The 144179-nt window shown below is 46.2% G+C and overlaps 3 protein-coding genes across 5 annotated transcripts in view; 2 read left to right on the top strand and 1 right to left on the bottom strand.

Annotated features, from left to right (window-relative positions):
- Positions 1-9335, top strand: part of LOC144511126 (aminopeptidase N-like) — a 109012-nt gene extending 99677 nt beyond the window's left edge. Inside the window, exons 16-20 of the mRNA XM_078241104.1 lie at positions 577-687; positions 2725-2892; positions 5180-5320; positions 6553-6634; positions 8237-9335. Coding sequence (XP_078097230.1) covers positions 577-687; positions 2725-2892; positions 5180-5320; positions 6553-6634; positions 8237-8410 — 676 coding nt within the window. The 3' untranslated portion in view covers positions 8411-9335. The remainder of the gene's footprint in view (positions 1-576; positions 688-2724; positions 2893-5179; positions 5321-6552; positions 6635-8236) is intronic.
- A 15009-nt stretch (positions 9336-24344) lies between these two features.
- Positions 24345-100619, top strand: mtfmt (mitochondrial methionyl-tRNA formyltransferase). 3 transcript variants are annotated; one of them, XM_078241101.1, is made up of 9 exons: positions 24345-24638; positions 25125-25337; positions 36641-36763; positions 37791-37893; positions 47091-47166; positions 48950-49041; positions 49757-49838; positions 59943-60019; positions 73268-73518. In XM_078241101.1, exons 1-9 carry the CDS (start codon positions 24421-24423, stop codon positions 73469-73471), a joined length of 1188 nt encoding a protein of 395 aa, XP_078097227.1. In that variant the 5' UTR covers positions 24345-24420; the 3' UTR covers positions 73472-73518. The 3 variants fall into 3 exon arrangements, with proteins under 3 accessions (XP_078097227.1, XP_078097229.1, XP_078097228.1); XM_078241103.1 differs by lacking the exon at positions 73268-73518 and adding an exon at positions 100567-100619 and having other exon boundaries at positions 24353-24638; XM_078241102.1 differs by lacking the exon at positions 36641-36763 and having other exon boundaries at positions 24353-24638.
- On the bottom strand, positions 83522-136277 carry cilp (cartilage intermediate layer protein, nucleotide pyrophosphohydrolase). Its single transcript, XM_078241100.1, has 8 exons — positions 136111-136277; positions 122243-122512; positions 111641-111823; positions 102007-102075; positions 97609-97923; positions 91206-91314; positions 89620-89777; positions 83522-87203 (listed from the first exon to the last, which is right to left on the bottom strand). Exons 1-8 carry the CDS (start codon positions 136169-136171, stop codon positions 84835-84837), a joined length of 3534 nt encoding a protein of 1177 aa, XP_078097226.1. The 5' UTR covers positions 136172-136277; the 3' UTR covers positions 83522-84834.
- Positions 136278-144179: the final 7902 nt, after the last annotated feature.

Below are 144179 nucleotides of genomic sequence, written 5' to 3'. Positions count from 1 at the left end.
TGATCTTATTGGAAGACGGAGTAGGCTTGAAAGGCTGTTCACATGGTTGGGACACGGTTGGGACACGGTTGGAGAATGGTTGGAGAATGGAGAGTGCGTGTGGGAGGGTGAGGAATGCTTTTCGATTTATTTGTTTTTTCATATCTTTAATAAAGCGGCTGAACCCTGTGGCTGACCTTTCACCCCGTGCACCCAGCACGCTGCTGTCTCCAAACTCTTTCTGATGTCACCTGTCACAATTCTGATTCTGGTTCCCTCCACCCAAAATCCAAATTCCGGCAGCACTTTTTCCTGGTTGTGTTTGTGCAAATTGGCCTGAACCCATTGGGGGATCCTGATCTGTGATTGGCCTGAACCCAGGGTCCTGATCTGTGATTGGCCTGAACCCAGGGTCCTGATCTGTGATTGGCCTGAACCCAGGGTCCTGATCTGTGATTGGATATTCAGGCCTTAATTTTCTGAAGTATTTAAATACCTTTGAATCGCGGCTTATTGTCGCTGTAAAAGTTCCGCGGTTTCTTTGGGTTTCTGTGTAAATCCCAATTCAGACAGAGTTGTTGGTTTTGACGTTCTCAGGTACAATGTGATTAACGCAGTGAGTGTCGCCTGTGGATACGGCTTCCAGGAATGTCAGGAGATGGCACGAGGCATGTACAGGAAGTGGATGGAAACAACTGGAGCTAATCTGTGAGTGTTTCACATTCAAATGGAGATGTAATGATTGAAATGTAGAAATTTACATAAAAGACCCAAATCTTCCGATATGTGGAGCATTGAAGCTGAGATACAAGTTGGAAGATGCATTGAGATCCTGTGGATGTTCTGGCACATTCCCTGAATTTCCTGGGAAGTTTAAACTTCCAATATGCTCAAACTCAAACTCTGCTGAGTTCAGTATCACTGACTCGGGTCCGAGACGGGAGATTTACCCAGGAAAAGGTTCGGCTGGTGAATTCCTGACCTAACTCGGATATTGGTCATTGTCCCTGAACTGAGCGCTATACTGACACCCACCCACCCCCCTCCCCCACCATTGCACTCACCCCCTCCCCATCTCCCTCCCCATCTCCCTCACCCCCTCCCCATCTCCCTCCCCCACCATCACACTCACCCCTTCCCCATCTGCCTCACTCCCTCCCCATCTCCCTCACCCCTCCCCATCTCCCTCACCCCCTCCCCATCTCCCTCACCCCCTCCCCATCTCCCTCACCCCCTCCCCATCTCCCTCACCCCCTCCCCATCTCCCTCACCCCCTCCCCATCTCCCTCACCCCCTCCCCATCTCCCTCCCCCACCATCACACCCACCCCCTCCCCATCTCCCTCACCCCCTCCCCATCTCCCTCCCCCACCATCGCACTCACCCACTCCCCATCTCCCTCCCCATCTCCCTCACCCCGTCCCCATCTCTCTCCCCCCACCATCGCACTCACCCCCTCCCATCTCCCCCCACCATTGCATTCACCTCCTCTGCATCTCCCTCCCCCTACCATCTCCCTCACCCCCTCCCCATCTCCCTCCCCCACCATCACACTCACCCCTTCCCCATCTGCCTCACTCCCTCCCCATCTCCCTCACCCCTCCCCATCTCCCTCACCCCCTCCCCATCTCCCTCACCCCCTCCCCATCTCCCTCACCCCCTCCCCATCTCCCTCCCCCACCATCACACCCACCCCCTCCCCATCTCCCTCACCCCCTCCCCATCTCCCTCCCCCACCATCGCACTCACCCACTCCCCATCTCCCTCCCCATCTCCCTCACCCCGTCCCCATCTCTCTCCCCCCACCATCGCACTCACCCCCTCCCATCTCCCCCCACCATTGCATTCACCTCCTCTGCATCTCCCTCCCCCTACCATCGCACTCACCCCCTCCCTATCTCTCCCCCCCCCACCATCGCACTCACCACCTCCCCCCACCATCGCACTCACCCCCTCCCCATCTCCCACCCCCACCATCGCACTCACCCCCTCCCCATCTCCCCCCTCCCCCACCATCGCACCCTTAACAATAGAATCATAAAAAGTTACTGCACAGAAAGAGGCCACTCAGCCCATTGTTTCTGTGTTGGCTGAAAAATGAGCCACCCAGCCTGGTCTCACCATTTGAGGCACTGCCCAGCCGCGTGCGGCACTTGAGGTGCATATCCAGACACCTAAATGTGGTGAGGATTTCTACCTTCACTACTCTTTCAGGCAATGAGGTTCCAGACCCCCACATCTCCCCTCTAATCTTTAAATCCATGACCCCCAGTTACTGACCACCTGAAGTAAACAGACCCCTCCCATCCACTCCATCCAGGCCCCTCTCAATCTCGAACATCTCAATCAAATCTCCCCTCAGCTGCCTCTGTTCCAGGAGATCAGCCCCGACCAATCCAATCTTTCCTCAAAGCTGCAATTTTCCAGTCCTGGCATAGGACAAATAGATTCTCTATTTAGAATCTTACCGTGCAGGAGAGGCCCTTCGGCCCATCGAGCCTGCATGTCCAGGGAGAATGCTGCTGTGAGATGTGGCGAGTTTTTTCCAGACTGCGTTGAAGCTTTGATGGTTCCACTGGGATCGTGAGAAATGGGCTCGAGTGGCAGAATGTTTATGGGATCACCGCTGCCCAGAAAATCTAGGAATTGTCATCTAGAAACCGAGTATTAATGATAGCTGATTTTTCTTCAATATTATTTATTTCCTATTGCTTGCTAATTCTGTGACTTTGTTTCTAATAAATAGAATTCCAGTGAATCTGAAGACATCAATTTATTGCAACGCAATTGCCGCAGGGACTGAGAAAGAATGGGACTTTGCGTGGGGAAAGCTCCAGAATACTACAATAGCCACTGAAGCCGCCAAGCTGCGTTCAGCTCTGTCCTGCACCAAGCAGCCCTGGCTACTCAATCGGTAAGAGCAGGGAAGGAGCTGAAACCATTCAACTCATTCTCACAGAGTTGTAAAACTCTCAGCAATTCTGTCAGGGACAACACCCAGAAACTTCTGGAGGGAACAAAATCCAAAGCGAGAGAATTAGTGGGTACTGCAGAATCTGCAAAGACATATTTGTAAAGTTTGTAAATGCTTTCTACAAATCTCTGCCTGTTCACTTTGAGCAGAAGAGAGAAGGTCAAAAAAACCTGCAGATTCCTGGAGGAGGGGGACAGACAGACTGAGAGAGAGAGGGGGACAGACAGACTGAGAGAGAGAGGGGGACAGACAGACTGAGAGAGAGAGGGGGACAGACAGACTGAGAGAGAGAGGGGGACAGACAGACTGACAAAGAGAGGGGGACAGACAGACTGACAGAGAGAGGGGGACAGACAGACTGACAAAGAGAGGGGGACAGACAGACTGACAGAGAGAGGGGGACAGACAGACAGAGAGAGAGAGAGGGGGACAGACAGACTGAGAGAGAGAGGGGGACAGACAGACTGAGAGAGAGAGAGGGGGACAGACAGACAGAGAGAGAGAGGGGGACAGACAGACAGAGAGAGAGAGGGGGACAGACAGACAGAGAGAGAGAGGGGGACAGACAGACAGAGAGAGAGAGAGGGGGACAGACAGACTGACAGAAAGAGGGGGACAGACAGACTGACAGAGAGAGGGGAACAGACAGACAGAGAGAGAGAGGGGGACAGACAGACAGAGAGAGAGAGGGGGACAGACAGACAGAGAGAGAGAGGGGGACAGACAGACAGAGAGAGAGAGGGGGACAGACAGACAGAGAGAGAGAGGGGGACAGACAGACAGAGAGAGGGGGACAGACAGACAGAGAGAGGGGGACAGACAGACAGAGAGGGACAGACAGACAGACAGACAGAGAGAGGGGGACAGACAGACAGACAGCCAGAGAGAGGGGGACAGACAGACAGACAGCCAGAGAGAGGGGGACAGACAGACGTACAGACGGAGAAAGGGGGACAGACAGACATACAGACGGAGAGAGGGGGACGGACAGAGAGAGGGGGATGGACAGAGAGAGGGGGACGGACAGACAGACAGACAGAGACAGAATGAAATAGAGAGAGAATGCTCAGGGACTGTTTGTGATTTTGGGAAAGAAGATTGTTCCATTCTGGGACGTTTAACTCGTGTTACAGGTTGTATATTTTCTGAGGAAGAGTGATATGGACTCAAAACATTGGCTGGAATTTTCCGGCCTTTCACTCGGGCGGGATCTTCTGTTCCTGCCGATGGCATTCTGTGCTGTAGGATTCCCGAGGCCTGGGGTGCAGACTGGGAAATCCCACTGACAGCGGCAGGACCAGAAGATCCCGCCACTGGCAAATGGCACACAGTATCCCACCACGAGAAACACATCATGGGGAGGCCAGAGAAACCCCTGCCCCATTAACTCTGTGCGTCTCTCCACAGACCACACGCAGACTGGGGAGTTAATCCAGCATTTTCTGTTTTTAGTTCAGATTCCCAGCATCTGCAGTAATTCTCTTTTCTTTCATTGGAAATAAACCCGGATATTTTATGTGTTCAGTTACCAAGATGGAGATAGAGGATTTGAGATCAATACCAAACAGACATTCCCGTCATTCCCCCTCCCCCACCCCCCCCCCCCCCACCCCCCACATCCCCTTTGCCTCCATCTCCACCCTTCCCAACACATTTCTAACACACCTGCATTCTAGGTAATAGCTGACATTGTTATTCATCCACAGGGTGGGGGCATCGCTGAGGCCAGTATTCCCATCCCTAATTACCCTTGAGAAGGTGGTGGTGAGCTGCCTTCTTCAACCATTATGTGGTGTAGGTACTCCCACAAATGTGTTAGGGAGGGAGTTCCAGGATTTTGACCCAACGACAGTGAAAGAATGGCGATATATTTCCAAGTTAGGATGGTGAATGGTCGCAGGGGAGGCTCTGGGTGACGGTGTTCCAGATAGTGGTCTCACTAATGCTGAATCCAGAGTGGGATTCTGCACTGTTGCCATGACAATACAATCATGGAGGGGACAGGCCAGAAAGAAATCACAGTACATTTAAAATAATTCCATCTCTTGGAATTCCTGGTGGCCCATCTACCCCATCGGAACCCCCATCATTCCGAGATCCTGGCTGGAAAAATGAACATTTGGATGGGTTTCTGTGATATTTCAATGATTTTGTGATTGGTTATTTTGCAACGTCTCATCCAGGCCAGACAAGGATTCTATTTATTGAATGTTTTCTTGTATTAAAGGTATCTTCAATACACCTTGGATCCTACAAAGATTAGGAAGCAAGATGCAACTTCAACCATTGTTTCCATTGCCAGCAATGTGGTTGGTCAGCCTCTGGCGTGGGACTTTGTACGGGCAAAATGGAAATATATCTTTGAGCAGTGAGTACCTGGAACCTCTGAAAGATCATCAGACTCATTAAAATGTCCCATGTTGCACTGGAATTAGAATTTGTATCACAGAATCCCTACAGTGCAGAAGGAGGCTATTTGGCCCATCGAGCCTGCACCAACAACAATCCCACCCAGGCCCTATCCGCATAGCCCCATGTATTTACCCTGCTTATTCTCCTGACACTAAGGGGCAATTTTAGCATGGCCAATCCACCTAACCCGCATATCTTTGGACTGTGGGAGGAAACTGGAGTATCCGGAGGAAACCCACGCAGACATGGGGAGAACGTGCAGACTCTGCACAGTCACCCGAGGCCGGAAATTGAACCCGGATCCCAGGCGCTGTGAGGCAGCAGTGCTGTTCACTGTGCCACATGGGAAATTAGCAATCCTAATCATTTGTTTGTTTTTTAAATTCTTTCATGGGACGTGGGCGTCGCTGCCCGGGTCAGCATTTATTCCCATCCCTAATTGCCCTTGAGAAGGTGGTGGTGAGCTGCCGTCTTGAATCGCTGCAGTGCATATGGTGTAGGTGCACCCACAGTGCTGTTAGGGAGGGAGTTCCAGGATTTTGATCCTGTGACAGTGAAGGAACAGTGATATTTTTCCAAGTCAGGATGGTGAGTGACTTGGAGGGGAACCTCCAGGTGTTGGTGTTCCCAGGTATCTGCTGCTTCTGTTCTTGGTCGTGGGTTTGGAAGGTGCTGCCTCAGGAACCTTGGCGAATTGCTGCAGTGCATCTTGTAGCTGGTGCACACGGTGTGGTGAACCATAGATGGTTACCACTATGGGTACTTGTATATATGTTACTCTCGTTGCTGTTGGGGTTAGGGTTTGGGTGTTCCACCTGTTATTACTGTTTATGTGGTACACTCCGTTCGGCTCCGCCCAGGACTCCGCCTTCTTACAGGAGTGTAAAGGTCACTGCTACTTCCTAGTAGTCTTTAGTCTGGGATAATATTGTTGAGTAGTGTGCTCCTATTTGTAGCGAATAAAAGCCTTTATTCCCGGGAACGTTCTAGCCTCCCGTGTGAATCAATCGCGCATCACACGGCTGCCACTGTGTGTTGGTGGTGGAGGGAGTGAATGTTGAAGGTGGTGGATGGGATGCTAATCAAGTGGGCTGCTTTGTTCAGAATTGTGGAATTGCATTCCACGAGGCATGTGTTACAATCTCTCTTGTTGTAAAAGGATTAATATTGAAATATTTTATGATTTAGATATGGAGGCGGATCATTTTCCTTCTCAGGGTTGATCGAGAGAGTGACACAACGGTTTTCAACAGAGTTTGAGCTGCAACAGGTTGGTGCTAACTTGCAGCATTCCATTGTTCTGTTCTCCCTTTCCTGGATAGCTTCGGACAGTTTAACCACTCTCATTTAGTGGGTAAAGCTCATGTCTCCTTCAAACCAGCTATCATAGATACCTAAACCATTGATTGATCAGGCTTATTCAGTTAGTTTAGTTGTTGCTGTGTAAAGCTGCTCAAATCATTTAATATTCACATTGCACCAAAATGGAACCTCCCAGTACTCTAGGAATCACAGAATTGTTACAGTGTAGAAGGAGGCCATTCGGCCCATTGTGTCTGCACCTATTCTCCAAATGTGCATCATGACTTACTGCCATTCTCCTGACTTTATACTGAGTATAAAAGTTGGCAAATTGTGTTACAGTTATATAAAACGTTGGTTAGGCCACATTTGGAATACTGTGTCCAATTCTGGTCACCGCACTACCAGAAAGATGTGGAGGCTTTGGAGAGAGTACAGAAAAGGTTTACCAGGATGTTGCCTGGTATGGAGGGTAGTGACTATGAGGAGAGGTTGAATAAACTGGGATTGTTCTCCCTGGAAAGGCAGAGGCTGAGGGGCGACTTCATAGAAGTTTATAAAATTATGAGGGGCATTGATAAGGTGAGCAGTTGGAAGCTTCTTCCCAGGAATGAAATGACAATTACAAGGGGGCACAAATTCAAGATAAGGAGGGAAAGGCTCAGTGGAGATGTGAGGGGGAAGTTTTTTTACAGAAGGTGGTGGGGGCCTGAAATGCGCTGGCAAGTGAGGTGGTTGAGGCAGACACGTTAGCCACATTTAAGACTTATTTGGATAGACACATGAACAGGTGGGGAATCCAGGTGGTTGGTGTAGATAGGACAAAATGATTGGCGCAGGGCCAAAGGACCTGTTCCTGTGCTGTCCTATTCTTTGTTCTTTGACCTGTCGAGAGTTGAGTTCCCAGTTTACACTTTGAAAAGAAATACTTCCTGATTTCACTTCTTATGGGCCCAGCTCATATCTGTCCTTCTTCTGGACTTCCATTACAGAGGAAATACTTTTTACTTAATCCATTATTGTTGTTGGCTGGTGCAGAGGTTATACTACTGGTCCAGTAATCCATCAGGCAAAGATAAAGTTGTCATAGTCCCAGATGACCATAGAGAGGGAGAGCTGATTTAACCTGAGGGTGGCCACACCTCAAGTGAGGGACGAGGTTGTGAAGATCGACCTTCACAAATAACCTCAATTACCTGTTGGCGACTCACTGCATCTCAAAACAGCCATCCAGCCAACTGGGCTAACTGACTGGCCAATACCTGCGCCCCTCGATCTCTATATCTCCATCCCAAGATCAATGCATCTCTAACCATTTCTTTGAATATAGCCTTAGATCTGAGTTACTGTAAATATCACAGTTAAGAATGAGGCTTCTCTGCACTTCATTTTTTTTAGTCTGTGAAAACAAAATGAACAATGTTTTTCTCCTTAATTAGCACGTTGTAAAGTTCCTAACAAACTTTTTGTGAAATTGCCATTGCTGACATTAAGAACATGCCCATGTGAAATACTCTCCGTGACTGGTTTAATCAACCTGTGGTAACTCATTTACTTTCTGTCTTTACAGCTCGAGCAGTTTAAGAAAGATAATGAACAGATTGGATTTGGTTCTGGGACCCGGGCACTAGAACAAGCTTTGGAGAGAACCAAGGCAAACATCAAATGGCTCAGTGAAAACCAGGAAGCTGTTAACAATTGGTTTATCGATGCTTCCAAAAATCCTCAACAGAACCATTGCTGATGATGAATCTCTTTGAAGTGTGTTTCTGAATGCTACTGAGGATAAGAACTTTCCGATCAGAAAGATCAATAGACTTGTTCTATTGAGTAGAATGATTTATTACTTACAGCTAAAATAATTGAGAAAAAAACGGAAATAATTTCAAACCATATTTGAATATTGGTCCAGAAAATAAAGAACTAAACCAGTAACAAACTAATGCATTTCACGTCATTCCACGTTATCAATGCTACAATTCCAACAAATTATAGAATCATAGAATCCCTACAGTGGAGAGGGAGGCCATTCGGCCCATCGGGTCTGCACCGACAACAATCCCACCTATCCCCGTAACTCAATGTATTTACCCTGCTAATCCTCCTGACACTAAGGGGCAATTTAGCATGGTCAATCCCCTTAACCCACACATCTTTGGACTGTGGGAGGAAACCGGAGCACTCGGAGTTAACGATAACATAGTTAAATATTCCAATTGAATGGTGGAGTGTAATATTTCTTATCAAGTTATTACATATCACAGTGTACCAAACAAAAGCTGCCTAATACCAAAACTGTTAGTGAGACAGACGGAAATGTGTCTGAGGCGGTTTCTATCGCAGTAACGCCCCGTTGTTACGGAAAACCATTCCAATCCTTGCTGAAACATTGGCTCCTTTGCCCAATGGCTGCTCCTTTGCTGTAAGGATAGAATATTCTTGTTCTGATTTTTATGCCACGTTCTTCCAGTGAGTTGCCTTAATTTTGTTGATTATTTAGAATTCCGATATTTTAAAAATTCCAGTCACAGTTTGAAGTTTATTATTTAAAACAAAATGTGAAATAGCTTTTAGAATAGAAATCTCAGTGTTGTCAGGACAGGCTTGGGCAATGGTTAATTCTCTTACCTAGTAGGGCCAATGGGTGGATTAAATAAATGTCTTCATTTAAAGAGAATATTGTGTCACAGGTTTATGATGAAACAATGGGGGGGGGGGGGGGATTCTCCCGGCTGCTCTGTTGCTCCAGCAGAGGCCGTGAGGCCATTTATTGGGCTCCCCGCTGGGCGTCACGGTCTCCGCACGTCTCCAGGGACAGGATTGTGGCGTCGCCAGCTCCGCGCTGGAAGATTTAAACACGGGACTGAAGTCTCCGGACTCAGTGGCATCTCCCCCTCCCCCGTCAGTGGGGTTTACAATAGCTCCCCACTAACGAGGAGCTGGCGGCCAGACCCGCTGGAGTGAAGGGGGAGGTATTGAGCCCTCCCAGGAGATCAGGGGTAAGGGGGGGTATCCCCTGGCAGTGCCAGGGGTCGGGAGCAGATAGGGGCAGGGCCTATGGGGGGGGGGGGGGCAGATTGGTGGGGCTGGGGGGACCCGCTGCTACTTTGCAGTGGCAGAGGAAGGGAAGGGGCAGATTGGAGCTGGAGCTCCGGGGGGGGAATTGGGACTTGACTGGAGAGGTCTGGGAGGTCAGCGTTCAGGGGGTGGGGGTTGGAGGGTCAGTGATGCTGGGTCGTGAAGCTGATCTTGGCGCTGACAGATTGGCGCACGCACAATGGCTCATTCAGTGCTATGCTGCCGGCCTCTCCAGCGGGAATAGGCTCTGCCTGCTGGTTTTCGGAGCGAATCTCCCCGAGGCACTCTGCAGTGCTCCGAATGTGGGAGATTCATTTTGAAAAATTCAGCGGGAGTTACTCCAGTTTTTATAAACGTTCGACACTTTGAATATTTTTGGAAGAATTCCCACCCTGATGTTTTAATTCAGATTTGAAGAAAGAATTCTTGGTACCTGGATTATTCCTTTAAAAGAATAACCTCCATTAGTAATGACATGCTGTGTTTTGTAGGTATGTATCAGTCCTCAGTCCCAATAGTTGGCTATTGATAATGGCCGGTACTTACCGCGTGTTTCGGGTGGTGAAGATGGCCCACCATTGGCTGGCGGATGGATCTTCTGGTCCCAACAGGTTTCCCGTTGAATGCACCCCCTCACCACGAAGAAACCTGCAGTGGGGGTGCGCCATTGGCAGGACGGAAAATCGCGCCGGTGTGAATGACTAGAACGTTCTGGCCAATGTTTCTCAATAACACCTGGACTAAATTAATTTTATCAAATTAATTCTTGCCACTATAAGGCTGTTGGGAAAAATAAAATAATGCAAAATCTTCCAGATCTTTAATAGATTAATTTCCCTGCAGCACCTGAACCTAAAACATGGAATTGCAACTAAACCACCCAGAAAATATTCCCAGAAAAATAGTCAGTGTTAATTGCTGACATATACGTATATAATAAAGATTGTCACAGCCCTGTTTGATCCTGTCTTGTGTCTGGCTCTCTCAATCACACACTGATAAAGAATTGAAGGTAAGTTACAACTCTGTAACATTGAGGCAGTAGTAGAGGCAATGGTCTCTGACTCCCTATAGCACAATCTGAAATGCTTATTAAATCATTGGGAAGCATTATCTGTGTTTTGTTAAATATCAGTAATTCACAATTCACCAATTCACAAGGAATAACTCTTGTACTTTGGAGAAATGCTGAGGTTTTTTCAGGGAGATTTTCCAAGTTGTAATTAAATGAACTGCAGTTACTGACAGTTTTCTGAAATGGCTGTATTGTGGAGTGAGTTTGTGAATGATACCGAGGGAATTCTGTTGAAAGAAACCATCTAAAATCTTTCCACTTCATGGCCCCTGCACTTAGAGTCATAGAGGTTTACAGCATGGAAACAGGCCCTTCAGCCCAACTTGTCCATGCTGCCCCTTTTTTAAACCACTAATCTAATTCCAATTGCCCTCGTTTGGCCCATATCCCTCGATACCCATCTTATCCATGTAACCATGTAACTGTCTAAATGCTTTTTAAAAGACAAAATTGTACCTGCCTCTACTACTGCTTCTAGCAGCTTGTTCCAGACACTCACCACCCTCTGGGCCCGATTTTACCAAAAACATGGTAAAGTCAGGTGTGAGGCCATTAACGCGATCCACGCCCGCGTCCGTGCAGATGGCCACTTTACGGAGACCCGGGAATGGCTGCGATCCAATTCGCACCCAAAACAGGCGCAACAGCGATTTAAATGTATTTGCATTTAGATTGAATTAATGAACTGCCCGCCCAACTTTATCAGCATTTCCCCCTTTACCATCGCGTTTGCCGATCCGGAACCGCGCCGAAATGGACCTGCTGAATAAAAGTCTGAATCGGGCGCTCCAGCTGCTGAAGAGCAAGTTCAGCGCTTCCAACGGCTCCCTGACTCAGATCAGTGGTCGGGGGGAGGAGGGAGGCCAGATCATTCTCTGGTGGGGGGGAGGGAGGAGGAGGCAGGTCGGATGTATCTCTGCTGGGGGGGGGGAGGGAGGCCTGATCGTTGTCTGGTTGGAGGGGGAGGAGGGCAGATCGTTGTCTGGTTGGGGGGGGGGGGTGGGGAGGCGGGTCAGATGTACCTCTGGGGGGGGGGCGAGTGAGGCCAGATCATTCTCTGGTGGGGGGGAGTGAGGCCAGATCATTCTTGGGGGGTGGTGGCTGGGGGAGGGAGGGGGTGGAGTGAGGCCAGGTCATTCTCTGGGGGTGGGGGGAGTGAGGCGGGTAAAAATGGATCTCTGGTGGGGGGGATGGAGGCAGGGGGCCCACTCTGCGGGTGATCAGTGGGGGGGATGGGGGCAGGAGGGTCCACTGCCACTCTGCGGGTGATCAGTGGGGGGGAAGAGGGCAGGGGGTCACGATCAGTCTGGGTAGCGGGGGGTAGGTGGATAAGGGGGATAGTGATGTGTCTGGGTAGCGGGGCGGGGTAGGTGGATAAGGGGGATAGTGATGTGTCTGGGTAGCGGGGGTTAGGTGGATAAGGGGGACAGTGATGTCTGTGGGGACCATCGTTCCCGCTTTTCGCTCCCGGGCCGCTTTCTCCACTTTCTGTGGCCCGGGAGCGATCTGACACGGGCGCGCTTTTTCAAATTTTTTCCTCACTGTGCATGCGCAGTTCAGAGCTCCGATTGTTTCAGGCGCGCTAAGCCCCGCCCACAGTGCGATTCAGACCCGTGATTTTTTCACGGGGGCGCCTGAAAGCAGATTTCCGAGTCGGATCTGAATTGCGCCCAGATTCAGCACTTAGAATAAAAATGGTAAAATCAGGCCCTCTGTGTGAACAAATTGCCCCTCTGGACACTTGTATCTTTCCCCTCTCACCTTAAACCTATGCCCTCTGGTTTTAGACTCCCCTACCTTTGGGAAAAGATATTGACTATCTAGCTGATCTATGCCCCTCATTATTTTATAGACCTCTATAAGATCACCCCTCAGCCTCCTACGCTCCAGGGGAAAAAGTCCCGGTCTATCCAGCCTCTCCTTATAACTCAATCCATCAAGTCCGGTAGCATCCTAGTAAATCTTTTCTGCACTCTTTCTAGTTTAATAATATCCTTTCTATAAGAGGGTGACCAGAATTGTACACAGTATTCCAAGTGTGGCCTTACCAATGTCTTGTACAACTTCAACAAGACGTCCCAACTCCTGTATTCATTGTTCTGACTTCTTAAATAAGTTGGTGAAACATGATTTCACTTTCATAAAACCATGTTGACTCTGCCTGATTAACCTGAGCTTATCCCAGTGCTCACTATAACTTCTTTAATAATAGCTTCCAGTATCCAGTCTGGGAAAGGATGTGTAGATAGTTTGAGTCATGTTGAGATCAAAAAGGAGGTGGTATTGGGGTTCTTGAGAAACATTAAGGTAGACAAGTCCCCAGGGCCTGATGGGATATACCCCAGAATACTGAGAGAGGCAAGGGAGGAAATTGCTGGGGCCTTGAGAGAAATCTTTATATCCTCACTGGCTACAGGGGAGGTAAGAAGTTTAACAACACCAGGTTAAAGTCCAACAGGTTTATTTGGTAATAGACAACAGCCAAATAAACCTGTTGGACTTTAACCTGGTGTTGTTAAACTTCTTACTGTGTTTACCCCAGTCCAACGCCGGCATCTCCACATCATGACTACTACAGGGGAGGTCCCAGAGGATTGGAGAATAGCCAATGTTGTTCCTTTGTTTAAGAAGGGTAGCAAGAATAATCCAGGTAATTACAGGCCGGTGAGCCTTACATCAGTGGTAGGGAAATTATTGTAGAGGATTCTTCGAGACAGGATTTATTCCCACTTGGAAATAAGTGGACGTATTAGTGAGAGGCAACATGGTTTTGTGAAGGGGAGGTCGTGTCTCACGAACTTGATCGGGTTTTTCGAAGAAGTGACGAAGATGATTGATGAGGGTAGGGCAGTGGCTGTTGTCTACATGGACTTCAGTAAGGCCTTTGACAAGGTCCCTCATGGCAGACTGGTGCAGAAGGTGAAGTCACATGGGATCAGAGGTGAGCTTGCAAGGTGGATACAAAATTGGCTCGGTCAAAGAAGACAGAGGGTAGCAGTGGAAGGGTGCGTTTCTGAATGGAGGGCTGTGACAAGTGGCGTTCCTCAGGGATCAGTGCTGGGACCTTTGCTGTTTGTAATATATATAAATGATTTGGAGGAAAATGTAACTGGATTGATTAGTAAGTTTGCGAATGACACAAAGGTTGGTGGATTTGCGGATAGCGATGAGGACCATCAGAGGATACAGCAGGATATAGATCAGTTGGAGACTTGGGCGGAGAGGTGGCAGATGGAGTTTAATCCGGACAAATGTGAAGTAATGCATTTTGGAAGATCTAATACAGATAGGAAATATACAGTAAATGGCAGAACCCTTAAGAATATTGACAGGCAAAGGGATCTGGGTGTACAGGTACACAGGTCACTGAAAGTGGCAATGCAGGTGGAGAAGGTAGTCAAGAAGGCAAACGGCATGCTTGCCTTCATCGGCCGGGGCATTGAGTTTAAAAATTGGCAAGTCACGTTGCAGCTTTATAGAACCTTAGTTAGGCCGCACTTGGAATATAGTGTTCAATTCTGGTCGCCACACTACCAGAAGGATGTGGAGGCTTTGGAGAGGGTACAGAAAATATTTACCAGGATGTTGCCTGGTATGGAGGGCATTAGCTATGAGGAGAGGTTGGAGAAACTTGGTTTGTTCTCAGTGGAGCGACGGAGGTTGAGGGGCGACCTGATAGAAGTCTACAAGATTATGAGTGGCATGGACAGAATGGATAGTCAGAAGCATTTTCCCAGGGTGGAAGAGTTAATTACTAGGGGGCACAGGTTTAAGGTGCGAGGGGCAAGGTTTAAAGGAGATGTACGAGGCATATTTTTTACACAGAGAGTAGTGAGTGCCTGGAACTCGTTGTCGGGGGAGGTAGTGGAAGCGGATACGGTAGTGACTTTTAAGGGGCATCTTGACAAGTACATGAATGAGATTGGAACAGAGGGATATGGTCCCCGGAAGGGTAGGGGGTTTTAGTTAAGGCGGGCAGCATGGTCGGTGCAGGCTTGGAGGGCCTGTTGCTGTGCTGTAATTTTCTTTGTTCTTTGTTCTTGATTTGGATGAGGGAACCAAATGTAATATTTCCAAGTTTGCTGACAACACAAAACTTGGTGGGAGTGTGAGTGATGAGGAGGGTGTTAGAGGCTTCAAGGTGATTTACAGAAATTGAGTGAGTGGGGAAATGCATAGCAGATGCAGCATAACATGGATAAACGTGAAGTTATTGGCTCCAGACAGAGAAACAGAATGGCAGAGTATTATTTAAACGGTGATAGATTGATGAATGTTGATGTACAAAGGGACCTGGGTGTCCGAGTACAGCAGTCACTGGAAGCAAACGTGCAGGTACAGCAAGCAGTTCGGAAGGCAAATGGTGTGTTCGCCTTCATTGTAAGAGGACTTGAGTTGCAGGAGCAAAGATGTCCCACTACAGGGCCTTGTGAGACCACACCTCGGGCATTGTGTGCAGTTTTGGTATCCTTATCTAAGAAAGAATATATTTGCCACAGAGGAAGTCCAGTGAAAGTTCATGAGACTGCTTCCTGGGATGGCATGTCGTATGAGGAGAGATTGGGTTGACTGGGCCTCAATTCACCGGAATTTAGAAAGAATGAGAGAGGATCCAATCAAAACATATAAAATTCTGACAGGGATGGACAGACTGGATGCAGGGATGATGTTTCCTCTGGATGGGGGGGTGGTTCTAGAACCGAGGGTCACAGTCTCAGGATACGGAGGAGGTCATTTAGGATCAAGATGAGGAGAAACCTCTTCGCTCAGAAGGTGGTGAACCTGTGGAATTCTCTACCACAGAGGGCAGCACAGTGACACCGTTGTTAGCACAGCGCCAGGGATCCGGGTTCGATTCCGGCTTGGGTCACCTCCTGTGTGGAGTCTGCACGTTCTCCCCTTGTCTGCGTGGGTTTCCTTCGGGTGTTACAGTTTCCTCCCACAGTGCGAAAGACGTGCTGGTTAGGTGTGTTGGCCATGCTAAATTCTCCCTCAGTGTACCCGAACAGGCGCCGGAGTGTGGCAATGAGGGGATTTCCACAATAACTTCATTGCAGTGTTAATGTACTTGTGACAGTAATAAATAAACTTAAACTGTGGAGGCCAAGTCAAAGAATATATTCCAAAAGGAAATAGATAGATTTCTAGTACCTAAAGATATCAAGGGCTATGGTGGAGGCACTGAGAGAGATCAGCAAATATATTGAATGCCAAGGCAGGCTCAAGGGGCCAAATGACCTTCTCCTGTTCCTGTTGTCTAAAAGTCTAAAAGTCCCAAACATCTTCCAGAATTGGTTTATTCATGTTAGAGTGCTCACATTTCTCAACAGGATATTCTCCACACTATCTCTTTCTGGAGAGCCACCCAGGTCCCCCAGAGATCATTCACTTGGGCTCAACACTCATTCTGAACGTGATGACCAAGTTGTTTAACGGAAAGCTAAAAATATATTTTTTTATTCATTTGTGGGACATGGGCGTTGCTGGCTGACCAGCATTCATTGCCCTTCCCAAGTTGTCCGAGGGCAGTTGAGAGTCAAGCACATTGCTGTGGCTCTGGAGTCTCATGTAGGCCAGACCTGGTAAGGATGGCAGATTTCCTTCCCTAAAGGACATTAATGAACCAGTTGGGTTTTTCCGACAATCGACAACGGTTTCATGAACATCATTAAACTTCTTAATGAATTCAAATTTCACCATCAGAGAACGGGCCTGGGTCTCTGGGTTACTGGTCCAGTGACAATGCCATTGTGACAACTCTCCTTACAGATCACTGCCTCCCAGTTTGTCCTGATTTGTGATCACTGAAGGAAATCCTGTCACTGCTGTGGATTTCAATGTTCTAGTTTTCAAAATTCAATCAAACTAGCTAATTTTAAAATTGTTGAGTTAGCAGTAAGTGTTTGATGTGTAGTTATTGGGACAGCAACTCATAAACTGGAGGGGCACCAAAATCCTGGGAGGAAGGTTTGCTAGTGCTGTTCGGGAGGGTTTAAACTAGTGTGCAGGGGATGGGGACTGGAACAGCAGGCCAGTAAGTGCAGAGACTGGGGAAAAAGTGAGACTGAGATAAACACAGGACAGAGTAAGATCCGGCAGAAGGCGGCCACAGGGCTCAGCGGGACTGGAGGGCTGGAGTGCGTTTGCTTCAATGCAAGAAGTATAACAGGTAAGGGAAGAAATAGCTGGGGCCTTAGCAGATATCTTCACATCCTCTTTGACCACCTTCAGAGGACTGGAGAGTAGCCAATATTGTTCCCTTGTTTAAGAAAGGAAGCAGGGATAATCCAGGAAATTATAGGCTGGTGAGCCTGACGTCACTGGTGGGGAAGCTTTTGGAGAAGATACTGAGGGACAGGATATATGCACATTTGGAAGAAAATTGACTAATTAGTGACAGGCAGCATGATTTTGTTCAGGAAAGGTCATGTCTCACCAACTTGATTGAGTTTTTTGAAGAGGTGACAAAGATAATTGATGAAAGAAGGGATGTAGTTTATCTGGACTTTAGTAAGGCGTTTGACAAGGTCCCACATGGCAGACTGGTACAAAAACTAAAATCACATGGGATTTGGGGTGGGCTGGCTGGATGGATACAGAACTGGCTTGGTTAAAGAAGACAGAGAGTAGCGGTGGATGGGAGTTTTTCAGAATGGAGATCTGTAGCTAGTGGTGTTCCACAGGGATCAGTGCTGGGAACTCTGTTGTTTGTAGTATATATAAATGATCTGGAAGAAAGTGTAGCTAGTCTGATTAGTAAGTTTGTGGATGACATGAAGATTGGTGGAGTTGCTGATAGTGCCGGGGATTGTCAGAGGATACAACAGGATAGAGATAGATTGGAGACTTGGACACAGACATGGCAGATGGAGTTTAATCTGGACAAATGTGAAGTGATGCGTTTTGGAGGATCAAATTTAGGTGTGAATTATACTGTAAATGGCAGAACCCTTAGGAACATTAACATACAGAGGGATCTGGGCGTGCAGGTCCACAGTTCCCTAAAATGGCAACACAGGTGGCCAAGGTGATTAAGAAGGCATATCGCATGCTTGCCTTTCATCAGCCAGGGCGCTGAGTACAAGAGTTGGGAAATCACATTGCAGCTATATAGGCTACTTTTAAAGTACTGTGCGCAGTTCTGGTCAGCACATTATCAGAAGACGTGGAAGCTTTAGCGATATTAGTTAGGGAGCATATTACCGCGGTGCAGAGGGTAGACAACTTAGAGGGGTCATGTACTGAGTCACTGTGGGTGGAACTCAGAAACAGGAAGGGTGCAGTTACTATGCTGGGGGTGTACTACAGACCACCCAACAGCCCACGGGAAGTGGAGGAAAGGATACGTCAGGAGATTCTGGATAGGTGCAGAAAAAATAGGGTTGTTGTAGTGGGGGACTTTAATTTCCCTGGCACAGACTGGAAAGTGCTTAGAGCTGGGGTTCCGGATGGGGAAGAATTTGTAAAATGCATACTGGAAGGTTCTTTTGAACAGTATATAGATAGCCCGACTAGAGAGGGGGCTATACTGGACCTAGTCCTGGGAAATGAGCCCGGTCAGGTCGTCAAAGTTTCGGTTGGGGAACATGTGGCAAATAGTGACCACAACTCTTGTTAAATTTAGGATAGTAATGGACAAGGACGAGTGCTGTCCTACGGGCAGGGTGCTAAATTGGGGGAAGGCTGACTATAGCCGGATTAGGCAGGAATTGGTGGACATTGATTGGGAGAGGATGTTCGAGGGTAAGTCCGTGTCTGGCACGTGGGAGTCTTTTAAGGAACTATTGATAAGGCTGCAGGATCGGCATGTGCCTGTAAAAAGGAAAGATAGGAAAGGTAGGATTCGAGAGCCGTGGATAACCAGGGAAATTGAGGATCTGATTAAAATGAAAAGGGAGGTGTACGTTATGTCCAGGCAACAGGAAACAGATGGAGCTCTGGAGGAATACAGAGAGAGTAGGAAAGAACTCAAACGGGGAGTTAGAAGGGCAAAAAGAGGTCACGAGATGTTCTTGGCAGGCAGGATTAAGGAGAACCCTAAGGCATTCTATTCATACGTTAGGAACAAAAGAGTTGTCAGGGAGAAAATCGGACCTCTCAGGGACAAAGGAGGGGAATTATGCTTAGAACCCAAGGGAATAGGGGAGATCCTAAATGAATACTTTGCATCGGTATTCACGAAGGAGAGGGACGTGTTAAACGGGAGTGTCTCGGAGGGAGGTGTTGACCCGTTAGAGAAAATCTCTGTTACAAGAGAGGAAGTGTTAGGTTTTTTAGGGAACATTAAAACTGACAAAGCCCCAGGGCCTGATGGCATCTATCCTAGACTGCTCAGGGAGACGAGAGATAAAATTGCTGGGCCTCTGACGGAAATCTTTGTCGCTTCTTTGGACACAGGTGAGGTCCCTGAGGATTGGAGGATAGCGAATGTGGTCCCGTTGTTTAAGAAGGGTAGCAGGGATAACCCAGGAAATTATAGGCCGGTGAGCTTGACGTCCGTGGGAGGGAAGTTGTGGGAGAGGATTCTTAGAGACAGGATGTATGTGCATTGAGAACGGAACAATCTCATTAGTGACAGACAGCATGGCTTTGTAAGAGGGAGGTCGTGCCTTACAAATTTGGTGGAGTTTTTTGAGGAAGTGACAAAAACGGTCGATGAAGGAAGGGCCGTGGATGACGTCTATATGGATTTCAGTAAGGCATTTGACAAAGTCCCACATGGCAGGTTGGTTAAGAAGGTTAAGGCTCATGGGATACAAGGAGAAGTGGCTCGATGGGTGGAGAACTGGCTTGGCCTTCGCGACACACGACAGCGCAGAGTCGCTGAGCAGAAACTGATAGCCAAGTTCCGCACACACAAGGACGGCCTCAACCGGGATATTGGGTTCATGTCACACTATTTGTAACTCCCACAGTTGCGTGGACCTGCAGAGTTTCACTGGCTGTCTTGTCTGGAGACAATACACATCTTTTTAGCCTGTCTTGATGCTCTCTCCACTCACATTGTTTCGTCTCTTAAAGACTTGATTAGTTGTAAGTATTCGCATTCCAACCATTATTCATGTAAATTGAGTCTGTGTCTTTATAAGCTCTGTTTGTGAACAGAATTCCCACTCACCTGAAGAAGGGGCTTAGAGCTCCGAAAGCTTGTGTGGCTTTTGCTACCAAATAAACCTGTTGGACTTTAACCTGGTGTTGTTAAACTTCTTACTGTGTTGGCCATAGGAGACAGAGGGTAGCGGTCAAAGGGTCTTTTTCTGGCTGGAGGTCTGTGACCAGTGGTGTTCCGCAGGGCTCTGTACTGGGACCTCTGCTATTTGTGATATATATAAATGATTTGGAAGAAGGTGTAACTGGTGTTATCAGCAAGTTTGACACAAAGGTGGCTGGACTTGCGGATAGCGATGAGCATTGTCGGGCAATATAGCAGGATATAGATAGGCTGGAAAATTGGGCGGAGAGGTGGCAGATGGAATTTAATCCGGATAAATGCGAAGTGATGCATTTTGGAAGAAATAATGTAGGGAGGAGTTATACAATAAATGGCAGAGTCATCAGGAGTATAGAAACACAGAGGGACCTAGGTGTGCAAGTCCACAAATCCTTGAAGGTGGCGACACAGGTGGAGAAGGTGGTGAAGAAGGCATATGGTATGCTTGACTTTATAGGACGGGGTATAGAGTATAAAAGCTGGAGTCTGATGATGCAGCTGTATAGAACACTGGTTAGGCCACGTTTGGAGTACTGCATCCAGTTCTGGTCGCCGCACTACCAGAAGGACGTGGAGGCGTTAGAGAGAGTGCAGAGAAGGTTTACCAGGATTTTGCCTGGTATGGAGGGTCTTAGCTATGAGGAGAGATTGGGTAAACTGGGCTTGTTCTCTCTGGAAAGATGGAGAATGAGGGTAGATCTAATAGAGGTGTACAAGGTTATGAAGGGGATAGATAGGGTGAACGGTGGGAAGCTTTTTCCCAGATCAGAAGTGACGATCACGAGGGGTCACGGGCTCAAGGTGAGAGGGGTGAAGTATATCTCAGATATTAGAGGGATGTTTTTTACCCAGAGGGTGGTGGGGGCCTGGAATGCGCTGCCAAGTAAGGTGGTGGAGGCAGACACGCTGACATTGTTTAAGACTTACCTGGATAGTCACATGAGCAGCCTGGGAATGGAGGGATACAAACGATTGGTCTAGTTGGAACAAGGAGTGGCACAGGCTTGGAGGGGCCGAAGGGCCTGTTTCCTGTGCTGTACTGTTCTTTGTTCTTTAGAGGGTGCAAAGAAGGTTCACCAGGATGTTGCCTGGTCTCGAGGGTGTTGGCTATGAGGAGAGGTTGAATAAACTAGGATTGTTTTCACTGGAAGGACGGAGGTTGCGGGGAGACCTGATAGAAGTCTACAAAATTATGAGAGGCATGGACAGGGTTGATAGTCAGAGGCTTTTTCCCAGGGTGGAAGTGTCAATTACAAGGGGGTACAGGCTCAAGGTGAGAGGGGGAAAGTTTAAGGGAGATGTGCGGAGGAAGTTTTTCACGCAGAGAGTGGTGGGTGCCTGGAACGCGCTGCCAGAGGAGGTGGTGGAAGCAGACACATTTAAGAGGCATCTGGATGGGTGCGTGAATAGGGAGGGAATAGAGGGATATGGACCGAGTAAGGGCAGAAGGTTTTTTTTAGTTTAATTCGGGTATCATGATTGGCATGGGCTTGGAGGGCTGAAGGGCCTGTTCCTGTGCTGTACGTTTTTTTATTCTTTGAAAGTGTGCAGAATGAGAGTTGCACTGACTCCCAATGTCCAACACCAGACTTTAATGAGAGATGTGATGCTAGACCTGCCTTCTATTCCCAGTGGACCATTCCCTGTGCGACATTCCAGCCCAGAACATGACCAGACAAGCATGACATACAAAAATCGGGACTTATCTTAGATTCCTGCTCAGCTTGTGGACTTCTGATGGAGAAAATGGTGGGAAGGGGGGATGTGTAATGGGGAGAAATGGTGCAAGTGAAGGGGAAGGTGTAAGGGAGGGAGCTTGGAGGGGGAAGGTGTAATAGGGTGTTGGGGTGAGGGGGGAAATGTGCAGGTGAATGTGTAAGAGAGGGGTTATGGAGTCTATGACTGCCTCCTGGAGGTCAAACGGAGGATGGTCATGGAAGGAGGGAATGGCGAGTAAGATGGGGGCAGAAGGAGCTGGTAGGATAGGAGGCTGAGGGCACGGTAGAAGGGTGGCAATGCTGGTTAATGGGGACACAGTGGCAGACCTGGGGTGACTCGGGGTGATAAGCAGGCAGTTGGGGAAGTCAATGTGGATGGAGGTGGGATTTTCATGAAGGTTGGGAACATGTTCGTTTACTTGGTCATTTGTGAGGGAGAAGGGCTTGGGCTGAAGGGCAATGAACAAAGAACAAAGAACAATACAGCACAGGAACAGGCCCTTCGGCCCTCCAAGCCCGTGTCGCTCCCTGGTCAAAACTAGACCATTCTTTTGTATCCCTCCATTCCCACTCCGTTCATATGGCTATCTAGATAAGTCTTAAACGTTCCCAGTGTGTCCGCCTCCACCACCTTGCCTGGCAGCGCATTCCAGGCCCCCACCACCCTCTGTGTAAAATACGTCCTTCTGATATCCGTGTTAAACCTCCCCTCCTTCACCTTGAACCTGTGACCCCTCGTGAATGTCACCACCGACCTGGGGAAAAGCTTCCCACCGTTCACCCTATCTATGCCTTTCATAATTTTATACACCTCTATTAAGTCTCCCCTCATCCTCTGTCTTTCCAGGGAGAACAACCCCAGTTTACCCAATCTCTCCCCATACTAGGCAACATCCTGGTAAACCTCCTCTGCACTCTCTCCAAAGCCTCCACGTCCTTCTGGTAGTGTGGCGACCAGAACTGGACGCAGTATTCCAAATACGGCCGAACCAACGTTCTATACATCTGTAACATCAGACCCCAACTTTTATACTCTATGCCCCGTCCTATAAAGGCAAGCATGCCATATGCCTTCTTCACCACCTTCTCCACCTGTGACGTCACCTTCAAGGATCTGTGGACTTGCACACCCAGGTCCCTCTGCGTATCTACACCCTTTATGGTTCTGCCATTTATCGTATAGCTCCTCCCTACGTTATTTCTACCAAAATGCATCACTTCGCATTTATCAGGATTGAACTCCATCTGCCATTTCTTTGCCCAAATTTCCAGCCTATCTATATCCTTCTGTAGCTTCTGACAATGCTCCTCACTATCTGCAAGTCCTGCCAATTTTGTGTCGTCCGCAAACTTACTGATCACCCCAGTTACACCTTCTTCCAGATCGTTTATATAAATCACAAACAGCAGAGGTCCCAATACAGAGCCCTGCGGAACACCACTAGTCACAGGCCTCCAGCCGGAAAAAGACCCTTCCACTACCACCCTCTGTCTTCTGTGACCAAGCCAGTTCTCCACCCATCTAGCCACCTCCCCCTTTATCCCATGAGATCCAACCTTTTTCACCAGCCTACCATGAGGGACTTTGTCAAACGCTTTACTAAAGTCCATATAGACGACATTTGTGAGGGAGAAGGGCTTGGGCTGAAGGGCAATGGTGGGAGGTCAAAGGTGATGGCAGGGAAGTTTTCAGTGATGGTGGAAATGAAGGACAAGCTGATCACAATCATCTTTGTAAAAGTGAGAGAAGCCACATTGGATGGGCACAGGTGCTGCATGGGAATTCAGTCCGTGTGTGGCTGGAGATATGGATCAGCTGAACTGGACAACTGAAAGAGAACCAAAGTCCTGGAAATGCGTAGCACAGTCAGAAGAGCGTGATGGATAAAGACTCCGTGTATGTTGGAGAATACGTGTACAAGGCTCTGAAAGACCCTGTCACAGATGCATTTCTTCTTCTGGATTGACTTGTGATCAAGTTGTCTGTGGGGAAACACTTGTACGGCCTGTAAATGAAGCTGAACAACAGCATCACACATTATTGAGTGAAAGTGAATTGTAATGACAGGAAACCCGACTGGAAAGGAACATAGTTTATTTACAGAATGCAAAGCAAAACCACTTTGATGTACAGACACTAGTCACTGCCTGGGACGACAGTTCAGCAGGCCCAGTTGTGGGCTTGCTTTATAAAATGCTCAGGTAATGATTTCCAGCTGGGCAGGCTATTACTCATTTCTCTATTTAAATAACATTCTGCTTTTCTATTCTTCCTGTCAAAGTAGACAATCTAACATTTTCTCACACTATATTCCATCTGCTAAATTTTTGCTCTCTTGCTTAACCTTTCAAGATCCTTTCCTTTGTATCTTCCACACAACTTCCATTCCTATTTAAATTTGGCCATTTTATTAAAATAAAAACAAGCAAGTGGTAATGGTCTAATAAATTGTCAGAGGTTTTCCCTTTCACCGAATGAACTATGTTGACTGATGGTAAAATGATTCTAATATCACAGTAAATATATTAAAACTGGCCATTCCGCCGGAACCTTTCTCTTTAGTTGCCACGACCTTGCGGAACGATATTGGCAGAGGACCGGAAACAGCAATTGCCTGAACTAAAGATGGCGGCGCACAGTAGGTGAAGCCGAGCGGCCTTTGGCGCCGGGGATGTGGAGCTCGGTGCCGGGCCTGGCGCGGGCTGCAAGCCGGCGCTTTCCCCGAGGTGGGCTGGCAGCGAGTCGCTGCTTCTCGGCGGGAGACGCTGCCGCTCCCTCGGGGGGTAAACTCGGCGGTGGGCGGCTCCGGGCCGCGCCTCCCTGGCGGATTCTCTTCTTCGGAACCGACTCGTTTGCGCAGCGGGCGCTGGAGAAACTGCAGCTGTCCAGGTAGCCCGGGGTCAGGCTCCTGGGGGGTTAGGCTCAGGGGTTGGGGGTCAGCATCCCGAGGTCAGGGTCAGGATCCCAGGCTCCAGGGGCTGGGGGGTCAGGATTCTGCTTTCTGATCTCAGGACCTTGATCCTGATGTCAGGGGTCAGTGTTGAGAAGGCCTGGGGGTCAATGGACAGAGACCAGGTCAGGCATGAGAATGAGGTAATTTGACCATTTAGAAATGGTCCCGGTTAAAATCGGGAATAATGAGCTGGAAGCTGAATTCACATCAGGTTTATTTTTAACCAAGTTCTTTCCAGCTCCTCCCATCATTGGATAGTCCATCTACCTGCGTGCAGATTTCTGCTACATCCACTTGCTCTTAATATGGTTGCTATGTAGTGTTGCACTTTTGAATTTTATCTTCCATTCTGAACCTCCTGCGTAGCTGATTTCTTGGCTTTAGATTGTAATTATTGACTCAGTGATTTCTTTCATTTGTAGGTCCTTTGAAACTGGAAAGAAGTTGATAGAACAGCTGGAGGTTGTTACCTTGCCGGCCACTAAATCCGGTGAGCTCCCTGTCAGAAAATACGCCAGGATGAATCAAATTCCAGTTCACGATTGGCCTCGCCTTGGACCAGATCATTTTGATGTTGGAATAATTGTATCGTTTGGGAGTCTACTCAGTGACTCTGTGATTCAGCAGTTCCCATTGTGAGTAACTGTCACTACTAGTGTCACACGTGGGAGGATTTAGGCGAGTTTGGCAGGGGGGTGGAAACCAAAGCAAAGGTGAATTAACTGAAAGGGAACCAGAGAGTAAGGGCCAGTAAGACTCAGAAAAAGCTGGCATGATGTGGTTGCTAATCAAAGAGGGTCTGGTGGATTGAATGCATTTGTTTCAATGCGAGAAGTGTAATGGGTAAGGCAGGTGAACTTAGAGCTTGGATTAGTACTTGGGAACTATGATGTTGCTATTACAGAGACTTGGTTAGGGAAGGACAGGATTGGCAGCTTAACATTCCAGGATACAGATGTTTCAGGCAGGATAGAGGAGGGGGGGAGGTGCACATAGAACATAGAACAGTACAGCACAGAACAGGCCCTTCAGCCCACGATGTTGTGCCGAGCTTTATCTGAAACCAAGATCAAGCTATCCCACTCCCTATCATCCTGGTGTGCTCCATGTGCCTATCCAATAACCGCTTAAATGTTTCTAAAGTGTCTGACTCCACTATCACTGCAGGCAGTTCATTCCACACCCCAACCACTCTCTGCGTAAAGAACCTACCTCTGAAATCCGTCCTGTATCTCCCACCACGAACCCTATAGTTATGCCCCCTTGTAATAGCTCCATCCACCCGAGGAAATAGTCTTTGAACGTTCACTCTATCTATCCCCTTCATCATTTTATACACCTCTATTAAGTCTCCCCTCAGCCTCCTCCGCTCCAGAGAGAACAGCCCTAGCTCCCTCAACCTTTCCTCATATGACCTACCCTCCAAACCAGGCAGCATCCTGGTAAATCTCCTCTGCACTCTTTCCAGCGCTTCCACATCCTTCTTATAGTGAGGTGACCAGAACTGCACACAATATTCCAAATGTGGTCTCACCAAGGTCCTGTACAGTTGCAGCATAACCCCACGACTCTTAAACTCCAACCCCCTGTTAATAAAAGCTAACACACTATAGGCCTTCTTCACAGCTCTATCCACTTGAGTGGCAACCTTTAGAGATCTGTGGATATGGACCCCAAGATCTCTCTGTTCCTCCACAGTCTTCAGAACCCTACCTTTGACCCTGTAATCCACATTTAAATTTGTCCTACCAAAATGAATCACCTCACATTTATCAGGGTTAAACTCCATTTGCCATTTTTCAGCCCAGCTTTGCATCCTATCTATGTCTCTTTGCAGCCTACAACAGCCCTCCACCTCATCCACTACTCCACCAATCTTGGTGTCATCAGCAAATTTACTGATCCACCCTTCAGCCCCCTCCTCTAAGTCATTAATAAAAATCACAAAGAGCAGAGGACCAAGCACTGATCCCTGCGGCACACCGCTAGCAACCTGCCTCCAGTCCGAAAATTTTCCATCGACCACCACCCTCTGTCTTCGGTCAGACAGCCAGTTACCTATCCAATCGGCCAACTTTCCCTCTATCCCACACCTCCTCACTTTCATCATAAGCTGACCATGGGGGACCTTATCAAACGCCTTACTAAAATCCATGTATATGACATCAACTGCCCTACCTTCATCACACTTAGTTACCTCCTCAAAAAATTCTATCAAATTTGTGAGGCACGACTTGCCCTTCACGAATCCGTGCTGACTATCTTGGATTAATCCGCATCTTTCTAAATGGTCGTAAATCCCATCCCTAAGGACCCTTTCCATCAATTTACCAACCACCGAAGTAAGACTAACCGGTCTATAATTACCAGGGTCATTTCTATTCCCTTTCTTAAACAGAGGAACAACATTCGCCATTCTCCAGTCCGTTGGCACCATCCCCGTGGACAGCGAGGACCCAAAGATCAACGCCAAAGGCTCTGCAATCTCATCCCTTGCCTCCCACAGAATCCTAGGATACATTTCATCACTACTGGTTAAACATAGAACATAGAACATTACAGCACAGAACAGGCCCTTCGGCCCACGATGTTGTGCCGACCTTCATCTGAAACCAAGATCAAGCTATCCCACTCCCTACCATCCTGGTGTGCTCCATGTGCCTATCCAATAACCGCTTAAATGTTCCTAAAGTGTCTGACTCCACTATCACTGCAGGCAGTCCATTCCACACCCCAACCACTCTCTGCGTGAAGAACCTACCTCTGATATCCTTCCTATATCTCCCACCATGAACCCTATAGTTATGCCCCCTTGTAATAGCTCCATCCACCCGAGGAAATAGTCTTTGAACGTTCACTCGATCTATCCCCTTCATCATTTTATAAACCTCTATTAAGTCTCCCCTCAATCTCCTCCGCTCCAGAGAGAACAGCCCCAGCTCCCTCAACCTTTCCTCATAAGACCGACACTCCAAACCAGGCAGCATCCTGGTAAATCTCCTCTGCACTCTTTCCAGCGCTTCCACATCCTTCTTATAGTGAGGTGACCAGAACTGCACGCAATATTCCAAATGCGGTCTCACCAAGGTCCTGTACAGTTGCAGCATAACCCCACGGCTCTTAAACTCCAACCCCCTGTTAATAAAAGCTAACACACTATATGCCTTCTTCACGGCTCTATCCACTTGAGTGGCAACCTTTAGAGATCTGTGGATATGGACCCCAAGATCTCTCTGTTCCTCCACAGTCTTCAGAACCCTACCTTTGACCCTGTAATCCACATTTAAATTAGTCCTACCAAAATGAATCACCTCACATTTATCAGGGTTAAACTCCATTTGCCATTTTTCAGCCCAGCTTTGCATCCTATCTATGTCTCTTTGCAGCCTACAACAGCCCTCCACCTCATCCACTACTCCACCAATCTTGGTGTCATCAGCAAATTTACTGATCCACCCTTCAGCCCCCTCCTCTAAGTCATTAATAAAAATCACAAAGAGCAGAGGACCAAGCACCGATCCCTGTGGCACTCCGCTAGCAACCTGCCTCCAGTCCGAAAATTTTCCATCCACCACCACCCTCTGTCTTCGATCAGATAGCCAGTTACCTATCCAATCGGCCAACTTTCCCTCTATCCCACACCTCCTTACTTTCATCATAAGCCGACCATGGGGGACCTTATCAAACGCCTTACTAAAATCCATGTATATGACATCAACCGCCTGTACTGCAGGAGGTGTTTTCCTGCAGTACAGCTGTGATAAGGAGAATATCACAGCTGTACTGCAGGAGAACACCTCGGAGGGCTCATACGGCGAAGCAATATGGGTAGAGCTCAGGAATAGGAAGGGTAGTCACAATGTTGGGGGTTTATTATAGGCCACCCAATAGCCAGTGGGAGATAGAGGAACAGAGATGTAGGCAGATTCTGGCAAGGCGGAAAAGTAACAGGGTTGTTGTGGTGGGAGATTTTAACTTCTCCTAAATTGACTGGGACTCACTTAGTGCGAGGGGCGTGGATGGGGCAGAGTTTGTAAGGAGCATCCAGGAGGGCTTCTTGAAACAGTATGTAAATAGTCCAATCAGAGAAGGGGCCATACTGGACCTGGTATTGGGGAATGAGCCCGGCCAGTTGGTCGATGTTTCAGTGGGGGAGCAGTTCGGGAATAGTGACCACAATTCAGTAAGCTTTAAGGTACTGATGGATAAAGATAAGTGTGGTCCTCAAGTTAAGGTGCTAAATTGGGGGAAGGCTAATTACAACAATATTAGGCAGGAACTGAAGAATGTAGATTGGGGGCAGATGTTTGAGGGCAAATCAACATCTGGCATGTGGGAGGCTTTCAAGTGTAAGTTGATGGGGATTCAGGACCGGCACATTCCTGTAAGGATGAAGGATAAGTATGGCAAGTTTTGGAAACCTTGGATAACAAGAGATATTGTGAGCCTAGTCAAAGAAAAAAAGGAAGCATTTATCAAGGCTGGGAACACACAAAGCATGTGTGGAATACAAGGAAAGTAGAAAGAAACTTAAGCAAGGAGTAAGGAAAGCTAAAAGGAGTCTTGAAAAAGCATTGGCCAGCAGGATTAAGGAAATTCCCAAAGCTTTTTATACATATATAAAGAGCAAGAGGGTAGCCAGGGAGAGGGTTGGCCCATTCAAGGACAAGGGAGGGAATCTATGTGTGGAGCCAGAGGAAATGGGCGAGATATTGAATGAGTACTTTGCGTCAGTATTCACCAAAGAGAAGGAAGGACTTGGTGGATGATGAGTCTGGGGAAGGGTGTGTAGATAGTTTGAGTCATGTTGAGATCAAAAAGGAGGAGGTATTGGGGTTCTTGAGAAACATTTAAGGTCGACAAGTCCCCAGGGTCTGATGGGATAGACTCCAGAATACTGAGAGAGGCAAGAGAGGAAGTTGCTGGGGCCTTGAGAGAAATCTTTGTATCCTCACTGGCTAAAGGGTAGGACCCAGAAGATTGGAGAATAGCCAATGTTGTTCCTTTTGTTTAAGAAGGGTAACAAGGATAATCTAGGTAATTACAGGCCGGTGAGCCTTACATCAGTGGTAGGGAAATTTATTGGAGAGGATTCTTCGAGACAGGATTTATTCCCACTTGGAAATAACTGGACATATTAGCGAGAGGCAACATGGTTTTATGAAAAGGAGGTCGTGTCTCACTAACTTGATCGATTTTTTGAGGAAGTGACAAAGATGATTGATGAGGGTAGGGTGGTGGATGTTGTCTATATGGACTTTAGTAAGGCCTTTGACAAGGTCTCTCATGGCAGACTGGTAGCGAAGGTGAAGTTGCATGGGATCAGAGGTGAGCTGGCAAGATGGATACAGAACTGGCTCGGTCAAAAAAGTAAGAAGTTTAACAACACCAAGTTAAAGTCCAACAGGTTTATTTGGTAGCAAAAGCCACACAAGCTTTCGGAGCTGCAAGCCTCTTCTTCAGGTGAGTGGGAATTCTGTTCACAAACAGAGCATATAAAGACACAAACTCAATTTACATGAATAATGGTTGGAATGCGAATACTTACAACTAATCAAGTCTTTAAGAAACAAAACAACGTGAGTGGAGAGAGCATCAAGACAGGCTAAAAAGATGTGTATTGTCTCCAGACAAGACAGCCAGTGAAACTCTGTGGGGGTTACAAATAGTGGGACATGAACCCAATATCCCGGTTGAGGCCGTCCTCGTGTGTGCGGAACTTGGCTATCAGTTTCTGCTCAGCGACTCTGCGCCTTCGTGTGTCGTGAAGGCCGCCTTGGAGAACGCTTACCCGAATTTCAGAGGCCGAATGCCAGTGACCGCTGAAGTGCTCCCCAACAGGAAGAGAACAGTCTTGCCCGGTGATTGTCGAGCGGTGTTCATTCATCCGTTGTCGCAGCGTCTGCATAGTTTCCCCAATGTACCATGCCTCGGGACATCCTTTCTTGCAGCGTATCAGGTAGACAACGTTGGCCGAGTTGCAAGAGTATGTACCGTGTACCTGGTGGATGGTGTTCTCACGTGAGATGATGGCATCTGTGTCGATGATCCGGCACGTCTTGCAGAGGTTGCTGTGGCAGGGTTGTGTGGTGTCATGGTTACTGTTCTCCTGAAGGCTGGGTAGTTTGCTGCGGACAATGGTCTGTTTGAGGTTGTGCGGTTGTTTGAAGGCAAGAAGTGGGGGTGTGGGGATGGCCTTGGCGAGATGTTCGTCTTCATCAATGACATGTTGAAGGCTCCGGAGGAGATGCCATAGCTTCTCCGCTCCGGGGAAGTACTGGACAACGAAGGGTACTCTGTCCACCGTGTCCCGTGTTTGTCTTCTGAGGAGGTCGGTGCGGTTTTTCGCTGTGGTGCCACAGGGTGACCTGATAGAAGTCTACAAGATTGAGGGGCATGGACAGTGGATAGTCAGAAGCTTTTTCCTAGGGTGGAAGAGTCAATTACTAGGGGGCACAGGTTTTAAGGTGCGAGGGGCAAGGTTTAGAGGAGATGTATGAGGCAAGTTTTTTTCTTACACAGAGGGTGGTGGGTGCCTGGAACTCGCTGCCGGGGGAGGTAGTGGAAGTGGATATGATGGTGAGTTTTAAGGGGCGTCTGGACAAATACATGAATAGGATGGGAATGGAGGGATATGGACCCTGGAAGGGTAGGAGGTTTTAGTTCAGTCGGGCAGCATGGTCGGTGCAGGCTTGGAGGGCCGAAGGACCTGTTCCTGTGCTGTAATTTTCTTTGTTCTTTGTCCATTACAAAGGTTTCCCAAGTATGAATGTCCACAAACTGAATTCTTTTGTTTTTAACCTGAGACTTAATGACGTACAAATACATTGAAAAAAGGTTTGAATTAATTGGGTTGGACTGCACTGAATTTGTGTTTAAATCTCCTCTGCTTGTCCTCGTCCCACAAGCAAGCATTTTCTGACATTAACCCTTCCTCTTTCCAGTGCTTTGTCCTCTCCGAGATTTCTCGATAATTGAAAATGTGAAGTGTCACTTTCCCTCAAACTGTTGACAATGGAGGAGTTATTCCAATCTCCTGAAAAAAAAAGCAGCAAAATGATTTTTTTTCCTGGAACTTCAGGCAAAGGAATCAACTCTGAAAGTGAGAAAATGTGCAATTTTGGAGAAATCTTCCCAATCTTTATTGTCTTGAAACATGCTTGTCTCAATAGCTGGAATCGGCTCAGTGTCATGTGAGAGTTTGTAACTGAATTGGAATTTTTTGCTTCCAAAGCTATGCAAAGACCTACATCATACCCAAATGAAAAGATATTACTGTGTTCTCCACTGTTAAGCTTCTTGATCCTACCTTTTCTTATTCGTGGACATGAGCATTGCTGGCTGGCCAGTATTTATTGTAAGAAGTTTAACAACACCAGGTTAAAGTCCAACAGGTTTATTTGGTAGCAAAAGCCACAAGCTTTCGGAGCCTTAAGCCCCTTCTTCAGGTGAGTGGGAATTCTGTTCACAAACAGGGCATATAAAGACACAAACTCAATTTACAGAACAATGGTTGGAATGCGAATACTTACAGCTAATCAAGTCTTTAAGATACAAAACAATGTGAGTGGAGAGGGCATTAAGACAGGTTAAAGAGATGTGTATGGAGCAGTTGAACCAGGAGCGCTCCTCGTCACAATGGATGTCTCGGCACTCTACACCAGCATCCCCCACGATGATGGCATTGCTGCAACGGCCTCAGTGCTCAACGCCGACAACTGCCAGTTTCCAGATGCAATTTTACATCTCATCCGCTTCATCCTGGACCACAATATCTTCACCTTCAACAACCAGTTCTTCATCCAGACACACGGAACAGCCATGGGGGACCAAATTCGCACCTCAATATGTCAACATCTTCATGCACAGGTTCGAACAAGACCTCTTCACCGCACAGGACCTTCAACCTATGCTATACACTAGATACATCGATGACATTTTCTTCCTTTGGACTCATGGTGAACAATCACTGAAACAACTATATGATGACATCAACAAGTTCCATCCCACCATCAGACTCACCATGGACTACTCTCCGGAATCGGTTGCATTCTTGGACACACGCATCTCCATTAAGGACGGTCACCTCAGCACCTCACTGTACCGCAAGCCCACGGATAACCTCATGATGCTCCACTTCTCCAGCTTCCACCCTAAACACGTTAAAGAAGCCATCCCCTACGGACAAGCCCTCCGTATACACAGGATCTGCTCGGATGAGGAGGATCACAACAGACACCTCCAGACGCTGAAAGATGCCCTCGTAAGAACAGGATATGGCGCTCGACTCATCGATCGACAGTTCCGACGCGCCACAGCGAAAAACCGCACCGACCTCCTCAGAAGACAAACACGGGACACGGTGGACAGAGTACCCTTCGTCGTCCAGTACTTCCCTGGAGCAGAGAAGCTACGGCATCTCCTCCGGAGCCTTCAACATGTCATTGATGAAGACGAACATCTCGCCAAGGCCATCCCCACACCCCCACTTCTTGCCTTCAAACAACTGCACAACCTCAAACAGACCATTGTCCGCAGCAAACTACCCAGCCTTCAGGAGACCAGTGACCACGACACCACACAACCCTGCCACAGCAACCTCTGCAAGACGTGCCGGATCATCGACACAGATGCCATCATCTCACGTGAGAACACCATCCACCAGGTACACGGTACACGGTGGATAACCAGGGAAATTGAGGATCTGATTAAAATGAAAAGGGAGGCGTACTAAAAACAGATGGAGCTCTGGAGGAATACAGAGAGAGTAGGAAAGATCTCAAACGGGGAGTTAGAAGGGCAAAAAGAGGTCACGAGATGTTCTTGGCAGGCAGGATTAAGGAGAATCCTAAGGCATTCTATTCATACGTTAGGAACAAAAGAGTTGTCAGGGAGAAAATCGGACCTCTCGGGGACAAAGGAGGGGAATTATGCTTAGAACCCAAGGGAATAGGGGAGATCCTAAATGAATACTTTGCATCGGTATTCACGAAGGAGAGGGGCGTGTTAACCGGGAGTGTCTCGGAGGGAGGTGTTGACCCGTTAGAGAAAATCTCCATTACAAGAGAGGAAGTGTTAGGTTTTTTAGGGAACATTAAAACTGACAAAGCCCCAGGGCCTGATGGCATCTATCCTCAACTGCTCAGGGAGACGAGAGGTGAAATTGCTGGGCCTCTGACGGAAATCTTTGTCGCTTCTTTGGACACGGGTGAGGTCCCTGAGGATTGGAGGATAGCGAATGTGGTCGCGTTGTTTAAGAAGGGTAGCAGGGATAACCCAGGAAATTATAGGCCGGTGAGCTTGACGTCCGTGGCAGGGAAATTGTTGGAGAGGATTCTTAGAGACAGGATGTATGTGCATTTAGAACGGAACAATCTCATTAGTGACAGACAGCATGGTTTTGTAAGAGGGAGGTCGTGCCTTACAAATTTGGTGGAGTTTTTTGAGGAAGTGACAAAAACGGTTGATGAAGGAAGAGCCGTGGATGTCGTCTATATGGATTTCAGTAAGGCATTTGACAAAGTCCCACATGGCAGGTTGGTTAAGAAGGTTAAGGCTCATGGGATACAAGGAGAAGTGGCTAGATGGGTGGAGAACTGGCTTGGCCATAGGAGACAGAGGGTAGTGGTCGAAGGGTCTTTTTCCGGCTGGAGGTCTGTGACCAGTGGTGTTCTGCAGGGCTCTGTACTAGGACCTCTGCTATTTGTGATATATATAAATGATTTGGAAGAAGGTGTAACTGGTGTAATCAGCAAGTTTGCGGATGACACGAAGATGGCTGGAATTGCGGATAGCGAAGAGCATTGTGGGGCAATACAGCAGGATATAGATAGGCTGGAAAATTGGGCGGAGAGGTGGCAGATGGAATTTAATCCGGATAAATGTGAAGTGATGCATTTTGGAAGAAATAATGTAGGGAGGAGTTATACAATAAATGGCAGAGTCATCAAGAGTATGGAAACACAGAGGGTCCAAGGTGTGCAAGTCCACAAATCCTTGAAGGTGGCAACACAGGTGGAGAAGGTGGTGAAGAAGGCATATGGTATGCTTGCCTTTATAGGACGGGGTATAGAGTATAAAAGCTGGAGTCTGATGATGCAGCTGTATAGAACGCTGGTTAGGCCACATTTGGAGTACTGCGTCCAGTTCTGGTCGCCGCACTACCAGAAGGACGTGGAGGCATTGGAGAGAGTGCAGAGAAGGTTTACCAGGATGTTGCCTGGTATGGAGGGTCTTAGCTATGAGGAGAGATTGGGTAGACTGGGGTTGTTCTCCTTGGAAAGACGGAGAATGAGGGGAGATCTAATAGAGGTATACAAGATTATGAAGGGTATAGATGGGGTGAACAGTGGGAAGCTTTTTCCCAGGTCGGAGGTGACGATCACGAGGGGTCACGGGCTCAAGCTGAGAGGGGCGAAGTATAACTCAGACATCAGAGGGACGTTTTTTACACAGAGGGTGGTGGGGGCCTGGAATGCGCTGCCAAGTAGGGTGGTGGAGGCAGGCACGCTGACATCGTTTAAGACTTACCTGGATAGTCACATGAGCAGCCTGGGAATGGAGGGATACAAACGATTGGTCTAGTTGGACCAAGGAGCGGCACAGGCTTGGAGGGCCGAAGGGCCTGTTTCCTGTGCTGTACTGTTCTTTGTTCTTTGTACATACTCTTGCAACTCGGCCAACGTTGTCTACCTGATACGCTGCAGGAAAGGATGTCCCGAGGCATGGTACATTGGGGAAGCCATGCAGACGCTACGACAACGGATGAATGAACACCGCTCGACAATCACCAGGCAAGACTGTTCTCTTCCTGCTGGGGAGCACTTCAGCGGTCACGGGCATGTGGCCTCTGATATTTGGATAAGCGTTCTCCAAGGCGGCCTTCACGACACACAACTGTGCAGAGTCGCTGGGCAGAAACTGATAGCCAAGTTCCGCACACATGAGGACGGCCTCAACCGGGATATTGGGTTCATGTCACGCTATCTGTAATCCCCATGGCTTGCCTGGACCTGCAGAGTCTCACTGGCTGTCCTGTCTGGAGACAATACTCATCTCTTTAACCTGTCTTAATGCTCTCTCCACTCGCATTGTTTTGTATCTTAAATACTTGATTAGCTGTAAGTATTCGCATTCCAACCATTATTCTGTAAATTGAGTTTGTGTCTTTATATGCCCTGTTTGTGAACAGAATTCCCACTCCCCTGAAGAAGGGGCTTAAGGCTCCAAACGCTTGTGTGGCTTTTGCTACCAAATAAACCTGTTGGACTTTAACCTGGTGTTGTTAAACTTCTTACTGTGTTCACCCCAGTCCAAAGCCGGCATCTCCACATCAGTATTTATTGCCCATCCCAAGTTTCCTGAGGGCAGTTGAGCGTCAACCACATTGCTGTGGCTCTAGAGTCACATGTAGACCAGACCAGGTAAGGACGGCAGATTTCCTTCCCTCGAGGACATTAGTGAACCGGATGGGTTTTTCCGACAATCGGCAATGGGTTCATGGTCATCAATAGATTCTTAATTTCAGATATTTTATTGAATTCAAATTCCACCATCTGCTGTGGCGGGATTCGAATCCGGGTCCCCAGAACATTAGCTTTTATTTTCTTTTGCTACCCCACCCTGCTCTTGTGCTCTGTTTCCCCTCTTTTTTTGACCTAGTTCTGTGTCTCCAATCCACCATCAACCCCACCTCCAACCTTGAACATTTGTTGGGAAACAACCTGAATCAAATAAAACAGGCTTGATTTCACCATGAAGCAGTAACCTTCTCCAGGGTCCACCTCTCGTTCTGTCCGCTGCTCACTTTGTCTCCTTCACCCTCCCCAGCTGCTATAGCAATTTTTTTCACTGCCCTTTTTAATATCGATTTTTCAAAGATGTACATAAATCTATATCCAATGTCTGTTTTTTAATCTGTCTTTCTCCTTGCCTCTAGTGGAATATTAAACCTACATCCCAGCCTCCTTCCCAGGTGGAGAGGCGCCGCTCCAATTTTTCACACACTAATTCATGGTGATCAGGTGACTGGGGTGACTATTATGCAGATTCGACCAACAAGGTATCCTGGCTGTTCAGACTCTCAAATAGCAGATAGCAGATAGTAATATAATATCGCAGAATATACAGATTGTGTGTAATGTTTTGGCATTGATTGCATTCGATCTACGAGGGAGTCAAAGGTTATGGGATACAGAAAGGAAAGTGGGTTTAAAGCTACAGTCAGATAAGCCTTGATCTTACTGGATGGCGGAGCAGGCTCGAAGGGTCCAAAAGCCTAGTCCAGCTCCTATTATGTTTAATGTCCCTCTGTGCTGCAATCACTTCGACCATCATTGTGTTACTATATGTCCTTTCTGTAACTACTGTGTAATGCATAAATATTCTCCATACCCTTCACACTCTGCTGTGGCCCAACTCCCTACATGTTTCAACGATGATCCATCTGCTTTAATGTCACTCTTTGCACTGCCACAATTTCAGAAGGTGATGTTCTTTGGTACCCTCATCTCAGCCAGGGGACCCGTCATGGGGGAAGCCTGAAAGCTAAACCATGTTGTGCTTGTTGGGTTTCATGGTTGAAAGGCACTTAGTGATTGAGTGAGGTGGTACATCAGGGGTGCCAGTCTCTGGCATTGCTGCTGACTGTCTCCTCCACACCACCTCTACAACCTCTACTCTGCATACTTATCCCACCATGGCTCACCTGTGGCCTGGATCCCTCGGTCATCCTGGGCCTCAGGTGGGTGTTGTACTGATGGTAACCACTGCTCCCAGGCGCCAAGATTTCGAAGCTGCTGGCCTCTTGGGAGTGGGTGTGTGTCAGCCTCTGGGATCCTTGGTTAGCTGGTCCGGTTAAGTATCTGAGTGGCACTTAGCTCGGCAGGTCTTTCTGAAAGGAGGCTCTCTTGCTGGTGTGCGCGACACTCATTGCCTCCATTAGATATCACCCACGGTTTTTAAGACATTTCTCTGAGCAGATTAACTAGGAGTTCTCATGCATGTATGCTGGATGTTGAACAGAGGCATTAATGTCAATGAGATCACGTTGAATGTGTGTGGGTGACTTTGACATTTTGTATCTGTAGGTTTGATGTTGGCCCCATTGTAAAGCAGCGAGAATGTGCTGTTCCCCCAAGATGTACAGCAGATGAATTAGGAGCAATGTTGGCAGAAATGGGAGCCGAAATGGTAAAATGACTTCACTGCATTTTGGAAAGCTAGCTATGATATTGCTAAATTCCAGCAGCTAAAGGAAATGCAAACATTTGAGTAACATATCCTGAATAATCTTTTCTAGAAGGTTAAACTAACTGGCATGGAGTTGCTGTGCCCAGGCTAATCTGTAAACCCTTTTTAAACAAATATGTAATTCCAGTCTTCTGGCTCCACCCCTGAGTCTAAGGAAAATTGGGAAGTTATGCCCAGTGTTGCTGCAATTTCCACCCTCGCTTCCTTCAGTGTCCATGGATCTTCTCATCCAATCCTGGTGCCTTATTAACTGTAGGTACAGACATCCTATCCAATAACTTCCCTTCTTGATTTTAAACTCTTGTAGTGTCTAAACTACCTCCTTTTTCATTATGATCTACACAGTATCTTCTGTCTTGGTAAAGACAGATGCAAACTATTCATCTAGTACCTCAGATGTGTGGTCTGCCTCATTATGTAACTCTTTTGGGCTCCCGTTGATATTGCATTCTCCTTTTACTATTTAAATGGCTGTAAAAGAACTTTGGATTTCCTTTTCTTTGCTGCCAGCCTCATTCCATGCTTCCCCTTTGCTTCTCTGATTTTTTTCACTTTCCTTTTGAACCTTCTTTATTCAGCCGTATTCTCTGTTGTATTTCATCCACCTGGCATCTATCTAACCCCCTCTTATTTCTTCATCTCAATTCTTATCTCTTTTGCCATCCAGGTAGCTCTGGATGTGTTTGCCTGCTGAAGAGAATATTTCTTCACTGTCCACGCAGGCAGCCTATTCATTAGTTTTTCTGCCACCCTTTGATTCCAATTTATCTGGATCAGATCTGCTTTTACTCAATTGAAGGTGGCTTTCCTCCCATTAATTACTTTTACTCTGGATTGTTCTTTGTCCATTTCCATAATCATCTTGAACCTTCCTTGAACCAAGGATGACTGACCCTGAAATGCTCTCCCGTTGCCAAGAGTGGTGAATGTACTCTGGGTGAGCAGTTTAACGTCTGTCACCCAGTGGCTTGGGAGCATCGCCACTGGCCGATCTGGTTGGGTCCTAAAGCACACAGCAACTGGACAGGGTGCGGGGCAGTTGATGAGGGGAAAACCATACTTAACCTCACTAAACAAAGTCCAGAGATGTGCAGGTTAGGTTGATTGGACATGCTAAATTAACCATTAGTGTCCCAGGATGCGATAGGTTAGAGGGATTAGCAGGAATAGGGCCTGAGTGGGATTGTTGTCGGTGCAGACTCGATGGGCCGAATGGTCTCCTGCACTGCATGGGTTCTATGATTCTAACCAGTCTGCTGTTGATGCATTTGTCTGTGGCAGTATCGGTAGGAGGGACCAGCACACAGTCCTTGCGGAGACACAACCTATCTTCACATTGAGGATGCCCCCCATCGTGTTGTGTGGCACTGTCACCGTGCTCAATGGGACAGACTTCAAACAGATCCAGCAACTCCAGACTGGGCGCTGTGGGCCATCAACAGCAGCAGAATTGTGCTCACCTACAATCTGTAACCTCATGGCCCGATGTATCCCCCAACTCTATCCCCACCAGGCCAGGGAATCGACCCTGGTTCAATGGAGAGTGCAGGAGGGTGTGCCAGGAGCCGCACCAGGCTTACCTAAAAATGAGGTGTCAACCTGGTGAAGCTACAAAACAGGACTGCTGGCATGTCAGACAGCATAAGCAGCAGTGATAGACTAAGCTAAGCAATTCCACAACCAACAGATCAGCTCTAAGCTCTGCAGTTTTGCCACATCCAGCTGTGAATGGTGGTGGACAATTAAACAACTCACTGGAGGAAGAGTCTCCACAAATATCCCCATCCTCACTGGTGGAAGAGGCCAGCACATTAGTGCAACACAAAATGGGATTCGAATAGATGGTGTTTGATGGCCGGCCCACATATGATGGGCTGAAGGGCCTCCTTCTGTGCTGTAGAATTCTATGACTCTATAAGGCTAAAGCATTCACAACCACCTTCAGCCAGATGTGCTGAATGGATGATCCAACTCCGCTTCCTCTGGAGATCCCCATCATCACGGCACGGCATGGGCGGCACGGTAGCACAGTGGTTAGCTCTCTCTCTCTCTCTCTCTCTCTCTCTCTCTCTCTCCTCCCCCCTCCCCCCCCCCACTTTCTCAGAAGACTAAGGAAATTTGGCATGTCAGCTACGACTCTCTCCAAACTTTACAGATGCACCATAGAAAGCATTCTTTCTGGTTGTACCACAGCTTGGTATGGCTCCTGCTCTGCCCAAGACTGCAAGAAATTACAAAGGTTGTGAATGAAGCCCAATCCATCACGCAAACCAGCCTCCCATCCATTGACTCTGTCTACACTTCCCGCTGCCTCGGAAAAGCAGCCAGCATAATTAAGGACCCCACGCACCCCGGACATTCTCTCTTCCACCTTCTTTCATCGGGGAAAAGATACAAAAGTCTGAGGTTGCGTACCAACCGACTCAAGAACAGCTTCTTCTCTGCTGCCATCAGATCTTTGAATGGACCTATCTCACACTAATTTGATCTTTCTCTACCCCCTAGCCATGACTAACACTACATTCTGCACTCTCTCCTTTCGTTCTCTATGAATGGTATGCTTTGTCTGTATAGCGCGCAAGAAACAATACTTTTCACTGTATGTTAATACCTTTTGATTTGATTTGTCACATTATGAAAGTGAGGAGGTGTGGGATAGAGGGAAAGTTGGCCGATTGGATAGGTAACTGGCTGTCTGATCGAAGACCGAGGGTGGTGGTGGATGGAAAATTTTCGGATTGGAGGCAGGTTGCTAGCGGAGTGCCACAGGGATCAGTGCTTGGTCCTCTGCTCTTTGTGATTTTTATTAATGACTTAGAGGAGGGGGCTGAAGGGTGGATCAGTAAATTTGCTGATGACACCCCCCCAAGATTGGTGGAGTAGTGGATGAGGTGGAGGGCTGTTGTAGGCTGCAAGAGACATAGATAGGATGCAAAGCTGGGCTGAAAAATGGCAAATGGAGTTTAACCCTGATAAATGTGAGGTGATTCATTTTGGTAGGACTAATTTAAATGTGGATTACAGGGTCAAAGGTAGGGTTCTGAAGACTGTGGAGGAACAGAGAGATCTTGGGATCCATATCCACAGATCTCTAAAGGTTGCCACTCAAGTGGATAGAGCTGTGAAGAAGGCCTATAGTGTGTTAGCTTTTATTAACAGGGGGTTGGAGTTTAAGAGCAGTGGGGTTATGCTGCAACTGTACAGGACCTTGGTGAGACCACATTTGGAATATTGTGCGCAGTTCTGGTCACCTCACTATAAGAAGGATGTGGAAACGCTGGAAAGAGTGCAGAGGAGATTTACCAGGATGCTGCCTAGTTTGGAGGGTAGGTCTTATGAGGAAAGGTTGAGGGAGCTAGGGCTGTTCTCTCTGGAGCGGAGGAGGCTGAGGGGAGACTTAATAGAGGTTTATAAAATGATGACGGGGATAGATAGAGTGAACGTTCAAAGACTATTTCCTCGGGTGGATGGAGCTATTACAAGGGGGCATAACTATAGGGTTCGTGGTGGGAGATATAGGAAGGATATCAGAGGTAGGTTCTTTACGCAGAGAGTGGTTGGGGTGTGGAATGGACTGCCTGCAGTGATAGTGGAGTCAGACACTTTAGAAACATTTAAGCGGTTATTGGATAGGCACATGGAGCACACCAGGATGATAGGGAGTGGGATAGCTTGATCTTGGTTTCAGATAAAGCTCGCCACAACATCGTGGGCCGAAGGGCCTGTTCTGTGCTGTACTGTTCTATGTATGTCCTGTACACAAGATGCAGGACAAATTCAACCCAGCCAATTACCGCCCCATCAATCTACTCTGGATAATCGGTAAAGTGATGGAAGGGGTCATTGACAGTGCTATTAAGCAGCACCTGCTCATCAATGACCTGCTTGTTGACGCTCAGTTTGGGTTTTGCCAGGGTCACTCAGCTCCTGACCTCATTACAGCCTTGGTTCAAACATGGACGAAAGAGCTGAATTCCAGAGGTGAGGTGGATGAGAATATAGGAGGCATGGTTAGTAAGTTTGCAGATGACACTAAGATTGGTGGCATAGTGGATAGTGAAGAAAGTTATCTCCAATTGCAATGGGATCTTGATCAATTGGGCCAGTGGGCTGATGAATGGCAGATGGAGTTTAATTTAGACAAATGCGAGGTGATGCATTTTGTTAGATTGAACCAGGGCAGGACTTGCTCAGTTAATGGTAGGGCATTGGGGAGAGTTACAGAACAAAGAGATCTAGGGGTACATGTTCATAGCTCCTTGAAAGTGGAGTCACAGGAGGACAGAATGGTGAAGAAGGCATTCGGCATGCTTGGTTTCATCGGTCAGAACATTGAATACAGGAGTTGGGACGTCTTGTTAAAGTTATACAAGACATTGGTAAGGCCACACTTGGAATACTGTGTGCAATTCTGGCCACCCTATTATAGAAAGGATATTATTAAACTAGAAAGAGTGCAGAAAAGATTTACCAGGATGCTACCGGGACTTGATGGATTGAGTTATAAGGAGAGGCTGGATAGACTGGGATTTTTTTCTCTGGAGCGTAGGAGGCTGAGGGGTGACCTTATAGAGGTCTATAAAATAATGAGGGGCACAGATCAGCTAGATAGTCAATATCTTTTCCCAAAGGTAGGGGAGTCTAAAACTAGAGGGCATAGGTTTAAGGTGAGAGGGGAGAGATACAAAAGTGTCCAGAGGGGCAATTTTTTCACAGAGGGTGGTGAGTGTCTGGAACAAGCTGCCAGAGGTAGTAGTAGAGGCGGGTACAATTTTGTCTTTTAAAAAGCATTTAGATAGTTACATGAGTACGATGGGTATAGAGGGATATGGGCCAAATGCGGGCAACAGGGATTAGCTTAGGGGTTTTTAAAAAAAGAAAGGGTGGCATGGACAAATTGGGCTGAAGGGCCTGTTTCCATGCTGTAAACCTCTATGAGGTGGAAGTGATAGCCTTCGACATCAAGGCTGCATTTAACTGACTGGCATCAAGGAGCCCGAGTGAAACTGGAATCAGTGGGTATCAGGGTCCAAACTCTCCATTGGTTGGAGTCAGACCCGGCACAAAGGAAGATGGTTGTGGTGGTTGGAGGTCAATCATCTCAGCTCCAGGACATCACTGCAGGAGTCCCTCAGGGGACAGTCCTAGACCCAACCATCTTCAGCTGCTTCATCAATGACCTCCCTTCCATCATAAGGTCAGAAGTGGGGATGTTCAGCACCATTCGCAATTCCTCAGATACTGAAGCAGTTCATGTCCAAATGCAGCAAAACCTGGACAATATCCAGGCTTGGGCTGACAAGTCACAAGTGCCAGGTAATGACCATCTCCAACAAGAGAGGATCTAACCATCACCCTTTGACATTCAATGGCATTACAATCACTGAATCCCCCACTATCAACATCCCCAGGATCACCACTGGCCATAAACTGAACTGGACTAGCCATATAAATACTGTGGCTACAAGAACAGATGCTCAGAATCCTGTGGTGGGTAACTCTCCTTCCGACTCCCCTTTACACACGCCACCACCAAACGCCAAATCAAAACTTGTCCACCATCTACAAGGCACAAGTCCGGAGTGTGATGGAATACTCTCCACTTGCCTGGATGAGTGCAGCTCCAGGAACACTCAAAGCCTGATAACATCCAGGACAAAGCAGCCCACTTAATTGGCATCCGTTCCACAAACATTCACTCCCTCCACCAATGCATGGTAGCAGCCATGTGTACCATCAACAAGATGCAGTGCAGGATCTCACCAAGGCTCAACCATGACCTCTACCACCTAGACTGAGGACAAGGGCAGCAGATACCTGGGAACACCACCACCTGGAGGTTCCCCTTCAAGTCACTCACCAACCTGAATTGGAAATGTATCATCGTTCCTTCACTGTCACTGGGTCAAAATCCTGGAACTTCCTCCCTACCAGCACTGTGGATGCGCCTACATTACATGGACTGCAGCGGCTCAAGAAGGCAGCTCACCACCACCTTCTCAAGGGCAATTAGGGATGGGCAATAAATACTGGCCCAGCCAGCGACACCCACGTCCTGTAAATGAATGAATGAAAACAGGTCCAGTTGCGCCTCCTTTCTGATTGGACTGGATTGGAAATGTATTGCTGTAAAGAAGAAGTAGTTCCCTGAACACACTGGAGGCCTCTCCCTGCCTTTTGCTCCTATCTGAGTCTATATTGAGATAATTAAAGTCCCACATTATAATACTCTCTCATTTTTGCAGCGCTCTATCCTTGCAAACTTGCTCCTCTATGGCCTTTCTACTGGTTGGTGGTCTATACTTTACACCGAGCAATGTGGTTGCACCTGTTTTGTTCCTTGGCTCTAACCGAATAGATTCTTGATCCCTCTGGAATTCTCTCCAGCACGACAATGCTCTCCTTAATAAATGTTGCCAACCATCCCCATATCTTCCTTTCATACCCCTCCCCGTATCCAGGAATATTTCATAACCAGTCCTGCCTGCCTTTGAGCCAGGTCTCTGTTGTTATAGCCACATCATATTTCTATATGTCAACCTGTGATTGTAACTCACTAATCTCATTTACTATACACCAGACTTAGTCTCTTCTCATATGACAGACCTGCCATCCCAGGGATCAGCCTGGTAAACCTTCGCTGTACTCCCTCCACACAATAGTGAACAGTTGGGGTCTGAGCACAGATCCCTGCGGAACCCCAATAGTCACTGACTGCCAATCAGAAAAAGACTCATTTATACCAGCTCTTTATAGTTTTCTGATCGATAAGGGAATTAGGGGATATGGGGAGCAGGCGGGTAAGTGGAACTGATTCGCTTCAGATCAGCCATGATCTTGTTGAATGGCGGGACAGGCTTGAAGGGCCAGATGGCCTACTCCTGCTCCTATTTCTTATGTTCTTAGCTTCCTATCTGCTAACCAGCTTTCTATCCATCTCAAGACATTACCTGCAATCCCATGTGTTTTAACTTTACATAGAACATAGAACATAGAACATTACAGCGCAGAACAGGCCCTTCGGCCCACGATGTTGCACCGACCAGTAAAAAAAAAACTGTGACCCTCCAACCTAAACCAATTTCTTTTCGTCCATGAACCTATCTACGGATCTCTTAAACGCCCCCAAACTAGGCGCATTTACTACTGATGCTGGCAGGGCATTCCAATCCCTCACCACCCTCTGGGTAAAGAACCTACCCCTGACATCGGTTCTATAACTACCCCCCCTCAATTTAAAGCCATGCCCCCTCGTGCTGGATTTCTCCATCAGAGGAAAAAGGCTATCACTATCCACCCTATCTAAACCTCTAATCATCTTATATGTTTCAATAAGATCCCCTCTTAGCCGCCGCCTTTCCAGCGAAAACAATCCCAAATCCCTCAGCCTCTCCTCATAGGATCTCCCCTCCATACCAGGCAACATCCTGGTAAACCTCCTCTGCACCCTCTCCAAAGCCTCCACATCCTTCCTGTAATGTGGGGACCAGAACTGCACACAGTACTCCAAGTGCGGCCGCACCAGAGTTGTGTACAGTTGCAACATAACGCTACGACTCCTAAATTCAATCCCCCTACCAATAAACGCCAAGACACCATATGCCTTCTTAACAACCTTATCTACTTGATTCCCAACTTTCAGGGATCTATGCACACATACACCTAGATCCCTCTGCTCCTCCACACTATTCAAAGTCCTCCCGTTAGCCCTATACTCAACACATCTGTTATTCCTACCAAAGTGAATTACCTCACACTTCTCCGCATTAAACTCCATTCGCCACCTCTCGGCCCAACTTTGCAACCTGTCTAAGTCTTCCTGCAAACTACGACACCCTTCCTCACTGTCTACCACACCACCGACTTTGGTGTCATCAGCAAATTTGCTAATCCACCCAACTATACCCTCATCCAGATCATTAATAAATATTACAAACAGCAGTGGCCCCAAAACAGATCCCTGAGGTACACCACTTGTAACCGCACTCCATGATGAATATTTACTATCAACCACCACCCTCTGTTTCCTATCCGCTAGCCAATTCCTGATCCAATTTCCTAGATCACCCCCAATCCCATACATCTGCATTTTCTGCAGAAGCCTACCATGGTGAACCTTATCAAACGCCTTACTAAAATCCATATATACCACGTCCACTGCCTTGCCCCCATCCACCTCCTTGGTCACTTTCTCAAAAAACTCAATAAGGTTAGTAAGGCACGACCTACCTGCCACAAAACCATGCTGACTATCACCTATCAATTCATTACTCTCCAAATAACTATAAATCCTATCCCTTATAATTTTTTCCAACATCTTGCCGACAACAGAAGTGAGACTCACCGGTCTATAATTCCCGGGGAAGTCTCTGTTCCCCTTCTTAAACAATGGGACAACATTCGCTAACCTCCAATCTTCTGGTACTATACCAGAGGCCAACGACGACCTGAAGATCAGAGCCAGAGGCTCTGCAATCACTTCTCTTGCCTCCCAGAGAATCCTTGGATAAATCCCATCCGGACCAGGGGATTTATCTATTTTCAGACCCTCCAGAATATCCTGCACATCCTCCTTATCAACTGTAATACTGTCTATTCTACTCCCTTGCAACCCAGTGTCCTCCTCAGCTATATTCATGTCCCCTTGCGTGAACACCGAAGAGAAATATTGGTTCAATGCTTCACCAATCTCCTCCGGTTCCACACATAACTTCCCTCTGCCATCTATAACTGGCCCTAAACTTGCCCTAACCAACCTTCTGTTCTTGACATACCTATAGAACGCCTTAGGATTCTCTTTAACCCTATCCGCCAAAGTCTTCTCATGTCCCCTTTTAGCCCTTCTAAGCTCGCTCTTCAACATAGTAGTCTGTTATGTGAGACCTTGTCGAAAGCCTTCTGAAAATCTAAATAAACCACATCCATTGATTTTCCTCGGTCAACTCTACTAGTTACATCCTCAAAAAATTCCAATAGGTTCGTCAAGCACTGCTGACTTTGTCTGATTATACCACTGCCTGAGTGCCAGTACAATGCTATTGATTTTATAATCTCGCCCTATTGAAATTCAAACCAAAGGCATATTGAGAAACAGATTTTTCTCCAAATCTAAACTCATTTGAATTTATTTGTTTTAGCTTCTTTCAACTTTGAAAAATCTGCCAGAATGTATCAAGAACAAAAGGGAACAACCCAAGCACGGGATCACGTTTGGTGAGTAATGGCGAATTTACAACACAGCCCAACTGGCCTGTGCTAGCATTTATTCTTCTTGGGAACTTCCTCCCACCTCTCCATCTCACTCTGTCAGCAAAGCTTTTCATTCCTTTCTTGCGCAGATTCTTCTTAAAAGCATCAGTGCTATTTGCCTCCAGTTGTTGTATGTGATGGTGAATTCAATATTCTCATCATACTTGGTTTGAGAATTTCTCCTGAATTTCCTATTGGATTTCTTGGTTCTATTACAACGAGGTTAAGAAGGGTGTAAGGACTTTTTCCTACTCCTCAGTTGATCGTAACAAGCTTTTAAAATTTAAAGGGTGAATGCACCAATATAATATATGCACCTAACTGTTTATGTGCTAATTGCAAATAATTCAGTCAGCTAGGATTCCTTTAGCTTAAACAAGTAAGGGGCTAGTTTATATTCAAAACATGCACGCAGACAAGTTGTATAGTAAGGGAGGTTAACTTTTGGCCAAATTAAGATTAAAGCAAGGAAAGGCAAGGATACCCAGAGTTCACTAAGTTCTTCGCTCTTGCTTGCGCTTCAAGCAGTTTTCAGGCTTTGGTCCTTATTTTCTCCTGGAAATGCTGCTGTGGAATTTGGGGGGGGTGTTTAGATTTCCTTTCCTTTCCTTTTAATATTCATAAAACTAGAATCCAACTTAGTTGAGAGAAACAAAGGCAAGCAATCTTTTTGCTGCCTTCAGATGTTCCTCCTCTGCTCCAAAGAAAGCAGGTTTATAATAAAAGACATTTCAGAACTCTGAAGCTGATCATGTGACCTCTCCATGACAATTGGGTATTTCTACAGAAGGTAATTCAAGTCTGGTCAGACGTTGGCTATTGTATTATGGTCAAAGTGATTAATGACTAAGCCATCACTTCAGAATGAGCCATTCTCCTATGTAATGAGATAGAAGAACATATCAACACCAAGGTTGCCATTGTCTTTGCAAACTTGCCATCGTTAGTCTTATGGAATTGCATGTAGTTAGCATAGCAATGCAAGTACCATTTTAAATTCCAGTCCATCCTTGAAGTAATCGTTGACATCAGGTGTAAAATTCCTTGAGAGTTCCCAGTCTTATTCATAATCCACATTGGAAACCTCCAGAAAGTTCACCAATTTGCAGTTGCAGATATGTCAGGTGACCTCTAGCAGCTATCTTAAGTCAGTGTCTTTATTTAAAAACTAAAACTCCCTCTTGCAAAAAGTTCCAAAATAAATCCAGCAGATGAAATGTTAATATTTGACGTCAAACAGCTCTGTAGCAGTGTGATGCGCATCAATTGGACACGAGGCACAAAGCTTCGGTAAAAGAAGGTTTTTATTAACTAACAATGGAACTATCAGAACTTTAACACACTATCCCAGACTGAAGAGGTCCTGCCCGAGTAGGGGGTCTTATACCTCTCCCAGGAGGCGGAGCCCGACTGGGATGTGCCACAACAGTTACAACCACAGGTGTATCAATCCCACCCTAGCCCAACAACAACATTAGAACAACCCAAAAACAACATTAGAACAATCCCACAGTGGGAACCAACGATGGTTCACCACACAGTGCTATTTTATGTGGTCCCAATGGAAACAGTTTCTCTACCTTATGTCTATGTATTGATTTCTTCATAATTTTCTGAAATATAGCTGGAATTGTACTTAAGAGTTATTAAACCAGCTCCTTCAGATATTTCCAGAAAGAGGTAGAGAAATCTTAAGTAGGATATTTCTGCAGAAGTATTTTTAATTATGAAATACGTGTGTTTGCAGCTCCTAAAATTACTGTTGCTATGAGTTGGGTGAATTGGGAGAAACAGACGATGGAGGAGCTTGATCAGCTAAACCGAGCAATAGGATCAAGGGTAAGTGCACAGAGGAATTAGAAAAAGCATCTGAGTTTCATTTCAGATGTTGAGGTTAGTTAATGAAAAAGACCCAAAACAAAGTATGATATTTTGATGACTGCTGTGATTTAATTTTACTTAGTGTAGAGGGGAAAGGTAATTTAATAATCTTTGTTTCAAAGAGATGTTGACAATTTCTTATTCGCTACACTCACTCTGTTTTACCCATGCTACTCCGAGCCTGGCCCCACCTTGGTGGAATCTGTCGCAGCACACTATAATTTTACATCCTGTCAGTGCTAGTTGTAAGATCCTGTTCGAGCCTGCTCCACTATTCAATAAGATCCTCAGCTTCACTCTCCTGTCTGTGCCCACAATCATTAACTCTCTTGTAGTTCAAAAATCTAAGTCGGCCTTGCACATGTTCAGTGATCCAGCCTCCATTGCTCTTTCTGTGCCTTCCTTACACAAGTTCATCATTTTGATGCACTTTTGAAGCCAATGGATTCTAGCTGATTGTGAAGATCACTTTGTAATGTTCCCGTACCCCAGTGAGGAAAGGAGCAGCATCTATGGAAGCTGAGAGTTGGTTCACTTTGCCAGAAGACTAGGAGCATAGAATGGAGAAAGGAAAATATTATGGCTGGAAGGGAAAATAAGATGAGTTTCAACTAGTGGATAAAAACCATTCTGGTGAATGATGTGGTAATCTTAACTCCAAATATCATTGTAGATTCCCTTGCGAACACTATGGATGGGCAAAACTGTGAAGCTATTGGAGTTAGTGGACACACAGAAAATCCCTGTTTCTTTAGGTAGGTTATTTGAAATGGTTATTTTAAACAAGGTGTTTCTGTTTTAAGGAAGTTTGCTGGCATTGATGAATAGCTCTGATTCCCTACCATTCTCCACTGAAGCTTGGAGTAACTAGTCACCCTCGAGGGAATCCACTATGGCTCTCTGGATAGCACTTCCACCTCCAAGTCAGATTCCAACTCCCGTCTCCCTGTCAACATACCATAGGGACCATTCTCTCTTTGACATGCTGCTCCACCCCTCCATCACCCCCAACACTGCACTCTTCCCATGGCACCTTCCCTACCATTGCAGGAAGTGTCGCACCTGCCCCTTTAACTCCTCCATCCTCACTGTTCTAGGCCTCAATCACTCCTTTCAGATGAAGCTGTGATTTACTTATATTTTCTTCAATTTAGTCGATGATTCTTGCTGCTCACCATGTGGCCTCTTCTATATTGAGGAGACCAAATGCTGACAGGTGACCGCTTTGTGAAACTCCTTCGCTCATTCCACAAACATGACCCCAATCTTTTGCTGTTTCAATTCACCATCTTGTTTTCATGCTCACATTTTCTGCCTTCACCTTGTTGTCCAATGAAGTCCAAACTGGAGAAACCCACTCTTTGCATTGGCTTTTCTCGTTCCATTTTTCCCAATGTTTCCTCTTCAGGCATTGTTGTCACAGTGAACCCTAGTTTAATGTCCTCAGAAGGATGGCACTGAGGACTTCAGGTCAGGATAAAACTTTCTCTTCATTGAAGCACAAGTGCTGATGATGGTGGCCCATTGGTTATGGCTGTGCTGTAGGTGAAATGTCATTTATATAATTGGGGAGCTTGGTTGCACAAAGTTTGAGTATTGCTGAAAAAAAGAGACATGCTGTTGAATCTTTTCATGTTGAACTAATCAGGGCAGCAATGCAAGGTAAACCAACAGTAAAAGGAACTGCAGTTTATGCTGCATGAGAATAGAGTGCTGATTGGCTGGCAAGTGGACTTGGTTAGAAGTTTAGCTGTGAAGCATGCAGCAGGGAACAGTTAATTGCCAAGCATTTGTTTCAAATTCAAACCAGGTTAACTCTGGTCAAGGCATTACCATGGGGGATGAACCAGGGAATTGCTCCCCCCCCCCCCTGTTCTTTGAGAGCACTTGCTGTTTAATGTGAATTGAATCAGTGATTTTCTTCTTCTGTCTTCACTTGGCCACGTTTTAAGGTCTGACATTCTGAAGAGTTATTTCTTTCTTGCAGTGCTTTGGAGATGTGTATTTTTGTTTTTAGTGGGTAGTTGGATGTGTTTGTGCATTTTAAACCTTAAGCTCATTTCTGCATCATTTGCTGTGAGTCTTGGAATAAAACTGACTCATTACTTGTTACGGACTTTTCAGGCTTATTTGTTTACACTGAGCTACACACAATTAAGTGTATATCGTGAAATGGCAACATCCCTACTTTTTAAACTCTGTTGTAACCAACCCAAGAGTGGCTCGAAAAGAGGATAGTAAGAAGTTTAACAACACCAGGTTAAAGTCCAACAGGTTTATTTGGTAGCAAAAGCCACACAAGCTTTCGGAGCTCCAAGCCCCTTCTATATATCGACTACCATCGAAAAGAGGAGTCAGTTCATCTCTCCTCACCTGGTAGTAATGGCTGGCTGAACAAGGCAGGAAAGTGGTGGATTTCCAACAACTCAAGACGTATTCCCAAAGACACATCTGGGGGGTAAAGGACTGGTGGTGCAAAGTGAAAGACTGGGAGACTTAAAACTAGGTTGATCACCAAAGCAGGTGAAGTCATTCTGAATCCTCTAGGGCTATCTATAGACCAAGGTCAAGTGGACAAAAGTCTCTTTGCTCACAGGATGTGTATTGGAGACAGTCAGCATGGATTTCTGAAGGGGAAATCATGCTTGACAAATCTGTTGGAATTCTTTGAAGATGTAACTAGTAGAGTTGACAAGGGGGAGCCAGTTGATGTGGTATATTTTGACTTTCAGAAAGCGTTTGATAGAGTCCCGCACAAGAGATTATCGTGCAAGATTAAAGCGCATGGGATTGGGGGAAGTGTATTGAGATGGATAGAAAACTGGTTGGCAGAGAGAAAACAAAGAGTAGGAATTAATGAGTGCTTTGCAAATTGGCAGGCAGTAACTAGTGGGGTGCCACAGGGATCAGTGCTGGGACCCCAGCTATTCACAATATATATTAATGATTTAGGTGAGTGAACAAAACGTAACATCTCAAAGTTTGCAGATGATACCAAGTTGGGTGGGAGGGTGAACTGTGACGAGGATGCAGAGATCCTTCAGAATGATCTGGACAGGTTGGGTGAGTGGGCAAATCAATGGCAGATGCAGTATAATTTGGATAAATGTGAGGTTATTCGCTTTGGAAGCAAAAACAAGAAGGCAGATTACTACCTGAATGGCTGTAAATTGGGAGAGGGGAGTGTGCAGCGGGACCTGGGTGTCCTTGTGCACCAGTCGCTGAAGGTAAGCATGCAGGTGCAGCAGGCGGTAAAGAAGGCAAATGGTATGTTGGCCTTCATTGCGAGAGGTTTCGAGTACAGGAGCAGGGATGTGTTGTTGCAATTATACAGGGACTTGGTGAGGCCACACCTAGAGTATTGTGCGCAGTTTTGGTCTCCTTTTCTGAGGAAGGATGTTCTTGCTCTCGAGGGAGTGCAGCAAAGGTATTCCAGGGATGGCGGGACTGATGAATGAGGTGAGATTGACTAGGTTAGGATTGTTTCACTGGAGTTCAGATGAATGAGGGGGGGTCTCCTAGAGACTTATAAAATTCTAACAGGACTAGACAGGATAGATGCAGGGAGGATGTTCCTGATGGTGGGGGAGTCCAGAACCTGGGGTCACAATCTGAGGATTCAGGGTAGACCATTTAGGATGGAGGTGAGGAGACATTTCTTCACCCAGAGTGGTGAGCCTGTGGAATTCATTACCACAGGAAGTAATTGATGCCAAAACATTGAATGCATTCAAGAGGCGGCTGGATATAGCACTTGGGGGAGAATTGGATCAAAGGTTAAGTGGAAAAAGCAGGATTAGGCTATTGAGTTGGATATCAGCCATGATCGTGATGAATGGCGGAGCAGCCTCGAAGGGCCAAATACCACTACCTCCCTCGGCAACAAGTTCCAGGCACCCACTACTCTCTGTGTAAAAAATCTGCCTCGTACATCTCCTTTAAACCTTGCCCCTCGCACCTTAAACCTGTGCCCCCTAGTAATTGACTCTTCCACCCTGGGAAAAAGCTTCTGACTATCCAATCTGTCCATGCCTCTCATCTTGTAGACTTCTATCGGGTCTCCCCTCAACCTCCGTCATTCCAGTGAGAACAAACCAAGTTTCTCCAACCTCTCCTCATAGCTAATGCCCTCCAAACCAGGCAACATCCTGGTAAATATTTTCTGTACCCTCTCCAAAGCCTCCACATCCTTCTGGTAGTGCGGCGACCAGAATTGAACACTATATTCCAAATGCGGCCGAACTAAGTTTTTATAAAGCTGCAACATGACTTGCCAATTTTTAAACTCCATGCCCCGGCCGATGAAGGCAAGCATGCTGTATGCCTCCTTGACTACCTTCTCCATCTGCATTGCCACTTTCAGTGACCTGTGTACCTGTACTCCCAGATCCCTCTGCCTATCAATACTCTGAAGGGTTCTGCCATTTACTGTATATTTCCTATCTGTATTAGACCTTCCAAAATGCATTACCTCAGATTTGTCTGGATTAAACTCCATCTACCATCTCTCCACCCAAGTCTCCAACTGATCTATATCCTGCTGTATCCTCTGATGGTCCTCATCGCTGTCCGCAAATCCACCAACCTTTGTGTCGTCCGCAAACTTACCAGTCAAACCAGTTACATTTTCCTCCAAATCATTTATTTACATATATCTTTACAATTTGTGTGCTTCTTTGAATCTAATACTATCTCTAATTTCCCTTGTAGGTCATGGTTTGGCTACAGTTCCCTTAGCACTCTTGCGCCAAATAGGAATAAACAACTTCTGGAGTTCACCTATTCATTCCTTAAATGCCAGCCATTGCCTGTCCACTGTTCCTCCTATCCGTAATGTTTCCCAGTCCAAAGCTGGCAGATGTTTTCACACATCAAGACTCCGTGCCCTCACTCTACAGATTTGGGAAGGAAAAGAACTCTCAACTCATCCAGATTTCAGAAATGCAGCAACTGCAACTACCTTCAACAAGGGAGATAAATCAGGAGAGATTTCCCTCCATAAAAAAATAAATCCTGTTGCGTTTTCTTGAATCACCTTCCTGGGCCGGAGGAAATTCTGCTGCAGTTGGTCAACCAAATCTTTCACCTCCCAAAAGTAAATTATTAACGTACCCATGGGAGGGCGGGATGTAATCAAAAATGTTAAAGGACCATGTTTGGCCGTTACATTTTGAAGACTACAATATAAGATGTAATGCTTCATCTAAACAAGGCCCTTGTTAAATCAGCAGTTCTTGGCACCACATCTTGGGGAGGATATATTAGCCTTCTGGGGGATGCAGTGTAGATTTACTCGGATAATTCCTGAACTCTGACAATAAATTATGAGATGAGTTTTGAAGTGACTTTGAGTGAAGTTTTCAATAAGAAATTTGCTGGGTAGAACATAGAACAGTACAGCACAGAACAGGCCCTTCGGCCCACGATGTTGTGCCGAGCTTTATCTGAAACCAAGATCAAGCTATCCCACTCCCTATCATCCTGGTGTGCTCCATGTGCCTATCCAATAACCGCTTAAATGTTTCTAAAGTGTCTGACTCCACTATCACTGCAGGCAGTCCATTCCACACCCCAACCACTCTCTGCGTAAAGAACCTACCTCTGATATCCGTCCTGTATCTCCCACCACGAACCCTATAGTTATGCCCCCTTGTAATAGCTCCATCCACCCGAGGAAATAGTCTTTGAACGTTCACTCTATCTATCCCCTTCATCATTTTATACACCTCTATTAAGTCTCCCCTCAGCCTCCTCCGCTCCAGAGAGAACAGCCCTAGCTCCCTCAACCTTTCCTCATATGACCTACCCTCCAAACCAGGCAGCATCCTGGTAAATCTCCTCTGCACTCTTTCCAGCGCTTCCACATCCTTCTTATAGTGAGGTGACCAGAACTGCACACAATATTCCAAATGTGGTCTCACCAAGGTCCTGTACAGTTGCAGCATAACCCCACGGCTCTTAAACTCCAACCCCCTGTTAATGAAAGCTAACACACTATAGGCCTTCTTCACAGCTCTATCCACTTGAGTGGCAACCTTTAGAGATCTGTGGATATGGACCCCAAGATCTCTCTGTTCCTCCACAGTCTTCAGAACCCTACCTTTGACCCTGTAATCCACATTTAAATTTGTCCTACCAAAATGAATCACCTCACATTTATCAGGGTTAAACTCCATTTGCCATTTTTCAGCCCAGCTTTGCATCCTATCTATGTCTCTTTGCAGCCTACAACAGCCCTCCACCTCATCCACTACTCCACCAATCTTGGTGTCATCAGCAAATTTACTGATCCACCCTTCAGCCCCCTCCTCTAAGTCATTAATAAAAATCACAAAGAGCAGAGGACCAAGCACTGATCCCTGCGGCACACCGCTAGCAACCTGCCTCCAATCCGAAAATTTTCCATCGACCACCACCCTCTGTCTTCGGTCAGACAGCCAGTTACCTATCCAATCGGCCAACTTTCCCTCTATCCCACACCTCCTCACTTTCATCATAAGCCGACCATGGGGGACCTTATCAAACGCCTTACTAAAATCCATGTATATGACATCAACTGCCCTACCTTCATCACACTTAGTTACCTCCTCAAAAAATTCTATCAAATTTGTGAGGCACGACTTGCCCTTCACGAATCCGTGCTGACTATCTCGGATTAATCCGCATCTTTCTAAATGGTCGTAAATCCCATCCCTAAGGACCCTTTCCATCAATTTACCAACCACCGAAGTAAGACTAACCGGTCTATAATTACCAGGGTCATTTCTATTCCCTTTCTTAAACAGAGGAACAACATTTGCCACTCTCCAGTCCTCTGGCACCATCCCCGTGGACAGCGAGGACCCAAAGATCAATGCCAAAGGCTCTGCAATCTCATCCCTTGCCTCCCACAGAATCCTAGGATACATTTCATCAGGCCCAGGGGACTTATCGACCTTCAGTTTATTCAAAACTGCCAAGACATCCTCCCTCCGAACATCTATTTCCTCCAGCCTATTAGCCAGGGTAAATTGAAATAAACTCTTTCTACCTGTGGGAAGTCTCGAACTCTGGGATGAGAGCCTAAAAATTAGAACCAGATCTTCAAGGAGTGATATAAGGAAATATTTTGATGCATTCAAGGCAATAAAAGATTGGAACTTTAATGGGAATTGGAGCTTGGGCTGGGTCAATTGTTAATTTTAAACCCTAGATTCATACAATTCTGTTAATCAGAGGTGTTAAAGGATGTGGGCAAAGGGGTGTAAGTGGAATCTGCAGCTTTCTAGCACTGAGGCGATCACTGTACCAGTTGAGATCTTCGGTTTCAGGAATGTTGATGAAAGATCATTCCTGTAACCTTTTAACCCAGTTACAGCGGTGCTTCCACTGCTAGAACTCTGCGTCTCTGAGTCACAAGGCTCCAGGTTCAAATCACATTGCAGAGTTTGAGCATCTGCTGACATGCAGTGTAGCAGCGAGGGAGTAGTGTTGTGCTGTAAGTTGACTGTGCTGCCGAAGTGCCATCTCTTGGATAGGACGATAAACCTGTTCAGATGGCTGTTTTTAAAAAAAAAACCCTACAGGCAGAAGGAGACCATCTAGATGAGTATACGGCTTGTAGGAAAGGACTAAAGAAGAAAATTAGGAGAGCCAGAAGGGGTCACGAGAAGGCCTTCGCAGGTAGGATTAAGGAAAACCCTAAGGCGTTCTATAAATATGTGAAGAGTAAAAGGATGAGACGTGAAGGAATAGGACCGATAAAAGGTGAAGGCGGGAAAATCAGTACGGAACCTATAGAAATGGCAGAGGTGCTTAATGAGTATTTTGCCTCTGTTTTCACAGAGGAGAAGGACCTGGGTGGATGTACTGCGGGCGTGCGGTGGACTGAAAAGATTGAGTATGTGGACTTTAAGAAAGAGGTTGTGCTGGAATCTTTGAATGGCATCAAGATACATAAGTTGCCAGGTCCGGATGGGATGTACCCCAGGTTACTGTGGGAGGCGAGGGAAGAGATTGCAGAGCCTCTGGTGATGATCTTTGCGTCGTCGATGGAGACGGGAAAGGTGCCGGAGGATTGGAGGATTGCGGATGTGGTTCCTATTTTCAAGAAGGGGAATAGGGATAGCCCAGGAAATTACCGACCGGTGAGTCTAACCTCAGTGGTTGGTAAGCTGATGGAGAAGATCCTGAGGGACAAGATTTATGAGCATTTAGAGAGGTTTAGTATGCTCAAGAATACTCAGCATGGCTTTGTCAAAGGCAGATCGTGCCTTACGAGCCTGGTGGAGTTCTTCGAAAATGTGACTAAACACATTGACGAAGGGAAAGCGGTAGATGTGGTTTATATGGATTTTAGCAAGGTGTTCAATAAGGTCCCCCATGCAAGGCTTCTAGAAAAAGTGAGAGGGCATGGGATCCAAGGGGCTGCTGCCCTGTGGATCCAGAACTGGCTTGCCCAATGGAGGCAGCGAGTGGGTATGGATGGGTCTTTTTCTAAATGGAGGCCGGTCACCAGTGGTGTGCCCCAGGGATCTGTTCTGGGACCCTTGCTGTTTGTCATTTTCATAAATGACCTGGATGAGGAAGTGGAGGGATGGGTTGGTAAGTTTGCCAACGACACGAAGGTTGGTGGGGTTGTGGATAATCTGGAGGGATGTCAGAAGTTACAGAGGGACATAGATAGGATGCAAGACTGGGCGGAGAAGTGGCAGATGGACTTCAACCCAGATAAATGCGTAGTGGTCCATTTTGGCAGGTCAAATGGGACGAAGGGGTACAATATAAAGGGAAAGACTCTTAGTACTGTAGAGGATCAGAAGGACCTTGGGGTCCGGGTCCATAGGTCTCTAAAATCGGTCCCGCAGGTGGAGGAGGTGGTTAAGAAGGCGTACGGTGTGCTGGCCTTTATCAATCGAGGGATTGAGTTTAGGAGTCCGGGGATAATGATGCAGCTATATAAGACCCTCGTCAGACCCCACTTGGAGTACTGTGCTCAATTCTAGTCGCCTCATTACAGGAAGGATGTGGAAAAGATTGAAAGGGTGCAGAGGCGATTTACAAGGATGTTGCCTGGATTGAGTGGCATGCCTTATGAGGATAGGCTGAGGGAGCTCGGTCTTTTCTCCTTGGAGAGACGTGGGATGAGAGGAGACCTAATAGAGGTATATAAGATGTTGAGAGGCATAGATCGGGTGGACTCTGAGGCTTTTCTCCAGGGTGGAAATGGCTGCTACGAGAGGACACGGGTTTAAGGTGCTGGGGAGTAGGTACAGGGGAAATGTTAGGGGGAAGTTTTTCACACAGAGGGTGGTGGGCGAGTGGAATCGGCTGCCGTCAGTGGTGATGGAGGCAAACTCAATAGGGTCTTTTAAGAGACTCCTGGATGAGTACATGGGACTTAATAGGATGGAGGGTTATAGGTAGGCCTAAAAGATAGGGATATGTTCGGCACACCTTGTGGGGCCGAAGGGCCTGTTTTGTGCTGTAGTTTTCTATGTTCTTTCTTACCTACTTGCTGGGTGAAAATGTTTTTCTCTTCACATTTGCTTCTTTTGCAAATCACTTTAAATCTGTGCCCTCTGATTCTCGAACCTTTTACGAGGGGTAACAGGTTGCCCCTATCTGCTCTGACCAGTCCCTCAGGATTTTTGAACATCTCTATCAAATCTCTCAGGTCCCTCTGCTGCTATACCCCCTTAAGAATTTTATCCCTTATTTTATATTGTCGCTCAATCTTCTTTCTACCAAAATGTGTCATTTCACATTTCTCCGGATTGACCTTCATCTGCCCACTCCACCAACTTGTCTATGTCCTTTTGATGATCTACACTGTCTTCTTCACAGTTTACAATATTTCCAAGTTTTGTATCAACCACAAAGTTTGAAATTGTCCCCTGCACATCATGATCTAGATCATTAATATCCATCAGGAAAAGCAAGGCTCCCAATACTAACCCCTGGGAAACAACAATACAAACCTTCCCCCAGCTTGAAAAATATCCATTGACCACTACTCTCTGCTTCCTATTATTCAGCCTATTTTGTATCATGTTGCTTCTGTCCTTTTATTCCATGAGCTATAACTTTTTTCTCACAAGTCTCTTGTGTGGCACTGTATTTAATTCCTTCTGAAAGTCCAAGTACACCACATCAACAGCATTACCCTCTTTGACCCTCTGCTACCTCCCCAAAAAACTACAAGTTAATTAAACCAGATTTCCCCTTTGGAAATCATTACTGGCTCTTCCTAATCAACTCACTTTTTGCCATGGGACTACTAATTCTATCCTGAATAATTGCGTCTAGAAGCTTACCTGGCACTGATTTTAAACTGACTGCTCTGTAGCTGCTGGAGCTAACCGCACAATGTTATTTGAACATTATTAATTGTCCAGTCCTCTGGCACCTCCTCCCCCCCCCCCCCCCCCCCCCCCCCGAGTCTCAAAGACTGGAAGGTTACCCCAGCAGCCCCGCAATTTCCATTCTCGATTCTTTCAATATTCTTGGGTGCATCTCGACCAATCCTGATGCCTTATCAACCTTAAGTGCCGATAGTCTAGTAACAAACATCTATCATATTCCTAACCAATCTGCTTGTGGTTTTGTGTGTTTGCAGCATTTTTCTGTTTTGATATTCCAGTATTTTATCTGTTGTACCTACATTGTCTGCGTGCTTTTGAACGATTTGCTGTGGATGTTTCAGTTTGAAAATGCTCAATCTAGGTTTACACTCCCTTTTTTTAGACTTTTTTAATGTTTTGTTTTATTTCATGTTTCAAATATTCTGTACCTGACATGACCCATTTTTCCCTTTTTAACAATCTTGAGAAACCTTTAAGAATTGTAATGATTTTGTTTTTTAATGTTTGTTTCTGTAGCTTTCACACAGGAACAGTTAATCTCGGGAACTCTCCACTTCCACAAGGAATCTAATATCCTGTTAGTGCGCTGCAAGGTAAAACTATACATTGCTGTGCTGAAATTTATATCTGTCTTGAAGCGTCTGAAGTTGAATTTGTTTTATTGAAAAATTGCATCCATTCATAGCCAGGGCGTGGCTTGTGACCTCCTGTGACATTGCTATTTCATAGAAATCATAGAATCATAGAAACCCTACAGTGCAGAAGGAGGCCATTCGGCCCATCGAGTCTGCACTGACCACAATCCCACCCAGGCCCTACCCCCACATATTTACCCGCTAATCCCGCTAACCTACGCATCTCAGGACTCTACGGGGCAACTTTTAAACTGGCCAATCAACCTAACCCGCACATCTTTGGACAGTCCCAATATTTCAGTCCCAATCTGTTCTACAGCTGGAAGTTGCTGTTGCTCTGAAGTTTGGTCAGATATGTCCATCATCTGAATTCTTGGTGTATAGAAAGATGGTTTCCTCCTGAAAATGAAAGTTCTGTCCAAACGCCAGCAGATGTATTAATACATATTTAATAATTAGAAAAAAGTATTATGCCAGTGAACTGGTAGATAATAAATGTATTTCCTACATATAAGTGATACCCAGGGAATTATAAACCAATCAGGTTAACATCACGTAGGAAAAATAATGGAATTCTTACTAAGTGAGAGAATAGACAGACATCTAGAAATGAGAATTATAATAATGAATATTTTTGTAGTCGTATTTTTCTTAATTTTAAACTGAAAACCGGAAGTGGGCTGCTAAGGAGTCTGGGAAGGGTTTTTTTTAAACGCGTGAAGTATAAAAGGGAGGCCGCAGTATACAGGGGGCAGTGTCGGGAGCGGGCAGCATAGTGAGCAGGGAGCAGAGTGTGAGCTATAAGGGCTTTGGCTCACAGGGCTTCGGGGGACAGTGCGAGCAGGGGTGAGTTTTTTTTTTCATATTTACTTTTCTCTGTGTACCTTGGTATAAAGGGCCAAATATGAGTGTGAAGCCAGTGTGTTGTTCCCAGTGTAGGATGCGGGAGGTCCTGGAGGCACCTGGCCTCCCGGACATCCACATCTGTGAGGGGTGTGTCGAGCTGCGGTTCCTGAGGGGCCGTGTTAAGGAGCTGGAAGTGCAGCTCGAGGATCTTAGGCTGTTAAGGGAGAATGAGGAGGTGATAGACAAGAGCTATCATCAGGTGGTCACACCAGGGCCACGGGTGGAGGCCAAGTGGGTGACAGCCAGGAAGGGTGAAGCTCGGGTGATTGAGAGCACCCTGGTGGATGTGCCCCTACACAACAAGTACTCCTGCCTGAGTACTGCTGGGGGGGACAGCCCGCCTGGGGGAAGCAGCAGTGGCCGTGTCTCCGGAGTGGAGTCCGGCCCTGTAACTCAGAGGGCTAAGGAAAAGAGGAGGAAGGCAGTGTTAATCGGGGACTCAACGGTAAGGGGGTCGGACGGGCGTTTTTGCGGAGGCAGGCGGGAGTCTCGGATGGTGGTCTGTCTCCCTGGGGCCGGGATCCAGGATGTCGCTGGTCGACTCCCAGAAATCCTGAGGGGGGAGGGAGAGGAGCCAGAGGTAGCGATACATATTGGTACCACTGATGTGGGAAGGAAGGGGGAAGGGGTCATGAAAAGAGAGTATAGGGAATTAGGGAGACAGCTGAGAAGGAGGAAAGCAAAGGTAGTAATCTCAGGATTGCTGCCTGTGCCACGGGAGGGTGAGGGCAGGAATGGAGTGAGGTGGAGGGTGAATGTGTGGCTGAGGGACTGGTGCAGGGGGCAGGGATTCAGGTTCCTGGACCATTGGGACCTCTTTAGGGCAGGTGTGACCTGTACACAAAAAACGGGTGGCACTTGAATCCCAGGGGGACCAATATCCTGGCAGGAAGGTTGGCTAAGGCTACTAGGGAGAGTTTAAACTAGATAGGTTGGGGGGAGGGGATCGAGACGAGGTGACTGGGAGCGAGGAAGTTAGCTCGCAAACAGAGAAGGGTTATAGACAGTGCAAGAGGGCGGATGGACGGGGGATAGAGAAGGGGAGAGCTCAGACCAAAGGATTGAGATGTGTTTACTTTAATGCCAGGAGGATAGTGAATAAAGGGGATGAGCTCAGAGCGTGGATCGATGCCTGGAAGTGTGACTTGGATGTCTCGGGGACAGGACTGGATACTCCAGGTGCCGGGATTCAGATGTTTCAGGAAGGACAGGGAGGGAGGCAAGAGAGGGGGTGGAGTGGCACTGCTGATCAGGGATAGTATCACAGCTGTAGAGAAGGTGTATGCTGTGGAGGGATTGTCTACAGAGTCTCTGTGGGTGGAAGTTCGGAGTGGGAAGGGGTCGATCACTTTGCTGGGAGTTTTCTATAGGCCGCCCAATAGTGACGGGGGTGGAGGAGCAGATAGGGAAACAGATCCTGGAGAGTTGCAATAATAGCAGAGTTGTTGTGATGGGAGACTTTAATTTCCCAAACATAGATTGGAATATCCCTAGGGTAAGGGGATTGGATGGGGAGGAGTTCGTTAGGTGTGTTCAGGAGGGTTTCCTGACACAGCATGTGGACAAGCCTACAAGAGGAGAGGCTATACTTGATCTGATACTGACCAATGAACCTGGACAGGTGTCAGATCTCTCAGTGGGAGAGCATCTTGGGGATAGTGATCATAACTATCTCCTTTATGCTTGCATTGAAAAAAGAGAGGATCAGGCAAGCTAGGAAAGCGTTTATATGGAGTAAGGGGAAATATGAAGACATTAGACAGCAAATTCAAGGAGTCAATTGGAAGGAGGTATTCTCGGGGAAATGTACTGAAGAGAGGTGGCAGTTTTTCAAGGAATGTCTGTCTAGGGTTCTGCAGGACAATGTTCCAAGCAGACAGGGAGGAGTTGGTAGGTTAAAGGAACCGTGGTGCACGAAAGCTGTGTGGGACCTCGTCGAGAAGAAAAGGAAAGGGTACAAAAGGCTCAGAGAGCTTGGCGAAGATAGGGATCTAGATGAGTATATGGCTTGTAGGAAGGGACTAAAGAAGGAAATTAGGAGAGCCAGAACGGGTCACGAGAAGGCCTTGGCAGATAGGATTAAGGAGAACCCTAAGGCGTTCTATAAATATGTGAAGAGTAAAAGGATGAGATGTGAAGGAATAGGGCCTATAAAAGGTGAAGGCGGGAAAATCAGTATGGAACCAGTAGAAATGGCAGAGGTGCTTAATGAGTATTTTGCCTCTGTTTTCACAGAGGAGAAGGACATGGGTGGATGTACTGTGGGTTTGCGGTGGACTGAAAAGATTAAGTATGTGGACTTTAACAAAGAGGTTGTGCTGGAATCTTTGAATGGCATCAAGATAGATAAGTCGCCGGGTCCAGATGGGATGTACCCCAGGTTAGTGTGGGAGACGAGGGAAGAGATTGCAGAGCCTCTGGTGATGATCTTTGCATCGTCGATGGAGACGGGAGAGGTGCTGGAGGATTGCAGATGTGGTTCCTATTTTCAAGAAGGGGAATAGGGATAGCCCAGGAAATTACCGACCGGTGAGTCTAACCTCAGTGGTTGGTAAGCTGATGGAGAAGATCCTGAGGGACAAGATTTATGAGCATTTAGAGAGGTTTAGTGTGCTCAAGTATACTCAACATGGCTTTGTCAAAGGCAGATCGTGCCTTACGAGCCTGGTGGAGTTCTTCGAAAATGTGACTAAACACATTGACAAAGGGAAAGCGGTAGATATGGTTTATATGGATTTTAGCAAGGCGTTCGATAAGGTACCCCATGCAAGGCTTCTAGAAAAAGTGAGAGGGCATGGGATCCAAGGGGCTGCTGCCCTGTGGATCCAGAACTGGCTTGCCCAAAGGAGGCAGAGAGTGTGTATAGACGGATCTTTTTCTAAATGGAGGTCGGTCACCAGTGGTATGCCCCAGGGATCTGTTCTGGGACCCTTGCTGTTTGTCATTTTCATAAATGACCTGGATGAGGAAGTGGAGGGATGGGTTGGTAAGTTTGCCGACGACACGAAGGTTGGTGGGGTTGTGGATAATCTGGAGGGATGTCAGAAGTTACAGAGGGACATAGATAGGATGCAAGACTGGGCGGAGAAGTGGCAGATGGACTTCAACCCAGATAAATGCGTAGTGGTCCATTTTGGCAGGTCAAATGGGCTGAAGGAGTACAATATAAAGGGAAAGACTCTTAGTACTGTAGAGGATCAGAAAGACCTTGGGGTCCGCGTCCATAGGACTCTAAAATCAGCCCCGCAGGTGGAGGAGGTTGTTAAGAAGGCGTACGGTGTGCTGGCCTTTATCAATTGAGGGATTGAGTTTAGGAGTCCGGGGTTAATGATGCAGCTATATAAGACCCTCGTCAGACCCCACTTGGAGTACTGTGCTCAATTCTGGTCGCCTCATTACAGGAAGGATGTGGAAAAGATTGAAAGGATGCAGAGGAGATTTACAAGGATGTTGCCTGGATTGAGTGGCATGCCTTATGAGGATAGGCTGAGGGAGCTCGGTCTTTTCTCCTTGGAGAGACGTGGGATGAGAGGAGACCTAATAGAGGTATATAAGATGTTGAGAGGCATAGATCGGGTGGACTCTCAGAGGCTTTTTCCCAGGGTGGAAATGGCTGCTACGAGAGGACACAGGTTTAAGGTGCTGGGGTGTAGGTACAGGGGAAATGTTAGGGGGAAGTTTTTCACACAGGTTGGTGGGCGAGTGGAATCGGCTGCTGTCAGTGGTGGTGGAGGCAAACTCAATAGGGTCTTTTAAGAAACTCCTGGATGAGTACATGGGACTTAATAGGATGGAGGGTTATAGATCGGCCTAAAAGGTAGGGATATGTTCGGCACAGCTTGTGGGGCCGAAGGGCCTGTTTTGTGCTGTAGTTTTCTATGTTTCTATGAATACTCAACATGTATCTCAAATGGAACTTTGTTCTTGACCAACTTTCGATTGATTTTTTTTAAGCAGGTAACAGAGGAAGTAGATAATGGTAATATAGTAGAATCATAGAAACCCTACAGTACAGAAAGAGGCCATTTGGCCCATCGAGTCTGCACAGACCACAATCCCACCCATGCCCTTATCCCCATATCCACCCACTAATCCCTCTAACCTACGCATCTCAGGACACTAAGGGGCATTTTTTTAGCATGGCCAATCAACCTAACCCGCACATTTTTGGACTGTGGGAGGAAACTGGAGCAGCCAGAGGAAACCCGCGCAGACACGAGGAGAATGTGCAAACTCCACACAGACAGTGACCCGAGCCAGGAATCGAACCCAGGTCCCTGGAGCTGTGAAGCAGCAGTGCTAACCACTGTGCTACCGTGCCGCCATAGTAGAAATAACTTATCTGGATTTTCAAAAGGCCTCTGATAATGTGCTCCATAACAGACAAATGAGCAAAGTTAGAGAAAGTCAGGGGGCAAGTGGCAGAATGGATTGCTGGCTGGCTTGAAGACGGAAAGCAGTGTGTGTGGGAGTAAAGGGTAGTATTCACAGTGACAAAAGGTGGGAAGTGGTGTTTCGCAACGATCAGCTGGAGCCGCTGCTGTTCACAATTCATTCTAATCATAAGAACTAGGAGCAGGAGTAGGCCATTCGGCCCCTCGAGCCTGCTCCGCCATTCAATAAGATCATGGCCGATCTTTTCATGGACTCAGCTCCACTTACCCACCCACTCACCATAACCCTCAATTCCTTTACTGTTCAAAAATTTATCTATCCTTGCCTTAAAAACATTCAATGAGGCCTCAACCGCTTCACCGGGCAGGGAATTCCACAATGTGCACTTTGGAATCAAAAACACAATCTTAAAATTTGCAGATGTCATCTAATTAGGAGGTGGTGAGAGGGTTAGTCAAACTGATGAGGACTATCATAGAAATCATAGAAACCCTACAGTACAGAAAGAGGCCATTCGGCCCATCGAGTCTGCACCAACCACAATCCCACCCAGGCCCTACCCCCATATATTTTACCCGGTAATCCCTCTAATCTACACATCCCAGGACACTAAGGGGCAATTTTAGCATGGCCAATCAACCTAACCCGCACATCTTTGGACTGTGGGAGGAAACCGGAGCACCCGGAGGAAACCCACGCAGACACGAGGAGAATGTGCAAACTCCACACAGACAGTGACCCAAGTCGGGAATCGAACCCAGGTCCCTGGAGCTGTGAAGCAGCAATGCTAACCACTGTGCTACCGTGCTGCCCATACAACTACAATAAATTTCAAGAGTATATTGATAAACCTGCAGTATGGACAAATTGTGGATTGAAGATCAACACAGATAAATATGAGGCGGTACATTTTGATGGAATGAATGGAGGATCACTTACAACTTGGAAGATGCAACTCTGGACAGATGAGAGAAACAAAGGGATCACCGTAAATACATCAATCACAAAGTTTCACCACATTTTAACAATACCATTTTTTAAAAAAAAAGCAAATCAAGCATTGGGTTTTATCTCGACGAACAATTAAAAAGTAGGGGAGTTAAACCTATGCTGACCCTTGGTTGGACCATAACTAGAGGACTGTGTGCAGTTCTGTTCACCACTGGAGAGGGAGCAGAGGCAATTCAGAAGGATGATAACAGAAATGTGTGGGTATAAGGATCAGGAAAGGATTGACAGCTTCTCTCTTGAAAAAGGCTGAGGGGTCATAAATAAGTGGCCTTTAAAATCTTGAAAGCTTTTGACAGGAGCACTGAACTTTTTAAATTCTTTCATGGGATTGGCAAGGTATCCTTTGCCCATTCCTAATTGGCCTTGCCAGGCAATTTCAGAGGGCACTTAAGACTCAAACATGTTGCTATGGGTTTGGAGTCACATGTAGGCCTCTGATGGCAGATTTCCTTCCCTAAAGAACCATGTATGTTTCTACAACAATCCATGATAGATTCATGGTCACCATTACTGAGACTGGCTTTATATTCCAGATTTATTTATTACTTTGAAATTCTATCAGCTGCCTCGTGGAATGTCTCCAGGGCATTAACCCGGGCCTCTGAATTACTGATTCAATTACATTACCACCACCTCTTCACTGAGGAGCAGGAGTAGGCCATTCGGCCCTTCAAACATGTTCTACCATTCTATAAGATCATGGCTGATCTTTTCAAGTAGGTACATATAGAACATAGAACACTACAGCACAGAACAGGCCCTTCGGCCCACGATGTTGTGCCGAGCTTTATCTGAAACCAAGATCAAGCTATCCCACTCCCTATCATCCTAGTGTGCACCATGTGCCTATCCAATAACCGCTTAAATGTTCCTAAAGTGTCTGACTCCACTATCACTGCAGGCAGTCCATTCCACACCCCAACCACTCTCTGCGTAAAGAACCTACCTCTGATATCCTTCCTATATCTCCCACCATGAACCCTATAGTTATGCCCCCTTGTAATAGCTCCATCCACCTGAGGAAATAGTCTTTGAACGTTCACTCTTATCTATCCCCTTCATCATTTTATAAACCTCTATTAAGTCTCCCCTCAGCCTCCTCCGCTCCAGAGAGAACAGCCCTAGCTCCCTCAACCTTTCCTCATAAGACCTACCCTCCAAACCAGGCAGCATCCTGGTAAATCTCCTCTGCACTCTTTCCAGCGCTTCCACATCCTTCTTATAGTGAGGTGACCAGAACTGCGCACAATATTCCAAATGTGGTCTCACCAAGGTCCTGTACAGCTGCAGCATAACCCCACGGCTCTTAAACTCAAACCCTCTGTTAATGAAAGCTAACACAGTATAGGCCTTCTTCACAGCTCTATCCACTTGAGTGGCAACCTTCAGAGATCTGTGGATATGGACCCCAAGATCTCTCTGTTCCTCCACAGTCTTCAGAACCCTACCTTTGACCCTGTAGTCCACATTTAAATTTGTCCTACTAAAATGAATCACCTCACATGTTCATCAGGGTTAAACTCCATCTGCCATTTTTCAGCCCAGCTTTGCATCCTATCTGTCTCTTTGCAGCCTACAACAGCCCTCCACCTCATCCACTACTCCACCAATCTTGGTGTCATCAGCAAATTTACTGATCCACCCTTCAGCCCCCTCCTCCTAAGTCATTAATAAAAATCACAAAGAACAGAGGGCCAAGCACTGATCCCTGTGGCACTCCGCTAGCAACCTGCCTCCAATCCGAAAATTTTCCATCCACCACCACCCTCTGTCTTCGATCAGATATGATGTGGAGATGCCGGCGTTGGACTGGGGTAAACACAGTAAGAAGTTTAACAACACCAGGTTAAAGTCCAACAGGTTTATTTGGTAGCAAAAGCCACACAAGCTTGTGTGGCTTTTGCTACCAAATAAACCTGTTGGACTTTAACCTGGTGTAGTTAAACTTCTTTCTTCGATCAGATAGCCAGTTACCTATCCAATTGGCCAACTTTCCCTCTATCCCACACCTCCTTACTTTCATCATAAGCCGACCATGGGGGACCTTATCAAACGCCTCACCAAAATCCATGTATATGACATCAACTGCCCTACCTTCATCAACACACTTAGTTACCTCCTCAAAAAATTCTATCAAATTTGTGAGGCACGACTTGTCCTTCACAAATCCGTGCTGACTATCCCGGATTAATCCGCATCTTTCTAAATGTCGTAAATCCCATCCCTAAGGACCTTTTCCATCAACTTACCAACCACCGAAGTAAGACTAACTGGCCTATAATTACCAGGGTCATTTCTATTCCCTTTCTTAAACAGAGGAACCACATTCACCACTCTCCAGTCCTCTGGCACCATCCCCGTGGACAGTGAGGACCCAAAGATCAAAGCCAAAGGCTCTGCAATCTCATCCCTTGCCTCCCAAAGAATCCTAGGATATATTTCATCAGGCCCAGGGGACTTATCGATCTTCAGTTTATTCAAACCTGCTCGTACATCCTCTCTCCGAACATCTACTTCCTCCAGCCTATTAGCCTGTTACACCTTCTCTTCCTCAAAAACATGGCCCCTCTCCTTGGTGAACACTGAAGAAAAGTATTCATTCATCACCTCTCCTATCTCTACTTCCTCCATACACAAGGTCCCGCTACTGTCCTTGACCGGCCCTAACCTCATCCTGGTCATTCTTTTATTCCTCACATAAGAGTAAAAAGCCTTGGAGTTTTCCTTGATCTGACCCGCTAAGGACTTCTCATGCTCCCTCCTAGCTCTCCTAAGCCCCTTTTTCAGCTGGAATATTAACTCATTTTCTCTCCCCAGATATTGCATGAGCTGTTGAATATTTCCAGCATTTTCTGTTGGTTTATTTGTATAAAATCCAGCCTTATATAGTGATATTCTCTACATTTCCTTTATTGCTATTTTATCCAGTGTCTCTGGGAAATTGGTTTTAGAGTGGTTAAGCACACATTGGCACAGCATAACATGCAGGTACAGCAAGCTTTTAGAAAAGCTAATGGAATGTTGGCCTTTATTGCAAGAGGAATTGAGTGCAGGAGTAGTGAGGTCTTGCTTCAATTGTACAGAGAATGTTCCCTCATGGGGAAGAGCATTACTAGAAGCCACCAACATGAGATGGTCACCATGAAATCCAGCAGGGAATTGAGAAGAAACTTCATTGCCCAAAGAATTGGTGAGAATGTGGAACTCACTAACACAAGAAGTGGTTGAGATAAATAGTATAGATGTGGTTAAGGGAAAACGAGAGGGGGAGAAGGGAATCGAGTAGCCTTGTTCAAATGTTGCGGGTCCGGCCACATTTCCATCTTATTCCCATTCAAAGATCTGATGAACAAAGTTCATAAAGGTAAGGTTTAACATTAAATGTGAATTTGTTGAGGTATGAAGAAAAGAAGCAAAACTAAAGCAATGTCAAATATTTAGGGGAGGCGATGGCCTCGTGGTATTATTGCAGGACTATTAATCCAGAAACGTAGCTAATGTTCTGGAGACCCGGGTTCGAATCCCGCCAGAGCAGATGGTGGAATTTGAATTCCATTTAAAAAAAAAAGAAATCTGGAATTAAGAATCTACTGATGACCATGAAACCATTGTTGATAAAACCCATCTGTTTCACTAATGTCCTTCAGGGAAGGAAATCTGCCGTCCTTCCCCGGTCTGGCCTACATGTGACTCCAGAGCCACAGTAATGTGGTTGACGCTCAACTGCCCTCCGAAATGGCCCAGTTGTATGGTCAGTTGTATTACTCACTATGAAGTCAATAAAAAGGAATGAAACCAGAAGGACTACCTGGCATTGACCTTGGCACCAGAAAAGACAACAGTAAAACAAACAGCCCTGTCGACTCTGCAAAGTCCTTCTCGCTAACATCTGGGGGCTAGTGCCAAAATTAGGAGAGCTGTGCCACAGACTAGTCAAGCAACAGCCTGACATAGTCATTCTCACGGAATCATACCTTACAGATAACTCCCCAGACACCACCATTACCATCCCTGGATATGTCCTGTCCCACCGGCAGGACAGACCCAGCAGAGATGGCGAGCGCCAAAGTGGGCTACAGTCAGAAGGGAGTTGACCTGGGAGTTGTCAAAATTAATTCCGATCCCCATGAAGTCTCATGGCTTCAGGTTAAACATGGGCAACGAAACCTCTTACTGTGTTATTATGTAGTGTACTGATGAATCTGTACTCCATGTTGAACAAAACTTGGAGGAAGCATTGAGGGTGGCAAAGGCACAAAATGTACTCTGGGATGGGGATTTCAGTGTGGCTCGGCAGCAGCACCACTGATCGAGTTGGTCGTAACCTAAAGGCTATAACTGCTAGACTGAATCTCAGAATACTATAGTGCAGAAGAGGCCCTTCGGCCCATCAAATCTGCAATGACGCATGAAATGCCCTGACCTGCCCACCTAATCCCATCTGCCAGCACTTGGCCCATAGCCCTGAATGTTATGATGTGCCAAGTACTCATCCAAGTACTTTTTAAAGGATGTGAGACATCCCGCCTCCACCACCCTCCCAGGCAGCACATTCCAGACCGTCATCACCCTCTGAGTAAAAAGGTTTTTCCTCAAATCCCCCCTATACCTTTCACCCCTCACTTTTAACTTGTGTCCCCCTGTAACTGACCCTTCAACGAAGGGGAACAGCTGCTCCCTATCCACGCTGTCCATGCCCCTCATAACCTTGAACACCTCAGTCAGATCACCCCTCTGCTCCCAAGCCTATCCAACCTCTCTTCAGAACTTAAATGTTCCAACCCGGGCAGTATCCTGGTGAATCTCCTCTGCACCCCTTCCAATGTGATCACATCCTTCCTATGATGCGGCGACCAGAACTGTACGCAATACTCCAAGTGCGGCCGCATCAGAGTTTTGTACAGTTGCAGCATGACCTTCTGGCTCTGAAACTCAATCCCTCTACCAATAAAAGCTAACACACCATACGCCTTCTTAACAACCCTATCAACCTGGGTGCCAACTTTCAGGGATCTATGCACATGGACACCCAGATCCCTCTGTTCATCCACACTACCAAGTATCTTACCATTCGCCCAGTACTCTGTATTCCTGTTACTCCTTCCAAAGTGAATCACTTCGCACTTTTCCACGTTAAACTCCGGTTGAAGGCACTGGATACTGCAAAGGCAATGGGCCCTGATAACATTCCGGCAATAGTACTGAAGATTTATGCTCCAGAACTTGCCGCTCTCATAGCCAAGCTCTTCCAGTACAGTTACAACACTGGCACCTAACTGGCAATGTAGAAAATTGCCCAGGTATGTCCTGTACACAAAAAGCAGGACAAATCCAACCCGGCCAATTACCGCCCCATCAGTCTACTCTCGATCATCAGTAAAGTGATGGAAGGGGTCATCGACAGTGTTATCAAGCAGCACCTGCTCAGCAATAACCTGCTCAGTGACGCCCAGTTTGGGTTCCGTCAGGGTCACTCAGCTCCTGACCTCATTACAGCCTTGGTTCAAACATGGGCGAAAGAGCTGAATTCCAGAGGTGAGGTGAGAGTGACTGCCCTTGACATCAATGCTGCATTCGACCGAGTGTGGCATCAAGGAGCTCCAGAAAAACTGGAATCAATGGGTATTAGGGGGCAAACTCTCCGCTGGTTGGAGTCATACCTGGTACATAGGAAGATGGTTGTGGTTGTGGAGGGTCAGTCATCTCCGCTCCACGACATCTCTGCAGGAGTCCCTCAGAGTTAGTGTCCTAGGCCCAACAATCTTCAGCTGCTTCATCAATGACCTTCCCTCCGTCATAAGGTCAGAAGTGGGGATGTTCGCTGATGATTGCACAATGTTCAGCACCATTCGCAACTCCTCAGATACTGAAGCAGCCCATGTTCAAATGCAACAGGATCTGCATAATATCCAGGCTTGGGCTGACAAGTGGCAACTAACATTCACACCACACAAATGCCAGGCAATGACCCTCACCAATGAGAGACAATCTAACCACTGTTCTTTGACATTTAATGGTGTAACCATCACTGAATCCCCCACTGTCAACATCCTTGGGGTTACCATTGACCAGAAACTCAAGTGGACTTGCCAGATAAACAGTGGTTACAAGAGCAGATCAGAGGCTAGGAATACTGTGGCGAGTAACTCATCTCCTGATGCCCCAAAGCCTATCCACCATCTACAAGACACAAGTCTTTTTTAAATTTGAATTCAAATTCCACCATCTGCAGTGATCGGATTCGAACCTGGATCCCTAGAACATTAGCTGAGTTTCTGGATTAATAATCTGGTGATAATACCACTAGGTCATTGACTCCCCTGCGTGTCAGACTCACTCAGGGTTGCTGTGTGGTTGGATGTTGGTATGCGAGTGTGAAGGTGGGTGTCTGGGTGTGAGCTATACACACTTGCACTTACTCTCAGTCATTTTGACACGCTGACTGAAGTCGGACTCTCTATCTCTCTGTCTCTCCCCCTCTCTATCTGTGTGTGCATCTCTCTGTCTCCCCCTCCTCCCTACCCAACCAGAAAGCCTCTTTTTCTCATGCGGACACTCACTGCTGCTAGTGTTTGTTCAATGTTCACCAATCAGAGATGTTTCCCACATTTGTTGCTGATAGGTTCACTGTGGGAGAGGAACAGCCTATGAGTGAAGAAGCAGCTCCTTATAGAATCATCCATTCCACTTCCAAAGAGGCCTGGTGGGCCACACCTGGCCATGGACTGGGCGTCGGACAGTTGGTTACAGTGATAGATATAACTGAGGAAGGGCATTGCCATTCAGCTGAATGGCTGTTTCAATGCTGTACATCTTATATTCTACGTGAAACTCCAAACCTCCTCCATTTAAGACATGCCCAGTTCTTGTACTCACTAACATCTCTCTCTTTAGAATGGCTGGGCTGGAGTCAAACAGCTGGTGCTGAAGAAGGTTCTCTCCGCTGCTGATTTTTATAATGGATATCTCCATCCGTACTTTCAAGGAGAAAGTAGAATAAAACAAAATGTGGCTAGGTTTGAAACCTACCAACCTGAAACAAAGAGAAAGAAAAGCTGTCAAAAAGAACTTGATTGTCATTTGATGTTAAAAATGTAAAATTATTCAATATTGTGTAATTAAACTTCAGTCTTTTTTAAACCATTCATTTTAGACATGCAGTATTTTTGTGCCTTGTGTAGTTCCCACACCTTGAAGCTTTAACTGGCAGCACAAGGATTGAGGGTTGGGTGGGACTGAGTGATGGACTGGATTAGGAGCTGAATTTCCTATCGTAACAACTGGGACAGAGAGGCAATTTCTGCCACCATTAAAATCCTTTGAAAGTGTCAAAGAACAAAGAACAATACAGCACAGGAACAGGCCCTTCGGCCCTCCAAACCCGTGCCGCTCCCTGGTCCAAACTAGACCATTCTTTTGTATCCCTCCATTCCCACTCCGTTCATGTGGCTATCTAGATAAGTCTTAAACGTTCCCAGTGTGTCCGCCTCCACCACCTTGCCTGGCAGCGCATTCCAGGCCCCCACCACCCTCTGTGTAAAATATGTCCCTCTGATATCTGTGTTAAACCTCCCCCCCTTCACCTTGAACCTATGACCCCTCGTGAACGTCACCACCGACCTGGGGAAAAGCTTCCCACCGTTCACCCTATCTATGCCTTTCATAATTTTATACACCTCTATTAAGTCTCCCCTCATCCTCCATCTTTCCAGGGAGAACAACCCCAGTTTACCCAATCTCTCCTCATAACTAAGCCCCTCCATACCAGGCAACATCCTGGTAAACCTCCTCTGTACTCTCTCCAAAGCCTCCACGTCCTTCTGGTAGTGTGGCGACCAGAACTGGACGCAGTATTCCAAATGCGGCCGAACCAACGTTCTATACATCTGCAACATCAGACCCCAACTTTTATACTCTATGCCCCGTCAGTGTCGAGAGCAATGTCAGTGAAATTCCTCATTCCTGTATTTGTGAACCTGGTGCTATTGGCTGCCTGAGAATTCAGCATTTTTATTTTAAATCACTAATTCAATTCAGACAATAAGACATTAGAGAGAAGCATTTATACATCTGCAGTCAAATATTCGCTCTCTTCCATTGGCAATTTCAGTTGTTTGAGTCTCCAAGAATGATAACTTGGATTCATATAGCACCTCTTGTGGAGAATCGCTTCACAAGGTGAATCGCTACACTGCTGTGATCGACATAAATTAACACTCTGTCAAAGAAGGAAGTTGTAGGAGTGATTCGAAAAATTGAGTCAGGTAGGTTTTAATAAAACGCTTGAAGGAGAAGAGGAGAAAGACATGAAGATTTAAAGAAGGAATTTCAGACTTAAAAGTCTAGTCAATTGATGGCAAGGTTGCTAGTCTTGGCAAAGTGGGCAGCATTGGAGAGGCACAGTTATCTCAGAGTTGATGGGCTGAAGCAGTTACAGAGATGTGGTTACGTGAACCTAAGGAGGGATTTAAACAAGGATGAAAGTTTTAAATTGAGGTGCTAAGGGTCAGCAGGCAGAGAAATAATGGGGAGTTGGTGTGAGTTATGACACAAGCAGCAGCGTCCAAACTTGCAAAAGGTGCCAGGACAGCAATGAAAGCATCGGAGTCGTCCAGACTGGAGCTGACAACAGCGTCTGAGCTGAGGAAGAAATGATGTGGGGATGCCGGCGTTGGACTGGGGTAAACACAGTAAGAAGTCTCACAACACCAGGTTAAAGTCCAACAGGTTCATTTGGTAGCACAAGCCACAAGCTTTCGGAGCGCTGCCCCTTCATCAGGTGAGTGGGAGTTCTGTTCACAAACAGGGCATATAAAGACACAAACTCAATTTACAAAATAATGGTTGGAATGCGAGTCTTTACAGGTAATCAAGTCTTAAAGGTACAGACAATGTGAGTGGAGAGAAACACGACACACGACAGCGCAGAGTCGCTGAGCCAAGTTCCACACACATGAGGTCGGCCTCAACTGGGATCTTGGGTTCATGTCACACTATCTGTAACCGCCACGACTTGCCTGGGCTTGCAAAATCTCACTAATTGCCCTGGCTGGAGACAACACACATCTCTTTAACCTGTGCTTAACCCTCTCTCCACTTAGAAGCTTAGCTCAGAGAAAGAGAGTTTGCTCTGAAGAGCTCAATCTGACATAGTGACTGGGAACGGAAGGGAATTGGCAGCAAAGAACAAAGAACAGTACAGCACAGGAAACAGGCCCTTCGGCCCTCCAAGCCTGTGCCGCTCCTTGGTCCAACTAGACCAATCGTTTGTATCCCTCCATTCCCAGGCTGCTCATGTGACTATCCAGGTAAGTCTTAAACGATGTCAGCGTGCCTGCCTCCACCACCCTACTTGGCAGCGCATTCCAGGCCCCCATCACCCTCTGTGTAAAAACCATCCCTCTAATATCTGAGTTATACTTCGCCCCTCTCGCCTTGAGCCCGTGACCCCTCGTGAACGTCACTTCTGATCTGGGAAAAAGCTTCCCACCGTTCACCCTATCTACCCCCTTCATAATCTTGTACACCTCTATTAGATCTCCCCTCATTCTCCGTCTTTCCAAGGAGAACAACCCCAGTTTACCCAATCTCTCCTCATAGCTAAGACCAGGCAACATCCTGGTAAACCTTCTCTGCACTCTCTCTAACGCCTCCACGTCCTTCTGGTAGTGCGGCGACCAGAACTGGACGCAGTACTCCAAATGTGGCCTAACCAGCGTTCTATACAGCTGCATCATCAGACTCCAGCTTTTATACTCTATACCCCGTCCTATAAAGGCAAGCATACCATATGCCTTCTTCACCACCTTCTCCACCTGTGTTGCCACCTTCAAGGATTTGTGGACTTGCACACCTAGGTCCCTCTGTGTTTCTATACTCCTGATGACTCTGCCATTTATTGTATAACTCCTCCCTACATTATTTCTTCCAAAATGCATCACTTCGCATTTATCCGGATTAAACTCCATCTGCCACCTGTCCGCCCAATTTTCCAGCCTATCTATATCCTGCTGTATTGCCCGACAATGCTCTTCGCTATCCGCAAGTCCAGCCATCTTCGTGTCATCTGCACACTTGCTGATTACACCAGTTACACCTTCTTCCAAATCATTTATATATATCACAAATAGCAAGTGTACAGTGTGGCGATAAGTCAAAGTAGAATGAATTTAACACTGTCCCAGTAGGCCGGACAACTGGCAAAGTGGGTTAGAAAATAATGCAGCAGTCACAGATTATAGCTTGTGGGATTGGTTGGGGATGTGACGGGGCTGGTTACCTGATTGGAAAGACTTTTTGAAGCTGGAGTTGATGACAACATTTGAAAAGATGGAAGAGAATCTGAAGAGAGTGTTGGCGAGTATTGGCGTGTTGGCGAGTGTTGACGAGATGGAGATCAAGGGAAGAGGATCTGGGTCTTAATGACAAGATGAACTTGGAGAGATCACAGAGAACTATGAAAAAAGGTGAGTTCAGGACTAAAGGAAGGAGTAACCTTGATAGAGGTTTGCCTGAGGTGGAGGAACAGGTTTCTCCACACTGCAAACTTCGTGGTTCAGAAAACAAACCACTGGATTTATTTTCTTTAATAGCAAATGAGTGATATTTAAAGTATTCTAGTGATCAGGAGGAGCAACCAATGAAATCCTTTCCAGTGATGCTCATATCCCATGAAAAAATAAACAAAAAACCTTAGTTGTGACAATTTCTTACTGAGATGCGTTGATAAGAGGACAGTGCTATTAAAAAGAAAAGAAGTAAAATTGGGTTTGAAAAGAAACAAAACACAAACTATTTGGTTTACTAATCTTCTATAGTAATTTGTGTACTTGTACTCCTCAATCTCTCCGGTATTCCTCAGTGTCTGTGTGAGGTTTGCATCTTATCCCCGCGTCTGTATGGGTTTCTTTCCACAATCCAAAGATGTCCAAGTTAGATGGATTGGCCATGTGAAATGTATGCGGCTACAGGGATAGGGCGGGGGAGAAGGCCTGGGTAAGATGCTCTGTCAGAGAGTCAGTGCAGACTCAATGGGCTGAATGGCCTCTCCTGCACTGTAGGAATTCTGATCCCTCAATTCCCAGTTTCTCAACATTTCCAAAATACTCTGAATAAGTCTGACACGGTTCCAAATTCAAGGCTTCATATTTTACCACATTGAACGCCCACTGCCTTTCCCACTCTTTGAATTAGGACAAATTTCAGTAGATGTCATAGAATCCTACAGTGCAGAAGAAGGCCATTTGGCCCATCGGATCTGCGCCGACCACAATCCCACCCAGGCCATATCCCCACAACCCCATGCATTTACCCTAGCTAGTCCCCCTAGCACTCCGGTCAATTTAGCACGGCCAATGCACCTAACCTGCACATCTTTGGACTATGGAAAGAAACCCACGCAGACATGGGGGGAATGTGCAGACTCCACACAGACAGTGACCCAAGCCGGGAATCGAAGCTGGGAATCGAACCCGGGTCCCTGGCGCTGTGAGGCAGCAGTGCTAACCCACTGTGCCACAATGCTGCCCGATTTATTTGAGTAAATTTTATTTTTGTGTGTCCCTGCATGTGGAGAAGAGGAAACGATATGGTGTCTTCATTATATTCGTGTGGGCTTGTTTTAGGTTTTTTGAAATTCAGATTGGTAAATTGCAGAGAGGGTGACAGGCAATTACATCATAATTTAACTTTAAAATAAGAAACAAGTATTTTGAAACAAATTATCCCATTTTCTGTTGAAAATTTGTAAAAGCTGTGATAAAATTATAAAAGACATAGATGGGGTGGATAGTCAGAGGCTTTTTCCCAGGGTGGAAAGGTCAACTACAAGAGGGCACAGGTTCCAGGTGAGAGGTGGTAAGTTTAGGGGAGATGTGCGGGGAAAGTTTTTCACTCAGAGGGTGGTGGTTGCCTGGAACGCGCTGCCGGTGGTGCTGGTGAAAGCAGGCATGTTAGCAACGTTCAAGGTGTATCTTGGAGGACACATGAACCAGAGGCAAACAGAGGGATAGAAACCACATGTGGGCAATAAGTAGTGGGTCTAAATAAAGATTAGGAATTGGCTCAGACAGGGTGGGCCGAAGAGCCTGTTCCTGTGCTGTATTGTCCTTTATTCTCAATTACTATTTTTATATTGTAATTAACATCAGCAAAACCTCCATGTTCCTCATTTTATTAACATCAAACAAAGTGGTTTTGAGGGGAAGAGAAAACCAGGTGGTGAATGAGGAAAGTCTGGCCTTTCATCACCCGCCTTGGGAAGAGCGAATGAGACTAGGTGATGGGCTGAGTGACAGAAAAGCAAAAGGTAAGAAAAGAGTGAGGTTAATGAGTCCGAGGGACTAAAAGAAAGAGAAGATAATAGATGTTGGCTGGGTAGGGATTGCAATGGAACATGTGGGCGGAGGAAGCAGAAATGATTTAGGGAAGGGTCCCCAGGGGTGCATTTTCCTGCAACCCTGGTGAAATGCAGCCTGTAGACAATGATGGGTAAAAGTTTACCCACCAACCTCCCCCAAAAGGAAAAAGTAAAGGCTGGAGAAGACTTTGGAGAGAGAAGTTTAGCTGCAACACTGGCATCTATCCAGCAATATAAAGGTATGTTCTGTACACAAAAAGCAGGACGAATCAAACCGTGCCAATTACTGCCCTATCAGCCTACTCTCGATCATCAGTAAAGTGATGGAAGGGGTCATCAACAGTGTTATCAAGCAGCACCTGCTCAGCAATAACCTGCTCAGTGACGCCCAGTTTGGGTTCTGCCAGGGTCACTCAGCTCCTGACCTCATTACAGCCTTGGTTCAAACATAGACAAAAGAGGTCAACTACACGAGGGCACGGACGCATGGGAACACCACTGTTGCAGGTAAAATAATACCTCTGAGACTAGTGGTAAGTCAAAGTACAGTGGGTTTATTTTCACAATTGTGGAAGACGTCCGATGCCTAACACGGCCTCAGACTTCTTACCGAATACGGGTCAAGAGCAAACATTTATACAGAATTTTCCGCCCCGGGTCACGTCCTCATCTTCCCACGATTATTGCTGCCTCAGTGATTCCATCCTTCGCGTAGTCTGCGTAATCGTAGCCGTCTCAAGGCTGTGTTTTGTCACCTCTATGTGGACTCCTGTGGGTTGTTTAGATTATAAGTTTGCACAAACAGGTTAACTATGGTGTAGTCGTAGTCCTAAAACACAGGAGCCTATATAGCAATTTATATCAGTATAAATAGTATAGATGAATGGCATATAATGAATATATATGAATCTATTGTTATATGATGACAGAAGGCATACATCTCAGCTCCACCATGTTAAACAAAGGTACATAATAGAAAGGAACATAAAATGGAGTCTGCTTAGCTGATTCTGCTTAGCCACATTCCCGATACACAATTAGCTGGGAACAGCAAGGATAGCTCTCTCTCTTATCTGGTTTGGATACATGTAAACAGGCTTTATAGACATGAAAACGCCGAGCTCTGACGAAAACATGAGCTCTGGAGTGCTTCTCACAAAATCTCTAAGTATCACAGAGTTCATTAACCCCGTTCCTGTCTTCACTTTGGGTAAAAGTTTACCCACCAACCTCCCCCAAAAGGAAAAAGTAAAGGCTGGAGAAGACTTTGAAGAGAGAAGTTTAGCTGCAACACTCATTGCAACCTCATTACAGTCTTGGTTCAAACATGGACAAAAGAGGTCAACTACACGAGGGCACGGACGCATGGGAACACCACCATCTTCATGTTCTCCTCCAAGTCACTCACCATCCTGACTTGGAAATATATTGCCATTCCTTCACTGTCGCTGGGTCAAAATCCTGGAATTCCTTTCCTAACAGCACTGTGAGTGTACCTACACCTCAGGGACTGCAGTGGGTCAGTAAGGCAGCTCACCGCCACCTTCTCAATGGCAGTTAGGGATGGACAATAAATGTTGGCCCAGCCATCTATCAATGAATTTGAAAGAAACATGGAGAGTTTATTTGGCCGTTCAACCTTTGCTGACTCTTCAAAAAATCTGTAAACTTTGGAAAATAGCAGCTGTAGAAGGCCAATTACCCCCTTGACCCTGTTTTGCCACTCAATTAGATCTTGGTTGATCTGCAATTTAACTCAATTTAATGCCTTTTCTATCCCTCCATAGAACCATAGAAAAGGTACGGCACCAAAGGAGGCCGTTTGGCCCACCTTGTCCATGCCAGCCTGAGGACACCAAAGTGCCCTTTCTAATCCCACCTTCCTGTACCTGGCCCATAGCCCTGTAGCTTACAGCATTTAAGGTGCAAATCCAGGTACTTTTAAAAAAAGTTTAGGGTCTCTGCCTCCACCACCAACTCAGGCAGTGAATTCCAGACACCCAACACCCTCTGCGTAAAAAAGTTCTTCTTCATGTCCCCTCTCCACCTACTGCCACTTATCCTGAATCTATGTCCCTGGTTCGAGAATTCTCCATCAAGGTAAATATTTTTATTCTGTCCACTCCATTTCTTCCACTCATAATTCTGTAAACCTCAATCAAGTCACCCCTCAGCCTTCTTTGTTCCAAGGAAAATTACCCCAACCTATCAAATCTCTTCTCGTAACTACACTTTACCAGCCCTGGCAACATTCTTGCAAACTTCTTCTACACTCTCTCCAGAGCAATTACATCCTTCCTGTAATGTGGTGACCAGAACTACTCACAATACTCCCGTTGTGGCCTCACCAGTGTTTTATACAATTCCAACATTATATCCTTTTCTATTCTATACCTCTGCCAATGAAGGAGAGCATTTTTTATAACTTTGTCTACTTGAACTGCTGCTTTTAAGGATCTGTGTACCTGTACGCCAAGATCTCTCAATTCACCTACCTCTCTTAGTATATTCCCATTTATTGTGTGTTCCCTATAACTGTTTGAGCTCCCGAAATGCCTGACCTCACACTTCTCTGTGTTAAAATCCATCTGCCACTTTACCGCCCACTCCGCCAACTAATAACCTATCAATATCCCTTATTACTTTTAACTAGCAAATGTCTCTCAGATATAAATTTACAATCTATCATCAGTTGTCACTTGTGGAAAGAACTCCCAAGCTTTTACCATTCTTTTTCTGATCCTAATTTCACACTAGCATTTTCTGCTTCCAATGTTTAGAGTATGGCCCATAGCGTCTGGTAGGTTTTGCAATGGATTGCCACTCCATTTGTGACGACTTACCTTGGAATCCCATTGCTCCTATTGTGCCTGACCTTCTGGTTCAGGGTCACTGAGGCCTACACTGATGGGCAGCTCAGTCAAAAGTAAGTAGGCCACCCACTCTTTACCGTGGTAACTGCTGAAAACCAGATAAGGTTGAAGGTGTGTGGGTGGAAGGGATGGGTTGAGTGATCAGTGGGGCGATGTGCTGACTGGGGTAGGTAAGTGAAGGTATGCTGCATATTCTGGGTGGGGTGGGTCAGTGGAGGGTGAGATTTGGGGTGAGATGAGTCAGGTGGTCAGTGGGGGCCAGGTGGTCTGGGGCAGTTCAGGAGAGTCCCATGCAGACCTGGGGGCATCCGGGGTCCTGTGAGAGTTTTACAGTGCATGGTGTAGCTTTGGGGGCATTTAATGTGAGAGTGAGGGGAGTGGTGTTTAGTCAGATGTCACGTGTTGGGTTGGACAAGATCATTACAATCATTTTGTCTCATTGTGTCATTGGCAACTTTGGATATTTAGCTTTCTATCCCATCATCTAAGTCCTTAATGTATATGATGAATATTTGAGGCACCAACACAGATCCTTATAGGATACATGAACACATGCTGCCAATTTGACTACCTGCCTATTATCCCTACTCTCTATCGCCTGCCTACCCGGCTAATTTTCGAATCATTTATCTCCAATTATTTGGGTGTCACCTTTAGCCAATGGTCTTATTGGTCTCTTTGATCACTAGATTGCTCCTTGGGATCAGAGAATTTTTCTGATGGGTTGAATAGATTGGATCTATACTCTCTGAGGTTTAGAAGAATAAAGGTGATCTCACTGAAACCTATAAGATTCCAAAGTGCTTTGATAGGGAAGACAACACCAGATTATTTCTGCCGGAGTCTAAAACACAGCGGCATGGTCTGAGGATCAAGGGCTGATCATTTAGGACTGAGATGAGGAGAAATGTCTTAACTTTGTGAATTCTTTACCCCAGAGGTTGCAGATGCTCCATTGTTAAATAAATTTAAGGCCAGGATCAACAGGTTTTTGGTTTCTCAGGCAATTAAGCAAAACGGGGGAGCGGGCAGGAAAATGGAGTTGAAGCCCAAGATCAGGATTAAATGGGGGAACAGGCTTGATGGGCCAAATGATCTCCTCCTATCTCTTGTGTTCTTATGAGGGACCTTTTATATGGACTTCCAGAGGTATTTAATATAATATCCAGAGACATTGGCCAGAAATTTCTGCTGCTTTTTTTGTTGAGCGAGTTTAGTGGTGGGAGCAGAAAGTACCACGAGAAGTACAAATTCCTTTCATTCCATTGGCATTGACAGTGTGACATGATTGTTTCTTCCCTGCCATCGTTCAACATCAGAAACATCATTAGAATAAATTAACATATCATTATCAGGCCCACATGCCAGAATCATCTTCCAAAGTCAAAAAATCTTATCCACGGTGGAATGATGGCAGAACAAGTGTGAAGCACGATTAGTTTCTGAAGGTGAGATCTATTCCCAGGGGAACGGGGTGAGTGCAGCACTCACAGGGAGAGGGTCATGCTTGGCTAATGTCCTGGCCCTTTGCATGTTTCCTTTCGGATTGATCACAATCAGTTCCAATTCCCTGATTGCCTTGTAGATCTTTGCCTCTGATATTTTACCCAGTTCTCTTTTTGAGGTTATAATAGAATCTGCTTCCTCCAGGAACACATCACAACAATTTGCTGTTTCGGACACACATGTTACTTTGGGTTATTTTGCCAATTACTCGAACGATGATTTTTCTGGTTACTGATCCCCACTGAGAACAGTTATTCACTCAGTCGCTCATGATTTTGAATACTTATATCAATCGGCCGAACAGAACAATCTGAACTTGTCTGATCTCATCACATAACCAAATATTTCATTCTCAAATAGGATTTGGTTATGAAATAAATATTAACAGAAGAAAAAGTTGTGAAGCAGATTCAAAATTCAATCAATTTATTGTACAAAGAGTGAATATTCCATAATACCAATCATGATCAGAATACACCATCATCAAAAGAACAAAGATTGGAATAGATTCAAGCTGCGAATTATATTTTAAAGTGTTTAATTTTGTTTTCAATACAGTTTTGCTAGAGTATATTGTAAATGGTGCAATGCCAACTATCCCCAAGGAACTTGGTCCAAACGGTAAAACTGCTTTCAAACACTGCCAGAAATAAATAAGATTTATATTTACTCATTTCAAAAAGAACAGACTCATCTCACCGTTTGACGGATAAACAGAATCTGTTTCCTTCTTCAGGAACGGCTGATTTTGTGACTGGCTAGTCACGATTGGATGAGAATATAGGGGGCATGGTTAGTAAGTTTGCAGGTGACACCAAGAAGGTTATCTCCAATTGCAGCGGGATCTTGATCAATTGGGCCAGTGGGCTGACAAATGGCAGATGGAGTTTAATTTAGACAAATGCGAGGTAATGCATTTTGGTAGATTGAACCAAGGCAGGACTTATTCAGTTAATGGTAGGGCGTTGGGGAGAATTACAGACCAAAGAGATCAAGGAGCTATGAATATGTACCCCTAGAAAGTGGAGTCACAGGTGGACAGAGTGGTGAAGAAGGCATTCGGCATGCTTGGTTTCATCGGTCAGAACATTGAATACAGGAGTTGGGACGTCTTGTTGAAGTTGTACAGGGCATTGGTAAGGCCACACTTGGAATACTGTGTGCAATTCTGGTCACCCTATTATAGAAAGGATATTATTAAACGAGGAAGAGTGCAGAAAAGATTTACTAGGATGCTACCGGGACTTGATGGATTGAGTTATAAGGAGAGGCTGGATAGACTGGGACTTTTTTCTCTGGAGCGTAGGAGGCTGAAGGGTGACCTTATAGAGGTCTATAAAATAATGAGGGGCATAGACAAGGTAGATAGTCAATATCTTTCCCCAAAGGTAGGGGAATCTAAAACTAGAGGACATAGGTTTATGGTGAGAGGGGAGAGATACAAAAGTGTCCAGAGGGGCAATTTTTTCACACAGAGGGTGGTGAGTGTCTGGAACAAGCTGCCAGAGGTAGTAGTAGAGGCGGGTACAATTTTATCCTTTAAAAAGCATTTAGATAGTTACATGGGTACGATAGGTATAAAGGGATTTGGGCCAAATGCAGGCAATTGGGATTAGCTTAGGGGTTTTAAAAAAAAGGGCGGCATGGACAAGTTGGGCCGAAGGGCCTGTTTCCATGCTGGAAACCTCTATGACTCTATGATTCTGAGGATAGTTCAATCCACGTTACTGAACTGAAGGCCATTGCTCTCTGCGTGGTCCTCTCTGTTTTCTCTTTCCATTAAACAGACCAATACCAATCAGGTTGTCTCTCTGACCCCTCCGTCTCTTTCTTTGTCCCATTCTCATGCTGTTCACCACTGACTGCCCCGGGGATTTCTGCAGACTCTGGAAGACATTCTGCTGGTTTTCCTGCCTCTCATTACAGTTGAAGGTCAATGCCACGCCTACATTAGACTTCATTACTCTGGATACACTGTCTGAACTTCCATCAAAACACCTCCCCAGGGCTATTTCCTTAGCTGTCCTTGGATCCTGATCAGTTACTGTGTAGATTCCATAGTTGTGGCCAAGAGGATCAAGAGGAGCCAACATGGTGAACTCACTCGTATCATTGTTGACAGCAAAAGGCAGATGGTTAACCAGATATTCCTGTAACATATTGTTCACACTTTCTCTGTGGCAGTTATTTTGGGGGATAATCTTCACTAATGTGCGGTCGATGCGTTCTTGGTCATAGAGCATTCCACTACACTTGAATTCTAAGCAAACAGCAGAGCCGCCCGACGGGTCCAGAGTGCGAGTACTCCGCACGTCGCGAATACCGTAAATCTCTCCAACTGTCCGAGGATGAGTCCCTCCCATGTTTCGAGATCTCACAGTGATCTCGTGAGGACCATTGAATTTCACCTTTATATAACAAGCTCTAAATTCCAATGGTTTTGGCCACCAAGCAAGATAATCTTCTGTCCAACTCATTGGATCATCCTCATCGAATGGCACAGTGTTGTACTCATAACTGTCTCCTTCTACTCTGTAAAATCGGAACTGACCTGCACTAAATGAAGCCTCTTCACATTCTTTTAAGTTTTCATAAGGGTAAATAGGACCATTCATTTCATCTGGGACATTGGGAGTTGGTTTGGCTACATTAATTTTAAAAGCTGTCTTCTTAACTTTGGCATCTTCATGGTCTGACCTTCTATACTGAAGCTTATTTAAGTAAGAGTGCTGAACACCTACTCTATTGGAATTTATTCTGGGGGAAGATGCCACTGCCTCAAGTTCTTCTCCTCCTAAAGTTGCCATCACAAAGGCAGAGTAAGCATCTGGCTGCTGGTCATCACAGAAAGCTGGCAAACAAGCTCCATTCGAACCAGTAATGACGCTGTCAAAACGACCCCAAGCCCTGGGATTGGAGGAAAAGCCTTCCATCGGCTCTACATTAATAAGTGACACAACAACTCCTTCAATTTGATCACTAGACATAAATCGGTCACTGTGAAAAGTTCTGACTTTCACATAGCATCTTCTACTTTCAGGGACATCGAGGTTAAAAAGTCTTCTCTCTCGAATCTCCATATTCCCCACAAGGAATGTTCTCTCCTCTCGTTTATTTCGTTGACTTTTAATAAAGGTAAAATCACCTTCTTCTTCCCAGAAGCCTGTTTCAGGATTGAGTGACCACAATTTCATTTTGTGCAGGTGTTCTGGCATTTTAACTTGTGCTGAATCCAGGAAAACCTCTACTTGTCCTGCATTGAGGCTTTCCATTGCTGTTTCATCCCGAAAATCAAGCGAAAACATGCCATACGTCCTCAAAGGAAGAACATCACCTTCTTCATTGATGAAATTCAGATCACTCTGAGCTGCTGAAGCTAAAGAGATATCCCTTGGATCCAAGAAAGTTACACTGGCTTTGACTAATCCCCTGTAAATATCTCCATTCTGCCTGTAGAAAGAGTTGGGAGGAATCTCCAATTCCGCGATAGGATTTTGGCTTTCTGTTGCCCCAAGGGAAATGGTGTTGCTGATGGAACAATCCAGAGTGATTACTGGCTTCTTCCTCACAAGTTTAATTTCATGAAACACTGAGCCCCCTTTTTTGTTAAAGGGAAGAACCTTTGTCGTGTTCACAAACTTTTGATAGCGATCGACAAAGGTGAGCACTAATCGATCAATGTCTGCAGGGACCTGAATGGAGAATGTTCCTCTGTACCCGGTCATACTGATTTTCTTTCCATTCATGAAGATCTGTCCAAACCGCATGGCTTCACCATTATCAGCAGCTACTGCACGACCACGGACAATTGTCCTGATTTCAACGCACTTCTGACAGCCACAACTGCTAACCACCTTGATGGGGAGGGTGTATTTGCTGCAGGAGATGCTCTTTTCCTCCAGTCTCACTGCTCCACAGCAGTATGCTGTTTTATCTTTGCATCCTAACTCTGGCTCGTGTTCTCCTGTGCATGTTGTCACAGGACATTTTCCCACGTTATAGTAAAAGGACTGAGTCAGATTCTGGTAACAGTCATAAGGAAGTTGTATTAAGTGACTGTCAGGTGTGGGGTTGCAGAATGGAGCCCTCGTAGCTGTGAAAACAAGAACATTCATTTTAAAACCTGTACTTTCACTTCACGTCACATTTCCATGAAGCTTTTCAAAGCATTTCAATTTGATGACTTTTGGTTTGATTGAAATGGTGACGAGTCTATAAAAAGTGGCTGCATTTTTTGGTGCAATGCTTTGAGGAAGGGATGTCATCTCGTGAAATTCACCACTTTCCTTCAGAAAATGCTACAACATTTTCAGTATTTACCTGAGTACAAAGAGTAACATAATGTTATTGTCACTGGATTAATAATCCAGAGTAAAGCTCTGGGAGCCTGGGTTCGAATTCATCCCCCCCCCCACCCCCACCCACCTTACTCTGAGATGATGCCCTCTGGTCCGAGACTCTCCCACAAGGGGAAACAACCTCTCAGCATCAACCTGTCAAGCCCTGAGAATCCTATCTGTCTCCATAAGGTCGCCTCTCATTCTTCTAAACTCCAGTGAGTTCAGGCCCAACCTACTCAACCTCTCCTCATAGGAAAATCCCTCCATTCCCGGGATCAACATAATGAACCTTCTCTGGACTGCCTCCAATGCCAGGATATCTTTTCTTAGATAAGGGGACCAAAACTATTCACAGGATTCCCGGTGTGGTCTAACTAGCGCCTTGTATAGTTTTAACACGACTCCCCTATTTTTATACTCCATTCCCTTTGAAATAAAGGCCAACATTCCATTTGCCTTCCGATTATCTGCTGAACTTTCTAGCTTTTTGTGATTTATGCACAAGGACCCCCAAATCCCTCGGTGCTGCAGCTTTCTGCAGTCTTTCTCCATTTAAATAATATTCAGCTCCTTTATTCTTCCTACCCAAGTGCATAGCGTCACGTTTTCCTAATTCTGCCATTCTTACCTGGTCTGGCCTACATGCGACTCCAAATCAACAGCAATGTGGTTGACTCTGAAATGGCCGAGGACGCCACTCAGTTCAAGGGAAATTAGGGATGGGTAATAAATAGAAGCTCAGCCAGTAACGCCCACATCCCAGGATTAGAAAAACATATACATATCCAAACTCTGGCATGCCAGGCCGAGATAGTGGACACGTCCTGACAAAAACCTTGTTACTTAGAGGTGACAATGCTACCAACTGAGCCAAGCTGTCACAAATTCAGCCAATCAGAGGCCATTTTTGGATATTAACTGGCCTTCAAAATATTGCAGTCAGATAGCTCACACATGTCCACTGACAGCATACCCACCCAGGCATAGCCATACATTACGTCCTCCAAACAAATAAGGGAGTGAATGCTTGTTTAAGCTCTCACATCAGGATTCATTCATGCCGAGGCATTCATAGAATCATAGAATCCCTACAGTGCAGGAAGAGGCCATTCGGCCCATCGAGTCTGCACCAACCACAATCCCACCCAGGCCCTACCCCCATATCCCTACATATTTTTACCCACTAATCCCTCTAACCTACACATCTCAGGACACTAAGGGGCAATTTTGAGCATGGCCAATCAACCTAACTCGCACATCTTTGGACTGTGGGAGGAAACCAGAGCACCCGGAGGAAACCCACGCAGACACGAGGAGAATGTGCAAACTCCACACAGACAGTGACCCGAGCCGGGAATCGAACCCAGGTCCCTGGAGCTGTGAAGCAGCAGTGCTAACCACTGTGCTACCGTGCCGCCATTCGACACCACATAATGTAACCCGGACTCTTCTGCCGTTGCAAAAGCAGCACTGCACTGTTGGATGGACAGTAAACTGATTGGGTGCCGCCCTATTGGAGGGTCAGTACTGAGGGAGGGCTGCAGTTGTATTTTTGCTGAACATTTTGAATTATTTCTGTAAATGTTTCCTTCCGTTTATCGAGCTTTAAACCCTATTTTCCAAATCAAACCTAGTCAGTGCTCCCTTAATTCCTGGAAGAGCTCAGCAGGTCAGGCAGCATCTGTGCAGAGTTAAGGGGTGGGATTCTCTGGTCCTGCTGCAGTGAATGGAGATCTGTCCTCACCGGCAACAGCGGGATGTGAACAGCCGGAGAATTCTGGCCAACATTTCGAGTCCGATTTGACTGCAAGATTTGCTGAATTTTCCGTCACTTTCTGTTTTTACTTCAAAAATAACTTATTGGCTGTAAACGCTTCACGGAGTGTTGAGGTGGTGAAAGATGCTAAATTAATGCCATATCAGTCTATCCTTTGAAAAAGGGTCTGGTGAATGCATTGGTGCAGACTCGATGGGCCGAAGGGCCTCTTCTGCACTGTAGGATTCTGTGATTGTGAATTATTTCACTTATGCACAACGTATAAGTATCTGTTTTGGATCTTTTTCAGGCATTGACCAATTTACTAACACAGACTTTAGGATAACAAATTTCAGAATTTTCTTACACAATGATCTCTAACTGTGGTTAAAAGTGTGAAGTTATTTAGTTACCGATCACAGTAAGTGTGGCTGGCTGGGATTTAACAGAACCCACAATGTTACTCGCTCGACACATGTATTGCCCGGCATGTTGTGGTTTCAGCTGCTTTAACACAAGTGTACCATCAGATTCATGTGTCTTCACATTGAGTACGGAGCCGTTATGATACCTGCAAAAAAATAGAAGGGGCGATAATTAAAAGGAGAGAAATACAGAATTTAAATGAATCATAAAAATACAATGCAGTGATCCAGAACTTCCAGCCTCCACGTCGGATCTGAAGCAGGTTGGGCAGACACAGAGTTATCGAGTCAGCTAGAAGGAGGCCACTCAGCCCATCGAGTCCATGCTGGCTCTCCATGGAAAAACCCAATCAATCTCATTCCCCTGTCTATCCTCATAACTCTGAATGCTTATTTCCTTATTTCCAATTCAATTTCCCTTTGAAATCACAAGCTACTTTTAGCATTTCACTTCTGGATTTCCCGATCAATCACAGAGAGTTGATGGGATAACGCGCTGAATCTATCAAAGTTAAAGGGACCCCAGCAGTGATCAGAATAACTGAACAGGATCTGAATTCTGCAGCTCCTTCAGCTGTGAAAATTTCTCCCTGTGTCTTGGACGCTGTGGATCTAAGGCACTGAAATTAGGTCATTTTTCCTAAGCACGGTGTAATGATTTCAATCAGGTTATTGAGGTTGACCTATTGGAGTATGAACTCCCTGATTAAGGATCCAATTGATGGGCCAATCAGGGAGTCTTTGCCTTGTACTTAACTGGGAGTGTCAGTTGATAGAGGTGGACAAGATTCTGACAGGTTTAGATAAGATGGACAAAGAAAAGCTGTTCCCATTAGCTGATGGGACAAGGACGAGGGGGGGGGGGGGGACACAGATTTAAGGTTTGGGTCAGAGATGCAGGGGGGGATGTTCCTCTGACACCCCCAGAGGTAGACTGCTGACTCTTGCCCAAAACCTTGTATCTGGGTCTCCTAGTTCTTGAACTATCGGCTAATCTGTACGTTTTTTTGTGTATCCTATTAAACCGGTCATAATCTTGGACACCTCTATCCAATCTCTCCTCAACCTTCTTTGCTCCAAGGAGAACAATCCCAGCTTCTCTGAGCTAACCTTGTAGCTAAATACCCTAATCCCCGAAACCATTCTGGTAAACCTCTGCACCTTGTGTTCAAATCTTTCCTTTCGAACCTCCTGACAGCTGCATCCCTGGAATAAAGCTTGGCCAAGCCTCCCATCCTAAACTCATCAATTGTCTGATTCTTGTCTCTGGTGCTCCCTCCTGTTCCATTCACCATTTGTTGCTGTGTTTTCAGCTATTAAATTACCATGTCTCAGAACTGTTTGAAGAGAGTGAAACCAGAAGAGAAAATGTTGGAAAATCTCAGCAGGTCTGGCAGCATCAGTCAGGAGAGAAAAGAGCTGATGTTTCGAGTCCAGATGACCCTTTGTCAAAGCAGGTCAAGAGGGTTTGAGGAGGGTATTAACTACAGACATTTCAGAGTTAGGGAGAAAAGTGGCCAAGCAGGGATTAACATAAAGAAGATATTTTAAGTTTGACCAAAAAGGGTTCTTACCAGAGGTATTTGTCTGGTGGAGGATTACACTGAACCTTGCAACAGAAAGTTACACTTTGTCCCTCACGCCTGAGTTTGTTCAGTGGCTGTTTCCTGATGAAAGGCTTTTCTGCATTACACAAAGATCAAGATTTAGTAAATTCAAACAATTCTAAAGTTTATTTATTAGTATCACAAATAGGCTTACATTAACACTGCAATGAAGTTACTGTGAAAATCCCCTAGTTGCCACACTCTGGCGCCAGTTCGGGTACACTGAGGGAGAATTCAGCACGGCCAATGCACCCGAACCAGCACGTCTTTCAGACTGAGAGGGGAAACTGGAGCACCCGGAGGAAACCCACGCAGACACGGGGAGAATGTGCAGACTCGGCACAGACAGTGACCCAAGCCAGGAATTGATCCCAGGTCCCTGGTGCTGTGAGTCAGCACTGTGCTAACCGCTGTGCCATCGTGTCCGCCTCCAGTGAGATGTTTAATTGTTCACCACCACTCATGGCTGGATGCAGCAGAACTGGGAGTGACAGATCAAACATGGGGAAGGAAACCTCTTGCTGATCGCCACGTGGTGTCCCCCATCAGCTGGTGAATCAGTGCTCTTCCATGGTGAACATCATTTGGAGGAAGCACTGAGGGTGGCAAGGGTACAGAATGTACTGGGGTGGGGGTGGGGAGTAGGGGGGGGGTGCGGGGAGTGGATTTCAATGTCCATTACCCATGTCTGGGGAGGTGCTAGCTGATTGGAAAACAGCTAATGTAACGCCACTGTTTAAAAAAGGAGGTAGACAAAAGGCAGGTAACTACAGGCCGGTTAGCTTAACATCCATAGTTGGGAAAATGCTGGAATCTATCATTAAGGAAGAAATAGCAGGACACCTGGAAAAGAATGGTTCAATCAAGCAGACGCAGCATGGATTCATGAAGGGAAAGTCATGTATCACTAATTTACTGGAATTTTTTGAGGATATAACGAGTGCAGTTGACAGAGGGGAACCGGTGGATGTGGTGTATTTAGATTTCCAGAAGGCGTTCGATAAGGTGCCTCACAAAAGGTTGCTGCATAAGATAAAGGTACACGGAGTTGGGGGTGAAGTGTTAGCGTGGATTGAGGATTGGCTATCTAACAGGATGTGGAGATGCCGGCGTTGGACTGGGGTAAACACAGTAAGAAGTTTAACAACACCAGGTTAAAGTCCAACAGGTTTATTTGGTAGCAAATCCGTAGCTTGTGTGGCTTTTGCTACCAAATAAACCTGTTGGACTTTAACCTGGTGTTGTTAAACTTCTTACTGTATCTAACAGGAAGCAGAGAGTCGGAATAAATGGGTGCTTTTCCGGTTGGCAATCAGTGACTAGTGGCGTGCCACAGGGATCGGTGCTGGGGCCTCAACTATTTACCATATACATAGACGATCTGGAGGAGGGGACCGAGTGTAGGGTAACAAAGTTTGCGGATGACACAAAGATGAGTGGGAAAGCAAATTGCGTGGAGGACACAGAGAGTCTGCAGAGAGATTTGGATAGGCTAAGTGAGTGGGCAAGGATCTGGCAGATGGAGTATAACGTTGGTAAGTGTGAGGTTATCCACTTTGGAAGGAATAATAGTAAAATGGACAATTATTTAAACGGTGAAAAATTACAACATGCTACTGTGCAGAGGGACCTGGGGGTCCTTGTGCATGAATCACAAAAACTCAGTTTGCAGGTGCAGCAGGTAATCAAGAAGGCAAATGGAATGTTGGCCTTTATCGCGAGAGGGATGGAGTATAAAAGCAGGGAGGTCATGCTGCAACTGTACAGGGTACAGGTGAGGCCGCACCTAGAGTACTGTGTACAATTTTGGTCCCCTTATTTAAGAAAGGATATATTAGCTTTGGAGGGGATACAGAGAAGGTTCACCAGGTTGATTCCGGAGATGAGGGGGTTAGCTTATGAGGAGAGATTGAGTAGACTGGGCCTGTACTCATTGGAGTTTAGAAGGTTGAGGGGAGATCTTATAGAGACATATAAGATAATGAAGGGGCTAGACAGGGTAGAAGCAGCGAGGTTATTTCCACTTACAATGGAAACAAGAACTAGGGGGCATAGCCTCAAAATATGGGGGAGTCAATTTAGAACAAAGTTGAGGAGGAACTTCTTCTCCCAGAGGGTAGTGAATCTTTGGAATTCTCTGCCCAATGAAGCAGTAGAGGCTACCTCATTAAATGTGTTTAATTCACAGATAGATTTTTAAGCATTAAGGGAATGAAGGTTTATGGGGAGCGGGTGGGTAAATGGAACTGAACCCACTATCAGATCAGCCATGATCTTATTGAATGGCGGAGCAGGCTTGAGGGGCTAGATGGCCTACTCCTGCTCCTATTTCTTATGTTCTTATGTTCTTAAGAATGACTCAGTAGCATCACCACAGACCGAGCTGGCCGGGTCCTAAAGGACATCGCTGCTAGACTGGGACTGCGACGGGTGGTGAGGGAACCAACAAGAGGGAAAAACACACTTGACCTCACCCTCACCAACCTGCCTGCAACAGATGCATCTACCCATGGCAGTATCGGTAGGAGTGACCACCGCACAGTCCTTGTGGAGACAAAGTCCCACCTTCACATTGAGAATAACCTCCATTGTGTTGTGTGGCACTGTCACCGTGCTAAATAGAATAGACTTCAATAAGATCCAGCAACTCAAGACTGGGCATCCATGACGCGCTGTGGGCCATCAACAGCAGCAGTATTGTGCTCAACCCCATGGCCCAGCATGTCCCCCATTCCTCAATGAAGAGTGCAGGAGAACATGCCAGGAATAACACCAGCCATGCCTAAAAATTAGATGCTAACTTAGTGAAGCTACAACACTGCATTTGCATCAAACAGCATAAACAGCAAGTTATCGAGCTAAACAATTCTACAAACAACGGATTAGATCTGAACTATGCAATCTTTTAAAATTCATTTAGGGGATGTGGAGCGTCGCTGGCTGGGCCAGTATTTATTGCCCATCCCTAATTGCCCTTGAGAAGATAATGGTGAGCTGCCTTCTGCCTCTGCAGTCCCCGAGGTGTAGGTACACCTAGAGTGCTGTTAGGGAGGGAGTTCCAGGATTTTGACCCAGCGACAGTGAAGGAACGGTAATATATTTCCAACTCAGAATGGTGAGTGACTCCGAGGGGAACTTGCAGGTCATGTTGTTCCCAGGTATCTATTGCCCTTGTCCTTCTAGATGGTAGTGGTTGTTGGTTTGGAGGGTGCTGCCTAAGGAACCTTGGTGAGTTCCTGCAGTGCATCTTGTAGCTGGTACAGACAGCTGCTACTGTTTTTCAGGGGTGGAGGGATTAAATGTTTGTAGAAGGGGTAGCAATCAAGTGGGCTGCTTTGTCATAGAGTAATAGAGTCATACAGCACAGAAACAGGCCCTTTGGCCCACCATGTCTCTGTCGACCATCAAATACCAATCTATACTAATCCCAGCCCTTGGACCATAGCCTGCTATGCCTTGGAGATTTGAGTGCTTGTCCAGATGCTTCTTAAACGTTGTGAGAATTCCTGCCTCCAGCACCCTCTCAGGCAGCATGTTCCATATTTCCACTACCCTCTAGGTGAAAAGATTCTCCTCAGCGTCTCTCTAAACCACTTACTCTTCACTTTAAACCATGTCCTCTGGTCTTAGACACCTCTGTGATGGGGAAAAGATTCATATGATCTACCCTATCAATGCCTCTCAATTTTGTATACATCTAGCAGATCCCTCCTCAGCTTCCTGTGCTCCAGGGAAAACGACCCAGCCAATCCAGTCTCTCCTCATAGCTGAAACATTCCATCCCAGGCAACATCCCGGTGAATCTTCTCTGCAGCCTCTCCAGTGCAATCACATCCTTCCGATAGTGTGGCAACCAGGAACTGCTCACAATATTCCACCAGTGGCCTAACCAATGCTTTATAAAGTTGAACCAAGACCTCACCGCTCCTATATTCAATGCACTAGCTAATGAAGACAAGCATTCCATATGCCTTCTTCACCACCCTATTTACCTGTACTGCCCCCTTCAGGGATCTGTGGCCTTTTCACCAAGGTCCCTTTGTTCCTCAATACATGGACAAGTTGGGCCGAAGGGCTGTTTCCATGTCCATTACCAAGAGTGACTCAGTAGCATCACCACAGACCGAGCTGGCCGGGTCCTAAAGGATCCAGGTAAACCTCAATGACTATGAATCTCTAGGGACCTACCATTCATTGTGTATATCCTACACTCATTAGACCTCCCAAAATGCATCACCTCACACTTACCAGAATTAAATTCTATCTGCCATTGCTCTGCCCAATTTACCAGCTGATTGTCAGTCTGTAGCTACAGACTATCCTCCTCACTATCAACAACACCACCAATTCTCACATCATCTGCAAACTTACTAATTAGACCTTCTACATTGACATCCAAGTCATGAATGTATTAACAATCAGCGAGGGTCCCAGCTCCGATCCCTGTGGTACACCACAGGCTTCCAATCACAAAAGCAATCCTCCACCATCACCCTTTGGAGATTCAGGAGGTGAGTTACTCACCACAGGATTCCCAGTCTCTGACCTGCGGTTGCAGCCACAGCATTTATATATTGAGCTCAGTTCAGTTTCTGGTCAATAGTAACCCCAAGACGTTAAGAGTGCAGGATTCAACAATAGTAATGCCATTGAATGTTAAAGGGTGATGAGGTTACAGATTGTGGGCGAGTACAATTCTGCTGCTGTTGATGGCCCACAGTGCATCATGGATGCCCAGTCTTGAGTTGCTAGATCGGCTCAAAGTCTGTCCCATTTGGCACGGTGACAGTGCCACACAACACGGTGGCGGGTATCTTCAATGTGAAGACAGGACTTTGTCTCCACAAGGACCTACAAGTGACAGTAGGTGGTCACTCCTACTGATACTGCCATGGACAGATGCATCTGCAGCCGGCAGATTGGTGAGGGTGAGGTCAAATGTGTTTTTCCTTCTTGTTGGTTCCCTCACCACCTGCCACAGTCCCAGCAGCAGCGATGGCCTTTAGGACCCGGCCAGCTGGGTCTGTGGTGATGTTACTGTGTCATTCTTAGTGATGTTGATGAAGTTCCCACCCAGAGCACATTCTGCACCCTTGCCACCCTCAGTGCTTCCTCCAAATAGTGTTCAACATGGAGGAATGCTGATTCATCAGCTGGGGTGGTAGGCACGTGGTGGTAATGAGCAGGAAGTTTCCTTGCCGATAATTACACTGGTGCTATGAGACTTTAGCGGGTCCAGAGTCGATGTTGAGGATCCCGGGGTAACTCCCTCCTGACTGTATACCACTAGGTTGCCACCTCTGCTGGGTCTGTCCTGCCGCTGGGACAGGACATACCCAGGGATGGTTATGATAGTGTCTGGGACATTATCTGTAAGATATGATTCAGTGAGAATGACTACGTCAGACTGATCTTGACAAGTCTGCTAAATGGATCTCCCAATTGTTGGCACAATTGCTCCCAGATGTTAGCAAGCAGGACTTTGCAGGGTTCATATGGCTGGGTTTGCTCTTGTCATTTCCAGTAATAGCTGGATACAACTGAGTGGTTTGCTCTGCAATTTCAGAGGGCTTTAAAGAGTCAACCACATTGCCGTGGGTCTGGAATCACACATAGGCCAGAGGTTTCCTACCCTAAAGGGCATCAGTCAACCAGATGGGTTTTTACAGCAACATTTAATTGTCATCATTAGACTTTTAATTCCAAATGTTTTGTTGAATTTAAATTCCATCACCTGCTGTGGTGGGATTCAAACCTGGGTCCCCAGAGCATTTTCCTGGGTCCCTGGATTAATAGTCTAGTGACGATACCACTGTGCCACTTTTCCACTGTTCACTTTGAAATCATAGAAACCCTACAGTGCAGAAGGAGGCCATTCGGCCCATCGAGTCTGCACCGACCACAGTCCCACCCAGGCCCTACCCCCACATATTTACCCGCTAATCTCTCTAACCTACACATCCCAGGACTCTAATGGGCAATTTTTAACCTGGCCAATCAACCTAACCCGCACATCTTTGTGTAGAGGATGCTGTCTAACCCTCACCAACAACCCTTCAATTCTCCTCCAGCAGGCTATATTCCTTCCTTATTGCCTGCTGGTTACCTCCTCCTATATCTTCCTCTCTCTCTCTCTGTGTTTCACATAACTCAACTATTCAAATTAGGGCAATGTAATAGTGAAGAGTGCGTAATAATGTGGAGTTATTATGTTGGGTTGTGTTCAAATGGGAATGCATGGAATGTTGGATGTATAATAAGCAAGTGTATTAAGTTGTATTTGATAACAAACAGGCTAATATCACAGAAAATATAGATAATATCATTGGATGTAATTTGTGAAACCTCTTTTATGATTAATAATCATTACCAGATCTCTTGAGTTTCACTTCAATGGTAGACGTTTTGCTGTTGCTTACACTCAGTGTGACAACTGTTACTCCGTAATAAGCCTTCTTAATTTTTAATGTTGTTTTGCCATCAGGGCAAAGACCAAGGATTTGGAACTTTCCCTTTTCATCGCAGACTGTCAAGAATTTCTCCGAATTTCCCCACAGATGGACAGTTGCCTTGGAGGCTGGAGCACCATCTTGTAGACATACAGAACCATAAAGTCGATGCTCTTTGCATATGCATCGATTACACTCTGCATTCATACGACCCATAGCACATCTCAGCTCACAACCTGCAACACAATGTTCAATGCTTGACATCAATTAATTCACATCAACCGATTCAATACGAAAGGATCAACATGTTCAAGAACAAATAAAATATAACGTTTCAGATCTTCTACAGACAGGAAATTAATGATTTTAGCATATTCAGCTCCTTTGAAAATGTATGAAGTAGGAAATTATTCATCTCTTAAAAGGAAATAGATCCAAACAGCTCAGGTTTCATCTTTCTATCTGAATGTTAAGCATTGCCAAAGTGATAGGGAAATTGTCACATTCAATGGAACAGAAGCAGTTGCCACTGGTTACTGGCCTCATGGCACAGTCCACTAATCAGGCCACAAAATTCCCTTTATGCGTGCAAGTGTGACTGCACAGCAGTCTTACAGGGACGGCAGTGCATTAGAATTATATATATTCTGGTGTTTGTCAATGTACAATATCACAAGGTTGCACAGATTTCTCTTTCTTGCAGGAACCAGTGCTGTGAGTGAGGGTTGTCTGGGGTCTGTGGTATAGCTGGGGTCCAGTGGGAATCCAACTGTATATAATGACCCTGATCCCTTTCTCTGACCAGTGGATTTTGGTGGAGGGGGGGGGGGGGGGGGGTCAGGTCAGAAGGCTACCCTGGAACAAGCTCCTGAAAGGCAGAAAGCGGTTGGTCTCAGCTAGGACCTTGCCAATGATAACGTTCCCAGTTCCTCGTCACAAGCTCTACTCTTGAGAACCCACAAAGGAATGACGCCTAACATCATGACACACGCCCACCCCCCCAACCCCAGTATAGTGATCCTGCTATGAAAACCCCCAAGGGGAATTATCTCACCCCCAATATAATGCCCCCCCGGCCCAGTGTAATGACACTGGTGTAATGATCCACTACTCACTGTAATGACCCCCCCCCCTCAGTGCAATGACCCCCCCCCCTCACTGTAATGACCCCCCCTCCCACTCAAAGAACAAAGAAAGAAAGAACAAAGAACAATACAGCACAGGAACAGGCCCTCCAAGCCCGTGCCGCTCCCTGGTCCAAACGAGACCATTCTTTTGTATCCCTCCATTCCCACTCCGTTCATGTGGCTATCTAGATAAGTCTTAAACGTTCCCAGTGTGTCCGCCTCCACCACCTTGCCCGGCAGTGCATTCCAGGCCCCCACCACCCTCTGTGTAAAATATGTCCTTCTGATGTCTATGTTAAACCTCCCCCCCTTCACCTTGAACCTATGACCCCTCGTGAACGTCACCACCAACCCGGGGAAAAGCTTCCCACCGTTCATCCTATCTATCCCCTTCATAATCTTGTACACCTCTATTAAGTCTCCCCTCATCCTCCGTCTTTCCAGGGAGAACAACCCCAGTTTCCCCAATCTCTCCTCATAACTAAGCCCCTCCATACCAGGCAACATCCTGGTAAACCTCCTCTGCACTCTCTCCAAAGCCTCCACGTCCTTCTGGTAGTGTGGCGACGAGAACTGGACGCAGTATTCCAAATGCAGTGCAATGACCCTGGTGTAATGATCCACTACTCACTGTAATGACCCCCCCCCTCAGTGCAATGACCCCCCCCCTCAGTGCAATGACCCCCCCCCCCCACACTCCGTGCAATGACCCCCCCCCCTCAGTGCAATGACCCCCCCCCCCCCCACACTCCGTGCAATGACCCCCTCCCCCCCACACTCCGTGCAATGACCCCCTCCCCCCCACACTCCGTGCAATGACCCCCCCCCCCCACACTCCGTGCAATGACCCCCCCCCCTCAGTGCAATGACCCCCTCCCCCCCACACTCGGTGCAATGACCCCCCCCCCCCCACACTCCGTGCAATGACCCCCCCCCCCCACACTCCGTGCAATGACCCCCTCCCCCCCACACTCCGTGCAATGACCCCCTCCCCCCCACACTCCGTGCAATGACCCCCTCCCCCCCACACTCGGTGCAATGACCCCCCCCCCCCCCACACTCCGTGCAATGACCCCCCCCCCCCCCCACACTCCGTGCAATGACCCCCTCCCCCCCACACTCCGTGCAATGACCCCCCCCCCCCCACACTCCGTGCAATGACCCCCTCCCCCCCACACTCCGTGCAATGACCCCGCTGTATTGACATCAGTGTACTGATCTCTGAAACTTGTCAGCGAAAGAATTGAAATTTTCTAAAGCACTTCCAAAACATTCCAGACTCCTCACTTCACCACAATGAGCTCTTTCTGCAATAGGAAAGGTTGGACAGGCTTGGCCTATGCCCCTTTCGGGTTTAGAAGAATGAAAGGTCATCTGACTGAAATATACAAAATCCAGAGGGTTCTTAATAGAGTGGATTCCAGAGAGTGACAGTACTGTGCTTTTAATGATGTTTCCCTGAAGTTTTTTCAAGCAGGCCTGGCCATTTTGTTTTGTTGCCGTCACGTCTGAGTCGATGTTCTCTAATTGTTACTAAAGGACTATAATGCGCATCTTGTTTATTTTTAACTTGGCCGAATGCAGTGTCCTGGAGTTTTATTGCCTTTTGGAACTGTTGGGTGACGAATGATTGACAGGTCAGGTGTCTTTGGACAGCTTTTTTCCCCCCACAAGGAAATACAAGACTTTAGTTTCTGTTTGGGTAGAAGCTGTTTGGATTGCAGACTGAAAGCAATGTTCTGTCTCTCTCAGGAGTGAAAAATCTGCTGTCTGTGAGGTGCAGCTAGAAACTAGAGGCAAACACTGTCTCTGTGTGTCTCAAGATGTGCTGGAGGTTCCAGGGCAGGGAAGGCCTCTGCGTTTTCAATTCAACATCCAAAGGATTAATCCACAGCAGGTGTTGGAAAGCTACAAAATCCAACATCATGTGAGCGTACTTGCTTTCTGTGCTAAGCCTAGAATGGGCGTATGTTTGTGGGGATTGATTGGTTTGGAACAGTATATTTAGCTGTTGAGGTTTATAAAATATCATGGCTGTTCCTTTTTTGTAATTGGTAAAAGTTATTGCTAATTTTCTTATTATATGTTAAATGCATTCTTAAATAAACTTTTTGTTTGATAAAAGCTCCCTACTGAGTCACTTGAATCAAACCTACAGCGAGACACCTTGTGCCAAATTCAATGTTCAAAACTTAGGCTGATTCCATAAAATGCCTTGGAGTTTCTGAGGTGGATCATAACGAGGGGATGCTTCCTCTTGTAGGGGAATGTAGAACCAGGCAACACAGTTTAAACATTAAGGGTAGTGATGAGGAGGTTTGTTCTTGTCTCAGAGAGTTGTTGATCTGTGAAATTCTCTTCCCTAAAAGGCAGTAGAGTTTGAGTCAGTGGAATATATCCATGGCTGAGTCAAACAGACTTTGATCTACAAAAGGAGTCAAAGTAAAGTAAACTATATTTATTAGTCACAAATAAGGCTTACATTAACACTGCAATGAAGTTACTGTGAAATTCCCCTAGTCGCCACACTCTGGTGCCTGTTCGGGTCAATGCACAGGCAGGAAAGTGGCGTTGGGGCTACAATCAGAACAGCCATGATCTTATTGTAAAATGGAGCATGCTTGAAGAACTGAATGGCCTACTTCTGCTCCTAGTTCTTGTGAGGAACACCTCAGTATAACTTACCCAAGGTGCATTAGTTATGAAAACCCAGAAACCCTAACGGCTGCTCCTCATTCTGTAATTTATACTTGAACCGGCAAAGAATTATGGGCAGATTGTAGGAAGAATCAAAAAAACAGGAGTAAACTTGGGGAAAGCAGTTAAAAGGTCACAAGTTTCCTGTAGCATTCTTGCAAATAAAGACATTAATAAAGCAAGGGAATTTATCCCAAAAGAATCTTAAAATTGACAAATAAATATATGGCTAAAGGTAGATTTGATATTTTTTCCACAAGTTTTTAAACAGAGTTAAAGAAATTTCAGGACAAATTGAAAATTCAAACTGATTTTGAGCAAAATTCAGGAGAATTACAGAAATAATTTAGGATAATCTACAGTTTGGCATTGCAAACATAAACAAAATAATCTGACTGGAATTCCAATTCAAAATGAAATTGCAAGTTACAACTTGGTGAATGAGAATTATTTTTATGCTGATGTTCTAATAAATGTAAGTGAATCGGATATTACCAACTGGCAGCTCCTCCCTGTTACTTTCCATTGAAATATTCAGGAATCTTGTGGCAGTTGCAGGAGTTGCTGCAAGGAGAAATGCAAATAGATAAAAATTAACACGACTGAAACTTGATAAATCACTGGGAGCCAGGGATCCACATCCCAGAGCGTTGGAAGAAGCGTCTGTAGAGATATCAGGTGCACTGGTGAACACCTTTCAACATTCTACAGATTTGGGAATTCCTAATGGACTCGTTTCGATCGCCTCAGGGGGTCGGAGAGGAATTTCCCAGATTTTTTTTCCCCATATTGGCCCTGGGGTTTTCACTCTGGGTTTTCGCCTCTCCCTGGAGATCACATGGTCTGGAATGGGGGGGTGGGGGTGAGTTAATAGGTTGTAATGAACAAAGCATCGTAGCTGTGAGGGACAGCTCGGTGGATAGGATATTGGTATGTAGATAGGCTGGAAAATTGGGCGGGGATCCTGGATTCAGGATTCAATCCTGGACCGGGGAGCGGCGCGGGCTTGGAGGGCCGAAGGGCCTGTTCCTGTGCTGTATTGTTCTTTGTTAAAGATTGGAAGGTAGAAAATGTAACCCCATTATTTATAAAAGAATGGAGAGATAAAATGTGTTTGTCTCACATCAAATAGTAAAGAAAATACTTGAATCTAATGTAAAGGATGTGATAACTGGACTTGTCGAGAATGTGGTAAGATTTCACAGACTTAACATGAACTTATGAAAGGGAAATCATGTTTGACAAACCTGTTAAGAGTTTTTTGAAGATGTAACTAGCAGAATAGATAAGGAGGAACCAGTGGATGCAGTGATTAGAATCTTCAGAAGGTTTTCGAAAAGCTCCCACACGGGCGAGATCCCCTCCGAAGGAGACCCCCTCAGTGGAGCGAGCATGCAAAATGCCGTAGACTTTGGCAGGAACAGTAGATCCCACCAGTGGCCAAAGGTGAGCTGCCTCTTCCTTGGGAAAACACACTATGCTGGGGAGAGGGGGGGAAGCAAGGGTAGGAAAATTCCCAGGACATTAGTAAACAAAATTAAAGCTCATCAGATTGGGTGTAATATTAGCATGGATTGAGAATTGGTTAGTGGACAAAAAGCAGAATAAAAATAACTGTCATCCTCAGGTTGGCAGGCTATGGCGATGCAAAGATCAGTGCTTGGGTCACAATATAGGGCGGCACGGTAGCACAGTGGTTAGCACTGCTGCTTCACAGCTCCAGGGACCTGGGTTCGATTCCTGGCTTGGGTCACTGTTTGTGTGGAGTTTACACATTCTCCTCGTGTCTGCGTGGGTTTCCTCCCACAGTCCAAAGATGTGCGGGTTAGGTTGATTGGCCATGCTAAAATTGCCCCTTAGTGTCCTGGGATGCGTAGGTCAGAGGGATTAGTGGGTAAAATATGTAGGGATATGGGGGTAGGGCCTGGGTGGGATTGTGGTCAGTGCAGATTTGATGGGCCTCTTTCTGTACTGTAGAGTTTCTATGATTCTAATATATATCAATGATTGAGATTTCCGAGTTTGCTGATGACACAAAACTCGGTGGGAATGTGAGTTATGATGGGGATGCGCAAGGAGATGGAAAATAATATCAATCAGTCACAGGAGAAAATACTAAAACCGGAAGAGGAAACATTGCCAATTGCAGAATCGTAGGTAATACATGAGAATTTGAAAAAGGAAACACAGTGAGAATATTGGGATCAGAAGATAGTTGTCAGGAATTGGAAGTGAATGTACCAGATCGGCCAACCCTGCAGAATGCCAATGAATTATTTCAAAGAGATCATGAAAGTGAATTTTGAGCTCCAAGAGAAAGGACCTCCTAAGATCACAATTGATCAAAGATTCCCCAAATGCTCAGGAACCAGGAGCTACAAGCTGTCACCACTCAAAAGGCAAAGCATGGCAAACAACATTGACAAAAACAACTAGCATCAGTTCATGAACAAAGAGGGAGAACATGATTAATCAGCCATGATTGAATGGTGGAGCAGACTCGATGGGCCGAGTGGCCTAATTCTGTTCCTATGTCTTATGGTCTTACATACCCTACATAAAGAGCAGGTTAAACCCATGATGTCCGAATGCAAAAAGGGAATTTATTGATAAGGAAAAATACAATAAGCAAAGAGCACAAGAAATGGATCAAGTGAGGAAACTCAAGCATATTAAAGACAAAATATCGCAACTTCCACTCAAGAACAATCAGACCAAGGAAATCCAAGTTGAGGCTACCAATCCTCCAATCTTCAAGGAGAACGTGATCAGGGAGGGTTCTAAAACCTTCAGACCATTCAAACTATAAAGTCAGAAAGTTGGGGGAGAAGTGGGCCACCAGCAGCAGCAAACTTGTACTCAAACCCAATCTGCAATCTCATGGCCCAGCATATCCCCCACTCTACCATTACCACCAAGCTAGGGGATCGACCCTGGTTCAATGGAGAGTGCAGGAGCGCATGCCAGGAGCAGCACCAGGCATATCTAAAAATGAGGTGTCAACCCGGTGAAGCTATACATGTGTGTCAAACAGCATAAGCAGCAAGTAATAGAGTTAAGTGATTCCACAACCAACGGATCAGATCCAAGCTCTGCAGTCCTGCCACATCCAGCTGTGAATGGTGGCGGACAATTAAACAACTCACTGGAGGAGGAGACTCCACAAATATCCCCACCCTCAATGCTGGAGGAGCCCAGCACATCAGTGCAAAAGATAAGGCTGAAGCATTCACAGCAATCTTCAGCCAGAAATACTGAGTGGATGGTCCATCTCAGCCTCCTCCAGAGATCCCCAGCATCACAGATGTCAATCTCCAGCCAATTTAATTCACTCCATGTGATATCAAGAAACAACTGAAGGCACTGGATACTGTAAAGATTATGGGCTGATGGACAATATCCAGGTTTGGGCTGACAAGTGGCAAGTAACATTTGTGCCACACAAGTGCCAGGCAATGACCATCCCCAATAAGAGATGGTGTAACCATCACCCCTTGATTTTCAGTAGAATTACCTTTACTGAATCCCCCATTATCAACATTCTGGGGATTACCATTGACCAGAAACTGAACTGGACCAGCCATGTAAATACTGGGGCTACAAGAGCATGTTCAAAGGTTAGGAATCCTGCAGTGAGTAATCCTGACTGCCCAAAGTCTGACCACAAGTCAGGAGTGTGATGGAATATTCTCCACTTGCCTGGATTAGTGCAGCTCCAACAACACTCAGGAAGCCCAACACCATCCAGGACAAAGCAGTCTGCTTGATTGGTACCCCATCCACTCCCCTTACAACTGGTACGCAGTGGCAGCAGTGTGCATCACCTACAGATGCATTGTAGCAGCTCATCAAGTCTGCTTAGACAGCACTCTCCAAACCTATGACCACTCTCATCTAAAAGGACAGCAGAGGGATGGGAACACCACCTGAAAGTTCCCCTCCAAGCCACACACCAAATATATCGCTGTTCATTCACTGTTGTTGGATCAAAAGTCTGGAACTCCCTTCCTAACAGCACTGTGGATGTGCCTACAGCACAAGGACTGCAGCGGTTCAAGGCGGCAGTTCATCCCCACCTTCTCAAGAACAATTAGAGATGGGCAATAGGTGCTGGCTCAGCCAATGATGCCCACATCCCATGAATGAATAAAAGCAATAGACTGGAGAAATACAAATGTAGTTCCATTGCTTAAAAAGGGATCGAAGGAAATGCCAAACAATTATAGGCCGGTTAGTCTTATATCGGTGATGGGCAAATTAGTAGAATCAACCCTGAGAGATAGGATTAACTGTCACGTAAAAAGACAGGGACTGGGCAGGGGAGGTCAGCATGGATTTGTTAAAGGAGGGTCTTGCCTCAAACTTGCTTGAATTCTTTGAGGAAGTGACAAGAAGGGTTGATGGAAGTAGTGCAGTGGATGATGTGCACATTGATTTTAGCAAGGCATTTGAAAAGGTCCCACATGGCCAAAAATGTAAAAGCCCACAGGATGCTGGGTAACATGGCAAACTGGATCAAAAGTTGACTTGGTAACAGGAAACAAAGGGTAATGGTCAATAGACCCCCTTGCGAAAGGAAAGTTGTTTCAAGTGGTGTTTCACAGGGTTCGGTGTTGGGACCCTGGCTGTGTGTGTTACATGTTAATGATTTGGACGTGAACGTGGGGGCACGATTGGAAAATTTGCAGATGACACAAAGATTGGCCGAGTAGTGGATAGTGTAGAGGATTAGCTATAATCTTCAAAGCAATACCGATGGGTTGCTGGAGTGGGCGGTAAAGTGGCAGATGGATTTTAACAGAGAATTGTGAGGTCATGCATTTAGGGAGCTCAAACAGTTATAGGGAACACACAATAAATGGGAATATACTAAGAGGGGTAGAAGAAGTGAGAGATCTTGGTGTACAGGTAAAAAGGTTCCTAGAGGCAGCAGTTTAAGTGGACAAGGTTGTAAAGTAGGCAGATGGAATGCTCTCCTTCATTGGCAGAAGTATGGAATATAAAAGTGAGGATATAATGTTGGAATTGTATAAAACACTGGTGAGGCCACAACTGGAGTATTGTGTACAGTTCTGGTCACCGCATCACAGGAAGGATGTAATTGCTCTGGAGAGAGTGCAGAGGAGGTTTACAAGAATGTTGCCGGGGCTGGAAAACTGTAGCTCTGAGGAGAGATTGGATAGGTTGGGGTTATTTTCCTTGAAGGCTGACTTGATTGAGATGTACAAAATTATGAGGGGAAGAGGTAGAGTGGACAGGATAAAACACTTTCCCTTGGTGGAGAATTCTAGAACCAGGGACATAGATTCAGGATAAGTGGCAGTTGGTGTAGAGGGGACATGGGGAAGACCTTTTTTTTTTTTTTACAGAGAGGATGGTGGGTGTCTGGAATTTGCTGACTGAGTTGGTGGTGAGGCAGAGACCCTAAACTCTTAGGGGGCATCTGGACAAATACATGAATAGGATGGGAATACAGGGATATGTTTCCCGGAAGGGTAGGGGGTTTTAGTTCAGTCAGGCAGCATGGTTGATGCAGACTTGGAGGGCCGAAAGGCCTGTTCCTGTGCTGTAATTTTCTTTGTTCTTTTAAAAAGTATCAGGATCTGCACATTAAGGTGCTGTAAGTTACAGGGCTATGATCCAGGTGCAGGAAGGTGGGATTAGAAAGGGCACTAGGTGTCTTTGGACTGGCATAGACAAGATGGGCTAAAATGCCTCCTTCTGTGTCATAACTTTTCTATGGTTCTAAAATAAATAGAAACGTACAATAGCAGTATTGTCTTGTCAGGGGTACTTGTGGAGACAGGGTCCATATCTCTGGAATTTAGAAGAATGAATGGAGATCTAATTTAAGTATATAAGATGCTAAAGGGGATTGACAGAGTAGATGTCGAGTGGATGTTTCGCCTCGTTAGAACGAGAGGCCATGGATTTAGGCAAAGGGGTGGCAGATTTAAAACAGAAATGAGGAGGAATTACTTCACTCAAAGGATTGTGAATCTGTGGAATTCTCTGCCCCAGAATGCAGTGGAGGCTGGAACACTAAACAAAGGAGGAGACAGGCAGGTTTTTAATTAGCTGCAGGATGAAGGGTTATGGGGAAAGGACAAGAAGGTGGAGTTGAGATGTGATCAGCCATGATTGAATTGAATGGCAGAGCAAGCTTGAGGGGCTGAATGGCCTCCTTCTGCTCCCAGTTCACATGTTCTTAGAGGATTCGGCAGGCAGATGAAGGAAGGATATTCTCTTAGCTTAGGGGCGACTATCTCAGACTGAGATGAGGAGGAATTGCTTTACTCAGAGGATAAAGAAGTTTGGAATTCTCTAACTAGAGGACTGTGTATGTTCAAGACAAAGATTAATATACTGCTAGATTTAAAGATAACAAGGGATGCAGGGGTATTGCAGGAAAATAATCATAGAATCCCTGCTGTGCTGAAGGAGGCAATTCAGCCCATCGAATCTGCACCCACCACAATCCCACCCAGGCCCCATCCCCATAACCCCATGCATTTATCCTTGCTAGTCCCCCTGACACCAAGGGCAATTTTTCATGGCCAATCCACCAAATCTCCACATCTTTGGACTGTGGGAGGAAACCGGAGCACCCGGAGGAAACCCACGCAGACGCAGGGAGAAGGTGCAAACTCCACACAGAGAGTCACCCAGGCTGGGAATTGAACCCGGGTCCCTGGTGCTGTGAGGCAGCAGTGCTAACCACTGTGTCACCGTGTCGCCCAATCTTGAGGTAGAAGATCAGCTATGATATAGTTGAATGGTGGAGGCAGAACAAACAGCAGACGTGTTTATATCTTGATGCACTTTGGAAGGAGTAATTTGTCAAGGAAGTATACTATGAAATGTCTGACACTGGGAAGTTCCGAAGAACAAAGGGACCTTGGTGTGTTTGTCCATAGATCTCTGAAGGCAGAAAGGCAGGTTAATAGGGTGGTGAAAAAGGCATATGGTACACTCGCCTTTATCAATCGGGGTATAGTTTACAAAAGCAGAGAGGCCATGATGGAGCTGTATAGAACTTTGGTGAGGCCACAGCTGGAGTACTGTGTGCAGTTCTAACCACCACATTATAGGAAGGATGTGATCACACTGGAAGGGGTGCAGGGGAGATTCACCAGGATGCTGCCTGGGATGGAACATTCAAGTTATGGAGAGATTGGGTAGACTTGGGTTATTTTCTCTGGAGCAGAGAAGACTGAGGGGTGACCTGGTCGAGGTGTTCAAGATTATGAGGGGCATGGACAGGGTGCATAGGGAGCAGCTGTTCCCCTTAGTTGAAGGGTCAGTTACAAGGGGACACAAGTTAATGCACGTAGCATTCGAAACAAAGTGAATGAGTTGATGGCACAAATCAGTACAAATGGGTATGATCCAGTGGCCATTACAGAAATGTGGTTGCAGGGTGACCAGGACTGGGAACTGAATATCCAGGGGTATCAGACATTTCGGAAGGATAGACAGGAAGGAAAAGGAGGTGGGGTAGCTCTGTTAATTAAAGATAACATCAGGGCGGGAGTGAGAGACGATATAGGCTCTAAGGAGCAGAATGTGGAATAGTTGTGGGTGGAGATAAGGAATAGTAAGGGGAGAAAGTCACTGGTGGGCGTGGTCTATAGGCCCCCAAATAATAACTGAGGTGGGTCGGGCTATAAACAAGCAAATAATGGATGCATGCAAAAACAGAACAGCAATAATCATGGGGGATTTTAACCTGCATATTGATTGGTTGACTCAAGTCAGACGTGGTGGACTTGAGGAAGAGTTCTTAGAATGTTGTCGGGATAGTTTCCTCGAACAGTATGTCACAGAACCTACGAGGGAGCGAGTTATCTTGGATCTGGTCCTGTGTAATGAGACAGGTAAAATTAATGATCTCCTTGTGAGGGATCCTCTTGGAATGAGTGATCACAAAATGGTTGAATTTCTAATACAAATGGAGGGTGAGAACGTAGGGTCCCAAACCAGTGTCCTCTGCTTGAACAGAGGGGAGTACAATAGGATGGGGGCAGAATTGGCTGATGTAGACTGGGAGCGCTGACTAGTTGGTCGGACAGCTGAGCAACAGTGGTGGATTTTTAAGGAGATTTTTCTCAGTACTCAGCAAAAATATATTCCTAGGAGACCTAATAGAGGTGTATAAGATGTTGAGAGGCATAGAACAGGTGGACTTTTCACACAGAGGGTGGTGGGCGAGCGGAATCGGCTGCCGTCAGTGGTGGTGGAGGCGAACTCAATAGGGTCTTTTAAGAGACTCCTGGATGAGTACATGGAGCTTAATAGGATGGAGGGTTATAGGTAGGCCTAGAAGGTAGGGATGTGTTCGGCACAACTTGTGGGCCGAAGGGCCTGTTTGTGCTGTAGTTTTTCTATGTTCTATTCTTTAAATGGTGAAAAATTACAACATGCTACTGTGCAGAGGGACCTGGGGGTCCTTGTGCATGAATCACAAAAACTCAGTTTGCAAGTGATCAAGAAGGCAAATGGAATGTTGGCCTTTATCGCGAAGGGGATGGAGTATAAAAGCAGGGAGGTCTTGCTGCAATTGTACAAGATACTGGTGAGGCCGCAACTAGAGTACTGTGTACAATTTTGGTCCCCTTATTTGCGGAAGGATATATTGGCCTTGGAGGGAGTACAGAGAAGGTTCAACAGGTTGATACCGGAGATGAGGGGGTTAGCTTATGAGGAGAGATTGAGCCGATTGGGCCTGTACTCGTTGGAGTTTAGAAGGCTGAGGGGAGATCTTATAGAGACATATAAGATAATGAAGGGGCTAGACAGGGTAGAGGCAGAGAGATTCTTTCCACTTAGAAAGGAAACAAGAACTAGAGGACACGGCCTCAAAATAAGGGGGAGTCAGTTTAGGACAGTTGAGGAGGAACTTCTTCTCTCAGAGGGTAGTGAATCTCTGGAACTCTGTGCCCAATGAAGCAGTAGAGGCTACCTTGTTAAATATGTTTAAGTCACAGATAGATAGATTTCTGATCAATAAGGGAATTAAGGGTTATGGGGGCGGGCGGGTAAGTGGAACTAAACTACCATCAGATCAGCCATGATCTTTTGAATGGCGGGGCAGGCTCGAGGGGCTTGGTGGCCTACTCCTGCTCCTATTTCTTATGTTCTTAAGAGTGAGGGATGGGAGGTTTAGAGGGAATTTGAGGAAAAACTTTACCCAGAGGGTGATGACGGTCTGGAATGCGCTGCCTGGGAGGGCGGTGGAGGCGGGATGCCTCACATCCTTTAAAAAGTACCTGGATGAGTACTTGGCACATCATAACATTCAAGGCTATGGACCAAGTGGGATTAGGTGGGCAGGTCAGGGCCTTTCATGCATCGGTGCATTCTCGATGGCCCTCTTCCGCACTGAAATATTCTGTGACCTGAGGATTGGGAGAAGTGACATGGATCGGATTTTGATTGGAGCTGTCATTTAACACTTTACTGGTTCAATGAAAATGGAAGTAATGTTTTGCTAGCATGTGTACATCTCGTTAAATATAATAAATGACAATCACATTTCATATTTGACTGGAAAGAAAAGGGAGAAGTGCCATGAAAATGAATGCAATTATTGCCTTAGATGGTTGCGGCTTTTTAAGAGGAATAGGTGCCAAACAAAATAGTTAGAACCCACTGATGGAAGATAATTCCAATTTCCAATTCTCTTCCCCACATCTACTGCGCTGAGGCAGACTTTCCCCGAAACTGGTCGCTGGTCTGTCAGAGGCTTATAGCTCGAGGGGGCACCACTCCACATCAAGTGTGGCTGACTAGGACTCTCTCCCGCTCTTACCGCCAACCATTGGCATGTTTGGAAGGATTTGCAGGTGACATTCAACCTGTTTGACTACATTCTGAACGCACTTTCCTTGGCGATCAAGTCCTCAGTGGGACTCAAATCCAGAACCTCTGGCCCAGAGGTAGGGACGATATCCACTGAACACAAGAAATAGAAGCAGGAGTAAGCGGATAGCCCTGCTTAGCTAGCTTAATTTGATTTAGGATCATTTGGAAATCTTTTATATCATTCCTAAAGTAGATCAATATTTCAACCGTAGCCAAGCAGACATCATTGAAGTTTCACAAATGGAACCTCTAAGGGATTACATACTTTTACAAGCTGGGCCTTTGCACATTTTCCCCTCCTCCACAGACCCTGGACATTGCCGCTCCTTGTTCTGTGCACTGCAGGTCCGTTGACGTACCTGCACTCCTGTTTCTTCACAAGCTGCTGTGCAAGAGCCCCAGGCTGACCAGTGGGACCAAGAACTCCAAACTATGGCAGTTACGGATCCTGAGAGAAAAGAAAAAAAAATGTTAGAAATTGTTGTCCTGAAATATTAAACAATATTGCTTCACATTTTTTATTTTTATTCTTCTCACATGATCATTCTCTTCCCAATGAATTAGGAAGTCAAGCGCCTGCTGCCAAATAAGACAGATTAGCAGAAGGTCAAGGAAGGTCATCCGCGGGTGCCTGTTCGAACTTTGGGATAATGAGAACAGTGAGTTTTAAAAGTAAGCTACTTTTTTTAAAAAAAAGCTGCCCTGAGGTTACGATTTTCTGCCCCACACTAAGGTCAAGGGGCGCGATCTTACCGGCCATTCTTGCCATGCCCACGCTGAAGCAAGGTTGGAGAATTTGGCAGCCAGCCAAATCTTCGTTGACTGCAGCAGGATGGGGAAATCCCGCTGGCGTGAACAGTGGTAACATTCCGGCCAAATGTTGTCTAAATTTTCCCATCCTACCCGAGATAGTGGCTACCACTGGGACTGGACAATCCGTGAAGAGCAGGAAAACCATTGTGGGTGATCAGAACGACCAAATGAAGATAAAGGGCGGAATTTTACCGGCACGTCTGCCTGAGTTTCATACCATCCCGCCCGAGGCCAATGGAGAATGCCGTTTTCCGAGCCTCGCCCGCCCTGGAACCGGGGCGAGCTGGTAAAATTCCAGCCATTGTCTCAGAGGTGAAATTTAGTAAGATTGATGCTGGAATTTTACCAGCTCGCAGGGTGGCATTCTCCATTGGCTTCGGATAGGACCATACCAGCCTCGGGCAGGCGAGGTGGTCAAATTCTGGCATGAGAGTTGATTAAATTATGATTGATAGGTGAACCAAATAAATCTTTGATAATGTTTCTGAAAGAAAGTTAGAGTTTAATAAATAGCAGCAGGGAAATGCTATTTGGCCCCTTGAACCTGCTGCCCTTACGAGCTCTACTCCTGATGCGCGACAATCAAGCACTAGGTACAAGGCTTCAGCTATTGGAGGCTTTTATTAGCAAACAATGGAACTAACTAACACGAGTACACCAATTCAGACTGGAGGGGTCCCGCCTGAGCAGAGGGTCTTATACCTCTCCCCAGGAGGCGGGGCCCGACCAGGATGTGCCATAACAACATCTACCACAGGTAAACACCCTAACCCAACAACATTATACAACCCCCACAGTGGCAACACCCTAACCCAACAGTAACATAGGAATAACCCACAGTGGTAACCAACGATGGTTCACCACAGTCACCCCTCCTTTAAAACAAAGGCCGGCGGGGTGCGAAAACAGGTCACATATATACAAAATTCACAAGTCCAGACGGTCTGGAGGACCGCACCGTCGCTGTGATCTCCTCAACACCGGTTGCGACACCGGAGCAGGTGCTTGCGGTGGCGTTCTCTCCAAAACAGCGTCCGGCTGTCCCCTCGAGGACTCCCAGGCCGGTTGACCCTGGTGAGGCGATGGTGCAGGGGATCCTGGAACCTTCTGTGGTGGCGCCGATCTCCGAGTCTCAGGCAAGCTGTACATGGGAGTATAACTGTTATGCACTGGTCCCGGTGCTGACTGCGCCACGTCTGGGGAAGAAATAAGTGATAGGGGATTCGTGACAGGGGGTATGGGAGCGACAGGAGTTGCTACGTCCCCTGCGGGCGCCAGGTCTCGAATCGAGACTGTGTCCTCTCGCCCGTCAGGATATGCCACATAGGCATACTGAGGGTTGGCGTGGAGGAGTTGGACCGGTTCGACCAAGGGGTCGGACTTGCGGGCCCTCACATGTCGCCGCAGAAGGACGGGTCCTGGGTACGTCAACCAGGCTGGTAAGGAGATCCCGAGGACGACTTCCGAGGGAATGAGAACATCCTCTCGTGGGGAGTAGCATTGGTTGCCGTACACAGGAGGGAGCGAATGGAATGAAGCGCATTTGGAAGGACCTCCTGCCAACGGGAGACTGGAAGGCCCCTGGATTTCAGCGCCAGTAGGACAGCCTTCCAGACTGTAGCATTCTCCCTCTCCACCTGTCCGTTACCCCTAGGGTTGTAGCTCGTGGTTCTACTAGAGGCAATCCCGTATGAGAGCAGGAATTGCCTCAAGTCGTTACTCATGAACAACGAGCCCCTGTCGCTATGTATGTAGCAGGGGTACCCGAACAGGGTAAAAAGATCACTGAATGCCTTAATCACTGTGGCAGTCGACGTGTCCGCACAGGGGACAACAAACGGGAACCGGGAGTATTCATCTATTATATTGAGAAAATAGACATTCCGGTCCGTTGAGGGAAGGGGGCCCTTAAAATCCACACTCAGCCTCTCGAAGGGGCGAGTGGCCTTGACCAATTGTGCCCGGTCCGGTCGATAAAAATGCGGTTTGCATTCCGCGCAAATCCGACAGCTTCTTGTTACTGACCTGACATCCTCCACCGAGTAGGGCAGGTTGCGGGCTTTTACGAAGTGGTAGAGTCGGGTGACTCCAGGATGGCACAGGTCATTGTGGAGGGCCTTCAAGCGGTCCTCCTGCATGATGGCGCATGTTCCGCGCGAGAGGGCATCCGAGGGCTCATTGAGCTTCCCTGGACGATACATAATATCGTAATTATAGGTGGAGAGCTCAATTCTCCACCGCAAGATCTTATTCTTGATCTTGCCCCTCTGCGTGTTACTGAACATAAACGCCACGGATCGTTGATCCGTGATCAGGGTGAACTGCTTCCCCGCCAGGTAATGGCGCCAGTGTCTGATGGCCTCCACAATGGCCTGAGCCTCCTTCTCCACTGCTGAGTGCCGAATTTCGGGGCCTTGAAGGGTGCGGGAAAAAAACGCGACGGGCCTGCCTGCCTGGTTTAGTGTGGCGGCCAGGGCGAAATCAGATGCATCACTTTCCACCTGAAAAGGGATGGATTCATCCACCGCGTGCATTGTGGCTTTTGCAATGTCGCTTTTCAAAGCCTTGAAGGCCAATTGGGCCTCCGGCGTGAGTGGGAAGGTCGTGGACTTGATGAGCGGACGGGCTTTGTCCGCGTAGTTGGGGACCCACTGCGCATAATACGAAAAGAAGCCGAGGCATCTCCTCAGTGCTTTTGTGCTAGCGGGCAAGGGAAGTTCAGTAAGGGGGCGCATACGGTCTGGATCAGGGCCGATGACCCCGTTTTCCACCACGTATCCAAGGATAGCTAACCTGCACGTACGGAATACGCACTTCTCCCTGTTATAGGTCAGATTCAGGCGAGATGCAGTGCGCAGAAAGTTTTGGAGATTCGTGTCATGGTCCTGCTGGTCATGGCTGCAGATGGTGACGTTATCCAGGTACGGGAAGGTAGCCCGCAACCCGTTCTGGTCCACCATTCGGTCCATAGCACGCTGGAAGACCGAGACCCCATTGGTGACACCAAATGGAACCCTAAGAAACTGGTATAGACGACCATCCGCCTCAAAAGCCGTGTATTGTCGGTCCTCTGGGCGGATGGGGAGTTGATGGTAGACGGACTTAAGGTCTATGGTAGAGAACACCCGGTACTGCGCAATCTGATTGACCATATCAGATATGCGCGGGAGAGGATACGCATCCAGCTGCGTATAACAGTTAATGGTCTGACTGTAGTCGATGACCATCCGAGGTTTGTTCCCGCTTTTAACCACCACGACCTGCGCTCTCCACGGACTAGCACTGGCCTGTATGATCCCTTCGAGGAGCCGCTGAACCTCAGATCTGATAAAGATCCGGTCTTCAGCGCTGTAACGCCTACTCTTAGTAGCGATGGGCTTGCAGCCTGGTACCAGATTCTTAAATAAAGAAGGTGTGGTGATTTTTAGTGTGGAGAGATTGCATGCGGGGCGCTTTGGGCAATTTGGAGGCTGCGGCTGATTCCCTACTGCCAGTGAAGTGAGTGGCCCACCGTACTGTAGGATCACACTCTTCATGTGGACCATAAAGTTTAGTCCGAGGAGAATTGGCGCACAAAGGTGCGGTAACACAAGGAGCCTGTATCGCTCGTACATTGTGCCCTGCACCTCTAGGGTTACCATACAACATCCTTGGATCGGTACAGACCGGGACCGTGATGCCATGGAAATTGTCTGTTTGGCAGGTAGAACCCAGAGTCCACACCTTTTTGCAGTGTCAGGGTGAATAAAACTCTCGGTGCTCCCACTGTCAAACAGACAATACACAGTATGACCGTTTACCTTGATGTTCATCATGGAATTGTCAAGCCTGTGATGCTTTGTCTGGTCCAGAGAGATCGACGCCACCGTTGGCCCCTGGGCGTCACTGCATGCAGCCGAGGTTGATACTGAGGACCCCTGCTGGTCGCTCCTAGTCGTCGTTGACCATGATGGCCGCCCCCATGAATCACACGTGGGTGAGGGCGCCAAGCGTAGCGACTCCTGGTAGTCTTCCTCCTCCTCCGTCAGCCACAATGGCGTCGTCCTGGGTTCGCACGTGGTCTGACCTCGTGGGTACTGCGACGCCGAAGGAGATTGTCTCCGCTCTGGAGGGTCACAGGCTGCACTGCCGTTTTTGGGCTTCGACCTGCAAACTTTAGCATAGTGCCCCTTTTTACCACACTGACTGCAGATCGCCGTTTTTGCAGGACACTGTTGCCGTGGATGCTTGGCTCCGCCGCAAAAATAGCATCGCTGGCCGCCTGGAGCTGCCGCCGTCGTCGGATCGATATGGGAGCGCGAGCCCGTGGGGCGAGGAGGGATTTGTGCTTGCTCTTGCCACGTTGTCTCCACGTGGTCTTCGGGGTACAGAGCCAAGCTTTTCGACGCTGCCTCCAGCATCTCAGCCATCTCCATCGCTTGGGTCAAGTTGAGGTTCCCTTTCTCTAATAGCTTAAGCCGGATGTACGAGGACCCTACCCCTGCTACGAACGCATCTCGGGCGAGGTCGTACATATATTGCTCTGCCGACACATCTTTACAGTCGCAGCCCCTGGCAAGCTGCAAGAGCTCATTGGCGTAGTCCTCCATGGTTTCGCCCGACTGCCGACGTCGTGTAGCGAGGAGGTAACGAGCGTGGATCTCGTTGGGTGGTCTCGTGTATCGTTTCTTCAAGAGCTCGATGGCCCTCGGGTAAGTGGTGGCCGCACGAATCGCAAGATAGACCGTGTCGCTTACCCTCACGTGGAGGACCTGGAGTTTGTCGTCGTCTGTAGTAACAGCTGCAGAGGCTGCCAGGTAGTCTTCGAAACACTTCCACCAGTGGTCGAAGGTGTTAGCGGCACCGACCGCACGTGGGTCCAACGTCAGACGCTCTGGCTTTAATATTTGTTCCATACTCCCTTTACTGTCGAGAGTTTTATGTTTGCTAATAAAATTGATGCGCGACAATCAAGCACTAGGTACAAGGCTTCAGCTATTGAAGGCTTTTATTAGCAAACAATGGAACTAACTAACACGAGTACACCAATTCAGACTGGAGGGGTCCCGCCTGAGCAGAGGGTCTTATACCTCTCCCCAGGAGGCGGGGCCCGACCGGGATGTGCCATAACAACATCTACCACAGGTAAACACCCTAACCCAACAACATTATACAACCCCCACAGTGGCAACACCCTAACCCAACAGTAACATAGGAATAACCCACAGTGGTAACCAACGATGGTTCACCACAACTCCCATATCTGTTGATTCCCTTAGTGTCCAAAAAACTAATATCAGTCTTAAATATGCTCAATTACAAAATAGCGCTCCCCTGCGGTAAAGAATTAAAAAGATTCATAACCCTTCTAGTAAAGAAGTTCCTCCGTATTTACGTGGTAACAGAGGAAACAAACGCTAAAACAGCAGTTCCCAAACCATGGTTGTGACAATCCATTGGGGTCGTGGACAACAACGGCAACTGAATTCTTCTTTTTCCAATGGGACAACTTTGTGCTGCCTGATTGGTTGTTTGTTTAGTTCAAAACTCTGATTGGCTAATCAAAAATCTGATTGACTTCCTTGAGAGAAGCAAAGTTAAATTTTGAGTCTAATCTTCTTTGGAAGAAAATTCACACGGGCTGAAAGTGTTAAACCTTTCTCGCTCCACAGATGCTGTCAAAGCTGCAGAGCTTTTCCAGCAGTTTTAGTTTTTATTTCCTCGAATGCACTTTGACTGCGTGCTGTGGTGAGTGCTGGGACATCAGCATCCATAATTCCTCACTCCAAAGCCCCAAAAATCTCAAACCTTTTATGGACAAAACCATTTTCCACATTTGATCTCTCTTCCTACATCCCATTCTGTTCCCACTCTTGGGTTGCACTAATTTTGAAGCGTTTAATATTCTTAAAGCTAATGTTCTTGGGGCAAAGGTTCAAATCCCACTGGTGCAGTTTAAATCTAAGCAATAATCTGGATTGAAACTTTCTCAGTGTTGGGACAATGAAAGCAATGTCATAAAAACCCAACTGAGTTTACTAATTTCCTTTAGGAAGGGAAATCTGCCTTTCTCCCCTCACTGCAAGTTATTCCTTATCTTTACAATTGTAGCATTTCTATTTTCTATTGCAGCTTTTGTCTCAGACCTGATCATGTTCGCCTCCATCTCCCTTTCATAAATATCTATATCGATTAATATCTTCCCTTTCTCCTCAGCTGCTGAATTCCTCCAGTGCAGAGACAGCATGCATGCTCAATACATCCAGCTAAAGCAATCAGATTAAAAACAGTTATCTCTTTAAACGATGACTGTTCCCAGTCTTGCAAAATAACTGATGATTAGGTCTCATAAAATTCTTTTGAGGAAAATGATGAAAAATTTTATAAAACTGTCTTTGCAATCACTTTAACATTTGCTGTTACACAGGCTGTAAACAAAAGCAGTTCTCAAAACTATCAACTCTTCTGAAACTTTTCAGTTTTGTACAAAATCAAAAGTGGAGAAAAAACTGATTTGAAAAGAGTTCAGTTTTCTTTCGAGTTGATGTGTTGGTTACGATGATTTACAATTGCACTTATATTCAGCTGGACACTTTGGGCTCAGTTAGTCTCCAGAAATGGGCGATTTGGGGTTTGATCAGATATAAAATTTTACATCTCAAACCAGACCATCCCTCTCCACAGTGAAGGCAGGGGACAATCAATATTTTTTTGATTTCATGGGATGAGAGAGTGTCGCTGGCAAGGCCAGCATTTATTGCCCATCCCTAATTACCCATGAACTGAGTGTTGGCTAGACTATTTCAGAGGGCAGTTAAAAGTCCACCACATTGCTGTAACTCTGGAGTCACATGTAGGCCAGACCAGGTAAGGATGGCAGATTTCCTTCCCTAAAAGGACATTAGTGAACCAGATGGGGTTTTACAATAATCAATGATAGTTTCATAGCGACTACTATATTCCATATTTATTATTTGAATTCAATTTCCCCGAGCTGCTTTGCCTCCAGTGCATTAGTTTGAGCCTCTGGATTAATAGTCCAGACACGAACACTCTGCCAACCAGGGAGTCAAAGGTTAATGGGAGTAGACAAAATGTGGAGTTAAGGCCACAAAGAGATTAGCCATAACCTTACTGAATGGCAGAGCAGGCTTGAAGGGCCGAATGGTCTCCCCATTCCTAAGTTATATGTTTATAAATCTGCCTCCATTACGTGGTCTTCCCACACGTGACTCCAGGTGAGCAGCAATACCGTTAACGTTGTAATTTGATACAACTGAGTGGTTTTTCTGGATCATTTATCATTTCTAAGGAAAGATGGCATTGGAGGAAGTCCAGAGAAGGTTTGCTAGGTTGATCCCGGGAATGGAGGGATTTTCTTATGGAGGAGAGGTTGAGCCTGTACTCACTGGAGTTTAGAAGAACGAGAAGCGACCTTACTGAGACAGAGGGAGGAATCGTCCCAAAATTTGTCAGTGTTAGTTTCAGACTGAAAACTGGCAAGTATCTCTCCAGATGCACATCTGAATTTTCTCTCCAGATTTTCTGGGACTTAATGCATAGAGAATCTAGGGGCGTGATTTGGGCCATGACTCCGGCAGGGTGGGGTCTTGCTGGCTTCACAGAGATCGGGTGCCATCTTTAAAGTGCACTCAGATCTGTGCAAAACAGAGTCCTGGGTGTACAGGTATGCAGGTCACTGAAAGTGGCAATGCAGGTGGCGAAGGTAGTCAAGAAGGCATACGGCATGCTTGCCTTCATCGGCTGGGGCATTGAGTTTAAAAATTGGCAAGCCATGTTGCAGCTTTATAGAACCTTAGTTAGGCCGCACTTGGAATATAGTGTTCAATTCTGGTCGCCACACTACCAGAAGGATGTGGAGGCTTTGGAGAGGGTACAGAAAAGATTTACCAGGATGTTGCCTGGCATGGAGGGTATTAGCGATGAGGAGAGGTTGGAGAAACTTGGTTTGTTCTCACTGGAGCGACGGAGGTCGAGGGGAGACCTGATAGAAGTCTACAAGATTATGAGGGGCATGGACAGAGTGGATAGTTAGAAGCTTCCCCCCCCCCCCCCCAAGGTGAAAGAGTCAATTATTAGGGGGCACAGGTTTAAGGTGTGAGGGGCAAGGTTTAAAGGAGATGTACGAGGCAAGTTTTTTTTTTTACACAGAGGGTAGTGGGTGCCTGGAACTCGCTGCCAGGGGAGGCAGTGGAAGCAGATACGATAGTGAGTTTTAAGGGGCGTCTGGACAAATACATGAATAGGATTGGAATGGAGGGATATGGTCCCCGGAAGGGTAGGAGGTTTTAGTTCAGTCGGACAGCAAGGTCAGTGCAGGCTTGGAGGGCCAAAGGGCCTGTTTCTGTGCTGTAATTTTCTTTGTTCCTCACCAGTCCCCCACAGACATGAAGTGCCTCCCCCCACAAGCATCGGAGTGAACCCCCCCCTCCCCACACAGGCATCAGGGCGCTTCCCCCCCCGCAAGAATTGGACTGAAACCCCCTACACCCACAAGCATCAGAGCACCCTTACACCCCTCAAGCATCAGGGTGCACCCCCTTCCCATACATTAAGGAAACCCCTCCTCCCAAATGGGGCTCCCAGAGGACCTACCGCATGACACTGCTGGGGGGGGGCATTGCCAGGTTGGCACCGCCTGGCAAGTCCCTCACCGCTCAGGGATTATACTTACTCTGTGCACCCCTGACAGTCATCACGACTAGTTTTTGTTCTTAAAAACCAGTAGTGATTCATGCAGCTGCGACATCACCCCAGCTGGAAGGGAAGATACTTTGAGGGTGGAAATAGTGTCTTCAAACCCGTAACTATATTATAATCCTTGCAAATCTGGGCATGAACATGATTGCATCATTGGAGAGGGTGGAGAAATTCCCAAACTGAAATCTCACCAACACAAAGCCCATTTCTGGCCTCTTGCGAGATTTATCGGTTATTTGCGCCTGAGGCTAACAAGGCCATTAAATCAAGGATCAAGGATTCTGAGGGGGCTTGACAGGGTAGATACTGAGAGGATGTTTCCCCGTGTGGGAGAGTCTCAGACCAGAGGGCATCATCTCAGATAAGGGGGTGGCCCATTGAAGACAGAGATGAGGAGGAATTTCTTCTCTGAGGGGAGTGAATCTATGGAATTCTTTCCCGCAGAGGGCTGTAGAGGCTGGGTCACTGAACATGTTCAAGGCTGAGAGAGACAGATTTTTAATCTTTAAGGGAATTATGGAGATAAGGCGGGAAAGGGAAATTGAGGATTATCATTTCAAATCAATCATGACCTGATTGAATGGTGGAGCAGATTCAATGGGCCGAATGGCCCACTTCTGCTCTTATGTCGTATGGTCTTATATCAGAGGCCAATTATGGAGGTGAAAGAATGATCCCAGGAATGAAGGGTTTGTCATATGAGGAGTGGTTGAGGACTCTGGGTCTGTACTCGATAGATATTAGAATGATGAGGGGGACCTAATTGAAACTTACAGAATACTGAGAGGCCTGGATGGAGGGGATGTTTCCACTAGTGGGAGAGATTAGAACTCGAGGGCACAACTTCAGAGTGAAGGGACACTCCTTTCAAACTGAGATGAGGAGGAGTTTCTTCAGCCGGAGAGTGGTGAATCTGTGGAACTCTTTGCCGCAGAAAACTGTGGAGACCAGGACATAGAGTGTCTTTAAGACAGAGTTAGATAGATTCTTGATCAATAAGGTGATCAAGTGTTACGGGAAGAAGGCAGGAGAATGGGCATGAGAATCATATCAGCTATGATTGAATGGCCTAATTCTGCTCCTATGTCTTATGGAAACACATTAATTAACTGTGAATGAATTTTTAATCACAGTCCAGTTCTTTCATCATTCATAATCAAGTTCTTTAATCCAGATTAATGGAATTTAAATTCGTCAGAATGCCACACTAGGATTTAAATTCATATAACCAGAGCATTAGCCTGGGTCTTGTAATTATTAACCCAGTAATCTTACTACTTTGTTACCATCCTCTCAAATCCAGTTCAAATAGTTTGCTGAGAAATTTTCTGCCCAACTTGAACATGCTGCTTACGTTTGGGACATCGGAACCGCACGGCATAATTTGAACAGGATTTCCCAGAAAGTTGCTCCTTGTTGAGACACCAGAAGCCAAGGTGAGGACTGAGGTGCACTGTCTCTCCAGTCAGCGATGCTGGCACTCCATGTATGGTGCGTGCCTCAATAGCAGCTGGCCTGGGACATATTCTTTCCTTGTAATAATGCTGAATTGCATCAAGTTGCTCATAGTCTCCACTCCCACCTGGATGATCAATATTAAACCAAGAGGTCCATTCCCAATGAGCTGAAAAAGAGAAAAGAGTTATTGCTGCAGCAGTAACTAGTGTCAGGCACAGACTGTCAAGTATCCATGGAAAACTCTAGATAAATTTATCTACCTGTGAACATCAAGAAAAAACTATTCATGCGTTAAGAAGAAAATAAGGTTCTTATTCCTTGCTGTTTCATTTTAGGTGCAAACGTGATATTTTAAAAATTAATTCTTAGAATAAAGCAACATAGGCAAGGTTGCTATTTATTTCCCATCTTAGTTGCCCTTGAGAAAGTGATGCTGGTTCTAATTCTTAGACTGCTGCAGTCTGGTCGCAGTGCTGGAGGGGGAGTTAGAGTCAAAGAACAAAGAACAAAGAACAGTACAGTGCAGGAAACAGGCCCTTCGGCCCTCCAAGCCTGTGCCGCTCCTTGGTCCAACTAGACCAATCGTTTGTATCCCTCCATTCCCAGGCTGCCATAGAGGTTTACAGCATGGAAACAGGCTCTTTGGCCCAACTTGTCCATGCTGCCCTTTTTTTAAAACCCCTAAGCTAATCCCAATTGCCTGCATTTGGCCCATATCCCTCTATACCCATCGTACCCATGTAACTATCTAAATGCTTTTTAAAAGACAAAATTGTACACGCCTCTACTACTACCTCTGGCAATTTGTTCCAGACACTCACCATCCTGTGTGAAAAAATTCCCCTCTGGTCACTTGTATCTTTCCCCTCTCACCTTAAACCTATGCCCTCTGGTTTTAGACTCCCCTACCTTTGGGAAAAGATATTGACTATCTAGCTGATCTGTGCCCCTCATTATTTACCTCTATAAGATCACCCCTCAGCCTCCTACGTTCCAGAGAAAAAAGTCCCAGTTTATCCAGCCTCTCCTTGTAACTCAATCCATCAAGTCCCGGTAGCATCCTCATAAATCTTTTCTGCACTCTTTCTAGTTTAATAATATCCTTTCTATAATAGGGTGACCAGAATTGCACACAGTATTCCAAGTGTGGCCTTACCAATGTCTTGTACAACTTCAACAAGACATTCCAACTCCTGTTTTCAATGTTCTGACCGATGAAACCAAGCATGTCGAATGCCTTCTTCACCACTCTGCCCACCTGTGACTCCCCTGTCAAGGAGCTATGAACATATACCCCTAGATCTTTGTTCTGTAACTCTAATTCTAGAATTCTGAAGATCAAGGAACAGCGTTGAATTTGCAATCAGGGTGATGTCCTTGTCTTTCTTGGCGGTTGTAACCATGGGTTTGGAAGGTGCTGTCAAAGGAACCTTGAAAAATTGCCTCAATCTATCTTCTAGATAGCACACACTGCAGACATTGTGCATCAGTGGTGAAGGAAGTGAACATTTGGCTACTATTGGTGGAACCATAACTTTTGTTATATTCAGTGAACTTTAGCTATTTCTTGAAGACAAAATGAATTGAAATGACCAAAGACTGATTTCTGTGATGGTGGGAAAATGTAATTTTTAAAAAGTTTGTTTTTATAAAAATGGTGAATTGACTCCAGGCTTAACGAATAGCATGAATGAAACATGTCTCAAGATTTGAACAGAAGATTAGTTACTGTAGAAACTCAGTAGCTGAGCCACTTTGAAGACAATCGATGATGGGTTTGTGCATCAATGTATTTAAACAAAGTCACTGATGGAAAAAAGACCCCTCGGAATGTGTTATCCCAATCAAGGCAATTACAAAAATCTTCTGTCTCAGTACCTTTTAGATTCCAATTTTCCATATTTCCCTCATCCAGAGAGGAGAACATGTGCAAGAAAACTGCTTGAAACAACTTCTATAGTGCTGTAGTTATCACATTTGCCACGCATGTGAGGGGGCCCTGGTTTAAAAACCAGGCAGAAACATTACTGACACTAACCCTCAGGGAGAGGGGCAGACTGGTGGAAGTGAGGCTTACAACACTTACCCTCAGAGCGAGAGGCAGGCTCTGCTCTGTCCAAGACCGCAAGAAACTACAAAGGGTCATGAATAAAGCCCAGTCCATCACTCAAACCAGCCTCCCATCCATTGACTCTGTCTACACTTCCCGCAGTCTCAGAAAAGCAGCCAGCATAATCAAGGACCCCACACACCCCAGACATTCTCTCTTCCACCTTCTTCCATCGGGAAAAAGGTACAAACATCTGAGATCACGTACCAACTGACTCAAGAACAGCTTCTTTCTTGCTGCTGTCAGACTTTTGAATGGACCTACCTCATATTAAGTTGATCGTTCTCTACACCCCAGCTATGACTGTAATACTACATTCTGCACTCTCTCCTTTCCTTCTCTATGAACGGTATGCTTTGTCTGTATAGTGCGCAAGAAACAATACTTTTCACTGTATGCTAATACATGTGACAATAATAAATCAAAGCCAGTGGGAGTGAGGCCTACAGAACTCACCCCTTGGGGAGAGAAGCAGTTCGGGGTGGGTGGGGTGGTGGTGGCGCTGCTGTAAGAAAGAGCTCTGGAAGAGTAATAGTGTTAATGATTCAATATTTATAAGAACTGAAGCTACAGACTTGAATCCAGGATTCAGGGAAGCGGTGACCTAGTGGTATTGAGATTGGACTAGTAATTCAGAGATCTGGGAACGAAATCTGCCATCCTTACCTAGTCTGGCCTACATGTGACTCCAGACCCACTGAAATATATTTGACTCTTCAATGCCCTCTGTAGTAGTCTAGCAAGCCACTCAGTCCAAGGGCAGTTAGGGACGAGCCCAGTCAGTGACACCCACATCCCATAAATGAAATAAAAAAGGATGGTGTGTTGCCTCCCTGGTGCCAGTGTCAAAGATGCCATCCAGCAGTTACAGAGCACCCTGAAGAGAGGCTAAACCGTCTGCAGCCATGTTCACATTCCAACTGAATAAATTAGGTGAGGGAGAGGGATGAGATCCCAGTCTGAATTGAGGGAGCTAGGTAGGAAATAAAGCAGGATCTCAAAAGTAGAAATCTGAATTACTCCAAATATCATGTGCGAGAGAGTATAAAAATAGGAGGATAAAGGAATTGAATGCATGATTGAAAAGGTGGTACAGGAGGGAGGACCCTCAGGGCAGCATGGTGGCACAGTGGTTAGCACTGCTGTTTCACAGCTCCAGGGACCTGGGTTCGATTCCCGGCTCGGGTCACTGTCTGTGTGGAGTTTGCACATTCTCCTCATGTCTGCGTGGGTTTCCTCCGGGGGCTCCGGTTTCCTCCCACAGTCCAAAGATGTGCGGGTTAGGTTGATTGGCCATGCTAAAATTGCCCCTTAGTGTCCTGAGAAGCGTAGGTTAGAGGGATTAGTGGGTAAAATATTTAGGGATATGGGGGTAGGGCCTGGGTGGGATTGTGGTCGGTGAAGACTCGATGGGCCGAATGGCCTCTTTCTGTGCTGTAGGATTTCTAAAATGGAGTTCCTGGGAGATTAGAACCAGCTCTGTGCGAGGCGGGACCTGTATAGACTAGTCGGGTCGCACCTGATCAGAGCTCGGACTGAGTTCTGTGTGGGATGGTTTGCAAGTGCTGTTGGGGAGGGTTTAAACTAACTTTGTAACAGTTTTAACAACACCAGGTTAAAGTCCAACAGGTTTATTTGGTAGCAAATACCATTTAAACTAACTTGGCAGAGCTGTGAGAAACAGGAGATAATATCAGACAAGAATAACAAGGTGCACAGAATAATGGGAAAGATAAACAGCACTAGAGTAGGGAATAGTAAGTCAATAGGTGTAGACAGAGTAAAGGAGAAAGGAAGAAAGTCTAAATCAGAGCTACTGTGTATGTACGTTAATGCTTAGAGAATGTAATTAATAAGAAAAGAGAGTTGCAGGCACAACCTGACTCCCTGGTATTGGCTTGGGTGGGGGTTACCCCAAGGATGCACTGGGGAATTCCCCCTTGGAGGTTCCCAGGTAAGGGATTACATGGATGTCCAGAAGTGTTAACTTCCCCTGGTCAATTGCACTGTGCTGGGAACCATCTGATTGGGTAATTTAAATCATTAACTTTGGACGGTTCTGCTAGTTTTACACCAATCGTGACTCTGAATAATTAGAAGAAATAAAACCACCAACTTTAGCAAAACTATTTTAAACACCCAATCCAAGCCCCAAAATGGGACACACCTACAGTCTGGACCTCCTTACTCCCCAACTCATCAATCCCCAGGATTTACCCAACTGTCCCCCCCACCCGCCCCCCCACTCTCCACCCTGCCCGTACAGAGCACATCCTCTCTCCCTCCAACTGGCAGGCCTGACTCCAAGATCAGTGCCCCCACCCTCATCTACTGTCCCCCTCACCTTGATCCCCCAAACCTGACACAACTCTCACCCCACCACACGCTACTCGAGCCAACATCTCATCAACTCGAGCCCATTGACCTGACAACACCTTGAACCCAACCCACCACATAACCTCTTAGACCCAACCCCCCCCCCCCTCCTCCCGGCCAATACGTGTCCCAGAGCCCACTTCCTACCCCAGTACCCCTCCCACTGACTAGCTAGATTCTATCCACCTCACTGGACACTGACCTTCTCCCTACTCTGTCAGTCTGACTGGGCCCTTGGGCAGCCAGTGTAGAGGCTGGCCTCTCTGGGTTCCCTGGAGTTGCTCTGCACTGGGCCATGGCGGCTCTTCTGTTGCTGACTCCAGCGGAGCTTTTAGTGACATTTTCCAAAGAAGCTCAGTGCATTTTAAACTCTTGTAATTCCAGTGAACAGGGCAGCACGGTAGCACAGTGGTTAGCACTGCTGCCTCACAGCGCCAGGGACCCGGGTTCGATTCCCGGCTTGAGTCACTGTCTATGTGAAGTCTGCACATTCTCCCCGTGTCTGCGTGGGTTTCCTCCAGGTGCTCCGGTTTCCTCTCAGTCTGAAAGACGTGCTGGTTAGATGCATTGACCTGAACAGGTGCCGAACTGTGGCAACTCAGGGAATAACCAAACTTTACTTTCTGCATCTGGCTGGAATTTATGGTAAGAGTTTTAACACCAGGTTAAATTTGCTACCAAATAAACATGTTGGACTTTAACCTGGTGTTGTTAAAACTCTTACTGTGTTCACCCCAGTCCAACGCCGGCATCTCCACATCATGGAATTTATGGCCCAGGATGTTCCTGATCATGGGGGGAGTCCAGAACGAGGGGTCATAGTTGAGGATTGAGATTAAGAAGAAATTAGATATAACTCTTACAGCTAAAGGGACCGAGGGATATGGTGGGAAGGGGGGAAAAATCAGGATATTGAATTCGATGATCAGCTATGATCAAACTGAATGGTGGAGCAGGTTGGAAGGGCCGAATGGCCTCCTGCTTTGAGTTTCTTTGTTTCTATAGCAGGAATCTGGCTCAAAAAAGGACAGGATTGTGTGCAATATTCCTGGATAAAATGTGTTCAGGGAGAATAGCAAAGAAAGGCAGTGGAGGGATGGCAGGATTGATTATGGAGAGCATTGCAGTGTTGAAGAAAGAGGATATCCCAGAGGCACAGGCTTGTTGTGCCAAATGGCCTGTTCCTGTGCTGTACTCTTTTGTTCTTTGATTTGATTTATTATTGTCATATGTAGTGAAAAATATTGTTTCTTGTGCGCTAAACAGATAAAGCATACCATTCATAGAGAAGGAAACGAGAGAGTGCAGATATAGTGTTACAGTCATAGCTAGGGTGTAGAGAAAGATCAACTTAATACGAGGTAGGTCCATTCAAAAGTCTGACAGCAGCGGGGAAGAAACTGTTCTTGAGTCAGTTGGTACATGATCTCAGACTTTTGTATTTTTTCCCCAATGGAAGAAGGTGGAAGAGAGAATGTCCGGGGTGCATGGGGTCCTTGATTACGCTAGCTGCTTTTCCAAGGCAGAGGGAAATGTAGACAGAGTCAATGGATGGGAGGCTGGTTTGAGCGATGGATTAGGCTTCGTTCACAACCCTTTGTAGTTTGTGGTCTTGGACAGAGCAGGAGCCAGACCAAGCTGTGAAACATCCAGAAAGAATGCTTTCTATGGTGCATCTGTAAAAGTTAATAGAATCAACGGCACGGAGACAGGCCCTTTGGCCCAAACTGGTTCATGCCAACCAAAATGCCCATCTAAGCTAACCCCATTTGCCTGCATTTGTCCCATATCCCGCTAAACCTTTCCTATCCATATGCCTATTAACTGTTGTCAATGTCCCAGCCTGAACCACTTCCTCCGGCTGCTCATTCCACACACGTACCACCCTCTGTAAAAAAAGTTGCTCCTTAGGTTCCCATTAATTCTTTCCCCTCTTAACTTAAACCTAAGCTCTCTAGTTCTCGATTTCCCAACCCTGAGAAAAAGACTGAGTGCATTCACCCTACCCATGCTTCTCATAATCTTACACACCTCTATAAGATCACCTCTCACTCTCCTATGCTCCAAAGAAAAAAGTCCTAACCTATCCAATCTCTCCCTATAACTCGCTGGAGTCCTGGCAACATTCTTGTAAATCTCTTCTCCACGCTCTCCAGTTTAACATCTTTATGAACACAGGCAAGAGTCGTAGCGGACATGCCAAATTTCTTTAGCCTCCTGAGAAAGTAGAGGCGTTGGTACGCTTTAACTATAGCAGTGTGGAGGGACCAGGACAGATTGATGGTGATATGGACACCTAGAAACTTGAAGCTCTCCATCATTTTCACTTTGTCCCCGGTGATGTAGACAGGGGCACGTTCTCCTTTATGTTTTCTGAAGTCAATGACAATCTTCTTCATTTTGATGACATTGAAGGAGATTATTGTTGTTGCACCAGTTCACCAGATCCTCTATCTCTTTCCTGTACTCTGTCTCGTCATTGTTTGAGATCCGAACGGTGGTGTCGTTGACAAACTTGAAAACCGAGTTGGAGGGGAATTTGGCCGCACATTCATTGGTGTATAAGGAGTATGGTAAGGGGCTGAGAATGCAGCCTTGTGGGGCACCGGTGTGGAGGATGATTGTGGAGGTGTTGTTGCCTATCCTTACTGATTGTGGTTTGTGGGTTCGGAAGTTCAGGATCCAGTCAGAGGGAGGAGCTTTGGATCAAGGACAGAATCTATTTGGCTAGAGCTAAGGAACAAAGATTGTGATTACATCGGTGTGTCTGTCAGCCAATAACTGTTGGAAAGGATGTAGAGGAACAAATGTGCAAAAGTAGATAATGGGGGAGGATCTTCCATGTTTCCCAGTGGCAGAAGGCAGCTCGCCATTGGCTGGCGATGGGATCTTCTGGTCCTGCCAGGTAACCTGCAGTGGGGTTCGCTGTTGATAGGACCAGAATTCACCCACATAAATGGAGATGTTAGTGATCCAAATATAAACTGGTATAGTAGCAGTGTTAAGGGCAGAAAGGGCAAGAGTTCCTAATGTGTGTTCAGTAAAACTTTCTGCAGCAGAATGTTTAGACCAATGAGAAAGGAGGTGTTGATAGAGGTGGCAAATCCATCAGCGACTGAGTGAGTTCCCCAAATCAGATGTGACCCCCCCTCCGTGTTTCACACTCAGGGCTGATGGTAATGGCGGAGTGGGGGATATGCTGGGCCATGAGGTTACAGATTGCGGTTGAGTTCAATTCTGCTGCTGTTGATGGCCTACAGTGCCTCATGCATGCCCAGTCTCGAGTTGCTGGATCTGTTTGAAGTCTACCTCATTCTGATTTGATTTATTATTGTCACATGTATTAACAGTGAAAAGTATTATTTCTTGCGCGCTGTACAAACAAAGCATACCGTTCATAGAGAAGGAAACGAGAGCATGCTGAATGTAGTATTACAGTCAAAGCTAGGGTGTAGAGAAAGATCAACTTAATGCAAGGTAGGTCCATTCAAAAGTCTGACAGCAGCAGGGAAGAAGCTGTTCTTGAGTCAGTTGGTACGTGACCTCAGACTTTTGTATCTTTTTCCTGAAGGAAAAGGTGGGACAGCGAATGTCCAGAGTGCGTGGGGTCCTTAATTATGCTGGCTGCTTTGCCGAGGCAGCGGGAAGTGTAGACAGAGTCAATGGATCGGAGGTTGGTTTGTGTGATGGATTGGGCTACATTCACGACCTTTTGTAGTTCCTTGCAGTCTTGGATAGAGCAGGAGCCATACCAAACTGTGATACAACCAGAAAGAATGCTTTCTAGGGTGCATCTGTAAAAGTTGATGAGAGTCATAGCTGACATGTCAAATTTCCTTAGTCTTCTGAGAAAGTAGAGGCGTTGGTGGGTTTTCTTAACTATAGTTGGTTAGGGCAAGTTTAGGGCCAGTTATAGATGGCAGAGGGAAGTTATGTGTGGAACCGGAGGAGATTGGTGAAGCATTGAACCAATATTTCTCTTCGGTGTTCACGCAAGGGGACATGAATATAGCTGAGGAGGACACTGGGTTGCAAGGGAGTAGAATAGACAGTATTACAGTTGATAAGGAGGATGTGCAGGATATTCTGGAGGGTCTGAAAATAGATAAATCCCCTGGTCCGGATGGGATTTATCCAAGGATTCTCTGGGAGGCAAGAGAAGTGATTGCAGAGCCTCTGGCTCTGATCTTCAGGTCGTCGTTGGCCTCTGGTATAGTACCAGAAGATTGGAGGTTAGCGAATGTTGTCCCATTGTTTAAGAAGGGGAACAGAGACTTCCCCGGGAATTATAGACCGGTGAGTCTCACTTCTGTTGTCGGCAAGATGTTGGAAAAAATTATAAGGGATAGGATTTATAGTTATTTGGAGAGTAATGAATTGATAGGTGATAGTCAGCATGGTTTTGTGGCAGGTAGGTCGTGCCTTACTAACCTTATTGAGTTTTTTGAGAAAGTGACCAAGGAGGTGGATGGGGGCAAGGCAGTGGACGTGGTATATATGGATTTTAGTAAGGCGTTTGATAAGGTTCACCATGGTAGGCTTCTGCAGAAAATGCAGATGTATGGGATTGGGGGTGATCTAGGAAATTGGATCAGGAATTGGCTAGCGGATAGGAAACAGAGGGTGGTGGTTGATAGTAAATATTCATCATGGAGTGCGGTTACAAGTGGTGTACCTCAGGGATCTGTTTTGGGGCCACTGCTGTTTGTAATATTTATTAATGATCTGGATGAGGGTATAGTTGGGTGGATTAGCAAATTTGCTGATGACACCAAAGTCGGTGGTGTGGTAGACAGTGAGGAAGGGTGTCGTAGTTTGCAGGAAGACTTAGACAGGTTGCAAAGTTGGGCCGAGAGGTGGCGGATGGAGTTTAATGCGGAGAAGTGTGAGGTAATTCACTTTGGTAGGAATAACAGATGTGTTGAGTATAGGGCTAACGGGAGGACTTTGAATAGTGTGGAGGAGCAGAGGGATCTAGGTGTATGTGTGCATAGATCCCTGAAAGTTGGGAATCAAGTAGATAAGGTTGTTAAGAAGGCATATGGTGTCTTGGCGTTTATTGGTAGGGGGATTGAATTTAGGAGTCGTAGCGTTATGTTGCAACTGTACACAACTCTGGTGCGGCCGCACTTGGAGTACTGTGTGCAGTTCTGGTCCCCACATTACAGGAAGGATGTGGAGGCTTTGGAGAGGGTGCAGAGGAGGTTTACCAGGATGTTGCCTGGTATGGAGGGGAGATCCTATGAGGAGAGGCTGAGGGATTTGGGATTGTTTTCGCTGGAAAGGCGGCGGCTAAGAGGGGATCTTATTGAAACATATAAGATGATTAGAGGTTTAGATAGGGTGGATAGTGATAGCCTTTTTCCTCTGATGGAGAAATCCAGCACGAGGGGGCATGGCTTTAAATTGAGGGGGGGTAGTTATAGAACCGATGTCAGGGGTAGGTTCTTTACCCAGAGGGTGGTGAGGGATTGGAATGCCCTGCCAGCATCAGTAGTAAATGCGCCTAGTTTGGGGGCGTTTAAGAGATCCGTAGATAGGTTCATGGACGAAAAGAAATTGGTTTAGGTTGGAGGGTCACAGTTTTTTTTTTTTTTTTAACTGGTCGGTGCAACATCGTGGGCCGAAGGGCCTGTTCTGCGCTGTAATGTTCTATGTTCTATAGTGTCGGCATGGGGGGGGGGGGGGGGGGGGGGGGGGAGGAGACCAGGACAGGTTGTTAGTGATCTGGAGACCTAAAAACTTGAAGCTCTCGACCCCTTCTACTTCGCCCCCGTTGACGTAGACAGGAGCATGTTGTCCTTTACGCTTCCTGAAGACGATGACAATCTCCTTCATTTTGTTGAAGGAGAGAGATTATTGTTCCGCACCAGTTTCTCTATCTCATTCCTGTACTCTGTCTCATCGTTGTTTGAGATCTGACCCACTACGGTGGTGTCATCAGCTAACTTGAAAATCAAATTGGAGGGGAATTTGGCCACACAGTCAGAGGTGTATAATGAGTATGGTAGGGGGCTGAGAACACAGCATTGGGGGCTCCGATGTTGAGGATGATCGTGGAGGAGGCTTGTTGCCTATCCTTACTGATTGTGGTCTGTGGTTTAGGAAGTTCAGGATCCAGTCGCAGAGGAAGGTTTGACATTTAGCACGTTGTTAGTACCACAAAACACATTTTAAAAGTTTTCTGCATTGGCTTTCCTGAAGTGAATGTTAATCAGGCCCAAAATTAATATTTGCTTTAGGAAAAACCAACATAGACTTTTTTAATTCATTAATGGGATGGGGGTTTTGTTGGCTGGGCCAGCATGTTTGTCCATTGACATGTTAAAGACCAATCACATTAAACTAGCTTGACTGAGTATTTTAAAGAGGCAACAGAGAGGATAATGTGGTGATGACAAGGACTTCCAAAAAAATGTTCCATAAAGCACCAGAGCCCAGATTTCTCAGCAAAGCTGAAATTCATGCTAAATTAGGGCTGTGGCAGCATGGATACGAAATTGGTTGAGTCTCAAGAAACAGTTGCTTTTCGGACAGGAAAAAGGTAAACACTGAGCTTCTAGCAGTTACTTTGTGAAATAAACTTGGCACAACGGGGGGAAATTAGCAGGTGTCGTATGTGAGCTGACCTTGCATCTGTGTGATTAATGTTACGCTGATGAAGCCATGTCAATTTGAAATGTGACCATGCTTAACAGAGAGAACAAGAATTTCTGCCTTAAAACTGACGAACAAGGAGAAAGTGAACGGTATTCTTATTATTTGACGCATCAGGAGAATAAGGGAGTGAGGCATTCTGCCTGTTCTGTGCAGAGTTCATTTATTTTATTTAGTAAATAATCTGTTGGTTTAAGTTTTTTTTTCATTAATGGGATGTGGGCTTTGCCGTCTAGGTCAGCATTTATTGCCCATCCCTAATTGCCCTTGAGAAGGTGGCGGTGAGCTGCCTTCTTGAACCGTTGCAGTCCCTGAGGTGTAGGTACACCCGCAGTGCTGTTAGGGAGGGAGTTCCAGGTGGTACAGTGGTTAGCACGGATATCTCACAGCACCAAGGACCTGGGTTCAATTCCAGCCTCGGGTCACTGTCTGTGTGGAGTTTGCATGTTCTCCCAGTGCCTGCGTGGGTTTCCTCCGGGTGCTCCAGCTGCCTCCCACAGTCCAAAGATGTGCAGGTTAGGCTGATTGGCCATGCTAAATTTTAATGGGATTTGCAGGGTAAATACAAGAGGCTACGGGGATAGGGCCTGGGTGGGATTGTGGTCGGTGCAAACTTGATGGGCTGAATGAATCCCTACAGTGCAGAAGGGGGCCAATGATTTTGACCCAGTGACAGTGAAAGAACAGTGATATATTTCCAAGTCAGGATACTGAGTGACCTGGAGGGGAACCTCCAGGTGGTGGTGTTCCCAGATATCTGCTGCCCTTGTCCTTCTGGATGGTAGTGGTCTTGGGTTTGGAAGGTGCTGCCTAAGGAGCATTGGTGACTTGCTGCAGTGCATCTTGTACATAGTACCCATGCTGCCACTGTCTCTGACTGAAGTGTGACTGCAGGCCAGTTTTTTTTGAGAATTGTGGCAGCATATGATACATTCAGCAGCTGGCATTAAGAAAAAGGTTTTTTGTTGTAACCTTGATTACCCTGACATTTGTTATAGATTAATGCACAGAAGATCATTGTAGGAGGAACAGAAAATATCTCACTTAAAAAACATGAATCGTGTCAAAGATTAGATTTTTATTTAGCTTATTTTAGTGAAATTGTTAAATTTCAGTGATCTTTAAGTTGCATTATGCTGTTTATTATCTCAATTTGTTGACAAAACGTTGTCCTTTTCAAAAAAATCCTCAAATTCTTATCCGAGCTGTGCAAAGCCCCACAGGATGTGGGGGGCATCGCTGGCGAGGCAGCATTTATTGCCCATCCCCAATTGCTCCTTGAGAAGGTGGTGATGAGCTGCCTTGAGCCGCTGCAGTCTGTGGGGTGTAGGTACATCTACAGTGCTGTTATGGAGGGGGTTCCAGGACCCAGTGACAGTGAAGGAACGGCGATATTTTTCAAAGTCAGGATGGAGAGTATAAATATTTAAAGGGTTTGAGTTGAAGATGTTTCATCTTAAGCCCAACTGTGAAATTAATTCATTGCATCCCTGTCATAGACTGATTCATAATGTAATGCACAATCCCAAAATACTAGTTACATTCCCAGAACTGAATGTTTACAAGCGGAAGGATGGTTGGAAAGGCAGATCTAACAAACAGTAATGGTATTTAGGATGATGACTACAACATACTAACTGCATCTCCTGGGAAACAAACATCTGCCAAAGAATTGTATTCCTGACTGATAAATTACTGGCTATTTCTAATTGAGGAAACAGATACTATTGGGGGAGAATAAAGAAGCAGTCAGTTCTTCAGAAACAAATCCCAGAGATAGTGAAGATTTTTACTGTTATGAAGTTCACAAGCTGAAAACAACATTAATGTCAACAATCTGACATTAAATTCCTTCAGTTAAAAGAGAACAAGTTCATACATTTTTCCATCAATTGACAATTCACCAAAGCAACAGAGATTTTCCACTTCTGTTCGCGTTGGGTGGATTCAGCGACAGGAGTGAAAGAAAAATCACGAGAACTTCAAAGCCACATTTTACAGAGGTGCAAATGTTGGCCCCTGTGCCCTGTCAGTGACCTAACCCTAACCCTTTGCTCAGTCAGTGACCTAACCCCAAATCCTGGGGTGTGTTCCCATGTTCAACATTGGGATTACTATTTGAATATATTTGCATATCATTATCAAGCCCCAAGGCCTGAACCCCCCCCCCCCCCCAAATCAGGAAATCCAGTCACATGGCCAGGACAGTGTCAATTGTAACTCTCTTCCCGAGGCGTAAAGCTGCCACCATACCTCCGGGGCGGGGGGCACGGGGTCAAATGCAACACTTGGGGGAGAGGGTCATGTCCAGGGGACAGTGCTGGGGTAAACTTCTGGGATAATCTCACCCAGGCCTCCCAACACTCACCTCTTCACTTGATTATGAGGAGGAATCCTGGGTAAAAGCTTTATTTTCCAAATGCAATTAGAACATTGCAGGAAAGTTTATAAAACTGTTGGTGAAGAGTGAGTTTCTCTCATTAAAATATTGAGTTAACTCTTTAACTGTCTGGTGATAATTGAATTCTGTTCAAAGATCAGTATGAAATATATATTCACATTCCTAAACAAAAGGATCACAAACAGTGAGTAAAGTCTGTGGCACACAACTCAATACTGACCTTGGGATAAACTGCAAATCATCCCCAAAATTAGAAGGACTGAGCTCCAGTTCGAGTCCATTTCTTTATTGCAGTCCCGACAATAGGTGCAGATTGAGACTCTAGTGGCTCCAGTTGTTCAATGTAATCCCTGATAAACAAAAATTAAATATTGGAGATGTGGAAATCTGAAATAAAAACAGAGAGAGGTTCAGGCACACGTGGGGAGGAGACAGTTAATATCCCAAATATTTATAGAGCTGGAGGCAAGAATTAAGGATGAGAAATTTGGAAGTGCAGATTCCTGGAAATCCTCTTTCCACACAACACCAATGGTGCAGAACAAGGCCACTCGGCCCATTGAGTCTGCACCCACTCTCTGAAAGAGCATCTTACCCAGGCCCACTCCCCAGCCCTGTTTTACCACACATTTAGCATGGCTGATCCACCTAACCCACCCATTTTGGACTGTGGGAGGAAACCGGAGAATCCAAGGAAACCCACACAGACATGAGGAGAACGTGCAGACTCCACACAGACAGTGACCCAAGCCAGAAATCAAATCAGGGTCTCTGGCGCTGTGAGGCAGCAGTGTTAACCACTGTGCCACCACGCCACCCCAAAGCAGGATGTTTTGATTGCAAAATATCTCAATGATTTTCCCCAGGTTTTTTGCTCAACAGCAGGCGAAGTGACAGACTGATTAACAGGCTGGGGCAGAGGGATTGGGGGGGGGGAGGGGGAGGGGAGTGCGAGATGGGGAGCTCAGGAACTGGTGCTGATAATATTTCTTCTGTTGCCTTTACAACTCCTCCAGACAGATATTTCTTTAGTAATTTTGATGACAATGGCATTCCCCTCCACTTTGCCACTGAAACACAGACTGGAACTCTTGCAAATCTATTACATCTCTTAATCTTTTCCATTTCTGTTAAAGGTCACAGTTTAACGCTACAGAATCTGTCAGGTCTGCTGATTATTTCCAGCATTTTCTGTTTTCAATCCTGTGGAATTTAACTTTTAGTCTGAGTTTCGCTCCCAGTGAGTGGGTCTTTCCTCCCGCGACTCTCAAACTATCTCAGCTGCTTCTGTCTCTGAAGGATGAAGTCTCGAACCGTTCAAAGCGACAAATCTCTAAAACTCGCACAGCCCCCGGCAGAAATGTGGACATTCAGCTCACACTTCTGGACAGATATCCCAGACTCTTCCTCCAGAATCCTGTTCCAGCTGCAGATACAAAAAGCGGTTAGCGACTTGCAGAAACAGACTTACCTCCGCAGACTGATCTCTGATCTCCAACCGTCTCCTTTGCTGCTATTTATAGTTTGGGATTCGTTCACTCAGAGAGACGGGTTCCGCCCAGGAGAAAGAACACCTGTCCTGGATTAAAGAGGAACAACTCCGAAAATAAAGTCATTAGATCCATCAAAGAGTGAACCCTGCTGACCGCAACATCGTAAAAAAAACCTTTTGACTGAGGAATTTATAAACCGAAATTAGAGAGAAAGACAGGGCCAGTGCAAAATGAAGTTATGGCCAAGATGAATAAAGAGAGGGAGATATACAGACACAGTGCAGATACAGAGATTATACACAGAAGTTGTGGATATAAAATGAGGATACAAAGGGTGCAGATACACTAAGGGCACAGATATAGAGAGGACGCAGATACAGAGAGGGCACAGATATAGAGAGGGCACAGATATAGAGAGGGCGCAGATACAGAGAGGGCACAGATATAGAGAGGGCGCAGATACAGAGAGGGCACAGATACAGAGAGGGCACAGATACAGAGAGGGCGCAGATACAGAGAGGGCGCAGATACAGAGAGGGCATAGATATAGAGAGTGCGCAGATATAGAGAGGCTGCAGAAAAAGAGAGAGTGCAGATATAGCGAGGGCTGTAGAGACTGGGTCGTTAAGTATGCTCAAGGCTGAGACAGACAGATTTTTAATCAGTAAGGGAATCGAGGGTTATGGGGATAAGGCAGGAAAGTGAAGTTGAGGATTATGATGAATCATGATCTCATTGAATGGTGGAGCAGACCTGATGGGCTGAATGGCCTATTTCTGCTCCTACATCTTAACGTCTAAACTAACCAGAAATACAAAAACAGAATGCAAGACTTTTACTAGAAAACAGTAAGGAAGAGAGTCAGTAAGTTTGATCAGTTAGAAGTGGAGCAAGAGTAATTATCATGGTGAATGAGGAAATGACAGAGGCCAGTGTTAAAAAATTGCAGCATGCTGCTGTGCAGAGGGACCTGGGTGTCCTTGTGCAGGAATCTCAAGGAGTTGGTTTGCAGATGCAGCTGGTAATTAAGAAGGCAAATGGAATTTTGTCCTTCATTGCTAGAGGGATGGAGTTTAAAAACAGCGAGGTTATGTTGCAGCTGTATAAGGTGCTGGTGAGGCCACACCTGGAGTACTGTGTACAGTTTTGGTCTCTTTACTTGAGAAAGGATATACTGGCTTTGGAGGGGGTGCAGAGGAGATTCACTAGGTTGATTCCGGAGTTGAGAGGGTTAGCTTATGAGGAGAGACTGAGTAGACTGGGGCTATACTTATTGGAATTCAGAAGAATGAGGGGAAATCTTATAGAAACATATAAGATTATGAAGGGAATAGATAAGATAGAAGCAGGGAAGTTGTTTCCATTGGTGGGTGAAACTAGAACTGAGGGGGCATAGCCTCAAAATAAGGGGGAGCAGATTTCGGACTGAGTTGAGGAGGAACTTCTTCATACAAAGGGTTGTGAATCTGTGGAATTCCCTGCCCAGTGAAGCAGTTGAGGCTACCTCATTGAATATTTTAAGGCAAGGATAGATAAATTTTTGAACAGTAAAGGAATTAAGGGTTATGGTGAGTGAGCGGGTAAGTGGAGCTGAGTCCACAAAAAGATCAGCCATTATCTTATTGAATGGCAGAGCAGGCTCGAGGGGCCGGATAGCCTACTCCTGCTCCTAGTTCTTATGTTCTTATGTTCTTAAATGATCTGTCTGTCTTCACAGTAGAAGACATAAAGAATAAAGAAATGGCCGAGGGATTAAATTTGTATTTTGCTTCAGTTTTCACAAAGGAAGACATGAATAATGTGCCAGAAGCGCTGAGAGAAACATGTTTTAGTGAGGAGCTGAAAGAAACCAGCATTAGTAGAGAAATGGGTTTGGGGAAATTGATGGGATTGAAGGTGGATAAATCTCCAGATCCTGATAATCTTCATCCCAGAGTACTTAAGGAAGTGGCCGTGGAAATAATAGATCTATTGGTGGTTATTTTCCACAACTTTGGACTCGAGAATAGTTCTGACAGATTGGAGGGTAGCTAATGTAAGCCCGCTATTCAAAAAGGGAGGTAGAGAGAAATCATGGAACTAAAGACCAGTGAGCCTAACGTCAGTACTAGGGAAGTTGCTAGAGTCAAGGATTTCATAACTCGGCATTTGGAAGGCAGTGGCATAATCAGACAAAGTCAGCATGGATTTACGAAGGGGAATTCATACTTGATGAATCTGGAGGGGAGGAGGGACACATTCTTCCCCCCGGGCAGGTGACGGGCCAGGGCCAGGACGGCAGCATGGCCTGGGAGGTGGTAGCAGTGGCAGTCAGTGCCCATTCACTGACACATAGGACCCTGGTATGTCTGTGCCACCAGAAGGTTGGCCGGGGCAAAGGGTACATAAAATTAGAGAGGTGAATATGCGGTTCAAGGATTGGTATGGGAGAAGTGGGTTTTGGTTCATGAGGCACTGGCATCAGTACTGGGGAAAATGGGGGCTGTACCATTGGGACAGCCTACATCTGAACCATGCTGGGACCAGTGTTCTTGCAAACAGCATAACTTGTGAAGTAGAGAAGGCTTTCAACTAAATCAAAGGGAATGGTTCTGGAGAGGGGATATGTTGGCTTACAAAGCAGAAGGATATGGCAGCATTGCAAGGCAGCTGTTTAGATAATGATCCAGAATGTGCATCTTTACTTAAATGTATGTGGTAGTCAGCAAAAAATAAATGAATTAACGACACAAATTAATGTTAATGGATATGATCCTGTAGCCATCACAGAGACATGGTTATAAGATCAAAGCTGTGAACTAAATATTCAGGGGTATGTGACTTGTAAGGACAGGCAGGAAGGAAAGGGTGGTGGGGTAGCTTTGTTAGTCTGAGATGGAATAAGTACAATAGCAAGAAATGATCTTGGATTGGAAGATGTAGAATCCATGTGGTGAAGGTAAGAAATAACGAGGGGAAGAAGACAATGGGAGGAGCAGTCTTTAGACTCACTAACAGCACCGATACTGTAGGATGCAGAATAAATCAGGAGATAATAAGGGCATGTAAAAAAGGCAGTACTTTAATCTTAGTGACTTTAATCTTTGTGTAGATTGGGAAAATCAAAGTGACAGAGGTAGCAATGAGGAAAGATTTATAGAGTGTATTTGGGACAGTTTCCTAGAACAATATGTTCTGGATCCAAACCGGGGTCATACTATTTTGAATCTGGTAATGTGTGATGATTTAATGATGGTTTAATAAACAATCTCAGAGTAAAAGATCCCCTAGGATACAGTGACCATAACATGGTGGAATTTAGTATTCCGTTTGTGTGAGAGAAAATGGATCAGAAACAACTGCTACACTTAAATATGGGTCATTCTAAAGGAAGAAAGGCAGAGCTGGCTGGACTGAGAATGGTGTTTAGCAGAAAAAATAGCTGATTGGCAATGGCAGACATGTATGAAAATAGTTCATGACTCACAGTAAAGATGAAGGATGAAGGATTCTAGGAAGGTAATAAATCAACAACCATGGCTAATCAAGGTTGGCTTATGAGGAGAGACTGAGTAGACTGGGGCTATACTCATTGGAATTCAGAAGAATGAGGGGAGATCTTATAGAAACATATAAGATTATGAAGAAAATAGATAAGATAGAAGCAGGGAAGTTGTGTCCATTGGCGGGTGAAAGTAGAACTAGGGGGCATGGCCTCAAAATAAGGGGGAGCAGATTTAGGACTGAGTTGAGGAGGAACTTCTTCACACAAAGGGTTGTGAATCTGTGCCCAGTGAAGCAGTTGAGGCTACCTCATTGAATGTTTTTAAGGCAAGGATATATAAGTTTTTGAACAGTAAAGGAATTAAGGGTTATGGTGAGCGGGAGGATAAGTGGAGCTGAGTCCACAAAAAGATCAGCCATGATCTTATTGAAAGGCGGAGCAGGCTCGAGGGGCCAGATGGCCTACTCCTGCTCCTGGTTCTTATGTTCAAAGGCCGATAAATCCTATGTACCCAATGGGCTGCATCCCAGGATATTCAAAGAAGTAGCTAAAAAGATAATGGATGCACTGGTAGTAATCTTCCAAGAATCCTTAAATTATTGAAAGATCCCAGAGGATTGCAAAACTGCCAATGTAACACCTTTTTCAAAAGGGGAGGGAGATAAAAACAGGTAACTAAAAGTGAGTTAGCTTAACGTCAGTCAGAGTCCATTAGAAATGATGTAATAGCAGAGCATTTAGAAATACATATTGTAGTACTTTTGATGACAGGCGACCACAAGGTGGATTAATAAATAAATGGTTTATTGAGAATAATAGCTATTTACAGAGAATGATGAAAAGGCTATTTTTCTCCAGACGCCTAACAACCAGGGAAACCTCAGGCCCTGTCCCTGGAACTGCGTGCTCCAGCCTAATAGATCGATGGAGTCACATGACTCACGGAGAGCTCACTCCTTAAAGGGGCAAGTACCCCCCTCCCCCGCCCTCCTTTAAGTTCCAGACCAACGCATTTCAGTAACAATGGAATTATTTACAATACTATACAACAAATGGAACTCAAACTCAAAGGGAAGTCGTTCCAGGGACTTCCTGATCCTTTGGAAAATTGTAATCCACTAACAGGCGCCCCATTAACAGAGGTAACTTCAGTTTGAACCTCAATGGATTGGCTCTGAACTTCTGAAGGTGCGGCAGTGCCAATAAACTCTCCAGATTCCACTGGGACATTACTTGCCTCTTCCTCTGGGCAGTTTACTGCAGCACTAGTTTCATCCATTGCAACATCACTAAAATCAGGCCAGGAGCAGCCTGCCCCACTGATTCTGTGGTGATTCTTTTCCTATCGCCCTTATTCCCTGGACATCTGCTTCATGCGATACAGGCCCTACTTTTGGCCACGACTGTTCCAGGAATCCAATTCGGACCAACACCAAAATTCATCAAATCTACCAAACGTTGCCCCTCAGATGCTGTCTCAGTTCTTTTCGAGTCATGATGTTTCTTCTGTTCATTCTGTTTTGCCTCCACCCTCCCTGATAAATTCGGAATTATCAGATCTAACCTTGTTCTAATATGTCTGCTCATTAGTATCTCGGCAGGTGCAACAACCATGGTGACATTGTTTGATAGCCAATCAGGAAACGGGAGAGTTTGGTTTGCAGAGAGGCTGCTGGATATTTTTACATGGTGACCATGAATGCATGGATGGCTCTCTCAGCCAGTCTATTTGAAGCAGGGTGATAGGGAGCTTTTGAATGCCATTTTTCCCATTCATTTGTGGGACAGGGACGTCGCCGGCTGTCCAGTATTTATTGCCCATCCCGAGCTGCCCTTGTTCAGAGGGCAATTGTTGAGAGTCAACTACATTTCTGTGGTTCTGGAGTCACACGTAGGCCAGACCAGGTAAGAACGGCAGATTTCCTTCCCTAAAGGACATTAGTGAACCAGATGGGTTTTTCTGACAATCGACAATGGTTTCATGCTCATCAGTAGATTCTTAATTGCAGATTTTTAAAATTGAATTCAGATTTCACCATCTGCTGTGGTGAGATTCGAATCCAGAACATTAGCTGAGTTTCTGGATTAATAATCTGGCGATAATGCCAATAGGCCATCGCTTCCCGCTGGTTCGCATCAACTGCCGGAATTCTTCATGAGCGAATGCAGTCCCATTCTCGGAGACTAGCAACTCTGGCAACCTGTTGCTGCCGAATGTCTGTCACAATTTCTCTATCATTGCGAACAAGGTTGTAGACTTCATGTCATGTATGTCCAACCACGCGGCGTGCGTATCTGTTATGACCAGTAACATCTACGTGAAGTTGACCCTGGCGTGATCTGGCCACTCCCAGGGGGGCATTAGGGCTACAGGCAGCAATTTTTACTGCATTCCATTTAGTCACATTGTTTAACCAGATTCTCAATATCTATCCAAGGCCACCACACGTAACTGTGTGTGAGTATCTTAATTTTTATCATCCCAGAATGGGGACAGTGTAACTCTTGTAACAATAACCTTCAAGCAGGACTGGGAATCACCACCCGTGCTCCCCAAAACAACACCCATCTTCACAACTGAACTCATCTTTTCTAATCTGAAAGGGTCTTAACTGCTCAGACCTGTTCCCATAAGGCCAGCCGTGGAGGACAGTATGTTTAATTTTAGCCAATATGGGGTCCTTCTGGGTCCAAAACTTAACCTGACACACCGATATGGGCAACATATCAAGAAAGTTGAGAGCAAGAACAATTTCCTGTGGTGCAGGGGAGGTATGCGGTCGGCAAGGGAAGATGGCTTAAAGACATGTGACATATGTGTACCTTTCCTATGTTGAAAGGTGTACTCCTTACCAGGTTATACTTTGGAGCCCCACAGGCTGTTAGGAGGATAGTTGCTGCTTTTCTTCCCCCAAAATGTCATTGGCCTTAAAGAAATAACTTAGTTGTTCAACATACAGCCTCACTGCTCCGTGAGAGGGTCTAATGGTTCCAGTTTAATGGTTGTTGCAGGTTCCGGGGTTTAGATGTTTCAGTAAGAGCAGGGAAGGTGGTAAAAGAGGGGGAGGTGTGGCATTGTTAGTCAAGGACAGTATTACGGTGGCAGAAAGGACTTTTGAGAGGACTCGTCTACTGAGGTAGTTTGGGTTGAGGTTAGAAACAGGAAAGGAGAGGTCACCCTGTTGGGAGTTTTTTATAGACCTCCGAAAAGTTCCAGAGATGTAGAGGAAAAGATTACAAAGATGATTCTGGATAGGAACGAAAGTAACAGGGTAGTTGTTCTGGGGGACTTTAACTTTACGAATATTGACT

This window comes from Mustelus asterias, chromosome 24, assembly GCF_964213995.1.
Source record: "Mustelus asterias chromosome 24, sMusAst1.hap1.1, whole genome shotgun sequence".
NCBI lineage: Eukaryota > Metazoa > Chordata > Chondrichthyes > Carcharhiniformes > Triakidae > Mustelus > Mustelus asterias.
The sequence above is the reverse complement of the archived record's forward strand: the minus strand, read 5'-3'. Positions and strand labels throughout refer to the sequence as shown.

Bases quoted from the DNA above. Each gene is read 5' to 3' on its own strand.
- mtfmt (XM_078241101.1), top strand. From the start codon at position 24,421: ATGTGGAGCTCGGTGCCGGGCCTGGCGCGGGCTGCAAGCCGGCGCTTT. The intron at 47,167-48,949 runs GTGAGTAATGGC...GTGTGTTTGCAG, and splicing joins CAAGCACGGGATCACGTTTG to CTCCTAAAATTACTGTTGCT. The intron at 49,839-59,942 runs GTAGGTTATTTG...TTGTTTCTGTAG, and splicing joins GAAAATCCCTGTTTCTTTAG to CTTTCACACAGGAACAGTTA.
- cilp (XM_078241100.1), bottom strand. From the start codon at position 136,171: ATGGACTCGAACTGGAGCTCAGTCCTTCTAATTTTGGGGATGATTTGC. The intron at 122,513-136,110 runs GTCAGTATTGAG...TCTCTTTTTCAG, and splicing joins GATTTGCAGTTTATCCCAAG to CTCATTGGGAATGGACCTCT. The intron at 102,076-111,640 runs GTATGTAATCCC...TTCTCCTTGCAG, and splicing joins CAAAGGCCCAGCTTGTAAAA to CAACTCCTGCAACTGCCACA.